A 144,179-nucleotide genomic window follows, 5' to 3' on the forward strand; every position below is an offset into this window, starting at 1 on the left:
CTGAAGAGGGGAGGAGGGAGGTCAGAGGTCAGATGGGACCAACGGATGGTGGGGAGGGGCAGGCGTCCAGATCTCCAGAGCCTGGAGGTCACAGGGTCAGAGGAGCCTTGGGGGGTGGGGTGGGGGGCAGCCCCCTGCAAGGACATGAATGTGACAGAAATGAGGTGATGGTCAGTGGAGATGGTTCGTAAAGAGCTGGGTGCATTGGGAGGTGGATCCAGGACATGGGAGGGATTGATCTCCACGCTGGGGAGGGCTGCAGGGAGGTTCTCAGTGGGGCTGCAGGACAGTGGACAGGGTCTCCCCTGAGCTGTCCACTCAGGGGAGTGTAGCGCCAGGGCCTCTGCAGAGAGGGCAGGAAGCTGAGGCAAGAGTCCCTGAGCAGAGAGGGGGATCTTTTCTCCTGAGGGGCAGGAGAGAGACAGACACAGACTCCTGGGCAGCCCTGGGTGGCAGCCGGGCCTGGAGCGCCTGCTCACTGGGCGCCGAGGGATGGTGTCTGCATTTCATCCAGCTGTGGTCAGCATCCTGAGAGATGAGTAGACAGGGGAAGGGGCGTGGGGTCCGGGTACTAGTGGACCGGCAGTGGCAAAGTGGCTACTGTGAATGAAAACGCTCCTGCCGAATCAGGAAACAAAGGAGGCTGCAGCCATCAAGCCATCACACAACAGCCGCCCGCAGAGGTGCACCCGTGAGGACTCAGGATGAGAAAGCTGAGGACGCTGACCCCAGAGAGCTGAGTGCACAGGAAAGGAAGGACCCGCAGTGAGCCCAGACCCCTGCACCTTCCCATCCGCAGAGAATCGTTTGACTCTTTAACCTGAGGTGTCTGAGCCACGCCCAGTCACTCGGTCGCGTCCGATTCTCCGTGACTGTTTGTGACCAACTCTTTGTGGACCCACGTCTCCTGAATGGCAGGCAGATTCTTGACCATCTGAGCCAACAGGGAGGTTCCCACTAGTAGGCTCTGTAGGCCATAGGTCTTGCATAGTTGCAGACCCTCTGCTCTGCCGTAGAATTCTCGAGGCAAGAATCCTATCAGCTTCCCGATGGCTCCAATGGCAGAGTCTGCCTGCAGTGGGGGAGACCTGGGTTTGATTCCTGGGTTGGGAAGATCCTGGGTTGGGAAAATCCCCTGAAAAAGAAAATGGCAACTCATTCCAATATTCTTGCCTGGAAAATCCCATGGATGGAGAAGCCTGGTGGGCTACAGTTCATGAGGTCTTGAAGAGTCAGACACAACTGAGCGACTGATACAGACACACTCTACTCTGCCATGGAATTCTCCAGGCAAGAATACTGGAGTGGGTCACCATCCCTTCTCCAGGGGATCTTCCTGACCCCAGGGTCAGGTCACCTACATTGCAGACAAATTCTTTACCGTCTCAGCCACCAGGGAAGCTCACGACGTCTAGTTTTCTTTAATTAACAGTAATCCTTTAATGTCCCAACTACCTGGCCTTGGTTGCAAAAACTCTTATATATCCTGCCCCACTCCCCTCTCCCACCATGCCTTGTCTCTTTGGAGCTGTCCCTCAGAGTCACCTGAGATGCTGTGTCCCGCACTTAAGGCCTCAGTTTTGCCACCAAATAAATCATAACTCTCAGCTTTGATGCTGTGCATTTTTTTTCCGTTGACAGTCCAGAGAGAGTAGTGCTTGTAATGAGCAAAGCGCCTTCACTTGACTCTGGGGAGGAAGCAGTCAGGGGGGCATCAGTGTACAGGGGGAGCTGTGGGTGCCACTGGATGAAAATAGCAAAGGCCTGAGGCATCGGGAGATGGATGAACACGACCCCGTCATTTTTCATTTTATTGCCAAGCCTTTTTTCCCATCACCTTTCTTGTAGGAGCAACACTCAGCTTCTCTAGGGTAATTCCTTACCCCGCTCTCCATCCCACTTGCCTCTGCAAGGGCCAAAAGGTTGTTGTGGACTTTGCCACTTTCATCTGGGTTCATTCTGACCTTTTGGCAAACACTTTGTTCTGTCAGAGACAGAGGCTCATTCATTGTTCATGAAAGAACTGAATAAGACATAAAATTCAGTTGTGCACAAGAGCAATTATCCAAGGGTAATTACATGCCATTTTTTTCAGTACTAGCTAAGAAAAAAGCATTGGATTTTCCCCTCAATTCAAATGTATTATTATTGGTAGAAATAACATAAAATAAAGTCAACAAAAGTTGAAATTTCATGCAATAAAAATTGTTATAGATAAAAATTGAACAACAAAAAAGTCATTGTTAGTATTCAGTTCAGTTCAGTCGCTCAGTCGTGTCCGACTCTTTGTGACCCCATGAACCGCAGCACGCCAGGCCTCCCTGTTCATCACCATCTCCCGGAGTTCACTCAGACTCACGTCCATCGAGTCCGTGATGCCATCCAGCCATCTCATCCTCTGTCGTCCCCTTCTCCTCTGGCCCCAATCCCTCCCAGCATCAGAGTCTTTTCCAATGAGTCAACTCTTCACATGAGGTGGCCAAAGCACTGGAGTTTAAGCTTTAGCATCATTCCTTCCAAAGAAATCCCAGGGCTGATCTCCTTCAGAATGGACTGTTTGGATCTCCTTGCAGTCCAAGGGATTCTCAGGAGCCTTCTCCAACACCACAGTTCAAAAGCATCAATTCTTCAGCGCTCAGCCTTCTTCACAGTCCAACTCTCACATCCATACATCACCACTGGAAAAACCATAGCCTTGACTAGATGGACCTTAGTCAGCAAAGTAATGTCTCTGCTTTTGAATATGCTATCTAGGTTGGTCATAACTTTTCTTCCAAGGAGTAAGTGTCTTTTAATTTCATGGCTGCAGTCACCATCTGCAGTGATTTTGGAGCCCCCAAAAATAAAGTCTGACACTGTTTCCACTGTTTCCCCATCTATTTCCCATGAAGTGATGGGACCGGATGCCATGATCTTCGTTTTCTGAATGTTGAGCTTTAAGCCAACTTTTTCACTCTCCTCTTTCACTTTCATCAAGAGGCTTTTTAGCTCCTCTTCACTTTCTGCCATAAGGGTGGTGTCATCTGCATATCTGAGTTTATTGATATTTCTCCCGGCAATCTTGATTCCAACTTGTGTTTCTTCCAGTCCAGCGTTTCTCATGATGTACTCTGCATATAAGTTAAATAATATTGGAAACTATGCAACTGAACCAGGGAAAATGATAGCTGGTAGAAATAATTAACAGAAAATGAAACTGACATTATGTAAAAATACACATGTTTAATTCGTTGATTCAGATTGACAGAAGAATAAAAAAAATCCTTAAAGTTTTGATCTGTGCAAATTACCCAAGAAATTTGGCTTTGTGGAAGTAATAGCCACAAAAGAATACGCATTAGCAGAAGATACAATTGTTGAAATTAGAGATCGTTAGAAAACAAAAACAAAACCCTAAAAAACCCCACAAGAATGGATGAATCAAATTGTCACTGAAAAATGAAAATGGAAACAGTCTGGTTAACTGCTGTGTGTATAAAGTGATCCAAGAAGTAAACCGACTTAATGGGATCAGCTTCAGAAAACGCTTCCCTGGCAGACCTCCAGAGCTGCTGGTACAATTCTGATGAAGACAATGGTGCATGGACATGGAGTCAGAAACACTCTCAGGATGAAAATGTCTACTGGTCAAAATGGTGAAGCCAGACAGCTTAACTGGACAGACCCTCAGTGACGTGCCAGGCTACCCCTCGGCACTGGTGGGGTTGGTCCTGCCACGCCTGCAGGCATGACCCGTCCAGTGACCATGTGAGAGCCAAGCACAGCCGGTCAGAGCCCTTTGATGAGATTTAACACTTGACCTCCGCCAGAAGGAAAGTCTCTCTTTATCCTGGGTCACAAGCCAGAAGAATCCAGACCTGGGTTCCAGTGGTCGCCGTGGCAGCCAGGTGGAGACACATGCTTGAAGAACAAAGTCAGTCCAAACTGATTCAGAGGAGGGGAGGGGACAGGACAGGGGGGCCTAGAAAGAACAGACCACCTCCCCCAAGCCCACGGGTCCAGCTGTGCTTGTGGCCATCCGTTCCTGTTCCGGGCAAGCCAGTCACTGAGGTTGGGTTTCTGTGACGCAAAGGGTCTGAGCAGTACAGGAGTTGACCTCCGGATCAGGTCACAGGGCAGGTGTCAGAGGGTGAAGATTCAGGAGGCAGGAGGCTGTGGTAGAGACCATGGGTTCAGATCTGAGTCTCAGTGTGATGCCAACACACAGCGGAAGGTCATGAGCATGCCTGCTTGAGTAATGGTGAAGGTCAGTAGTCTTGAGAAAGCTGCGGGGTCGGAGCAGGGATGGTGAGTGGTGACCCACGGGGCCTCAGCATCGTCTAGGACGTGTCTGTATTTGGTGGAGGGAGGATAAACTGGCTTCCATGGTCCCGGGAGGTCGGGGGAGGGGCGGGTCAGGAGCTCTGCAGGTGGCAGTGAGGAAGGGTCAGGGGCGGCATCCTTGGATACCATGTGGAAACCAAGGAGGGCCACTCACGGATCTGATTGGCAGAGTTCTGTGACAGTCACTTCACCTACTAGGTTACCGTGGGCTGCATTGTGTTCCCGTCAAGATTCATTGTGTGTGTGTGTGTGTGTGTGTGTGTCTGTGTGTGTCTGTGTGTGTATTCTCAGTCATGTCCAACTCTTTCTGACCCCATAGACTGTGGTCCACCAGGCTCCTCTGACCATGGAATTTCCCAGGCAAGAATACTGGGGCAGGAAGAGGACATATGTATACCTATGGCTGATCCATGTGGATGTTTGCCAGAAACCAACACAATACTCAGAGAAGGCAATGGCACCCCACTCCAGTACTCTTGCCTGGAAAATCCCATGGATGGAGGAGCCTGGTAGGCTGCAGTCCATGGGGTCGTTAAGTCAGACATGACTGAGTGACTTCACTTTCACCTTTTGCTTTCATGGATTGGAGAAGGAAATGGCAACCCACTCCAGTGTTCTTGCCTGGAGAATCCCAGGGATGAGGGAGCCTGGTGGGCTGCTGTCTATGGGGTCGCACAGAGTCAGACACGACTGAAGTGACTTAGCAATAGCAACAGCAACAAAATACTATAAAGCAATTATCCTTCAATTAAAAATAAATAAATTTTAATAAAAGAAAAAAAGAAGACTACTGGAGCGTGTTGCCATTTCCTTCTCCAGGGGACCTTCCCAGGGATCAAACCCTCGACTCTTGCATCTCCTGCATTGGCAGGTGGGTTCTTTACCCCTAGAACCACCTGGGAAGATCCTCAAAATTCACATTTTGAACTTCTGACCCCCCAGGACTTCAGCAGTGACCTGATTTGGGAACAGGGTCATTGTTGATGTTATTAGCTAGGATAAGAGTAGTGTGGATTAGTTACGCTAGAGTAGTGTGGTCCTGAATCCAACATGACTGGTATTCTCATAAAAAGGGGAAGTTGGGGCCCAAATGGGCCCCCAGAGAGAGTCCTGAGTGAAGATGGAGACGGAGGTCCACCTGCCAAGGACCACACAGCTCGTCAGCAAACTCAGAAACAGGAGGGATGCCTGGAACAGGTTCTCCCCAGAGCTCAGAAGGAGCCTCGCTCTTGGACTTCCAGCCTGCAGATGGTGAGGGAACGTGCTCAGGGGAGGTGGGCATCCGCTGGGGCCCTTGCTACGTCAGCCCTGGGAAACTAAAGCAAAAATATCCCTCCATGGGGAGTCCTCCCATCAGAAGGAGTGCGATGGGGAGAAGGGCCGGCTCCTATGAGTCTCAAACTGGAAGCACGCTGATGTCACGAACACACATGGACAGACAAGTGCCCCTTGGGTGAGCGTGTTGGCCCCTGACTCGGGTTCCCTGGGGCCGAAGCAGAGGTGGCCGCTGAGTGGGGGCTGCCCACTGGGTGGGGGCGGCCATCTGGGGAGGGAGCCCGAGTCCTCCCGGGGAAAGGGGATGGAGCGGGGGGGACAGAGGCGCTGGGGACGCAGGGGAGCCCCGGCCTGCCTGGGCAGGACCCCAGCCGGTGGGTTCACGTCCTCTCGTCACAGCTCCCCTCTCTCAGGGGCTGCTCCGGGAGGCCACTATCACCACCCCAGCCCGAGACGGTTCTCAGAGCCGCACAGCCATGCCCACCTCGCACGCCCGCACTCACAGGGCACACCCGGACCTCCGCCCCGCTTTGGTCTGGGAAGACCCAGCTCCTGGCTTCTCTTCACATGGTCCCTCAACCCCACAGCCTGAGAAGCCCCAGGGCAGGGCTTTGACCCCTCAGCTCCAACAGGATCTGTGGGTTCAGACAAACCTCCCGGGGCTCTGGAATGGTCCCTTCCCGTGTAAAACAGAGAGCTGGGATGTGGAGGCCCCTTCTGTACCGTGTCGCCATTCCCCATCTCCCTGCAGTGTGTTCCCCTCCCACCAGGGTACCCCTCCTGGGGCCCACTGTCCCCCACTGACTTGGGTCCTGTGAGCAGAGCCAGCTCCTTGTGGCAGGGCGGTGAGGGTGCAACTGACTGAAGGCAGGCAGTGGGTTCAGGCAAGGACAGGGCCAGGCTAGGGGCCCAAGCTGGGTTCTGCGGCCCTCCTCTCCCCTCACAAATGCGCAAGCCCAGCCTGGTGCACACCCCCAAGGGGCTCGAGTGCCCTCAGGCTCTGCGTCCCCAGCCCAGACTCTCCAGGAGGCCTGGCCCTTTGTCCTCACCCTCCGCCCCCCGGGGAAGCCAGCCCAGGAAGGAAAAGTGCGCAGGCCAGCCGCGCTCAAGGACGCCGAGCGCTTTGTTTTCTCTCTGAGCCCAGGCATACTTCATTTCTGGCTGGATCGCCCAGATAATTCATCACTCGAGACAATTCTCATTTTCATTTAATGGGAAACCAAAGGTGTCCCCAGGTCACCGGCCCTAACGTTGGACTAACGTCATGGGAGGTGAAACAGGAGGTGGGGGGGGGGGGGGGGGCTGTGTCAGTTACTTTTCTGCGATTGGTGGATGACTAGCGCCTTCTTCTTCATACAAAAACTCTTCCTTTCATGCCAGAGAAAGCCCAATAATGAGGAATGTGTTCTTTTAGGGAAAAGCGGTGCATTTGCGAGCATGGGGCTGCTCCCCTGAGAGCCTGGGACCTGACCCGAGAGGCTGTCATCCCCACCCCCAGCCCCTCACTGGCAGCCACAGGCCACACGGTTTGCTGCTCGGCCTTCAGCTGTTTTTCAGAAATAATTGCCATCTGTCCGCAGGCACGTTGCTGCATGTCCCAATCTAGGGACACGAGCCATTGTTGCAGTGCTGTGTGCAGGAGGCTGCTTCGGGGACAGCTCCCAGCCCTGCCTGTCCTGCTCTCAGGCCAGTCTGCAGGGAGGGTCTGGGGGAGTGGGGGGAATGGGGGGCCTCGATTCATCAGGACTCGGCAGTGCCAATGGGCACACCGAGGGCTGATGGAACCTTAGGGCACATGCCTTAGGGCGAGTTATACGGAAGTGATCTGGAGGTCTTGGTGGACAGTGACAACTGGCTTTCTGCCATCCCCTGGCTATGGGACGTGTTTGCTAGCAGAGTCTGGGCTACAGTATCTAATCGACCAGCCCATAAAAAGGAAGTCACGGCGGGGGTGGCTGCAGGAGTGGGCAGGGAGGTGGTCCTTCACTCCAGGTGGTCACTCAGGGATCCAGGCAAGGAGGGGCTGCCATCTGGAACAGGAGGCTTCCAAGAGCACCCTGGTATCTCTCTCCCAGGAGGGAAGCAGCACAGGTGGGGCCTTCCTGGGACAGGTCTGGAGGAAACCCAAATGGCTCCCCACATTCCACTGGCCAGAACTTCAGTCACAGTATTTCCTATAAGCACTACATGTTGGGAAGTATAGTCCCTATCAAGGTGGGATGCTGGGAAGTGTAGTCCATATCGGCAGAGGATGCTGGGAAATGTAGTCCAGCTGTGAGTTGGGGTGGTGGGTCTGTGGTCATGGCCTCCCAGAACACCTAGGATGGGGCAGCAGAGGAGATCCAGAGGCTCTGCCCCGTGAGGCCCTGCCCCGTGAGGCCCAGGTGAGAGAGCTGAGGACACTCATCCAGGAGAAGGAAACTCAAGTGCGTTTGCATCCATGTAGTTGAAAGTCTGAAACAAATGGACTCTGTATGTGAGAACACAAAGGGAAGTGTAGAAAGGACGAAATGCATGGAGAGCTATTCTGAGTCCTAGGGACAGCTGCTCGGTGAAGAGGGATCTCACTGCGTGGACGGAGCCCCCAGGACTCAGAGCCGAGGGCCAAAACTGCAAAGCGGGGCTCTTCCCATGTTAACTGCTGTTTAAACAGACCTTCTGCATGCCCCTCTTTCCTCTCCTCCATCCATCCTGTTTCATCCTTTGCTCTGCAAACCCCTGCTCCTTGATCTCAGAGCAGCAGGTTGGGGCCCAGCCTGCAGAGCTGGGTTTATCCAGCTGTGTCTCCACTTGGGCGAGCCCTCAGCATCTACTGGACTCCTAGTTCCTTCCCGGAACATAAAAAATAATAATAATTGAGGATGGGGAGGTTACTGAAGGCCACCGACTGACCTTCAGAACAGACAAGCAATACCACAGAGCTGTATCTGCAAACCACTGTGAGCTTACAAACAAGGCTACCTGACATGCTCAGTCCTGTCCGACTCTTTGCGACCCCATGGACTGCACCCGCCAGGCTCCTCCATCCATGGGATCTTCCAGGCAAGAATACAAGAGTGGGTGGCTATGGCCTCCTCCAGGGGATCTTCCCAACCCAAGGATCGAACCCAGGTCTCCTGCATCGGCAGGCAGAATCTTTACTGCTGAGCCACCGGGAAGTGGCACGCATGTTATTGCTGCCAAATATTTCCCCACAGTGCTCACAGCTGTGACCTGGGCAGGCAGGCGACCTGAGGCACCAGTGGGCACATGGGTGGAGGGCAGGCCTGGGGCAGGCCTGGCTGCATCCTCCTCTTGACAGAGAAGGAGCCTGGAGCAGCCAGCAAAGCCTTCTGCTCCCACAGGACCTGGCAGCCCCTCTCCTGCTGGGCACCAGAACTTGGCTTGCAATGGGGTGGTGCTCAGATCACACCTTTCAGACCAGACAAGATGCCCTTGAACTCAGCCCAGGCCACCATGCGGCAAAGGTGGCCTGGTGACAAAAGGAGCCAGCGGGGGTGGGGGTGGGGGCAAGGCCCCCCATCTCCTCGGGAGTCGAGTTCCCCGGCAGCGCCGTCTGCTCCTGGGGCTCATCCGCATCGCAGTCTTAGAAACCAAGTGGCCGCAGGGGCGTCCCCACCAGGTGTGCAGGCCTAAGGATCCAGCACAACAGGGGGTGCAGAGCTCAGCCCCCCACCCAGGAGGAGGGCTCCGGCACCTCAGTCACTCGCAGGGACATTAAGCATACGGCTCCCTCAGGGGCACTTTCACCCACAGCTGTGCAGGCCACGCCTGATTTTTCCCACCCACTTCCAGGAACTTTACTCCTGGGGCAAGTGTACCTTTAATGTGTCACTGTTGTTTAGTTGTTCAGTCGTGTCCAACTCTTTGCAAACCCCATGGACTGTAGTCAGGCTCCTCTGCCCGTGGGATTCTCCAGGCAAGAGTACTGGAGGGGGTTGCTGTTCCCTCCTCCAGGATCTCTTCCCAACCCAGGGATCGACCCCACATCTGCTTGGCAGGCGCATTCTTTCCCACTGAGCCACCAGGGAAGCCCCGTACCTTTTAATCTCAGTTCCCAAATGCCCTACTCCGGTAGAAAAAACACAGAAGCCACCTCTGAAGACCCCGAACAAATCCTGGAGCCTGCTTGCCTGCAGACAGGCCAGAGAAATGAGCAGGTCTCACGTACACCCCCTCCCCGGGCAGCAGAGCAGGCCCATCTGGCCGGGCCCGGCACCGCACTGACCGCCCAGCACGCACTGAGTTCCGGGGAGCTGTGCACCTGTCCACAGCCGGCGGAGGCCCCAGGATGAGTCCTTGCATCGGAGCAGCTGGGGGCCCCCTGCCGGCCCCTCCTGTGTCCACCGACAACATGAGCTGGCCTACTTCGTTTCTAGGTTGTTTATCTCCTGGCACAGAACACACATTCCTGAGCGTGTGTTTAAATCCATAGAGTCCAAAGGGCAACCAGAACTGTTTATCCACAGCTGGGCCTCCTTAAACCATTGTCTGACGCAGCCCCCTTTTCCAAGCCATTTCCTATTTTCCTGCTGATACCAGGAAAACTTGACATTTTTCCGAAGGCTGCGAGCGCCCGGAATGGCAGACAGCTGGCCTGAAGCTGGAGACGCAGTTAGAGGATCAATGGCTCACAGGAAACGGACGATTAGGCTCCTCAGATCAGCTGCTGCTGCTGATAAAGGGCCCCTCCCTGCTGCACACCCTCACCCACCGCTGGGCACTGGCCACCGACTCTCAGGGCGGGGAGGGTAGAGGGTCACACCCCAGCCAGGCCTGGCCGCCTGGCCTGACCCTTCCCCACCAGCCCCTTCAGAGAGACCCAGGGGGCTTCTGTGCCAGGGGGCGGGGCTGAGCACAGGGGTCCCCGTGATCCTGTTATATGATGACCAGGCAGGGCCCGCCGCGGGAGGTGCCACAGCTCTGCGTGCCCCTGGTGAGGCGGTGCGGCCGCTACGTGCTGCTCACGGACTGTTCCGTACGGCAGATGCCTTCTGAAACCTTAAGAACTCTGAAGTGCAATGCCCTTTCACATGCAAATGCACCTTTACCCAGAGCAGAAGTGACAGTTCAAAGTCACATTTGTTCAGCAAACATCTCTTGAGCACCAACTATATGCCAGGCACTGGAATGCGAGGCTGAGCAGTCAGGGTTGGGGGAGCCTCAGTGGGGAAGGCGGCAGGTGCTCACCCTTTTACAAGCTGAAGGGCAAGAAGCAGGAATGGGCGAACAGGGCGCCTGGGCCAGAAGGGGGCTCCTCCCACCTCGCCCCTCCCACCCCCGGCTCCTCCCACCTCGCCCCTCCCACCCCCGGCTCCTCCCACCTCGCCCCTCCCACCCCGGCTCCTCCCACCTCGCTCCCCCCAGCCCCGGCTCCTCTCACCTGACCCCTAGGCTCTGCCCCGCCCAGGCTCCGGGTTAACCAGTCCAGACTGGGCCCAGGAATCTGTATTTTAAGAACTCCAGGGAATTCTCTCCAAAGAGGTTTGGGAAGTGCATCAGTGCTGGGGTTCCCGGTGCCCCCAGAGATCAACTGCTCCAGAGACCCCATTAAAATGGGTGCTCCCCGGCATGGGGGTCTCTGAAAGCACCCAGAGGGCCTGGTAAGCATCGCGGCCGCTGGGTGGGAGGCTCCACTCGACAGACTGGAGGCAGTGTGGTGCTCACGCCTCCACACATTGCTGCCTGCACACACAGAAGAACCACGGGTGCTCAGGAGGGGTCTGGACGAAGACCCCGGCCCTCCCGCCCGGCTGGCACCAGACTGTGTTTCATGACGCACGCATAACGGGCTGGTTTTAGCTCCCAGGCGCCCCTGCAGACGGGCCAAATCCAGCCATAGGACACACTTGGGCTTCTTTGCAAGCACGTCACACCCAATGGCATGAGAGCTTCACAGAGAACATACTCCCTTTGAATTTTACTGAGTCGTAAAAAAAGAAAAAAGCAGAAAATAATGAATTAAAGCGAAGCAAAGGCAATAAACTTTAGCTGTGGGTCAGAAAACCACACTGAGACAACTCCTGAGGGTGCAGAGCGCCAGGCCCAGGGCTGCGTCCTCTGCAGGCGGAACGGTCCCCTACTCTGGCCCCTGGCGAGCTCAGGCCAGTCAGTGAGGACAGGGGCACAGGCGGGCCGCCGCTGCCTGGAGCGGGGCTCTGGGGGGCCTGGGTCTGCCCAGGGGGTGAGACGCACAGTCTTCACCTGCAGGGCCTTGGAGCCGCCGTGTTAACGCTTTTCACTGACACCGAGAGTCCCAGTGTGAAAGACTGGGGGTCAGCCCTGTCTGTGTCTGCAGTGTTTGGGTGTTGAGCTTTGTTCTGATTCTTTTCAAACCGTGTTGTCACGTGTAGCAATCCTAGTACAATGTGTGAGAGCTTCTCCAGGCTGGAGGGCTGGGAGCTGAATTGGAAGTAAACTGCCAGCTTTGAAGACAATGCCAGGTCTCTCCTAGAGGAGCTGTAGTAGTTGCTGTTTAGGCGCTCAGCCGTGTCCGACTCCACAACCCCACGCGCTGCAGCACACCACGTTTCCCAGTCCTTCACCGTCTCCTAGAGTTCGGTCAAATTCCTATCCATTGAGTCGGTGATGCCATCCAAGCATCTCATCCTCTGCCCTCCTCCTGCCCTCAATCTTTCCCAGCAGCAGGGCCTTTTCCAATGAGCTTTGGCCTTTTCCTGATGCTGTTGCATCAGGCGGCCAAAATACTGGAGCTTCAGCTTCAGCAACAGTTCTTCCAAAGGATATGCAGTGTTGATTTCCTTTAGGATTGACTGGTTTGATCTCTTTGCTGTCCAAGGGACTTTCAAGAGTCTTCAACACCACAGTTCAGAAGCATTAATTTTTCATCACTTAGCCTTCTTTCTTCACATGAGGTGGCCAAAGTACTGGAGTTTCGAGTCAGACACGACTGAGTGACTGAACTGAACTGAGCCTTCCTTCCGGTCCAGCTCTCACATCCATACATCATTTTGCCATAAAGTCTCTTTTTGAAGGAGGATTCCCAGATACCAATAGCAGAACATACTCTTTCCTCTATAGAAATAGTTTTACAACTCCTTACTTCTTCACATTGAAGTTTTTAATAAATATATCTGGAATTCATCTGTGTGTATGGTGTGAGGCAGGAATGTGATCTTTCCTGCAAAGTAGCCACTTTTCCAAGTTATCTGGTGAATGGCCATCTCCCCTCCCTGGATCTGTTAAGCTCTGGTTCACAATATAAATGGCCTCTTTCCAGGTCTTCCTCCTGGCCCTGTTTGCACAACCCCCACACTCGTGTAAGTATGGGACACTGTGCCTTAACAGCTGGTGGGACAGAAAACAAAAAAATAAATAAATAAATAAAAACCAAAAAAATCCTTCGCTTTTCCAATTTAAAAGTGCTTGCAATGTATACTTCCATATGAATTTTAGAATCGCTTTGTCAAGTTCCCTGAAAAGTCTTTTTTTTCCGGTTACATCTGTGGGGTTTCAAGTAGATTTGCTTTGATTTTACAAGTTAATCGGGGGGTGAACGAGTATGTTTAGAACAGAGTCTGCCCACCATCTGACGTGGCATCATCCTCGATTTTCTCAGGTCCTTCTATCTGTCAGCAAAGTTTTATGACTTCCCCGGGAAGCTATTCTTAGGCCTGTTTCTAAGGACACATTTCTGCAGGAGTTTCAAACACGCCCTGTGCTTCCACCCTGATCTCTAGTTGGCTTCTGCTGGGCACAGACAGGCTGGGTTCTGCACAGAAATTGCGTGACCCCTGTGCTTCGGATCGCTGATCGAGTCCTTGCTGTCAAGCCATCAGCCCAAATACTTTTGAAAAATAAAATCTGATTGAGAGCCCCACTAACAGAACTGATGAAAACGTTGAGTGGGTCTTTGATGTGTTTGATGCCCTCCCGGTTTGGCTGAAGAACAAGAAGGCTGGCCAGCGAGGCTGCTGCCAGCTCTGGGTCAGGGCCTGGAGCCTGGCCCCCAGCCCTGTCACCATGGGTCCACCTGGCGGGAATCCCGGGGCCTCTGCCCTCCTGGCCCCCTGGGTGATCACACAGGTGAGTGAGGGGAGCGGACTGGGGCCACCCCAGGCCCTCTGGCCTCCAGGCACACCTTCCCTGGGGCGGAGGTTGCGGAGAGGGCGGTTGGTGGCAGAACCCACTGATCAAGGACATTTTGGCCAGAGAATGTTTTTCTTTCCTTCTTAGGGCTCAGTCAGTGTGGTCTCGTCTCTGATTTCCACCTGGACGCTTCTTGGTCTAAATATTATGTCAGATTTAGGTTCATAGCTAGCTGCCCGTCTCATCTGATTTCTCCTGGCAGACAGGTTTCATGGCAGGTTTCCCTTCTGACTTTTACATAATTCTACCTTAATCCATCCCCTGTTCCCGACACAACTCTGGGGGGTCATGGGGACCTTCAGGGTCACAGCCGTATGGGATCAGGGTCCACCCCAATGGCCCATCTGAGCTTGAGCCTCTGCAAAGACCCTGCTCCTCAGTAAGGTCACCTTCACAGGCCCTGGGGTTAGGACCCAGCCTTTCTCAGGGGAGCCAATCCATCCCTTGGGGGTCTGTAGGGGCAACAGCTCAGCTGCGGGGCTGTGTGTCACAGGGATCCCCGAGACATGCCGTCCAAGGGTCGAGGGCAGGGGTGCAGGTGAGTCTCTCGGGGGGTTACTCATCCCCAGCCAGTCTGGGGACTCGGGCTCTGTCTGCCGGGAGGTGAGTGACTGGGACGCTGGCCTGGGATTCCGGAGCACCCACACTACGGTCTCAGGGCCCGCAGCCTCTGGACGGCCCTATCCTGGCGGCCTCTGTGAAGCCCGAGTGTGCGTGGACCTGAGGCCCTTCGGTTGATCCCATCCTCCGTGTTTGTGACCCTGTGGTTTAAGGGGAATAAAGGGAAATAAAACCTGACTTAGTCCTGCACTCAGACGTCATGGTTAGTGTAACAGGAGATGCCAGTTCAGTCCAGTGACCCACCGGACAGTGAGACCACTGTCAGGCCTCGGTGGGGGCTGGGGCATTCAGGTGGGCAGGAGGTTGAGTCAAGCATACCACATCACCCCTAGTGGAACCACCCGGAGGGGGTGGTTATCACCCCCAGGGGACACAACCCCCGGGGGGACACCACCTCCAGGGGTCATCACCTCCAGAGGCTGTCACCTCTAGGGACATCCCTGGGGCTGGTGCCCCCTGACAGAGCCCACACACTTCATGCAGCATTTGGGGAAATGCCCTTTATCACCAAGCATCAGTCACTTCCTCATGCCCACGTTTTTCTTAAAGCGGACCTTGACTTCTGATAAAACTGTGCAGCGTGGTTGCCCCAGACCCCTCACAGGCCTCAGAAGATTCTTAGCTCTCCACGGGTAAGACCAAGTGCTGTGAAGCAGGGTGGCAGGAAGGAGGTGGGGACCTCTCCGCCCCCTTCTCCAGGGGTGCCCTGCTGCCCAGCGCCACCAAGCGCAGCGTCTCCCTGTCGACTCTTTGCACCCCTCCTCCCCATTCCCTTCCCTGCTTTGCAGGTCCCGCCTCCTGATCTCAGCTGAGCAGCGCATGGAGCCGGCCTGGGACTCAGCACCAGCAGCGGGAGGCGAGGGTGTCCTGGTCTGCTTCTGTCTGTCACCGACTCCGGATGGTGGAGGCGCCCGGACGTGGGGCCTGCCCAGGTGCCGCGTGGTGCGGAGATGATCGAGGAGGGGCGTAATGAGCCCCGTCCTTCCACCTCCTCCACCTGGGCTCGCGGGCACCTCAGAGCATCTGCAGGGAGGAGGGGGTTTTCTGCACCCGTGTCCAGACATCCCTCTGGAACCTGCCTGAAGCCCCGATGGGAGCAAGGATATCCTGACCACACTGAGTGCCCCATCACATGTGGGAAGGGCTAGGAGGGCGGGCAGCAAGGTTTTGACTTTTTGAGACAAGATCATCAGCTAAGAAATCACCCCAAAAGGAGGATGGCTGGCTTGCTGAGAGGTCTTCATGCAGACAGCTCTCTTCCTCCCAGCAGGTCCCCAGCCCCACATGGTCCTCCTGCTAAGAGATCACCTACTAGGTCAGGAGGCAGGCGAGATCTCATATTCTCAGGGAGCACACTCTTCCGCTGCTTCTTGGCAGATTTTGAAAACCCCAATCCCATTTCCAGACGCTCACTCTCCCAGCCGCCCTTGCAGCAAGGAACAGGCATGTGGCACACCTAAGCCAAGGGAGATGCGAGCCGGAGGCTGCAGGGAGACTCCTGGGAAGGCTTTCTCTCCTCCTAAGAAGTATGGATACAAGCGGAGACCTCCCTGGTGCCACTCCTCCACCTTTGCTCTGCTTGGAATGCAGCTGTGATTCCTGACTAGCGGCAGCCATCTTGCAGCTGCGCGGTACAGGCATAAGGTTGAAAAGCTTCCACAGTCAGGAGATAAAAAGCATCTGGATCTCTGAGGGCATTGCTGAGCTGGCAGACTAACCCTGAGACTATTTAAACCTAGAATTCTTATCGACATCTTGGCAAGCATCCCGATCATGCTGGTATGATCATGGCAAGTATTCAGATCATGCTGTTGGATTTTCCGTTACTTGCAGCTGTAAATACCCAAACTGATGGGCCATTTACAAGTTCTACGCATCAAGTGCTACTGCTGAGACAGGGAGGTATCAATGGAGACCTCCTGGGGCTCAAGAGCTCCTGTTCCCGCCCTGCAGTAGCCAGGATCCCTGCCCCCAGCAGTCAGTGGAGGTCAGGGAGGGAACCTGGATTTCTTCCTACCTGGAAGTAATGAGGCAATGCCTCCACCTCCCTTGCAAAAGCAGCATCACAGGAAATCAGCTAACAGAGAAGATTTAAATAAGATCCAGGGTTTCAAAACATAATGCACAAAGAATCCGGATGAGCTGAGAGTCGTTGTCATACCAAGAGCCAGGAAATCTCAAACGGAAGAAAACAAGAAAATCAAAACATGCCAACAATTAGACGACAGAGACATCAGAATTATCTGACAAAGATTTCAAAGCAGCCATCATGAAAATACTTTCATAAGCAATTAAAAATATGCTTGAAATAAATAAAAAACTAAAAGTTTTCAGAAAATAAACTAGAAAGTCCCTACAACGAAATAGATGATGTAAGGAAAACTAAACAGAAATTTTAGAACTTAAAATGACTAAATTTTAAAGAATTTAAAAAGAACAATGGATGGGCCCAAGCAGAAGAATGGGGGAGACAGAGGAGAAACACGTGAACTGGAAAAGAGAATATAGAGATTACCCAGCCTGGATAACAGGAAACTTAACTAACATCAATAATGACAGAATCACAGGGACCAGTGGGACTCTAAAAAGATTGAGGACTTATGCCATCGGAGCCTCAGAAAAAAAAGGAGATGGAAGGAGGGGCCAAAAAAAAAGTACTTGAAGAAATAATGGCAAAAAACTTTTCAAATTTAGCAAAAGACATTAACCTATAGATTCAAGAGGCTGAATAAACTCCAAACGGAATAAACCACAAATAGTCCATACAAAGACAACACCAGAGTCAAACCTTTTTTTTTTTTCAGTCACTAAATCACACCTGACTTTTTGAAACCCCATGAGTGCAGCACACCAGGCTTCCGTGTCCTTCACAATCTCCCAGAGTCTGCTCAAATTCATGTCCACTGAGTTGGTGATGCTATCCAACCATCTCATCCTCTGTCATCCACTTCTCCTCCTGGCTTCAACCTTTCCCAGCATCAGGGTCTTTTCTAATAAGTCGGCTCTTCGCATCAGATGGCCAAAGTATTAGAGTTTCAGTTTCAGCATCAGTCCTTCTGATGAGTATTCAGGACTGATTTCCTTTAGGATTCAGTTCAGTTCAGTCACTCAGTCGTGTCTGACTCTTTGTGACCCCGTGGACTGCAGCATGCCAGGCCTCCCTGTCCATCACCAACTCCTGGAGTTTACTCAAACTCACGTCCATTGAGTCGGTGATGCCATCCAACCATCTCATCCTCTGTCGTCCCCTTCTCCTCCCACCTTCAATCTTTCCCAGCATCAGGGTCTTTTCCAATGAGTCAGTTCTTGGTGTCAGGTGGCCAAAGTATTGGAGTTTCAGCTTCAGCATCAGTCCTTCCAATGAATATTCAGGACTGATTTCCTTTATGATTGACTGGAGTAAAATCTGACAAAGAAAAAGTTTTGAAAGCTACCATACGGAAATGAAGCATTACTAACAAGGGTGGGGGAGGCCAGGGGTGAGGGAACCATTTAGATGACTGAATTTATCCTCAGAAACCGTGGAACCCAGAGAGAAAAAGCAGTAAGACATTTTCCCACGCTGAAGGAAAGAGCTGTCAACCCAGAGCCCTAGATCCACCAGAAATAAGCTTCAGGGATGAAGAGAAACGAAGACATTCTCGAATGAAGAAAAACTCAGACAACTTTAGCACCAGCAGATCCACCCTGAAAAAAAGGCTGAATGAAACCCTCTATACAGAAAAGATAAAAGTGGGAAACTTGGGGCACCAGTAAGAAAGAAAGGGGCTTCCCTGGTCGCTCAGCTGGTAAAGAATCTGCCTCCAACGCAGGAGACCCCAGTTCAATTCCTGGGTCAGGAAGAACCCCTGGAGAAGGGATAGGCTACCCACGCCAGTATTCTTGGGCTTCCCCAGTGACTCAGATGGTGGACACCCTCCGGTCCCTCAGTCTCCTGCAATGTGGGAGACCTGGGTTCCATCCTTAAGTTGGGAAGATCCCCTGGATCAGGGCATGTCAACCCACTCCAGTATTTTTCTTGCCTGGAGAATCCCCATGGACAGAGGAACCTGGCAGGCTACAGTCCATGATCGCAAAGAGTCGGACACGACTGAATGACTAAGCACAGCAAAGCACAAGGAAGAAAACACAGGTAAGCAAAAGTGGGCAAACAGAACAGATTTTCCTTTCGTTCATGAGTTTCTGCAAAGTATGGTTGAAGAATAAGCAAACGCCGTAACTGACACAGTTCCAAGTGTCTTCACAGGAAATATTTAAGACAGTGATGCTATAAATGGGAAGGGGTAAAGGTTTGTAGGGGGATGTGACTCAAATTGGCAAAGTAATGACACCATCAAAGTTGATACATTATGTGTGTGCAATATAACACCTGAAATAGCCACTAAAAAACTACACAGAGATGTACAACCAAAACACTGTAGCCAAATCAACACGGGAGACGCTACACATATGTCAAGTAACCTACAGAAATACAGGAAAAAGAAACAAAACACATATCTGGTGGGAAACAAAAATTAAATCGGGAGCCATAGCCTTCACATACCCATGACTGCATTACAAAGAGTCTCAGTACACCATTTAAAGGGCAGAGATCAGAAGACTGGATAAACAAACCATACCCGACTCTAAGCGACTGCAAGAAATTCACATCAACAGAACAACATAGAAAGGGTGAAATTAAGACGCTGATAAGAGGGACTTCCCTGGTGGTCCAGGGGTTGGCAGTCCACCTGCCATTGAAGGGGACGTGGGTTCGATCCCCTGTCTGGGAAGATCCCACAGGTGTCCAGCACAACTAACTCTGTGTGCCACAACTTCTGAGGCCACACTCTAGAGCCCGTCTCCAAGCCACGCAGAGCTCCGAGAGCCCCTGGGGAGAGGGACCCAGGTCACGGGAGCCACAGTGAGCGAGCAGCCCAGCAAGGGGAGTGACGGGTGGCGGCCACAGTGTCTGCCCTGCTGCCCACGGCCGGGCCAGCAGCCACGCCCGGTGGAGGGGCGGGCCAGCCCTCCAGCCCTCGGTCCCTGCCCGACACCCAGCTCAGCAGCAGCACTTCTTCAAACGGAGCCTTTCATTTGCAGAGCAGTTGGTGGCGTTCAAGGGTTTCCAGGGACTGCACACCTTGAGATCACAGCAAGGAGCGCCAAAAGGTGGGCCTGCTGCTTTCCCAGGGCCCCTCCCCTCCAATCAGAAGCTGAACCCACCACGAACATCCCCTCCACCACCCACTCCCCACGTGCCCCCAGCGGAGCCCAGTCCGGGGCCCTGCCCATGCCAGGCCCAGAGCACCCTCACAGACTCAACGACAGAATGAGTGAATGCATCTTCAAAACACAGACATCCTTGAAACTTCAAAGAAAGAGAAGCAGGTAAATGGGGGAAATCGAGAGGCAATCCTTATCACCAGGAAACACCTGCCCGGGTGCCCAGGGCCCCAGAAAGCCCCACCCGACTCCCACCAGCGTCCTGGCCAGGGTTCTGGGCCCCTCCGGCCGGATTCTGCGAGCAATGGGCTCAGCCCTGTCTGCACCGGCCCGTGTTTCTAAGGCATGGTTTCTTCTGCAGTCTCTCGGACACCCCCCCACCCCAGGCCCAGCAAACCCCACAGGGGTGAGATTGTATCTCTGTTTGTTTTGGTCGATTGAACAGTTTCTTTCCTTGTTCAACATTTTTCAGATTTCTGGGGATTGTTTTCCACCTCTTGATGTTGTCTGGGCCCCAGCCAACGGAAACACATGCCGTCTGCCTGCGGCTGCGGGAGGAGAGCGGAAGCTGAGGACTGAAATGCTTGTTAAATTTAGCTTCTCTTGGGCAGATTTATCTCCATTAATCATAACCCAGCAGAGTCTGATTTCCCTAAATCTAGCCCCCTGTGTGGATACGTGCGTCCCCCCCAGAGCGGATTTCCTGGAGCAAACACCCACACAGCTCCCTTGAGAGTCCAGTGGCTGCAGCAAAGGGCGGAATCGAGGGGACACAGGTGCTCGGCACTTCTCACTGGCACTGGGGGCCGGGAGGCGGGAAGAACACAGGGCCAGGCTCCCGGGACCTGCAACGGGGGTCCCAGCTGGAAGGGGATGGTCACAGGGTGGCTGAGATGCCTTTCCTTGCACCTCTGGGTGGCGGGCGCACAGGTGAGGGTCTTCATACCTGGAGAGGAGCTTCATACGTGGAGAGGTAATGAAATCTACAAGACTTTGGATTCACACACGCCCCGCGTGACAGGTCACCTTCTGCCTGAGTACTAAGGTCACTGTTGACCAGATGACGCCTGCCTCGCGGCTCCAGGCCTCCAGCAGCTTCCAGGCGGTGCAGCTCATCCAGACTGACCAGCTCGCAGGAGGTGATGTGACCCCCACACGCCAGGTCCCCCACCTCGCTCAGGGTGCCTGGACAGCCCACCTGCCGGGGAGCTCGCCCCCACCCCGCCAGGCACACCACCCCAGCTCCATGCCCAGAGCTCAGAGCCGCCGTCCACTGCTGGTGGCGGCCGCCACGCTGGGGACCAGGCAGAGGCTCTGCAGGAGGCCAGCATCAGAGGACGGCACAGGTTGGAGGCTTCTGGCGTGGACATCTGGACCGAGGGGAGTGTGCTGGCTAAAAAAAAGACTTTCCAAGAAGGTTTCCACCATGCTCGTCTACGAGCAGCCCAGGCAGGCTGCTCAAACCCCACATTGTGCAAAGCAGAAGCCTTTAGCAACGCAGAGCAGATGGCACCCTCTACCCCTCCGAGCTCAGCACCCAGGTGAGTGGCCAGTCGTGAGTGGAGGAGACTGAGAAGGAGGAAGCTCGCGTCATCACCAAGCAGGAGGCGAATCGATTCAGAATCGCTGCAGCTGAACTCAGGTGGCCAGGGCGAGGGTGCCCCGCAGCGGGTGCCGGGTCTGCGGCCCGTGCTCTGCTGTCCAGGACTGAAGCCTCGCCCCCTGCAGGCGGCACTGCCATGCCAACAGCTCTGGCCACCGGGTCCCACAAGAAGAGGCACCTGCGGCACCTGAGCGCCATGCCCTCCGCTTCCTGCTGGCACCAAGGTCACCCTTCCCAGGAAGGGGAGGAGGTGCCAAAGACGCAGGGCCAGGTCATGGCCAGGCTGAGCCTTTGGGTGCGATAAGGCCTGGGAGGGGTGAGTCCACCAGCTGTGGACTCTGTGCCATGTAGAAACCTCTATCCGATCCACCTCGTTGCCATGGCGTGGACCTGGCTCAGGTGCCACCCCGGCCTGGCGATGAGCTGAGAGCCCAGAGGTCAGCCAAGCCTGGCCTTGATCTGAGTCCGCTTCCCTCCCACCGGCTGCAGGACCGCCAGCAGGGTTAGCAAAGACCCACGAGAAGGCAGGAACTTTCAGGCTGCACAGACAGGAAGCCAGGCAAGACCACCCCCGCAGCAGGGCTGGGGTGCCAGGTATACGACTCTCTCTCTGAGGCCCAGGGAGCGTACCTGTGATCGGGGTTATAAGACACTTGCCTCACAAGTGTGAGGCACACGCTGTCTTCGTGAGACACACTTTAGATCAAAGATGCTGGCAGACTGTAAACCCATGGAACTAAACAATGGAAAATGACAGCACGTGGTAGCAGTCACAGGGAGGCTGGAGTGGGCACTTTAATAACAAAATCGACTTGGAAACAAAAATACTACTAGGGATAAACAGTGACACTTTAAAACATGGAAAGGGTCAACCCATCGGGAGGAGACACAATTCCATGTGTACCTGACAATAGATAGTGCAGCTCAGGAAGCAAGACGGACCGAAACGAGGAGTGGAAGAGGCACTTCCATACGCCAGCATTAGCTGGAGATCTCAGTGCCCCCGCTCTCAGCCGTGGGGAAACACGTAACAGACAAATGACGCGGTAACAGACAAATAACGCGGTAACAGACGTGTGAGAAGGCCACACGCAACAGCTGCAGGGCATGCCCGCCCCCGGAAGGCTCACGTAGCGCCAAGAGGGAGCGCAGGCTCGGCCATCAGTCAACCCCCGTGAGCGCCACTGGACAGAAACACCACCACGTTCGGGGACCACGATGGGATGGACGTCAACAGCAGAGAGAAATCTGGGAGAGGTGCAAATATGTGGGAATTAAATAAGCTGAAGAAGAAAGCGAAAGGGCATCTTGAAATTCTTCGGGATAAATGATGACATGACGGGACACAGCAAGACTTGAGGGCGCGGCGGAGGCAGAGCTCAGGAGCAGGCGCGCTGCCGTCAGCGATCACGCCGAGAAGGAAATGTCCCCGCCTTTCTGACCTTCCATCCTGAGACACTGGAGAAAGAAAGACACACTGGCTCTTAAAAAAGCAGACGGAAGGAAACAGTGCTCGCCTGGAAATTAACGAAACGGGGCTAGAGGGGCAATAGAGAAAAATCAATGCAACCAAAACTGGTTCCTGAAAACAGCAAACAGAAGCAGCCAGCTAATAGCCCGACTGGCCAAGAAAAAAACGGGAGAGGAAAACTTCTAAATCAGAAGAGAAAACGAGGGGCCATGGCGCCCAATCTTACAAAAATACAAAGAGTTATAAAGGAAAGCCAGTGCTGCTGAGCATGAGGAGAAGGCAGGCTCTCTGTGCACTGCGGCCGGGGGCTGGGGTGTGAATGGTGCAGTCACTTCAGAAAACGGCCCGCCGTCTCCACAGTTAAACACAGAAGCACCACTTGTGCAGGCCTTGTGCTCTGTGCTCAGTTGGGTCCAACTCTGAGGGACCGTGTGGACTGTAGTCTGCCAGGCCCCTCTGTCCATGGGATTCTCCAGGCAAGCATACTGCAGTGAGTTGCCATTTCTTCCTCCAGGGATCTTCCCTGCCCAGGGAATCAAACCTGAGAGTCCTGTGTCTCCTGCATTGGCAGGCAGATTCTTTACCACTTTCCTTCCCCGAGGATCTTCCCTACCCAGGGATCAAACCTGAGAGTCCTGTGTCTCCTGCATGGGCAGGCAGATTCTTGACCACTGAACCACCTGGGAAGTCCCATACAACACAGCAATTCCACTCGCAGGGAAACAATCGGGAGAAACGAAAACACACATCCACAGGAAAACTCGCACGTGAACGTTTGTATCGGCGTTATTCATAGTTCTCAGAGGGTGGGAAGAAGCCAAAAGTGCATCAGCTCATGATGGGGGGACACAGTGTGGTCTATCCGCAGGGTGGAATATCATCCAAGCACAAAAAGGGAAAACACATTAACAGATTCTATAGCATCGTTCGAAGTGAAAGAAGCCAGTCCCCAAAGAAATGTCCAGAAAAGGCAAATAAACACAGACAGAAAGTAGATTATGCTTGGTGAGGGGATGGGAGGATAATGCAGATGATAGCTAAAGGGTTTGGGATTTCTTTCGGGAGTCATGAAATTTACTATGGATGGTTGTATATGCCTGTGAATATGCTAAAAACCACTGGACTGTACACTTACTTGTTTTACACAAGAAAAACACACATACACACACACACATCAGCCAGATGAACACAACAAGACACAGATAGGAAAATAATTCACACCCGCAAAAATGAGAAAAGTTTAGCAGGACTCCTGCAACGCAACAGAGAAGCATGGAAAGTATCTGCCGGGAACGTGAACTTAGCCCAGCGCAACAGTGAAGCCCTTCAGGTGCCAAGCGGTGGCTGGAACGTGGCTCTGAGACTTGGACCATCCAGATCGAAGGGCAGAATACGTGCTGGTCCCATCCTGCTCGGAGGTCTGGCTGGTCTTGGCTTCAGGAATCCCACTTATAAAGGTAAGCCTGGAGCCCCATCCCACGGGTGTCCATGGGACCCACTCATGTCTGGCCCAGCCTCATACAGGCCATGCCTTCCTGCTGTAAAACTGTCATAAGAAAAGGCCAACCACAGGGCTGAAATCCCCCCCTCAAGCACTCAAGGTATGTGGCTCTCCCCAGGGGAGCCCTGGCTCTGTCCCCTCAAGGCCCACCCTAGCTGCCTCCCCTCTACAAGACAGCAGTATTTGGGTGCCCACTCTTCTGAGTGGGGTCTTAATAGCAACTCGGGGACCTGCTTATATGAGTGCCTGCAGGTGGAGGCCTGCTTGGAGCTTAGTTCAGATCATCACCCTGATGTGCAAACAAGAGTCGTGAGGGACACAGACTTGGGCTGGGGCTAAGTCTCCCACTGGAGTCCCCACCATATTGACCAGAGGGCAAGGGCTCATCTTCCCTGGGTCTAAACCATTCAAACATGAGCAGAGTGGAGCTCCAGCAGGGGTCAGGGTCCTGGCCTTGGGGAATTTGATGGTGACACTCTCAAAGTCAAGGTCAAGGTCCAGGGGTGGCCTCCACCCCCAGATCCCAGCCAACACGAGCTCTGCCAAGGCACACGGGGAGGCCGAGAAGTCTGGAATCACAGCTGCTCCAGGCCTGGCCAGCCTTTCGGATGTGCCCACCAGCCCTGAGTGAAGCCCCGAGAAAGCCTGGGGGTAGTGTCGGCAGATGCCCGCTGAGGTGGTAGAGGAGGCCTGATGTCACTGTCCCCCAAAATCAAGGCTTAAGCCATCTCAGGACACAAAGCAGAACAAGCAACCTCTATCTGGGGTCAGTCAACAGCCAGCGCTCCAAGAATTGATTCATAAACAAAACGCCTGTTGTTACCTTAGAAACACAAGCTGGGGCCAAGCTGCTGCTTCTCGTGCATGAGAAGAGTGGCCGGCTCTGGCAGTTCTGTGGCAGACGGAAGGCTAGGCACTGAGGACGGCAACAAGTAATTTCGTGAACCTGTAGTAAAACGGAGATGGGGGAATTAGTCGAGGATTACAGAAGGGCTGTAAGACCGGGACCACAGACAGAACGGGGAGCAGGCAGACAGGGTCACATCTTCGAAAGAAGAACAGGTGGACATGTGTTCCCTTGCTACACCATCCAGGGTTTAGCACTGGTGCACACCTTGCATTTCAATAAAGCAGAGCAAAGAAGGGGGGGAGAAACTCTGGGTACCTTGTCCCCAGCATCACCACAGCTTCTGCAGCTGTGTGGACAGCACCCAGCCGCACCTGGGGGCACACTGTGGCGCCGCTGTCTCTGCTAACTCAGGAAGCTCTGGGTTGGAGCTTCTAAGCTACAGCACATCAGAGTGGACAGGTTTTGTTACATTTTCCTTTAACGTCTAAAGAAAGCACCAGCGCCTGCATGTTTGGCTGTGGCTCATAAAAGAAGCATGCTTGGTATCTTCTGGGGTGTTCCTGATCCCACTCAGCATGTGACTGAGGAAAGATGCTCCCCGCTCAGCCCTCACATGGAGAAACTGCCCTAACTGGGCTCTTTGTGGAGAGTCCAGGAGCCCCTTGGAATGATCACAAATATCAGTGTTGAAAATGCATTTCTCACCGTCTTCTACTATTCACATTCCCAATCGTCTTTTGTGTACCTGAAAAACAGCTTGGCCAGGACATCAGATTTTGTATGAAATTGTTCACTGGCCAAGTTGACTGTGACCCATCATGACATGGACATTTCAGATCTAAGCTGACCTCCAGGAAGTAGTTATTACATTCTCAGCCTTTCTCCTGGGTTCCAGCACAACCTTCAAAACAAAGAGGACCCAGGACTGATGTCAGCAAGGCCCAGGGGCCCAGGAGGTATGTAGATCATCAAGTGGATGGAGGGTGCCGAAGAGAAGAGGCCAGAGGCAAGGGAGCCCTAGAAATTCTGTAAAAACTCATCTTGGCTCAGAGTCACACCAGCAGAGTTCAGCTCTCCTCCCATTTTGAGTTGGCCAGCATCTGGACGTCCTTCTCCAGCGGCCTGAGTCATCCCTGCTTCCTTCTGTAACGAGCGCCTTTCTCTCTGGTACGCACAGTCAACATCTTACAATGCTGGATTTGTGGAAAACTTAACAGCTGAAAGGGGGGCACGCATGCCAAAGCCACCTGACCCATTTCTAGGCTTTCAGTTCTGTGGTGATGTGTCAGCTGGGACTTTCGGTTGCTCAGAAGAGAACAAACTGGGGTGATTTAAGCAGAAAAGCAAATTTATGCAGGGGGGTTTGGGGGACAGCTCTGAGTACAAGGGTGGGGACCAGAGAAGGGAGAAGCCTGTCCCCCAGCTCCTCACTCCGCGTCTCCTTCATCGGCCTCACTCCCAGCCCATGAGCCACTGGGCTTGCTTCAGTGCCTTAGCTCTGCCACCCAGGCAAGTTCCGAGGCTTCTCCTCTGCTCTGGTTCACCATGTCCATGGGAGACCAGGGTCCCGACAGAAATCAGATGGCACAGTCCATTAGAGTAATTCAGGGAGGGTTTAATACATAGACTGATGGGTGGACACATAGAGGGTAAGTGAACTACAGGTGACAGCATAAGCTCCGAGGGTAGCGCAGAGGGCAACAGCTCCCCTGGCCCAGAGGTGTGTGAGTGCGGGTCCAAGGAGATGCTGCCTTGGGGGGCTGTGACCAGCGACAGGAAACCACCAGGGATGCAGCCAGCAGGGAACAAGTGCCCTGACTGGCGGGACCTCTCCTCCAGTCTCCTGCTGGGCTTTCCCACCTGCCAGACCCAACAAGGAGCCAGAAGGCAGGGAAAGTAAGGCTGGCCAAACATTTCCACTTCCCACGCAGAAAGTGGCTGGAAAAGGCCTTATTGCACCTGCAAGGACGGCATCTGCACTGAAGGGCCCTGATTGGCCTGCTTTGGGTCACGTGCTCATCCCCGAGCCAATTGGCTGAGACCAGGGGTGGGGTCTAGTGTGCCAATATGGCAGCCCCCAGGTGACCGCAGATGTTGGCGGTGCGGAGGGCGAGCGCTGGGAGTGGCGCGTGTCTGAGCTCCAGCCTCCCACGCTCCCGTCGCCTCCCGCTCCCGCTGGCCCTGGCCTCGCGTGTCCATCGCCCCGCCTCTCACTGCTCCCGAGGGCGAGAGTCAGGTTGCTGCTTCCCCCATCTCCGTGCCCTCAGCCCCCAGTTTCACATTTGTCTCCAAGGCCCGTTTCTTCTACCTCAGTAGTGGCTCTGGCCTGTGTCCTCTTCTCACTTCCAGCGGGCCCCTTCAGGGCAGGCTTCAGTCCATGCTGAGCACAGGGAACCCATGGGCTTCTCTGCCCATGTTGCTCCGTCAGCACCTCCCCCCATCCCTGTGATGGCACCACCTCTCAGCTGTCCTCTGGTCTCTGCAACTCTCCCTTCTCACCTCTCCATGGACCCCCTGTTCTAACATCCTCACCTCTTCTCTGCCCATGACTCTCTTGATGATGTCCCATCTTTCTCACGGCACAGGCTGAAACTTAGGGGCCACCAACTACCCCACGAGGTGCTCTCTTCCATGATGGGTGGGTCTACAGCAATGTTCCTGCGGTACCTTAAATTCAGCAGGTCCCCAGTAGATCCTGCAATTGCTGCCCAATAAACCTGACCCCCTTCTCCAGGCACTCCTTCTGCCCAGTCACCCAAACCAGAAACCTGGAGCCTGTTTCCCCTTCCTCTTCTCCCCAACACCCATTCTAGCCCCAGGGCTGACTGCGCTTTGAAGAGAAGAGCCTTGACTTCATCCTCTTCTTCATCCCCAGCATCACCAGTCCAGCTCACACCTCATTCTTCCTCCCCAGGATGCCTGTGAGGCCCCTTGCTTCCATTCTCTGAGTTGTTCGCAGGCACTTAGGTGTCTTCTCCATGACCAGTCCATGCTGAGCACAGGGAACCCAGGAGAGAGCTGAGCACGGCTGACCCGTCTGTGCCCTGGGTCCGCTGGGATCCAGAGATGGATATTCTATGCCAGGGGATGCAGTGACCTCCCCTGCCCCATGGACATCCCCAACAAGGCTGCCTAACCTCACATATGTCTTTATCAAGATTGATGGCAAAACCAAGAATATTTCTGTCTCATAAATGTTCAGAAGAAAAACAACTTAGCTTCCATTGAATACCACCTGAATTACTGGTCATTCTTGGCCTTGTTAAAAGTGGAACAACCAGGTACCACAAACATCAAGATTCGATATGGTAAGACGTCCATATCATCACCTACTCAATGTTCTCCAAAAAATTGAACCTGAAAGCAACTCAGCCTCTAGTCCTAATTGCAACCTGCAGGAAATGTGGAGAGAGAGGAACAAGCTAAATGACACAGCAAGGACACGGGTAAGCAAATCCAGATCATGGGACACGCCGCAGGGTCTGTGACCTGTTTTCTCCAAGAAGTCCAGGGCACAGGGGATGAAAGGCAGGGGAGAAGAGAGAGTAAAGGACACTTCACAGCCTACTGCAAGGTAGGTTGTTTGAATCCTGATTCAGATCACCTATGAAACACCTTCCTGGGTAATTTTTGTTGTTGTTCGGTAGCTCGGTCATATCCGACTCTGCGAACCTGTGGACTGCAGCACGGTAGGCTTCCCTGTCCTTCACTGTCTCCCAGAGTTTGCTCAAACTCATGTCTGTTGAGTCAATGATGAGTGGATAATTAGGGACATTTGAATATGAACTTGTGTTTGATGGTATAAAGGAAGTCTTATTAACTTAGTCAAATATGACAAAAGTGTGTGTGGTGGTTATGGAGGAAAAAATCTTTATCAATTAAAGATGCAAGCAAAAGTGTCTACAGGTAAGATGACAGGATGTTTGACATTTAATCTATTTTAGAAAAAGGGACAAGGGAATGGATGAAACAAGATTGGAAACATGTAAAATGTTTGCATCTGGGTTATAGATACATCATTTTATTCTCTCTAGTTTTTAAAGTATTTTTAAATTTTCTGTAATGGAGAGAAGGAAAACAAAACATTTATCATTTTTATTATGTGTTTTTAAAGAACAAACATTTTCTCAATTTATAAGGAATTCTATTTTCAACACTGAATTATCTTTTTTTGCAACAAATTATTAAGCAGTTAATGAAAATACTTAAATTCTCCACTCAATGCCTGAGGATCTCGGCATGAAAATACTTTGTCTCAACTTGGTAGCTGTCTTTTCATTGCTTAGAGCAATATGGAAATCTTCTCAGTGCTCAGATGTGCTTGAACATTCTTTCTTTAAAATGTAAATATACACATCTAAGTGGCTAATTATTCAAGCTTCTATTTAATAACAGATTCTATTTTTATTAAAAAAATCTATCATTAAAATAACGTGAGATGAATTACCTCCCATGACTTTTCAAGAACAGAGAAAAACAATTTTAGTTTCCTATTTTTTCTTAGTGAAAAACATGGATGCGCATACATTGCAAATGAGCAGATTAGACAAGCCGGAGAATAGAAGTAGATGGGACCTGACTAAATTCGGCCTTAATAAAGCCAGAGGGGTAAAGTTAACTGTTCTTTGTTGTTGTTGTGCAGCGTCTGTTTATTTGGAAAAGCAGCCGTATATGATAAAGACGTCTGGAGGGTCCTTAGAATAGGCAGAGTAGCAAACAGTGAGGCGAGGATTGTCATGCTTCTCCTGATAAACTCTGAAGTGCTTATTTTGAAGTAGCTCAGCCAGAAGTTCCCTCAAAAGAAGCACTAGCCCACCTCTGGTTCTCAATTATTTGTTTTTATTCACTCACTAAGTCACATCCAACATATCCAACTCTTTGCGGCCCCTTGGACTGCAGCACACCAGGCTTCCCTGTCCTTTGCTATCTCCTAGGGTTTGCTCAGAGTCTAGTCCAGTGAATCGGTGATGCTATCTAAACATCTGATCCTCGGTGGCCCTCTTCTTCTTTTGCCTTCATCTTTCCCACCATCAGGGTGTTTTCCAATGAGTCAGCTCTTCCCACCAGTTGGCCAAAGTATTGGAGCTTCAGCATCAGTCCTTCCAATGAAGATTCAGGGTTAATTTCCTTTAGGATTGACTGGTTTGAGTACTTGCAGTCCAAGGAACTCTCAAGAGTCTTCTCTAGCACCACAGTTCAAAAGTATCAATTCTTTGGAAGTCAGCTTTCTTTATCCAACTCTTACATCCATTCATGACTACTGGATAAACCATAGCTCTGACTAGATGGACCTTTGTCGGCAAAATGATGTCTTCACCTTTTAATATGCTGTCTCTGTTTGTCATAGGTGTCCTTCCAAGGAGCAAGCGTCTTTTAATTTCACGGCTGCAGTCAATGTCCCCAGTGACTGTGGAGCCCAAGAAGCTAAAATCTGTCACTGCTTCTACTTTTTCCCACCTACATGCCATGGAGTGATGGGACTGGACGCCATGATCTTAGTTTTTTGAATGCTGAGTTTTAAGCCAGCTTTTTCACTCTTCTCTTTCACCCTCATCAAGAGGTTCTTTAGTTCTTCTTCAATTTCTGCCATTAGGGTGGTATCATCTGCATATCTGAGTCTGTTGATACTTCTGGCAATCTTGATTCCAGATTGGGATTCATCTAGCCCATATTTTGCATGATGTACTCTGTATATAAGTAAAATAAACAGGGTGACAATATATAGCCTTGTCATACTCCTTTCCCACTTTTGAACTAGTCAGTTGGTTCATGTAAGGTTCTAACTATTGTTTCTTGACCCACATACAGGTTTCTCAGGAGAAAGGCAAGGTGGTCTAGTATTCCCATCTTTTTAAGAATTTTCCACAGTTTGTTTTGATTCACACAGTCAAAGTCTTTAGTCAATGAAGTGGAAATAGATGTTTTTCTGGAATATCCTTGATTTCTCTGTGAGCCAGTGGATGTTGCCAACTTGATCTCTAGCTCCTCTGCCTTTTCTGAACCCAGCGTGTGCATCTGGAAGTTCTCAGTTTGTGTAGTGCTAAGCCTCGCTTGAAAGATTTTGAGCATCACCTTACAGGGAAATGAGCACAGCTCTGCGTGAGTGTGAGCGTTCTTCAGCATTGCCCTTCTTTGGGATTGGAATGAAAACTGACCTTTTCCAGTCCTGTGGCCCCTGTTGAGTTTTCCAAATTTGCTGACATATTGAGTGCAGCACTTTAGCAGCAGCATCTTCTAGGATTTTAAATAATTCAGCTGGAATTCCACCACCTCCACTACCTTTGTTGTGATGCTTCCTAAGGGCCACTTGACTTCACACTCCAGGATGTCAGGCTCTAGATGAGTGACCACACCATCCTGGATATGTGGGTCATTAGGACCTTTTTTGTACAGCTCTTCTGTGTATTCCTGCCTCTTCTTTTTAAGATCTTCTGCTTCCGTTGGGGCTTTACCATTTCTGTCCTTTTTTGTGCCCATCCTTTCATGAAATATTTTTTGTACTGTTCACTGAGGAAGGCTTTCTTATCTCTCCTTTGTATCCTCCAGAACCTGCATTCAGTTGGGCATATCTTTCCCTTTCTCCTCTGCCTTTTGCTTCTCTTTTCTCAGCTATTTGGAAGGCCTCCTCAGACAACCACTTTGCCTTCTTGCATTTCTTTTTCTTGTGGCTGGTGTTTGCTTACCAGCTCCTGAACAGTGTTAAGAACCTCTGTCCATAGTTCTTCAGGCACTCGTCTACCAGATCTAATCCCTTGAATATATTCATCATCTCCCAGATAGAACAGCAGAGAGAAGCCGCAAGAATTGCAGTGCTCTGGCCTCCAGAATGAAAACCACAGTCCCAGGAAACTAACCAAAATGGTCACATGGCTCACAGGCTTGTGTAACTCAGTGAAACTATAGCCACGCCATGCAGGGCTGGGTGGGTTATGGTAGAGAATTCTGACAAAACTCTGAGTGGTCCGCTGGAGAAGGGAATGGCAAAGCACTTCTTGCCTTGAGAACCCCATAAACAGACTGAAAAGGCAAAAAGATAGGACACTCAAAGATGAACTTCCCAGGTCAGTAGGTGCCAAATATGCTCCTGGATATCATTGGAGAAATAACTCCAGAAAGAATGAAGAGATGGAGTTAAAACAACCACAGCACCCAGTTGTGGATGTTACTGGATGGAAGTAAAGTCCAATGATGTAAAGAGCAGTATTGCATAGGAACCTGGACTGTTAGGTCCATGAATCAAGGCAAATTGGAAATGGTCAAACAGGAGATGAAAAGAGTGAGCATTGACATGCTAGGAATCAGAGAACTAAAATGGACTGGAATGGGTGAATTTAACTCAGATGACCATTGTATCTACCACTGTGGGCAGGAATCCCTTATAAAACATGGAATAGCCATCATAGTCAATGAAATAGTCTGAAATGCAGTACTGGGATGCAGTCTCAAAAATGACAGAATGATCTCTGTTCATTTCCAAGGCAAACCATTTGATATCATAGTAATCCAAGTCTATGCCCCAACCAGTAATGCTGAAGAAGCTGAAGTTGAATGGTTCTATGAAGACCTATAAGACCTTCTAGAACTAACACCCAAAAAAGATGTCCTTTTCACTATAGGGGACTGGAATGCAAAAGTAGGAAGTCAAGAAACACCTGGAGTAACAGGTAAATTTGGCCTTGGAATGAGGAATGAAGCAGGGCAAAGACTAATAGAGTTTTGCCAAGAGAACGCACTGGTCATAGCAAACACCCTCTTCCAACAACACAAGAGAAGACTCTACACATGGACATCACCAGATGGTCAACAGCGAAATCAGACTGATTATATTCTTTGCAGCCAAAGATGAAAAAGCTCTATACAGTCAGCAAAAACAAGACCAGGAGCTGACTGTGGCTCAGATCATGAACTCCTTATTGCCAAATTCAGACTTAAATTGAAGAAAGCAGGGAAAACCTCTAGACCATTCAGGTATGACCTAAATCAAATCCCTTGTGATTATACAGTGGAAGTGAGAAATAGATTCAAGGGCCTAGATCTGATAGATAGAGTGCCTGATGAACTATGGAATGAGGTTCGTGACATTGTACAGGAGACAGCGATCAAGACCATCCCCATGGAAAAGAAATGCAAAAAGGCAAAATGGCTGTCTGGGGAAGCCTTACAAATAGCTGTGAAAAGAAGAGAAGCAAAAGGCAAAGGAGAAAAGGAAAGATACAAGCATCTGAATGCAGAGTTCCAGAGAATAGCAAGAAGAGATAAGAAAGCCTTCTTCAGCGATCAATGCAAAGAAAAAGAGGAAAAGAACAGAATGGTAAAGACTAGAGATTCTTCAAGAAAAATAGAGATACCAAGGGAACATTTCATGCAAAGATGGGCTCGATAAAGGACAGAAATGGTCTGGACCTAACAGAAGCAGAAGATATTAAGAAGAGGTGGCAAGAATACACAGAAGAACTGTACAAAAAAGATCTTCATGACCCAGATAACCATGACGGTGTGATCACTCACCTAGAGCCAGACATCCTGGAATGTGAAGCCAAGTGGGCCTTAGAAAGCATCACTACGAACAAAGCTCGTGGAGGTGATGGCATTTCAGTTGAGCTGTTTCAAATCCCGAAAGATGATGCTGTGAAAGTGCTGAACTCAATATGCCAGCAAATTTGGAAAACTCAGCAGTGGCCACAGGACTGGAAAAGGTCAGTTTTCTTTCCAATCCCAAAGAAAGGCAATGCCAAAGAATGCTCAAACTACCGCACAATTGCACTCATCTCACATGCTAGTAAAGTAATGCTCAAAATTCTCCAAGCCAGGCTTCAGCAGTACATGAACCATGAACTTCCCGATGTTCAAGCTGGATTTAGAAAAGGCAGAGGAACCAGAGATCAAAGTGCCAACATCTGCTGGATCATCAAAAAAGCAAGAGTTCCAGAAAAATATCTACTTCTGCTTTATTGAATATGCCAAAGCCTTTGTGTGGATCACAACAAACTGTGGAAAGTTCTTAAAGAGATAGGAACACCAGACCACCTGACCTACCTCTTGAGAAATCTGTATGCAGGTTAAGAAGCAACAATTAGAACAACAGACTGGTTCCAAATTGGGAAAGGAGTATGTCAAGGCTGTAAATTATTACCCTGCTTATTTAACTTATATGCAGAGTACCTCATGAGAAATGCTGGACTGGATAAAGCAGAAGCTGAAATCAAGATTGCCAGGAGAAATATCAGTAACCTCAGATATGCAGATGACACCATCCTTATTGCAGAAAGTGAAGAACTAAAGAGCCTCTTGATGAAAGTGAAGGAGGAGGGTGAAAAGGTTGGCTTAAACCTCAACATTCAGAAAACTAAGATCATGACATCTGGTCCCATCACTTCATGGCAAATAGATGGGGAAACAATGAAACAGTGTCAGGCTTTATTTTGGCGAGCTCCAAAATCACTGCAGATGGTGACTGCAGCCATGAAATTAAAAGACGCTTACTCCTTGGAAGGAAAGTTATGACCAACCTAGACAGCATATTAAAAAGCAGAGACATTACTTTGCCAATAAAGGTCCGTCTAGTCAAAGCTTTGGTTTTTCCAGTGGTCATGTATGGATGTGAGAGTTGGACTATAAAGAAAGCTGAGCACCGAAGAATTGATGCTTTTGAACTGTGGTGTTGGAGAAGACTCTTGAGAGTCCCTTGGACTGCAAGGAGATCCAACCAGTCCATCCTAAAGGAAATCAGTCCTGAATATTCACTGGAAGGACTGATGCTGAAACTGAAACTCCAATAATTTGGTGACCTGATGCAGAGAACTCACTCACTGGAAAAGACCATGATACTGGGAAAGATTGAAGGCAGGAGAAGAAGGAGATGACAGGATGAGATGGTTGGATGGCATCACCGACTCAATGGACATGAGTTTGAGTAAGCTCCGGGAGTTGCTGATGTACAGGGAAGCCTCATGTGCTGCAGTCCATGGGGCTGCAAGGAATCAGACACGACTGAGTGACTGAACTGAACTGAACTAACCATTGTATATACTACTGTGGGTAAGAATCCCTTAGAAGAAATGGAGTAGCCCTCAGTCAACAAAAGAGTGCAAAATGCAGTACTTGGGTGCAATCTCAAAAACGACAGAGCGATCTCAATTCTTTTCCTGGCAAACCTTTCAGTACCAGAGTAATCCACGTCTGTGTCTCAACCACTGATGCCGAAGAAGCTGAAGCTGACCAGTTCCATGAAGATCTACAGGACCTTCTAGAACTAAGAGGAAAAAAAAAAAGATGTCCTTTTCATCATAGGGGGCCAGAATGCAAAAGTAGAAGTCAGGAGATACCTGGAGTAACAGGCAAGTTTGGCTTTTGAGTACAAAATGAAGCAGGTCAAAGGCTAACAGAGTTTTGCTAAGAGAACGCACTAGTCATAGCAACACCCTCTTCCAACAACACAAGAGAAGACTCTACACATGGACATCACCAGATGGTCAACACCGAAATCAGACTGATTATATTCTATGCAGCCAAAGATGGAAAAGCTCTATACAGTCAGCAAAAATAAGACCAGGAGCTGACTGTGGCTCAGATCATGAACTCCTTATTGCCCAATTCAGACTTAAATTGAAGAAAGCAGGGAAATTCAGGTATAACCTAAATTCAGTAGGTCATTCAAGTATAACCAAAACCAAACCCCTCGTGACAGAGTGCCTGAAGAACTACGGATGGAGGATGGTCACATTGCTCAGGAGGCAGTGACCAAAACCATCCCCAAGAATAAGAAATGCAAGAAGGCAACGTGGTTGTCTGAGGCGGCCTTACAAACAGCTGATAGAAGATGAGGAGCAGAAAGCAATGGAGAAAGGGAAATGGCAAACCATGTTCTTCCTCTCTTGTTGGAGGACATAGGAAGCCACTCCAGTGTTCTTGCCACGAGAACCCCATGAACAGTATGAAAAGCTGCAATGAATTGTCTAGAAAAGCAGACTTCTCGACTATGCTTTGAATTTCAGTTGAGTCTTCCAGGAACATGGCCATATAACTAGGGACGCCATGCATGTATTCCTCACCGAACGTGGAGCAGGGAGTCCCCTCATGAACCCTGGTCTGGACATGACTGGAGGGCAGCGGCCCTCAGCTGTCAGTGACAAGAGCAGGTCCCTCCTCTGCGGCTCCCAGGTTGAAGACCTGCTCTTCCGCAAGGCACGGATGAGACATGAGCACGTCCGGCCCTGCTGCACAAGCACGGCGTTCACCCGCAAGCCTTCTTAAGGACAGACGTAAATGATCCCTGTTACATGTGTGGTCAGGGCTGTCCCTGGCCCCGTCATGTCCTCCCATTTCCTGCAGTCTCCTCTCCTGCCATCCAGCTGCTCCGAGAGCTGGTCTCATCCCTGCTCACAGATGGCTGCGCTGGCCCCGCTGAAACAGAACCGCTGGGGCAGCAGGGGCCAGGGAGACTGCAGCTCTCCTGAGTCCAGGGCACTGGGAGGTCTTCATGGCCTTGATGCCCAGGGCCCTTGCCACTGCAGAGGTAGGTGCGTGGCATGGGCGGCAGGGAGCTGGCCCCAGGAGGGCAGCGGGGGGCGCCCCAGTGATGGGCCTCTCAGGCGAGCAAGACCCCCTCTGTGCTGCAGGGTTTTTCTTGCTGGGCCCACTTCTCTCCATTCTGTCCAGGTGGAGGCAGCTGGGGCCAGGGCAGAGGATGCCTGAATAGCTGGTCTCCCACGAGAAATGCTTCTCCAGGTGACGGGCGGCAAGCTGGGCTCAGGGCCTGGACCCCATCGCCTGGAGGGGCCCTGAGGCCCCGAGTGACTCGTAGCCTAGGCAGGTCCTCTGATGCAGGCCTGCTCCCAGGAAGGCGGTGCATTGGGCCAGGGCTAGCCCTCTGTGGAAGAGGAAGAGTGAGCCCCAAGTGTCGGGGTGGCAGCTGGCCTGCTGCCATCAAAGCCCCTCCATGCTCTGGGGAGGCTGTGCACTGGGTGTTGATGTCACTTCTGTCCAGAAGCACCATTGGTAGGCCAGCCCATGTTCTCTCTGTCACCCCCCAGGTCTCCATGACGATAGAGGAGCAGAGACCCCAGGCCTCTGAGCCTCGCATCACCTCCCCAAGCTGGAAACACAGATGGAGCCTCAGGTCCCCGGAAGGACAGAGGCTCAGCCAGCAGCCGCCACCTGAGACAGTCTCCACTCAGCTAACATTGACAAAGGCCTCGGTAATATGCAGACTGGAACACATTAACTTGATCTTTCTCCACTTGGTATTTTTTTAACAGCTTTATAGAGGCATAACTCACGTACCATAAAATTCACCTATTTTAAGAATGCAACTTAATGACTTTTCACCAGTCGACAGAGTCGTGCAGCAATTCGACGCTAGAACATTCCCCTGGCCCCAAGGGACCCCTCCTGCCCTCTGGCCATCACCCCACCCCCACCACCCACCCAGCCCCTGGCAACCACTAATCTGCCTTCTGCCTCTCCGGCTTTGAAACTCTGAATGTTTCTAATAAACGGAGTCCCTGCAAAACGTGATCTTTCTCTGAGCGGCTTTATCCATGCAGTGTCTTGTTTCAAGCCTCATCCGTGTCGCGTCGTGTCATCAGGGCTTTATCGCTTTCTCTGGCCGAATTCTACCCCACTGTATGGGTGTGCCCCATCCTGATGGACTCTGGGTCCCCCTCCTTTGGGCTGCTTGAACGCCTCTGTACAGGGGTTTATGTGCACGTGTGTTTCCATTCACTCGAGTGTAAACCTAGGAAGGGGACTCCTGGGTCACGGGTGACCTGTCTATGGAACAGCTGCCCATTTCCATTGCCATCATCTGCACTCAGGGAGTCCAGCTTCTCCACATCTGTGCCAACACTTGCTGCTGTCTGAGTCTGTTTTCAGCCCCTCTGGTGGGAGCTCACTAACCTTCATTGTAGCAGATTGTCACGCGCCTCACAGCTGCTCCCAGCACCCCGATTCAGCACACTGTCACCGTGGGGTCCCCGGGTCACGTCCCCGCCCTGGAGAGCAGCGTCTAGCTCCCAGCCTTCTCACGCCAGGTCCCCAGTACCTGTTCACATTGTTGGGACATTTGTGTTGCTGCTGCTGCAGGCACGCCTGACCAGGCCGGCCGCCTGAGATCTTCAGCTGTCAGCCGTGCTGGCAGATTAGCCCGACCCAGTGCCCAGACCCAGTCTCACTGCCAAAGAGTTCTCGGCATCACAAGCTGTCATGCGTGTCCTGTGGCTCATCTAACAGGGGGCTTGCTCCCCGTTTGGCCAGAGGCTGTACAGGTAGTGCAGGAAGGGACCCCATGTGTGTGCGGAGAACACGTCCCCTCCCTGCCCCCTGGGCTCCAAGCAGTTGCTGCCTTGAGTCCTGCCAAGCTGCAGGGCCATGCTGCTAGACGGGGACACAGGGGCATTGGCCAGGTCGCGTTCCAGCTTGCAAGTCCTGCAAGGTTGCACCCCTAAATGGGGGTGGCCAGGGGAGATGGGCTGCCTGGGGCTTGCAGGCAGGGCTGCAGGAGTGTCCACTGGCAAGCTTGTGCCCATAAACACCCCACGGTGACGCAGGCCAGCAGGGCTTCTCATCCACCATCTGGTTCCCGTTCAGTCATAAAGCTGGGAGAAACATCACTCAGTGGAGGAACCGTCACACAGGCGACCCTGAGCATCCAGACAGGGCAGGTCTGGGGCCTGCGTCCAGTCAGGGTCCCGGCAGATGGCACCCATCCTCCCTGGGGGTCACCGAGTGGGGAGAGAGGTGGTGTCCTGGGGTCCACAGGACTTCAGCTCAGCAGGCCCCACCCTCCCGGCACCTTCCAACAATTCTCCCAGGAGTAGACTTGGGCAGCTCTCTTCCCCACAGAGGGCGGCTGCTGAAATGACTGTGGGTTTGTGGGGAGCAGGCGGGCAGCGCTCCGTGGAAGGAGAAAGGCAGAAACACCTGTCAGCGAAGCTCATGCGTCCAGGAAGTGACGCTGCCAAACCCAGAGCGGCTCCCCAGCGTTCACTCATCCCGAGGCTTCTGTTGCTGCACAAAGCAGTTCTGTGCTTGCCACACTCTTATGTGTACCTTTAAGAAAATTCTCATTCGAGGGGTAAAGATTATGCAGGTTCATTAAAAAGGGTTCCAGACCTGCAGAAACACTTAATAAATAGCAGGAGGTATTTGTAACGTGCACAATTGCTAGAATAGAAAAGGATTTTCTCTACATCAGCAAGAAAGGGACAGCTCTGCCAGTCGGAAAGGGGCCGAGAACGCAGCAGGCAACTGGGGAGAAATCTGAGGTCAGCGTGAATCAGAGTCCTGAAGGAGGGGCCTGGGGGAAACTGGGCCTCGAGAGCAGGGCTCTGCATGGGGCAGCGGTCAGGGAGGGGACGGGCCGACGTGTGGGGGGCTGCACTGGGGAGCAGCTCGCATCGTCACAGGCAGACCGAGCAGGCAGATCTGAGCGGCCGCCTGGCAGAGGGGGGGATCCTGCACAGGCCTCGAGCTTGGGCGGCAAGTGGGTCTGCGTCATGTGATGGACGCTCCCCCACCCTGGATGGGTGAGCAAGACTCCTGTCCGCTGTAAAGATCCATCACTGCCTGGCAGAAGTGCCAGGCTGCGTTCCAATAAAGCTTTATTTACAGACACGGGTGGTGAGTCATCCTGTGGGCCACAGTGAGCTGGCCCCTGATCTAGAGCATCACCCACCTCGAGGACCAGGGAAGCGATTCTCTCACCAGGGGGCCCTTCTGTCTTGGAGACGCTGTGTCCCCTCTCCTCCTGGCCCGGTGGGGTCGGGTGCCCAGCGGAGAGGTGCCTCTGCTGTGAGGCACAGGAGGGTGGGGAGAGCAGACCTTGGTGACGCTGGCATGGGCCAGCGATGCCCGGCCCATCAGCCAGCTCTTCCACTGACATGCTTCCCACAGAGCTTCACACAGCTCCATGAGGAGACAGGCTCCTCTGGGGACAAGAGGACTTGCAGAAAGAAAGTCAGGTCAGGCCTCCCTCGGGAGACACAGAAAATGGAACACATTGGAGACTTTATTCTACTCACTCTAAGAATCAGACTGGTTCAAAGAGAACCCAGGGAACTGACGTTGATGGACCCGGGTTGATGGGCTGAGGACGCTGTGCGTGGAGGCAGCAGTGAGCAGTCCTGAGTGGCCATGGACAGCGGGGAGTGGGACGTGCCTGGGAAACAGCCCAAAGCCGTGACCGGCGAGAATCAGGGGACCTGGATCGTGTTCTCCAGACAACATACACTTGAGTATTGAAGCGGGAACACCCTGCTCAGCTGCCGGCTGTCCTCGCAGCCTTGCCTGAGTGTCCATCCCCACAGAAGGAATGGCACCACCGATCCCCTGGGGCAGGTGCACACACCGAAGACAGATCTTAAATACACAGAGGGGGTGAACCATCCAGGAAGCAGAAGGAAGGGGCCAGGGATCCCGTAGCCACGAGTGTGCATCAAAATGCACGCACACAACACGCACAGCACAGATGTGCGCACAACACACAGTACAGATGTGCACACACCACACACACGCAGCACAGCTGTGCAAACCACACACACACAGCAAAGACATACACACAACACACACAGCACAGATGTGCACACCACACACATGCAGCAAAGACGTACACACAACACACACAGCACGGATGTGCAAACAACACACACGCAGCACAGATGTGCACACAACATACAGCACAGATATACACACACACGGAGGACAGCTGTGCACACAACACACACACAGCAAAGACGTGCATACAACACACACAGCACGGATGTGCACACAACACACACGGCACAGGTGTGTGCACAACACACACATGCAACACAGATGTGCAAACACACACAACACAGCTGTGCACAAAACACATGACATAGATGTGCACACTACATACAATACAGCTGTGCACATCACACACACGGCACAGATGCACACACAACACACAGCACAGATATACACACAGCACGGATGTGCACACAACACACACGGCACAGGTGTGTGCACAACACACACACGCAGCACAGATGTGCAAACAACATACACGGCACAGATGTGCACACCACACACAGCACGGATATACACACAACACACACACACAGCACAGCTGTGCACACCACACACACGGCACAGATGTGCGCGGCACAGGTGCGTGCCCTTTTGTTGGGGAGACACAGGACATAAATACATCAGCAAACGACTGAGGAGGGCTGTGGCACAGCCATGACTACAGGCCTGGAACAAGAGCCTGGTCACCTCGATCCCTGGTGTCCGGCGTCCCACACCACAGAACCACGTGGGGCAGAAGGGAAACCGGCCAGGCTCTTGTCTTCAGCAAGACCGCCATTAACCTAAGTGAGCCTGATGCGCAAGTGTGTACCAACAGGAGGGCACTGCACTCTCGTAAATGGAATCTTACTGTGGACGCTCTCAACACTGTAAAGTATATTTAACTTCACTCAACACCAGTTTTCACATAACACGCAGAGCTCCTGCGTTTCCTAACCGTGGAATGCTGCTGTATCACAGCAGTCTGCCCCTCCTTGTCCACTCGCGTGTGTGTTTGTGGCTGAGCTAGCTCTTTGCTGCTGCATGCGGGCGTTCTCTAGCTGCAGTGGGCAGGGGCCGCTCTAGTTCTGGTGAGCAGGCTGTATGGCGTGCAGGCTCAGTAGCTGTGGCACGCGGCCTTAGTTGCCCTGGGGCATGTGCCCATCTACCAGACCAGGCATCGGACACGGGCCCCTGCACTGGCAGGCTGTCTCCCAACCACTGTACTACCAGGGAAGTCTGACAGTCTGTACATCTGATTTTAAAAAATCCCTTGAAATGGAAAAAAAAACCCTAAACTGGCTTTGTATTTTGAAAGCTCACATCACGTATGCACACACATACACACACAGGTATACACACACGTGTACACCCCATATATGCACATACAGCCACTACACACAGGCTTGCAGATGTACACACACGCACACAGCTGCATGCATGCACACTCACACGTGTACATGCCACACGTGTACACTCAGCCACAACACACGTGCACACACGTGCATGCACACCCCCTCACAGGCACACTTTTTCTGCTCCGTTTGCTGGGTGCATTACTTCAAGAGCACCAGCTATACTTATGTTGGGTTGTCTTGTCTGTTCTTAATGTGATTCAGGTCTACAAAACTCGTAATAAACACCTCGTTTTACTTCATTTACTGGGTCACATGAAACGTTTCTGAGGCCAGTGGCTCCCACACAGTGGCCTCGGTGTCACCTTGAAGGCCTGTCGGTCCACAGGCTGCTGGCCTGGCCCTTCTGAGAATCTGAATTTGTGACAGGATGCTGACACCGTGGTCCCAGGGACCACGCTCTGAGAACAGCTCTGTGTCGATCGCTCGATTTCCACCTTGTCTGTTCTGCTCTTTGCTGTCTATAATTCATTTGCTGGTTCTTTATTGATACTGCTCGGTTTTCAGTTTGTTTTCTGACGTCTGGAGTCCGATTTTCATTTCTTAGCCTTTTGTATATTTTCGATGTTTATCTCCTGAGTCCCTGTTCTTATCAAACCTCTCAGGCAGAGCGTGGGAGGAGACTCGGTTCTGTTCGCTGGCTGTTTATCCCAAGTCGGCTGTGTAGTCATTTTGCTATGACCCTATCCCGTGCACTGAGTCACTTATTTATTTTCCTGTGGCTATTTGTACACCCCTGGCCTCCCCACCCCTTTCCATCTTGTTCAAGCCTGAGCGACTGTCCACGTGTCCGTGTGTTTGTAATGCTCGTCCCTCAAAGCCTGGCGATGGTTTGCTTTCCCGTCAGAGGCACGAATACTTGTGTTCTGGATGCCATGGGAAGCTCAGGGAGGGGGTTGCTGGTGGCAGAAGGGAGGTCTCGGAGGAGGGGTGTTGTTAGAAGCAGCCTAGCCTTGCTTCCTCCTATAATCCGCGAGATGTCCTGGACTCACAGGGGAAGGGCGGTGTGTACAGTCCCAGATCCTGGGCCCACGGCTGGTGTGCCTGGAGCCACCATGCCCTCCTGGGAGGGTCAGCACACAGCTGCCCTGTTTCTGCTGCTCCACGACTTCCCAGGGTCGGTATGTGCAGACGAACCAGGGCTCCCAGCCCCCAGTTGCCGGCTGGCGTGGCTCTGGGGTGGGGGGCGGCCCGGGGACCACGCGGTCTGCACCTCGGATCCTCGGGGGAGCTGTCCCCTCCTTGCTCAGTACCCAGTGTCTGAAGCTCACGTTCTTGCTTGTTTTTTTGCCAGGATTCTTCTCTGATTTTTCCTAGCTATTTCCTTTCTATTCATTCTGGGGGCAGGAGATTCTGCCTCACCACTGTCTCTGACATTCTCTTCGAATGTCCACAAGCAGGGACGACTCTCAGTCCCATAAGAACATACCTGAATTGGGGGACGCTGGGAACGTCCATGAGAAGGAGCACCTTGGTGCTTTCGGTGCCAGAGCACCCGAAATCCAGGTCAGAAAAGCAGAGAGGAACAGCAAGACCAAGAAGGGAGGCGTCCCTGGCAGGCTCCGGGTCTGCCAGAGCCCTCCCGGGCGGGACACACGCTCTGTGGCAAGCAAGGTGCTTCTCGAGTGCTCTGCGGCTGTCGAAGCCCCAGGCGGGTGGGCTAAACGACGATGCCGGTGGAACCTGGAACACCCTGGGCACATAGCTGCGCCGGCACAGCCCTCACCCGCCCCCATCCTCCTCCACGCCCGTCCCCTCGGACCTCACACACGCTCTGCAGCCGCACTGACCTTCCAAACACACCACGGGTCCGGTCCCTCCTGCGAACGGGCTCCTGGGTGCCCAGCACTCCTGCCATGGACCCCTTCCTGGACACCGGCCCATCTGGGGATCACCCACACCCCACGTCGTTGCTTCAGCTTCTCACGAGTGGCCCTGGGGCCTCGGGCTTCGGTGGGACAGGGAGCTGCCAGCCTGGGGCAGCCCTCCCTCCCCATCACCTCTCTGCGCCACCTTCCTGCCTCCTCTCCTCCTCACTTCAGGGCTGGGGTCCCTACACGCCTTCCCAGGGATGCACCTTGGCACACGGGTGCTTGGGGCTGGAAGCTGAGGGCGCCCCGGTGACCACGGCCAGGCAACCTTGGGCTCCAGGTCCCAGCTCCTTCCTTCTTGCGTGTCACAGGCCCCCCAACAGCCTGAGGGTTCAAGGCAGCCTTGGCTAGTCCTCCGGAGCATGCAGGGCACGGATCCAGACCTAGGCTGCTAGCAGGCTGGCCACCCCCTGCCCGTGCACCACAGCCCTCCTCCCGGGCATCCCGAGGCCAGGCCTGAGGGGACCCACGGACGCTGAGGCCTTTCCCATCAAGGATGTAGCAGGAAAGCAGCCCACGGGGTTAGGGGGGCCTCTGCAGTCCCTCAGGGGTGCCCTGAGCCCCGAGGCCCAGGCTGCAGACTTGCTGTCAAGGGGCCCACAGGGTCGCACAGAGTCGGACACGACTGAGGCAACTTGGCGGCGGCAGCCCACGGGGCTGGGGTTTCTCTGCCTCAGGAGTTTGGCCGGGCCTGGACCAGCCAGGGGAGCGGGGCGCCCCCACCACACCAGCCTGGGAGTGTTTTTCTTGACCAGGCAGCCTGCAATCAGACGGAAGCCGGGGCTTCCCAGAAAACGGGATCAAACTCGGGGAACACGGCTCCACTGCCCCCTGGCGGCCCTGGGGCCGCTGTCCACTCGCAGTGGGGTCCTGGGTCTGGGCCTTGACCAGGCCGGAGGGCCGCACTGGCCGTGAAGGGAAACGCGCTTCCCCCATCCACGGTGCAGTGGTATCCAGGGGCGGAGGAGGAGGGCGGTAAAGAGAGCGAACGCTGACGCTCCAGGTGGGCTGCGGGGGGTCCCCATGCCCGGCCCTGACCTTGGTGCTCCGCCTGGGGAAGCAGGGGGTGGGGGAGGGCGGTGCCGGTGGGGCCCCTGCCCAGCGGGGGCTTGAGGTGCTGCCAGCACTCAGGCCGGGGCTCCCCACCGTGGTCCGCACGAGGTCTGCATACAGGTCAGCCCGCAGGCCTGGCCCACGCCGTCACGCCACGCAGCCTGAGGCTGGGTCTCAGAGAAGCCGGTCTGCAGGTAGAGGGCTGTGGGCCCCGGGACAGACAGGCTGCAGGCGGGGCGGCGGGGAGCACAGAATGGGGACCCCGAGGGGACGGGGCTCTGGCCTCGGTGACACTGGGTCCTTTTCTGGCTTTTCTGCAACTTCTGTGCTGAGTCGAGGCCGTCACTGCCTCCTGGAGGACCCCTGCCCCCTGAGCAGCCTTCGCACCAGGCGAGCCCCTGAATACCCTCCTTGAAGTCACAGGGTGACCGCTCAGACTCGCCCCCAAGGATGTGAGCTGCACAGGGGCAGCTGGCCTGGGTCAGGGCAGGGTCCCGGGGAGGGGAGGGCAGGGAGCCCCGGGAGGGGACACTGGGGAGGGGAGAGGCCCCCGGGGAGGTGCGGCACAGGGCGGGCCCAGCAGCAGCACCCCCAGGCTGCCCGCTGTCCTTAGACGGCCTTCCCGTTGCGTCGTGGGGCTCGAGCGGGAGTGTCGGGCTCCAGACGTCCACGTCGTGCCCCTGGAACCTGTGGCCATGACTGCATGTGGCGGGTGGGGTGGGGGCCCTGCAGGTGGGACTGCGGGCCTGGAGTTGGCCACTCTGCATTTTCTGGGGCCGTGTCTTCCCAGGGCCCTTGGATGGAGGCAGGAGGCCAGGCTCAGGAAAGGAGGCTAGGGACCTGAGGAGCAGCCGTGAGCCCCAGGACCTGGATGGTGTCCTGAAGCTGGAAACGCCAGGGAAACAGATCCCCTGTGGACAGCTGGCCCTGAGGCCTCCTGCGAGAGGACACGGGCGTGGTTTGAGCTGATGAGTTCCAGTCACTTGTGACAGCACCACGGGCCACTCCAGGCTCAGTGGTGGCCCCACTGAGACCAGGCGGGATCACCCCCGGGGGCTGGGTCCCGGCAAAGACACGCTGCTGAGTGCCCACCCCAAGGCCCTCGCAGTGACCTCAGCAGGGCTGCAGCTCTGGACGCTGCCCTTCTCGGGGCATCGGCTCACCACCCCTTCCGCAGGCTTGAGGCCGCTGCAGGCCGCGTGGACAACCTCCGGGCAGGGGCTGGGGCGTGCCCAGACCCCGGGGAAGGCTCTGTCTGCGAGGTCACAGCACTGCTCTCACGCGGCCGCCTCCCGACACCTCCAGGGGGAGCTCATGGAGGACTCGCTGCCTCCCCAGGGATCCCGGGCCTGGGCCCGTGGTGTCCCCACGGCGCCCGCAGTGGCGTCCTCTGGGGGCCATCTCAGCCCCGAGGGGCTCCTGCCAGCCGGCTTGAGGAGCAGAGGGCGCTGAGAAGCGGAAGCGGCTTTTGAGGAGGGCGAGGTAACTGAGCACAGGCCGGCCCTGCACCTTCCAGGGAAGCGGCAGAGACAGGCCCGGGCTCACCAGACGGGCAGGCTTGACCACACTCGCCGGAGCAGAGATGGGGCTGTTTGTTTATTTTTTTATTTTTCTGTTTCAGTTTAAAGCCAAGAAAAACGCCTGGAGCCTTTCCAGTCACTTCTGACCAGGTAAAAAATTTATCATTAGTTTTTTTTTTTTTTGTACTCTCAAATGTAAATTGGGTAACTGTCAGAAAAAGCCAGAGCCAGACCAGAGATGATGCTTTGAGCTGTGGTTTGGAGAAGACTCCTGAGAGTCCCTGGGACTGCGAGGAGATCCAACCAGTCCATCCTAAAGAAGTTCAGTCCTGGGTGTTCACTGGGAGGACTGATGCTGAAGCTGTAACTCCAATACCGTGGCCACCTCATGCGAAGAGCTGACTCATTAGAAAAGACCCTGATGCTGGGAGGGATTGGGGGCAGGAGGAGAAGGGGACGACAGGATGGGATGGCTGGATGGCTTTGTGCAGGGGGGACCTCTAGCCACCGGAATTCCTTCTTCACCTACATTACATTCTCTCAGCAAGATTTTCCCTCTTTACAGAAGGGATCCATTTTCATTTCAGCTTCAGCTGGTGCGTTGCAGTCTCTTTGCTTTTTACTTCAACAGAAATGAGTTTATTAAATTCATCTCTTAAGAAAGCAAGCGTCACGTTAAGTACGCAAATACTATAGACCTAAGTACGTGGAAAACTGCACTGGGAGCAGGGGTACTCGGCAGCCACAGCGTTTGCAGGGCTGGGGGAGAAAGCCCTCTGAGAGCGTGGAGGGGCCAGAGCAGGATGGAGGGCATTGGCTGCGCGAGGTCCCAGCCAGTGGAGACGTGCAGGCCTCCGATGGCAGAGGCCTTACGACAGCGGGGCTGCGACGCGGAACCTGGTGCTGGGCGCCAGCCCTCCTGCTGCAGGTCCAGCCCGCAAGTTAGACTCTGAGGGCCACACTGGGACCGCCGGGCCAGCTCCAGGCCCACTGCCCTCCTCCGAAGAAGCACAGCACTGCGTCTGCGCTGGGATGCCCCAGGGCCTGCCTGGACCTCCACTCACCCCTCTTCTCCCCACGAGGGACCCCATATCTGCAGCTGCAGCTGGGGTCTGTGTCCTTTCTGTCCCCCGTCCAGGGCTGCCAACGGCGGCTGGGACCCAGGAGGCCACACACAGACACACACACACACGTACTGAAGAACCCGCTGCCGACCAACACGTGCTCCCTGCTTGCTTCTTGGTGCTGACGTGTGCACCGCTGAGAACGACCAGCCCAGAAACGGGTCACTGGTAAGGGAGCAGGACAGAGAGACCCCGGGCCAAACTGGTGGCCGACGGGCTTTTGACAAACAAAATGGGCTTCAGCGGGCAAGGCAAGGGCGTGTCTCCTTCCTGTCGAATCACAGATCCCGGCTCGAGACCAGACGAGGACAGGTAAGCAGCGTCCTTGGGTCACCTGACCTGCGCTGGACCACACACCCGGTCAGTGCTGGGCTGAGGACTGCAGGGACAGTGAGGCCCAGTGACCCGCCAGCTGGGGTGGACGTAAGGACCTGTCTGCCACCTCCTCTAAGCAGCTGGTGGCCTCTCCTGCCTGGTGACAAAACCTGACAGAAAAGGTGCTTTAGGGGAAACTGACACCTTCTCAGAGTCTCCCTCCTGGAGACACACACGCGTGGCTGTGGCAACAGGCTTCCTTCCCGAGCCTGGAGCAGGAGAGGCTGGAAGCGCGCTGTGACCGCCCCCTGGGTTTCTCGCCACTGTGGGCCTTCCTGTGAGACGGAGCCACGCCAGCTCCTTGGGCCTTCTGTGCGTGCAGAGCCTCGGACACGCGCTCTTCTGCCCAACCTCCCAGGAAAAGAAACTCCGAGCACGATGCGACCACACCCGCGGCCTGGCGGGAGCAGGGTCACCGGGTCAGCACTGACCGTCCTGCCCGAGGCCCATCACCGGCCTGCCCGCTGACCTCAGGCCCACGGCCACGACAGTGAGCGCAGTGAGCGCTGGCTCTTTAGGCCAAGACACTGGTAGATAATCAGACAAGTTTCCTTCCCTTCCTCTCCTCCAATGGGTCTGTGAGGGGCTCCAGGACTGCCCCTCTGTCTGGAGCACTTACTTTTAATGACAAAAGCAGCTTTTTCGTGACATGCCTCTGGATTCCAACCCAGAAACTGCTGGGAAACTTTTTAATCCTTAAAATCTGACCAGAGCGAGGCCAGCAAGGGCAGGAGGGCGGGGAAGAGAGGGGAAGGCGGGGCGGGCGGGTGGTGGGGCTCCTGCAGCGACCCCCGTCCAGGACTGGAGCCACGGGCCACGCGACGAGGAAGCGCCTGAACTGAGCCCTACACTGACGGGCTCTCATCTCACTTACGTCTCAGCAGTCACCTGTGGCTTGGAGCTGTGTGCTAAGCACGCGGAGCCCTGGGGCAGAAAACCTGACCCAGCGGTTCTGCAGCTTAAGAGCTCTAGGGTGACAGTTAGCCTGCAGGAAACCTCGCTTCTGTTCCCAAGTTCCAATGGCGGTGAATGAAGAAGTGTGATCCCCTCTCGTGTGACTCGTTTCTGACAACTGGACTTTCAGGCAATGAAGGGGTAGGCACGCTGATTTGCTTTTGCGTTTTACCCCACCGCCATCCTCGGCATGAACCTCCCCTCGAAGGAAGAAGTCACGAGGTCGGCTGACCACGGTCCTCGCAGGAGACTTCCAGAGCCCTGCTGCAGCACATGCCCGGCTCTATAAACCGGGGGTAATCTCCCCCTCCTTTGGCCATTTCCTCCCTGCCTTTTCCCTCTTCCTCTAAAGCGGCAGTTACACTCTAAAACACACAGGATGAACGCTTCAGAACCACTCTTCACTCCTAACCCAGGTCTTAATCAAACCAAACCACATCCAAGCAAACTGAGCTAATGGTGTGCGCACACATACGTATGTGTCACGTGCATGCGTGTGCAGACGCATCACGGAGAGAGGCGCCACAGAAACAGTTTTATTTCTCGAAGTCTGAAGACACAGGCGCAGACTGGGCCCGACACCGCCGGGCTGTGGGGAAGGAGACGCTCCGGGCGGCGCCAGCTCTCTCACAGCGGACGCTGCTTGCCCGGGGACCGGCGCTGCAGAAGGAAGCTGGGCCCCCTAACTGGGGGGCTTCTGTCCGCTCCCGTGACTACCCAGCGTCCGCTGTGCGATGCTTGCACCCCTGCCCCCAGCGTGAGGCGGGCAGAGCCCAGGAGCGGGGGGCCCTGGGCGTGTCTTCGTCACTGCGAGGAGGCGGCCTCCGGGAGGCGTCACTTCAGCCAGATCCACTTGTCCCCCACATCCTTGTTGTACCCGGCGCGGTACTTGCGGCCTGGCAGCTGCGGAACGGAGAGTGTGGTTACCAGCAATGTAGAGCAGAGACGCATCCCCGGCTCCGTCCCTCATCCCCCAGGGCAGGGGGCCTGCCCCTGGGGCTTCCTGCTGCAAGGGTGAGGGGCTCCTCGGGAGTAAAGCACAAGAGGACCCTGCCCCTGGAGCTTCCGTCCTGGCGGGGTGCTATAAACGCAAATACTGTCAACACCAACCCAAGCGCTGCCTTGCTGCCAGGAGGGGGCCGTGCAGCCACGGGCAGAAGCGGTTCTGGCCCAGGGGAGCCACAGCCACGCGGGAGGGCGGCGGCAGGGGGCGTGTCAGCCCTTCCCCCGACCCTCCTGTCGCCTGCCTGCGCCTCTCGCAGGGACCGCACGGCTGGTCAGGGGCGGGGGCCCGGGACACCAGGTGGGAGCCAGGAGCGGCCACGAAGCAGGGGCTGCAGGCGTGTCTCCCCTCCACCACTCTTGTCCACGCGGCGTTCCCAGCCAACTGCCACAAACACACAGCGGCTGGAGCAAGAACATTCTAAGATTTTATCATGCCTTCAATTTTATCACATCTGAAAGTAACGTTTTATCTGAATGAGAAGCTGCAGCCTCACGTCCAGAAAACAGAGTTCGGATCTCAGGGACGCTCTGAGAGGCTCTCCAGCCTCCCTAACAGCAGCAGACCCCGCCAGGCCAGCCGCCAGCACTGCAGGATGGTCTAGGAAGGCTCTGCCATCTTCTTTGTGAATCGGATTTTAAACCACAGAGCAGAGAACAACCGCGAGAAGTGTGTGGAGCTGCAGAGCCCGCCAGCCGCCAGCCTCTGTGCCAGTCTGCCCTCTGCCCCTCTCGGGCAGCACCCGACTGGCTGTGGGCGCAGAGCAGGGTCCCCAGGTCTCGGCGGCGCTCTCAGTGGCGAGAAGCTGACAGAGAGCCCTAGGAGGTTGATGTCTGCCATGTTTCACAGTGAGACGCAAAACTAGCTTCTTCCTTTCTCTCACTCCATATCCCCTTTCCACCAACCTGCGCCTCCACCGCCAATCCAGGTCCTCACTGTACACCCCCTGCGTGGGGCCGTGAAGGCAGAGGTCACAGGGTCGCCCAGCGCATTCGTCCGGAGGTGCCTGACGAGCCAGCAGGAGCGCAGCCCCTGGGCCTGGCCGGAGCCCAGCGCTCTGGCCCGCGCAGGTCCGTCCTGCGCCAGGGGAGCCGGCAGGGATGGCGGGTGTGAGCTCTGAGTGGGGCTCCAGAGGCAGCGGAAACGAGGTGATGCAGAGTCTGACCGCGAGGTGCCTGAGGCCCTGGTGAGCCCTGACGTCAGGAAAGGCACCCAGCTCCACCTGCTCCAGGCTGGGCGGCCAAGTGCTGGAAGGGGCTGGAGAGGTGCGAGGTCACGGAGGCTACTCCGGGCGCTTAGAGATGCTGGCACAGGCTGACTTAGCCAGCTGCTCAGACACCAGCCAGTTGAGAAAAGAAAGATATATTCACTCATCCTCCTGGAGGAAACAGGAAACAGATCCTTCCGCCTCTGGCGCACTGTGTCCTAGCTGCTTCGAGAGACATGAACCAAGTCCTGTGTTCTCTAAGCTTGTAAAATACGCAGACCACATGAGCCGGTCGGGAAGTGGGACAGCAGCGGGTGGAAAGTGCTGGAGGGGTGGAGGGGTCTGAGTGCTCCCTGCCCGACCGGACACGGGAGAAGGGGACGCGGTTCAGGACAGGCGGAGCGCCTACTGCAAACACACCCATACTCGGGGCTCATCTCCACGCCACAGGGTCACAGTATCATTCAGGAAGACGTCTTAATTTCATTCAACTCACATTAGCTGAAAAGGAAAGCTCCTAACTCAGTACTGGTTCAAACACCTGAAAATAGGACGTTTCCTAAAATTCCTAAAACAAGAGTGACCGCTGAACACGAGCGAAGCGTGCGCCCCGGCTGGCGGGGCTGCGGGCGGAAGGCGGCCGGGCTGCGGGCGGCTGCGGGCAGAAGGCGGCCCGCCTCTTCAGAGCCGCAGGCCCCTGCGGACACCGCACCTCCACACGAGCCCGTGCGCCTGGCAGGACGGCTACCTCTGACGCTGGCTTTCCTCTCCGAGGGACACAGAGTCTTTCCTATACACAGCAATACGAATGATGGGACACGCAGCCCAACGCTGACCTTCAACAAGAGCTTCCCACGGAGCCCGAGGTGAGGTGGGGGGAGAGGCAGGTCTCAGCGCCTCTTCCAGCCACAGCCCGCGAAGGACAGACTGGAAGCACTAGGCATCTGCTCACAGCAAACAGCCTCTGAACTGAGAGCGGGCATTTCAACAGGGAAACAGACGCCAAAGCAGTCCCAACCACGGTCTGAATGTGCAGAGGACGTGCAAGCAGCCAGCTCTGTGCCTGGCTTCTCCAGCAGCTTCAGGTAAACTGATCCTAAGGCGTTTCTGTGAATTGCAAGTTTGTCTTTAATAAAGTGAACTTTGTAAAGGCAAGAACATACAATATTCACATATTAAAGTTACCAAGCAACTATTTTAAAAATGGTAAAGGGGAACCTGACGCTGAAAATGAAAACACCAAGCTGAGGTGGTAAGGAAATGCAAAGAGCACGAGAGGAAACCGAAGGCCCTGCCGTCCTGGCAACTGTCTTGCACGCGATCTGACTCATGGAGGGAACACAGTATCTTAATAGCATCTGGCCTCCTTAAATTGGAAAGAGACAGAATCGGTAAAGTGGAAACCAACTCACGGTTTGTCTACCCCAAGGAAGGGCTGTGCAGAAATAAAAAGTGACCTGATGCAGCGTTTGAAAATGGCTTAAAAAAATTACCAGGCACTCATGCACACATTCAGTATTTATATGAATTTGTTTACAAGGTCACTTCCAACTTCAGAGCTGGGGGCAGTGTGTGCACGGAAAACGTGCTGATAAACGGCTCTCACGTCCCTCTGAGACTCCGGGCAGTCCCTGGAGACTGCGTGGAGGCGAAGGCCAGCGGGAGCCCGGGCCAGGGCCGCCACGGGTCTGCAAACAAGCACCCAGGCCACAGGTCAGCGAAACCAAACCAAGCCGTTCATTCTTAGCACGTGGAACTCCGAGACCCTTTCTCTCCTAAAAAGCCCACCCTTCACTAGTCAAGGCCCCCGTGTCACGGCAGGTGAAGTGGCTGAGCCCACACAAGGACTGACACGTGAGGCGCCAGCCCAGTCTTGGGGGGTCGCCCTGCCGGAGCCTCGGGGGCACCTCCCTGGGCTGCACTCTTGCCAACAGAGCTTCCTCTCCTGCACGCTGCCTGCCGCTCTCCCCGCCACATGGACACTTCCATCCCTGGAGTGAGCCGAGCCTGCCTCTGCCTCCCAGGACAACTGCCCCCCACTGCAGGTGCGGCGGGGACACCAGCGCCCACGCGGGCAGGCACCCAAGACCTCTCCTACACGGCAGCTCCCACCCAAGTCCCCCAGCACTCAGAGGCCCAGCTACGCACTCCCCGCTAGCTCATCCCTCCACGACCCCAGTGCCGGAAACAGCGCCTGAGACGGGAACTACGAGACAGGATGCCAGGGGCCCCAGCGTGGCAGCAGGGCTGGGGAGCGCGGCCCCCACCACTCAGCGCTCTCGGGATGCCGCAGCTCCCCAGAGCATCACAGCACAAGGCTTCCCTCACGCACCCTGAACTGGGGCTGAACAGTTCTCTGTCTACTGTACAAAGGGAGACCCAGCTCCCCACTCGGACCCTCTGTGGAAGGGACATGGAAGACCCAGCTCCAAATCAGCTTTCAGATCACAAACAAAAACAGAGAAGCCTTCCGCTTCCAGCAAAACAGCAGCCCAGTACCCTGAAAAACCTCTTGACACAAAACCTCCAGAAACGCTTTTAGCTGCACTGCTGAGCAATGTGAGATCTCACCTGGGGCTGGAGAGGGAGCGGGAAAGCTGCGCGAGCGGCAGGTTCCACCCCGGCACACCTGCAGAGCTGCTGGAAGGCCTGCGGAGCGCCCGGCAGGTGGTCGTGGCAGGTGGTCGTGGCGACCCACCTAGGTGTGCCGCTCTGAAGTGACTGGGGGGCGGGGAGCGGGGAAGGTGGTGGAGGCGGACAATGGGCAAGGAGGTCTCAACGGGGACCTTAAGAACGCTCTGCCTCAGCCGGGCCCCACATAGCACCGGCTGCTGACCCTCAACATCCGGGCCTGGAATCCCACAGGCAGCAAAGGAAGCTCAACCGTGGCACTTCCAGAACCCCTGGGCCTGGAGCCAGCACAGTCCACCCGGGAGCAGAGCCGTCAGCGCCAGCAAACAACACAGGATGACCGCGCGTGAAATACGTGGGGCGCGAGTACACCCAGCTACAAGCCAAGGCAGCTGATTTCCAGACAGTCTGGGTTCACCCGAACTCAAAACTTCCGGAGCCATCCTGTCCTGGGAGGCGTCAGGGTAAAGAGCCACAGAGCACGAACTCAGGGTCCAAGTCTCCAAAAGGCAGCAGGAAATAAGCCACCATGGGTAGGAATCAGAGAAAACGGTCAATGACAGAGGAAGGCTCCACCCCGACACCACACACGGAATACAGTGACTACGTTCAAGATGCTTAAAGCAAGAGAAGAAACTGCAGACAGAAGCAAGGAGCAAGACCCTACCAACAAATCGGAAGCTCTCAGCTTAACAAGAAAGAAATGTAAATCTAGATCCATCCTGGTTAAACGCAAAAACACCAGGAACAGAAAGAGCAGACAGCTCCTGAAACAAAAAAAAAACGAGACCGAAATATTTCATTAAAGAAACAGAAGGGTAATGTGCAATTTCTGTTTCCCAGAATTGGAAGCACTACCCAATAGTCTCCAACCACAGAGCGTCAACAAGTTCAGCCTCCTCCGCAGGAACTAAGTTGCTCCTCTCCACTACGCTCGCAAGAGGCGACGGGTGTGTCTTGGGACCACCACCCCCTCCTACTTCCCAGGCCCCCACAAGCGCAGGGCCAGAGCTCCTCAGGCTTCGGAGGAGACCACGATGCAGGTTCGGTTCATTACCTTTATTATATTAATCAGGATGATACAGCTGACCCTTGAACAACGCGGGGGAACCAGACCGTGGAATTGGAGCGGGGGCCACCTGTAAGATCTTCACCCCACGATGTACAAGGGCCAACTGGACAAACTTCTCATATTCAGACTGGCTAAAACCCTCATTTTCAAATGCTGTTTTCCTGGACGGTGAGAAACCAGGGGAACTCATTTCAGCAGACCATCGCCATAGAAAGCACCCCACCAACTCTCACTTATTCCAGGAAGTGAATGGCCGCAAAACAGCCTCTGCTCTACTGCTGAATCAGTCTGGCTGGGGAGAAACAATCCCGAAAATGTCCCCGTGCTGCTTGCCTGCCCCCGCAAGGAGCCACCCTTGTCTCGGGGTCTCAGAGGACAGTGACCTCGCCGGCTGCTAGCTCAGCCATTTTTAGAACTATGCTCACAGCCGGGCCGGGGAACCTTCAGGGAGAGAGACGTCTTTCTGGGTGCAAAGCTCTGGAGGAGAAACTCACAGAAGGGTTTTATTCGTCCGTCTTTATTCGCTGCAGCGCCCCTTCTACAGCGAAATTTGGCAATAACTGTTGCTCACGTCTTAAAGGTCCAAACAAAATTCTCTGAATGAAGAGATACACTCTCTATTATTTACATTCTAATTTCAACTTACCATTTTTAAAAAATTCAGACTTAAATTGAAGGAAGTAAAGAAAACCACTAGACCCTTCAGGTATGACCTAAATCAAACCCCTTACGATTATACAGTGGAAGTGGCAAACAGATTCAAGGCATTTAATCTGCTGGAGTGCCTGAAGAACTATGGGTGGAGGTTTGTAGCACTGAACAAGATGTGGTGATCAAAACCATCCCCAAGAAGAAGAAATGCAAAAAGGCAAATTGGGTTGTCTGAGGAGGCCTTACAAATAGCTGAGAAAAGAAGAGAAGTGAAAGGCAAAAGAGAAAAGGAAAGGTACACCCATCTGAATGCAGAGTTCCAAAGAATAGCAAGGAGAGATAAGAAAGCCTTCCTCAGTGATCAGTGCAGAAACAGAGGAAGTCAACAGAATGGGAAAGACTAGAGATCCCTTCAAGAAAATTAGAGACACCAAGGGAACATTTCATGCACAGATGGGCTTGATAAAGGACAGAAATGGCATGGACCTAACAGAAGGAGAAAGTCTTAAGAGGTGGCAGGAATACACAGAACTATACAAAAAAGAGCTTCATGACCCGGATAACCATGATGGTGTGATCACTCACCTACAGCCACACAGCCTACAGTGCAAAATCAAGGGGGCCTCAGGAAGCATCACTACGAACAAAGCTAGTGAAGGGCATGGAATTCCAACTGAGCTATTTCAAATCCTAAAAGATGATGCTGTGAAAGTGCTGCATTCAATACGCCAGCAAAGTCTGAAAACTCAGCAGTGGCCATAGGACTGGAAAAGGTCAGTTTTCATTCCAACCCCAAAGGAAGGCAATGCCAAAGAAACGTTCAAACTACCGCACAACTGCACTTATCTCACATGGTGCTGCTGCTGCTGCTGCTGAGTCACTTCAGTCGTGTCCGACTGTGTGCGACCCCACAGACGGCAGCCCACCAGGCTCCCCCGTCCCTGGAATTCTCCAGGCAAGAACACTGGAGTGGGTTGCCATTTCCTTCTCCAATGCGTGAAAGTGAAAAGTGAAAGTGAAGTCGCTCAGTCGAGTCCGGCCCTCAGTGACCCCATAGACTGCAGCCTACCAGGCTCCTCCGTCCATGGGATTTTCCAGGCAGGAGTACTGGAGTGGAGTGCCATTGCCTTCTCCTCATTTCTTTCACATGCTAGTGAGAAGGAAATGGCAACCTACTCCAGCGTTCTTGCCTGGAGAATGCCAGGGACGGCGGAGCCTGGTGGGCTGCCGTCTATGGGGTCGCACAGAGTCAGACACGACTGATGCGACTTAGCAGCAGCGGCAGCAGCAGCATATGCTAGTGAAGTAACACTTAAAATTCTCAAAGCCAGTCTTCAAGAACTTCCAGATGTTCAAACTGGATTTAGAAAAGACAGAGGAACCAGATATCAAATTGCCAAAATCCACTGGATCATAGAAAAAGTAAGTCAATTCCGGAAAAATATCTGCTTCAATGACTACGCTAAAGCCTTCGACTGTGTGCATCACAACGAACTGGGGAAAATTCTTAAAGAGATGGGAATAGCAGACCACCTGACCTGCCTCCTGAGAAATCTGTATGCAGGTCAAGAAACAGTTAGAACTGGTCATGGAACAACGGACTGGTTCCAAATTGGGAAAGGAGTGTGTCAAGTGTGCATACTGTCACCCTGCTTGTTTGCAGAGCACATCATGCTAAATGCCAGGCTGGATGGAGCGCAAGCTGGAACCAAGACTGCCGGGAAAAATATTAGTAACCTCAGATGTGCAGATGGCACCACCCTTATGGCTGAAAGCAAAGAGGAACTAAAGAGCCTCTTGATCAAAGTGAAAAAGGGGAGTGAAAAAGCTGGCTTAAAACTCAACATTCAGAAAACGAAGATCATGGCATCTGGTCCCATCACTTCATGGCAAATAGACAGGAAAACAATGGAAACAGTGATAGACTTTATTTCCTTGGGCTCCAAAATCACTGCAGATGGTGACTGCAGCCATGAAATTAAAAGATGCCTGCTCCTTGGAGGAGGATGCCTGCTCCTTGGACTTTAATGACAAAGGTCCAGCTAAGTCAAAGCTATGATTTTTCCAGTAGTCATGTATGGATATGAGAGCTGGACCATAAAGAAGGCTGAGCACTGAAGAACTGATGCTTTTGAATTGTGGTGTTGGAGAAGACTCTTGAGGGTCCCTTGGACTGCAAGAAGATCCAACCAGTCAATCATAAAGGAAATCAGTCCTGAATATTCATTCATTGGAAGGACTGATGCTAAAGCTCCAATACTTTGGCCACCTGATGCAAAGAGCCGACTCATTAGAAAAGACCCTGATGCTGGGAAAGACTGAAGGCAGGAAGAGACAGAGACAGCAGAGGATGAGATGGTTGATGGCATCACCGACTCAACGGACATGAATTTGAACAAGCTCCAGGCATTGGTGATGGCAGGTAAGCCTGGCGTGCTGCAGTCCATGAGGTCGTGAAGAGCTGGGCACGACTGAGCAGCTGAACTGGAAAATATCAAGTAACTGAATTTCATTTTTTAAAAAACCCTCTAAATAATGAGACAAGTTTTACCCCACAAAATAAACCCAAAGGCTCTGATGGCCTGCTGAGCGCTAGGAGGGGAGGGCGTCCAGAGGGTCTGACAGACGCCTCGGCTGGCCCGCTGTCAGCACCAGCAGTGACGGCACAGTGACAGGGCTTCAACTCTGCTCCCCCCAGATGCACAGCCAAGCCACTCACGAGACGGGCACCAGGCAAGCTCCAAGTGACGGGCACTCCACGGAACACCCGACCAGTGCTCCGCAAAACTGGCAGAATCACTCAAACAAGGAAAGTCTGAGAAGCGGGCACAGTCAGCAGGGGCTTACGGAGACAGGACAACCAAAAGCCACAAGCTGTCTTGCATTATATCCTGGGTCAGAAAAAGGCTATCGAGGGAAAGCTACGGAAATCTAAATAAGGTATGGTCTCTCGTGAGTAGTAACGTATCAACAGTGTTCAGTATCGGTAACAAATACACCACACGCATACAGACATCAACATGGGGAACTGGGTGTGTAAGAACTCAGTCACAGATTTAAAAGACGCTTGCTCTTTGGAAGAACAGTTATGACAAATTTAGACAGTGTATTAAAAGGCAGAAACTATGGCTTTTCCAGTAGTCATGTATAGATGTGAGAGTTGGACCACAAGAAGGCTGAGCACCAAAGAATTAATCATTTTAAACTCGGGTGCTGGAGAAGATTCTTGAGAGTCCCTTGGACAGCAAGAGATCAAACCAGTCAGTCCTAAAGGAAATCAACTCTGAATGAATATACATTGGAAGGACTGATGCTAAAACTGAAGCTCTGATACTTTGGCCACCTGATGCCAACAGCCGACTCACTGGAAAAGGCCCTGATGCTGGGAAAAATTGAGGGCAGGAGGAGAAGGGGACGACAGAGGACGAGATGGTTGGCTGGCATCACTAACACAATGGACATGAGTTTGAGCAAACTCAGGGAGACAGTGAAGGACAGGAAAGCCTGGTGTGCTGCAGTCCACGGGGTCGCACAGAGTTGGCCGCAACTGAATAGCAACACGCAGCAACTCTGTGTGCGCACGCTCGGTCGTGTCCGGCTCTTTCCACCCCATGGACTGTAACCCTCCAGACTGCTCTGTCCACGGGGTTTCCCAGGCAAGAATACTGCAGTGTGCTACCTTTCCTACTCCAGGGGATATTCCCGACTCAGGGATCGACCCACAGCGCTTGTGTCTTCTGCACTGGCAGGCGGACTCTCTACCATTGCGCCACCTGGGAAGCCAACTCTAATATCATCATAATTTTTCGTAAGTGTAAAATTATTCTTAAAACATGAAGTTATTTAAAAACACTTAAGAATTTTAAGAACTAGACTTCCCCAATCATTTAAATATTGACTAAAAATCCCAACATTTCGAACCATTACAATCCGAAGTCCAATACAGCAGCCTCCCTCTAATGGTCACAGATTAAAGACAAGAGAAAAGACAGCGATGGTGAAGAGCGGCCGCACAGCCTCACTGAGTGGCTCGGTGAAATGGCGAAGACGCCCAGCTTCTGGTGGACGAGCACAGGCCCAGTCCCCCCTGAGCCACCAGGAAAAATGGACGACATTCGAAAAGAAATGTGTGCCAAGACATCAAAGGCAGGGAAGTTCCAGGGCCCCAGAAGAGGACAGCAAAGGGGGGCTGACTCCGTCCAGGGGCTCCGCCCACACTTACTGGCAGGAGTCAGAAGCCGAGTGGGCCCCCAGCAGGGGTCAAGACCCCCCGAGAGCAGCAGCCCAGCACAAGGGCTCCGTCAGGAAGGGCACACGGGAAACTCGCCAGACCTCTCAACCCCAGAGCAGCACCCGCCGGCTGGACTGCTGACAGACACGGGGCCTGCCGGCTGACAGCAAGCACAGCACCGCAGCCTCACACCATCTTAACTGTTCCTCCAAAATAACGACTGGCATTTAAAAAAATACCAGTATACCGAAACATAAGATTAGATGTCCCCAAACGAAAAGACCAGAGGGAGAGTGAGTTTAAACAGATCTGACAGAGGCTCAACTATTACAGCTACCAGATAACTTTTTGACTGATACGCAAGAGAAATTAGATAACAAAATAATTTCAACAGATGACTTGAAGTTATTCTTTTTTAAAGGAAATTCTAAAATCAAAAACAAGTATGATGAAAGTTAAAATCTCAAACATGGAAAATACAGGCCTAAGAGCAGATCCGGAAGAGCTGAAGCGAGTTAGTGATTAGGACAGAGTGGAGCACACACCTGGGCTGAAGGTCACAGAGCAGACAGGAGGCAAGACACAGGGAAGAGGATACAGAACCCGGCAGACAGGGCCCAGCGTGCGGCGCCGAGGAGAGGAGAGAGACGGGCAAGGCAGGCCGCCCCAAACCCAGCAGCACGCGCCAGCCAAAGAACGCTGCGAGCTCCAAGCAGAGCAGAGACAGAGGTGCAGGCACACACCCCCGAGGCGGCACAGACGCCCAGAGCCAAGTCAGAAACACCGCCGCAAGTCACAGCAAGACCCTGCAGGGGCGTGTGGAAAAGCCTTTCCAAAGACGTCAGCAGCGCCAGGGGTGCGGAGCAGGTACCGCGGGGCATCACCAGGCTCCGCACACCCCTGAGGCAGCACAGATGCCCAGAGCCAAGTCAGAAACACCGCCGCAAGTCACAGCAAGACCCTGCCAGAGGTGTGCGGAAAAGCCTTTCCAAAGAGGTCAGCAGCGCCAGGGGTGTGGGGCGGGCACCGCAGGGCATCACCAGGCTCCACCGCGGGCTGTGCAACAGGCAGAGGCAGCAGCGGAGGGAGCGTGGTGACGCCCGGGGGCACGGCCGGGAAGGAGACACTGAACCGAGGGGGCCAGGTGTCTCGCTGCCTGAGCAGGACGTGGAACGGGGGACAATGAGGAGGAGCCTGGAATTAAAGGTGCTGGTGCGCACTCGCAGCTGTCCGTACACTGAGAGACAGAAGTGAGTGCAGACGTACGGGTATAAAACAGGAGTCTTGGGACTCCACCGTGATACCAATCTGTCAGTGAATAAGCAGAGAGAGGACAGACCATCCCTTCACAGCAGGACAGTAACTGACAATCTGGATAATTGCGCTTTGACAGCTATCATAGTAACCATTAATTCAGCCAAGAAACGGACAGATGCTAACTACCAGGTCAGAGTCAAGAGGAAACGGACATCTACACGGTTTCTAAGCGCTTCCACTGAAAGCACTTATTAATTACAAGCAGTAAAACAGTGACTTTACAGTGAGAACACCACCTCCGTCAGGTGACCAGGTAACAGAGCCCGTGACAGGACAAACAGGAATCGCGTGCTGCCTGACACAGCAAAGGCATCTGAGCCAAGACAACGGGCTGCACTTAGTTTTCTTGTCTCTTTGGAACCTATGAATATGATCAGTTCTTCAGACTTTCTTTGATATTCAAGACCTTGGCACTTCTGAAGATCACAGGATGGTTATTTTTTAATATCCCTCAATTTGGTTTGGTTTGGATGTTTTCCCATGATCAGACTTAGGTTTTGTGTGGCTTTTGTAGGGATGTTAGGGAACTTACTGCATCTATCAGGCAGCACATGAACCTTCCTGGGACAGCTGATGCTCTCTGAACAAGGTCTGTGGATCAGAGGCAGGAATGCATGAATGTTACTTTCCTAACCTTGACAGCTGTGCTGTGGCCATGTGGGAGAATGTCCTTGTTTGTAAGAATTACACATTAAAGCCATGGTTCTCAAACCTTAGTGTGTACCAGAACTGGCTGGAGGCCTCCCTGAAACAGGCTCCGGGCCCCATCCCCAGAGACTGCTCCAGGGGCCCGGGCTGGGGCCTGAGAACTGGCATTCCTCCGGGCGCCCAGGTGCCCTGACCACACTCTGAGAATCCGTGTGTCGGGACGGCTGAAGATCACGGGCACGATGCTGATCACTGACAGAGGTTCGGAAGTTAGTTTCCTATTCCTGTTATTTTTGTAAATTTGAAAAATTCCAAGATGAAAATCAGAACAACTTAAAGAGCATCTTAACCAATAACGGTGAGAATCTGCTGTTAGCAAAGCTTCCTTAGACAGAAGGACTATGACCTACAGGAAGGTGTGCAGACCAGGGAGGCTTTAGCAGCAGGGAAGCCAGGGGTCAGTGCGTGTGAGCTGACCGCATGAACGATAACCACAGTGTCCCAAAGGTTTACACACAGTGACAGCAGATGACAGAAAGAGCGGGCAAGAGCCGGGTGAAGGGGACCAACAGTGTTCCAGGGGCCTGATACTGTGGAGCTAGAGGACCACTAACGCGCATGAGAAGCCAGCAAATCGAGGATGAGCACTGCGATTACCAGGTTAGCCACTCAAAGCTATCGAAGAAGTCACAGCTAGTAAGCGAACAGTAGGGGAAATGGAATAAAAATGTTAAAAAAAACCCACTTTAATCCACAAGCAGGCAAGAAAAGGAAAAAAATACAGAGAAGAGGTAAAAAAACATACACAATATACAGTTACCATAAACTGTTTAAACACAAATGATCAGCAACTGCACTGAGTGTAAACAGATAAACATCCCCCGTAGTTAGACTGGGCAACAACCAAAGACAAAACCGTTCTCAGGTGAGAAGGCGTCCACCGGAAACTCAAAGATAGAGGAAGAATGAAATTAAAGGATGTGGGAAAACCACTACCATGCAAATGTTACCCAGAGGAGAGCTGTGGACGTCACCGACATGGCCAGTGAAGCGCCCTGAAGGTGAGCAGCAGCACCAGCGATACTAGGAGAGTCTCATCACACAGGGAAGGACTGATGCTGACGCTCCAAAGCTCTGGCCACCTGATGTGAAGCGCCAACTCACTGGACAAGACCCTGGTGCTGGGCAAGACTGAGGGCGGGAGGAGAAGGGGAGATGGAAGATGAGATGCGTGCACGGCATCCCTGACTCAGCGGACACGAGTCTGAGCAAGCTCCGGGAGACAGTGGCGGACAGAGGAGCCTGGCGTGCTGCAGGCCACGGCATCAGACACGACTGAGCGACTGAGCCACAAAAGGGTGACTCTATTAGGAATGTGCAGCAATTCTAAACGTGTGCAAGTCTAACAACGCAACCTCAAGATACACACGAAGCAAAGCCTGCAGACCCACCGGCAGCGGCAGCCTCCCCCGACCGCTCACGGCAAACTGGCAGAGGAAGCAGAGCCAGCGAGGAGAGACCGTCTGAGTAACGTGACTGACAGGCTTCCTTTCAAGGGCGCTGCAAGAGCCAGCACACGATGGGCGGAATGGCCTTCTCCTCCAGGACCACGAACCGCCGCCAAGGCGACCAAGGCTGAGCCGTAAAGTCAGTCTCAGCCGCCTTCCAAGGACTGAAGTCACAAGGCTGTTTGCAACTAGAGAGGAGTTAAGCCAGAAACCAGCAACAAAAAGACCATTAGAAACACTCCGACTGTTTCTAAATTATCTAATATAATTCAAATTAGCACAATAGCCAAAAAAGAAATCAGACTAAAATTAGAAAATATTTTGAATTGAATGATAATGAAAACACAACATCAAGAATTATGAGATCCAGTTAATTAAGCCAAATTTGGAGGGCAATGTGACCAGCTTTACATGCATATATTCAAAAGCACGACAGGCAGAAAATCAATGATCCACCCACTCATACTAAGAAGTTAGAAAAACAGCAAATGAAAGGGGGGAAGTAAGTAGTCATCAGTGAATGGAATGAACAACAGCGCAAGCATGAAGCGGGCTCCCTGCACGGGGAGCTTCTTTCGAGAGTCCGAAACGGAGGGGAAACACCAGGACCAGTAGCAGGGTGAAGCAGCGGGCAGGGGTCGCCACCAATGTGACCCAATTAAAGACTCTAAAAAGAGCAACTTCATGCCGAGAAATGAGGACACGTGAAACGGAGGCAAATTCTTCAACAAACACAGCTTTGAAAACCCAAGAAGTAACAGGATCCTGAATATTCCGCATCTACGAAGGAAAGTTATAATGAAAAACACCTCAGCACAGCTCCACCAATCAAGCCTTCTTAACACTGTAGCAAGGAGTAATGACAACCTTGAGCAAACCCTTCCAGAGAACTGAAATGAGGACCCCCTCTCAACTTAGTGCTTGATGTCAGCAGGATCTTGCTGACAAATCTGACTAGGATACTACAAGAAAGAAAAATCACAACCTAATCTCTCAGGAATATACGTACAAAAACGCCGAACTGAACATGTGAGTCAGGTTCAGCTACACACGCAGAGGACAGAGCTCACAGGAGGACTTCTCCTGGAAACCAAGGCCGGCCTGCACTAGAAAATCAACCTATGTATTTCATGACCACATTAACAGAAAGAAGAGAAAATCACTCACGACAAAAAGTGTGATAACACCGACATCCATACTCAACAGCAGTCCCTTGGAAACTACTACCAAGATGGAACTTCCCTGATCTGGGAAAGAGAATCTATGACTAACCTGGCCAACTCAATGCTTTGGCGAGTTACTGAGAACTTTCTCCGTGAGATCAGAAACAAGAGAAGGATGAGCCCTGTCACGTCGTCTACCCAGCCATGAACCAGAGATGCACCCACCACAGTAACGTTAAGAAAAGGTCTGAAGATTAGAAAGAAACGCAACTGTCATCCTCTGCTGGCACGTGTTTCCCTTCTCACATGGGAACTGTAAATGCCCGTTTTGCACGCAGCTTTAATTCCCCAGAGCCCCAGTGCTTCCCGCAGCCACCACAACGCTGACGCAGCTGCTGCACCCGTCTCCCACATCTGCCAGTGTAGAGTTCAGCAGCGTGGCTGGGCTGTGCCAGTCTTTCTACTGTTTACGATGAGTGGCAGTGGCTTTTCACTTGCATTACTGACATAAAGTTTCCTTTTAAAATACATTTGTGGGGAAAAAAAAAGGTGCATTTTTTTTTTTATGTGAACGGCAGGGCACCTGACCTGCAGCTGTGACCTGACGGGCAAGGTGCCCCTGGAGCGCTTGGGTAGCCACCTCTGCTGCGACCTGACGGGCAAGGTGCCCCTGGAGTGCTTGGGTAGCCGCCTGTGCTGCGACCTGACGGGCAAGGTGCCCCTGGAGTGCTTGGGTAGCCGCCTGTGCTCACTCAGGTTCTGCAGGCACCAGCGCCTTCATGCATTTACCCCCTTTGTTCGTTAGAACAATGATTTATTTTGCTAAATATTCACTGAGTGCGTACCAGGCGCCAGAGCTGTCCCAGGCCCTGGGAACAAAGCCGTGCGTGACACAGACAAGAACCCCTGACCTCAGACAGGCCCTGACATCAGAGCGGGAGGAGACGGAAAACAAGCAGAAGGTGAGACAGAAAGCCTTAAACAACAGCGGCAACTGCTGGGGTGGAAACTGAATTCCCAGAAGAGGGCAGGGCAGAGCCGCTGCGAACTGAGGGGGCTGGAGTTCAGGTCCCGGTCATGGTCCAGGAGGGCCTTGCCGAGAAGGTGCCGGGTGAGCAGAGACCTGCAGGGGCGAGGGGGGTGGATGGGATGCTGGGGGCAGACCATACAGGTCTACACAGGAATGCCGAGTGTGGCTCAGCGCTCCGGGCCATTCGCGAGGTAGGAAGGAGGCCCCCGCAGCTGGAGGAGAGGGAGGGAGGGAGGGAGGGAGGGAGGTCTCCGGCCGTCGAGAGGGCTCTGGCTTGTCCTCTGCAGAATACAGGGAGGTAAAAAGATGGGTGTGATGTACTTGGTGGGAACATCCTGGTCTCTGGTTAAAGAGCAGACTGTACGGGGCGTGGGCAGAAGCAGGGCAGCTAGCCGGGAGGCTGGTGAATGGGCACGGGTTGGGAGGCACGCCAGTCTGGACCAGGGCGGTCACTGCGGCTGTTCTGAACGGTGGTCAGCCTGCGGCCAGAACCCAGGGTCCGTGAACCTCTGATTCTGTTGCAGTCTACTGCACTGGAAAGTGAGAAAGGGGCGGCTGACTTCCAGGCTTCTGGCCTCAGGAGCTGGAACTCCGGAGCTGGGTGTGGCAGGATGAGCTCAAGCAGGACGGCCGCGGCCACCACGCGGGGGCGGCCCTGATCCCAGGCTTGTCGAGGCCGCTGGGTCAGCACGTGAGGGGGCAAGGCCCCCGGCCCGGCAGAGCAGCGTGGAGGCAGCAGCTGTGGCGATGGGCCAGCTCAGCCCCTGACCCACGCCTGCCAGCTGCCCTCAGACAGAGGATGTGAGACAGATGCGTGCATCAGGAAGAGGGAAACTCGACCTGCAGGGGCCTCGAGCGACAGCTTCACACTCGTGGTCCTCCCCAAATCTCTGAGCTGAAAGTCACAGCAGTCAGAGCTGTGCCCGCAATCTGCAGACACCAGTCAGAACTACAGCCACACAACGGTGCTCAACTAAGAGGCCAGCTCGCCCACGCACCGACCGCCGGCCCAGAGGATCCCACGCACAGAGGAGCCTGGTGGGCTACAGCCCATGGGACTGCGAAGAGTCGAACACGACTGAGCAGCTAACACACGCGAGCGCTGACCGCCCAGCCTAAAGTTCTGATTTAAATACAGTCATTCTGCACTTGTGCCGATAACCAATCACAGCCACCACGGACGTTCTCACTACCCCACTGGAGCTGCGACCCAGGAGTGATCACTGCCGGCCAGGTTCCAACACAGAGCTTCCAGAGCCCTCCAGGTTTACCCAGTCTTGCGTCGACGATTCTCCACGCCACTCAGAATGAAGCGTGTGGACCTGCCCAGCTCTCACACCTGCCCTCGTCCTCCCCAAGGGCGCCTGTCCACCCTAGGGCTCTGCAGAAACGCACACCTCCCCTCCTCGTGGATGACACACTGACACCAGGAGCGAGAGCCGACGGGAAAGGACAGAGATAGAACCTAAGGAACAGATGACAGGCTGGCTCAGACAGCTGCCCGGGAGAGTAGCGCCTGCACGCGGCCCTGCTGCTTGAGGAGCTGCGGCAGCACGGAGACCAAGGGGGACAGGAGAGCTATTTCAGCGAGAGTGGAGCCCGCTCGAGAAAACAGACCCACAGAAAGCACTCTCCAGAACTGACTGCACAGGCTGCCTAACTCCCACTGCCCGAGGGCCTTACCTCTGTGAACTCCTGGAAGACCCGGTCACTCTGATGGGCACCGATGGTGACCTCGGGGAGGAAGACAGGGACGGATGTGTAGTTCAGCACCTCCAACTTATCCTGAACCCTGGAAAGTCAGGCAGACGGCAGACAGACCGAACATCAAAATCAAGACAGTGGCATCAATAATCAATACAGTAAATCCAGGAAAGTCAGACAGATGGCAGACAGACCGAACATCAAAATCAATACAGTAGCATCAATAATCAATATGGCACAGAAAACACCAAAGTCAATACAATAAAGTAAGCTATTAGACTGACTGTTTAAAACGTCCACCCCCTTCACCTCAGAAGCCAAACTTGCCCCAAAGAGCCTGTGGGGCTGCGGGAGGCACCCTCCCAACACCACTCTCAGAACAGACCGTCTTTTGAGAGCCCCACGGCCACAGGTGACTCCCTTGGGGAAAGGACACAGGTGTGAAGACAAAAAGAAGGATCTGCGTGTGCTCTAAATACAGACACAGCGGGGATACAAAGGTGAGAGCCGGTGCCCACGACAGCCTGCACGACTGCTGGAGCCTGAGGGACAGAGCAGAGGGCAGGGTCGTCGCCGGAACGCCGCTGCCAGCTCAGCACCCGCCCTGGAGGCCCCCGCCGTGTGGGGCCCGACTCCAGGGGCGGAGGCTGGCCAGGGCGCGTGGAGGAGGCTGGGGCGCGGAGAACCCCCGCGGGACGCCTGCTGCAGCCCTGCTTTTCTCAGCAGCGAGACACACAGTCAGAGGGCTCACTCCCCGTGTTGCCATTTTTTTCTGAATGCTAAAATGTTTACGCTTTGTTATAATTTGCTTACTTTAAATTAAATTTACTCTGACTATAACCACTAAAAGATGAAAAGCATTTTGAGTGCTTTTAGGAAGAAACGTTAAGTCTCCTTTCTTCAGGGCTCAAAACCAAGAAAATGATTATTTTAAAAGGCCCTTTTCCCATTAATGACTTATAATGGCAGAAGATGCCTCCGCTGAAACGGCCCAGATGGAAGCTCTCTAAGTGGGTCTGGCTCTCGGCCATGCTGTGAGGGCCCTGGGTGGGCCCGGCCCCTCCAGCCCAGGGAGCACAGGGCACTGAGAACCTGCGACAGGCTGCACGCGCGTGGCCAGGAGGCAGAAGCACACCCCAGCGTCACTCGCAGGAGGGCCGATAACCCTGCACCCCAACGCCAGCCCCGGGGAACGCTGCTGGGACGGCTGCTCTAAGTGTGCTCACACGGGTTTCACTGGTTGTGCACACACCTGTCACATACACACTCAAATATGAGCGTTTTCTCTTCCTTTTAACTGTAAACTGGTTACAGAGTATCTGTCATAAGCCTGTACCGACGTCTTCACTTTCAACACAAATAGAATTATTCGATACTTATTATACGCTGACATGCTCAGTCATGGCTGATTCTTTGCGACCCCGTGGACTGTAGCCTGCCAGGCTCCTCTGTCCACGGAATTTTCCAGGCAAGAATCCTGGAGTGGGCTGCCATTTCCTTCTGCAGTACTTATTATATAGTAAGGATATTTTTTAAGGTGATCTCACTGTAAACAGTTTCAAATAAAAATGAATCTTGTGTTTTTAAATGTTAATAAATATGAAACTGGGGTATGATTTGGTTTTCTCTATAGTTTTGAAAAGCTAAAAACATACCGAAGAATTGAAAGGAACAAACTGGCCTAGGAACGTGTGTGACGGAGACCACCAGCGCCACCTACATTCAATCTGGAAGAACTACCGTTCACACCCCCGCCCCCCTCCTCCCCCTCCCCAAAAGGCGGTGTTTAGTCAGTCCTGTCCGGCTCTCTGCAACACCACGGACTGTAGCCCACCAGTCTCCTCTGTTCCTCTGCCCGTGGGATCTGCCAGGCAAGAATACTCAAGTGAGTTGCCATCTCCTTCTCCAGGGGATCTTCCTGACTCCGGGATTGAACCCACCTCTCCTGCACTGGTAGGCAGATTCTTTACCACTGAGCCACCTAAGGAGCTCTCAAAGAGGGTGTATCTTTGAACAAATATCTTCAAACTACTTTTGAAGATTAAAAAAATAATCTGTAGAGACTGTTCAACCTTGTGTAAACTGCTCATTTGCCCTATGAGCTTCAGTGATGACTAAGCAGAGCCCTCAGAGCCTCTCTCCCGTAAACCCAACTCTGGGCCTCCAGAAACTACAGACATATTCCAGACTGAAGATGCACAGGGACTGGACACCACAGGGCGCATTTCATGACTCAGGGAGCTAAAGCGGTGAGAGAGAACATTCTGTTCACGGAGCACTGAGTCTAATTAAGGAGACTCAGACACTGACAGCACGTCCCCTTCACATCACAGGCCAAAGTGTCCCCATGAGAAGACAGCGCATCCCCGAGTCCGGTTCACAAAATGAGGCGCTCTGCCACATAATTCCAAAGCAACAGTGAGGCAAGAAGGGAAAGAGGAAAACAGTAAATTATGACTTACGACTCAACTGTCTCCCAATTAACAGAGTGCTTACACTTTCTCCTAAAGCATGTCCAGGGCGAGTCTTTTAGCTTCTCCCGAATGGCAGAGTTCTGCCTGAAACCCTACCCTCCCGTTTTCGTAGCACTGGAATTCCCTATTAGGAAGATATCCTCCAGAAGCCGTAGAAAACTCACGTCCCCATGATGAAGCAGCAGGGGCGAGAAGGGGGCCCCAGCTCTGGGGGAGGTGGGCCCTCAGCCCTGTGTGGAGAAGGCCTGGCGGGGAACGCGCCTCCAGCACAAAAATGGGGCAAGCGGGGCGGCAGCGGTCCGTCGGGGATTACGGATATGAACACAAAACACTATCAAGGTTGAATGGGTACTCACACATACACGATGACACACCAACACACATTCTGAGATGTACAAACATGCTCTAAGCCAATAATCTGGTCAGGCTCTGAACGAAGGGAGTATAGCTGGTAAATGGCAGGTTTACTGTAATTATCTTAGAAAATGGTCATAATTTTGCTTGAGTTTCCCACATTAACAAATGGCACTTACGTGAAAATAAGCAGAATTACCGTTGTAAATTGTTATGAATTATCCTTGGGAGGCAGAGGATGGGAGAGGGAAAAGCAATGCCACTGATGAAGAAGTGATAAGCTACCCCACGCAGCTCAGTCTCGGCAGGACGTCGGGGCTCAGGGACAGCCACCATTTTATGCTTTTCGTGTACTCTGACCAGCAGGAGCCGGTACTGACAAGAATCACACATATGCCCAAAATCAAAGCCTGGAAAAGTCAGAGGGGCGCAGCAGAAAAGAAGGCGCACAGGGCGAGGCTAGGAAAACGCTCAGGCCCTGAGGGGGTTACTGGGCAGGTGGGGAGGCGACAGGCTCAGGAGACTCTGTATCCCCACGGCAGAGGCAGGGCAGACAATGAGTGCTCTGAACTAATTCTGGGAAATGGAACCTGGGTTCACGCCTCAACAGGCACGCCACGGAAAGGTTCTGAGTAAAGGAAACACAGGGTCACTGTGACACTCGTGAAGATTAGCTGGCGGGCAGGCACACAGGGATGGGTGGGATGAAGAACAAGGAGCGGAGGAGCAGAGATCAAGACCCAGTGGCCGCAGCCCCACCCTGGGGGGCGGGACCCGGGGAAGGGGCGGGACCCGGGGAAGGGGCGGGACCCGGGGAGGGGCGGGACCCGGGAAGGGGCGGGACCCGGGAAGGGGCGGGGTCAGGAGGGAAAAGGCGGGTTTAGGCAGATGACCCCAGGGGACCCCCAAGCAAAACCTCCCCAACCATATAAAACATCCTAACAAGTGCAAAAGACCTGAAATCACAGGAACTGTGTTCCCAGACCACAACAGTCAGACTAGAGGAACATTCATAGAATCAAATGCATATATGAGAAAGGAAGAAAGGTCTAAAACCAACCGCCTAGGCGTCTACCTTAGGAAACTGGAGAAAGAAGAGCAGCTGAAGCCTGAAAGAAGCAGATTAAAGAAAAATAACAACAAAACCTGGAGTAGATGCCAAGGAAGCTGAAAATAAGGAAACAGAGAAAATAAGGACTTCCAGAACACAGGTTCAAGTGTGCAAGCTGGCACACGCTTTCTGGGGAACAATTTCAAAGCACACTGTAGCCGTAATGCGTTCACATAATCTGACCCATAACTCCACTTTCATACTTTAGGAAAATAACCTCATATGGAATAAAAATAAGTACAATATGCTCATTACTGTTATTATAAATATGAAGAAGTGAAAATAACCCAAAAGACTAATATTAAAGAAACGAAAAGGACTATGCCTATATTTCAGAGATCAACTTTTTCTGTAAAGGGCCTATGTATGCCTTCATATATGTACCTTCTTTTTCTTACAATCCTTTAAAAATGTGAGGACCATTCTTGGCAGCTGAGGCCTGGATGGACCCCCAGGCCATGGTCCCCCACCGCTGACTTGCCTCATTCAGAGGATTGATGAGGCTTGAGTAGCCATTAAAAAACTGAATTTTAAATATTCAACAAAAGAGGGACACACAGTCACCGTACAAAGACATATGCAGGATAATTTTAATTTAGAAATAGAGGTACACGCAAACACTTTAAGAAAGGCTGGAAGAACCCGCATTAAACTCTGACACCTCCAATGATCCGGGTCCGGCCTGGACTTGGGTTTCGGGGCTCTGACCTCCCCAGCTTGAGCCCACAGAGCTCCTCCCCGTTAAACTCCACATCACACACTCGCGCCCGGCCTCCTGCCCTCGCCCACTCACGGCCCCTCCAGAGCTCAACCTCCCCCCGACAGTCCTCTCCCTACCCCCGGGCAGCACCCTGGACCCGCTCCTCCCTCAAGCCTCCAACACGGCCTCCCGCCCTCGCGGCTACTCTGGACTGATGACCTGTCTCTCACCTCACTATGCAGACAGGAGCCACCTGCGGAGAGCTCTGAGAGCCCAGGTTCTGGCCCCAGCCCCAATCCCACCCAGGCCCCGCCCCACGCCCAGCCAGGTCACTCCCTGCCCCGCCCCGCCCCACCCCGCCAGGACTCACAGCATCCTCAGGTTGTGCAACTTGCGGTCGTCCTGATCCAGCCATGGGCCTTTGTTGTACTTCAGGTACTGAATATCCTCGACTACCTGTGCGTAGGGATTTAACACAGGGCTTAATTAACAGAGAACACTCAGCGCACGACAAACCACAGACCTCCGGCCGGAAGGATCATGCCCTAAGGGTCAGAAAGAAAGGAGGTCTGATGGTCAGCCTTCAGTGAAGTGAGCGGTTGAGGGGTGAGCCCCATGCGGGTGCTGGACCGGCTGACCCTCGGCGGTGTGGCAATTCCCCGCAGGCTCGGAGAGCGGGGCAGGCGAGGGGCGGGACGCAGAGGCGAGCCAGCCCTACTCCAGACTCATTTCCTCCGGCAACTTGACTCCAGGAGGCAAACCTCATCCACTAAAGGACAACAGGACAAGAGAATACACACAATTCCTAGAGTCCCAAGAACCTACATTCCTCGCCTGCAGTCTGGACAGCCTATACCTCCCAGTGGGGCAGCCTTTTCAGACACATTCTCCCTCAAAACCCGCCAAACTCGGGGACTTCTTTAGGTTCCAAGAATGTGAGCACATTCGGTTATGGACTCCAGTGATAACACAGTCTCAGGGAACACGCGCTACTCTTCCCCTCAGACCCGTGCAGTGTAAACCCTCTGCCAGAGGGACAGAAACAACCTGAACACAAAGAAACGGGCATCACAGACAGAGCAGCCTGAAGGAAACGAAGTGCAGCCTCGCTTCCAGGCAGAAAGAAGCAAGCCTATGAGAACCCCCAGAGCTGGGCCAGAGCCTGCCTGGACGGTGGGTCCCCCGCAGTAGAGAAGGGCCGGCTCTCTCCCGCGCTGGGGCGGCGCTGAGGCTCTGCTGTCCCTGAAGCAGCGGCCGCGGCAGAGCCGCGTGCTGTCATCACCTACTCAACTCCAGACCCAAAACCTGTATTTTCTTTTAGAATTTTTAAGCTTTTTAAAATAAGTAATTGGCTTCCCTGGTACCTCAGCTGATAAAGAATCTGCCTGCAATGCAGGAGACCCCACTTCAATTCCTGGGTCGGGAAGATCCCCTGGCGAAGGGAAAGGCTTCCCACTCCAGCATTCTGGCCTGGAGAATTTGTATAGACCATGGGGTCATAAAGAGTCAGACATGACTGAGTGATTTCACTTTCACTTTTCAATTGATACTTAATATAAAACATGGGATTTTTTTTTTAACCAAATGATGGTCATTTGCCTCAATACCACTTAAGAGATAATCCAGTTTCTTCTATTTCTATCATCGTTTAAAGCACTGACTTTTCTAACCGTGAGCACACACACGCACCTGTTTCTGGACTCTGCTCTGTTAAACTACCTATTATTTCTTTTATTAATACTATAGTCTCTTCATTACCGTAAACCTGTAATGTTTTTACACTTGGGAAGGAAAATGTTATTCTTTTTCAACAACTGTTTTTAAGCTGGAGGATAACAATGCCGTGCTGGTTTCTGAAGCGCAACACTGAGACTCATCTGTAACTGTGTGCACCGTCCCAAGCCTCTCCCTCCTCCCTCCCCGCTCCCGCATCCCACCCTCCAGGTAGCCGCAGAGACAGGCTGGGCTCCCTGTGTCATACGCCACCTTCCCACCAGCTGTCTATCCAAATGTACTGATTACTCAAGTTCTCCTGAAAATGGCAGAGGGTGACCTGCACCCACTACTTTGGGGAAAGCTAGTATCTTTATGTGCCCGACCCCAAACAACACGACCCAGAGTCGAAACCCAAGCATGACCTGGAGGCAGGCCTCCTCGTGCGTGGACAGCGGCTCCTCCACTTCTTTGATGCCGCGAGGCATCGCCGTGTTTCCTACTGAGGACCGCACGCTGTGCGGCAGTGTGGGGTTTCCCACTGAGAATCCACGGAAGAGCGGACCCTCGCAGTTCAAACCCCTGTCATTCAAGGGTCGATAGTCTCAATAGATCTTACCTATTAACTAATCCAACGCTCAATTTTACCACGTGTTTAATGAAAATGCTGATGCAAATAACCCCAAATTCCTTGCATCTCCACCCTTCCATAATTTTAAGATCCTATAAAGTGAATAACTTAAAGGAAAATCAAAACGTCACGCTCAGAGAAATGTGATGGGGGCGAGGCACTCGTGTCAGGTCACGAAACACAGACGCTTCTAACATCAGGAGGAGCCGAACTCACCACTTGATTGGCAAAACCCCTATATGGGAGTTAAATTCAAGAAACATTATAAAATTTCCAGCCGTTTTCTTACCTTTTCTGCGTCTTGCGCTTCCCATGCACTGTACTGTAAAACCTCACATTTCTCACTGTAAGAGAAAACAAGATGACATTTCGTGGAAGTCTTCCAAGCTGATGTTACTACACAAATGAACACCTGACGTCAGGCGCCCCCTCTAAACAGAAACGCCTGCATCCTCTGAACTGGCTCTCAGGGCACGGCCGGCTAAGAAGGGCAAACTCGAGGCAGGGCTGTGCCCAAGGCTGGATGGTAGTACAGGCAGGTCTGTTTTCTGACCCTTGCCTGACTGGACCACCCCCACCGCACAGGCAGGAGGCTGGTGTTTACGGGGCAGGGACACAGGTCAGCTCCGCAGCCACGCAAACCTCCACCAGCGGCAACATGCATCGCAGGAAGGCGCAGGGAGCCCAGGGCCGCACTGGGCCACACGAACAGCAGCGGAGGGGGGTTCGGGAGGGTGAGGCAGAGGGGGTGGCAGGAGGGACACGTTACTTGAGCTGCTATAATTTTGGAGAGCCCCGCGTCTGACCATCTGCCCTGCTGGGTGAGGATGTGAACTTTCTTGGCTCCACAGGGGATTCACCAGCCACCAGAGAGCAGGTGCGGGGCTGCGTCCACCTCCGAGGCGGTGGCTGTCTGACCTCCAGCAGGACGCAAAGCAGCCCCTCGGGAGCCCAGGCCCGTGTAGGGGCACGAGCTGACTCCCCACTCGGCTCGCGCACAGAGCATGCAGGAGCACCGGACGAAGCAATGGACGCGCAGAACCCCTGCTGGACACTTCACCAGCAGGAGGCCTGGGGTGAGTTCTTGAAAATTAAATGCCAGGTGCAAGAAAACCCTTATTTCATCTGTAAGCCGAGTCTAAGACTTCCTTTCCTGACGGCCCAGCTCAGTGTCCTATTTGGGACTGGCTGGGAAGCCTTTGCTCAGCAGTGACTTTGCAGCCGGAAGGTCTCCACAAGAAATCTTTGGAACTGAGAGTCTAGGGCCGGCCACCTCTCCCTGGCACCTCTCCATGCCCGCCCCGGCAAGATTCATGACACTTTCTTTCTGTGCTTCTGGCCTTGAAATGGAGCAGCACTATTTCCACTACCCGTGAGGGAAAAGCTGATCACAAGCAAGCACTGGCTTACAGCTAAGAAACTACACTCTAATTTAAAACTTTTCTTCCAAAACTGCTAGACAATACTCTGTCACAATTTCAGTTACTTTGGAAATTTAAATAACAAGAGCAAAACATTTTTAGGTATCAAAAAGGCTTACGTTTTCTAAAAGTCTGAGAAATTCTACTAGAAACCTTAACAGCATTACTGAAACATCCTAATTGTAGCCGGACGTGAGGTACGGCAGGAAATGCCTGCCGTGTGCCTGACACACAAGGGCCACAGGACAACTGGCCACAGAGAGCAGGTGCTCGGTGCTGTCAGAGGGAGGGGAGAAGCAAAGCTGGAAAGTGGCATTTCCACTGAACCCAAAGGCTCCTTAAGCAACAGCTTTCAAAAGGACTGACAGGGGCTGCTAAGCCTTCACAATCCTGTGTGTGGACTCACCGAGTCCCTCCAGACAACCTTTCTAGGTAAAAGGTCCATTTAGTTGCCACCAAGAGTGAAAACATGAGTTCTCTAACGTTAAAACCTGTCACCGAACATAGCTTCAACTCACTTCTATCAGAATAGTCTAACGATATGACAAAATAAATATGGGCTAAATTAATACAACCAACTCCCAGCTGACCAAATAAAACTGAAATGTCTGTTGTCGTTCTTGCTTATAAACGTCAGATTAAGGCTCCCAGACGAGATCTAGTGAAATGAACGAGAAGCGATCCCCGGGCTGGGGGGCCATGTGTGCAGAGCTCCCATCTGGCACATAAGCCCACGGTGCGCCCGCTCACCTCATCTCGGGCAGGAAGGTCCCCTTATAGGCATCCTCGATGTCCTGAAGGTAGGCGCAGGTGGTCTTCATCTCGTGTGGCTAGACAAAAGCAGAAGGCAAACGTGGGAAACGCCCGGACTTCTTGTTCCCGCGCTTATGTAAGTGTGAGGCAATCGGCCAGCACAGTGTTCCCAGGACAGTCGTGTGGGGTGCTGCGGGGACTGGGGGTGACAGGAAGGAGCTGCAGTGCCAGTCCCAGCAGCCCCCCTCCCGCCGCACAGAGCACGGGAGTCTGCCCAGGGAGACTGGGGTGCGGCCTTCCCTTCCCAGACTTCAGATACAGACTGCGAGCGGCCACAGCGCGTCCCCTGTTCCGTGTGCCCCGTGCGGGGAATGAGAGACGACAGGCCGCAGCAGGGGAGGGCTCACCTCTCCTCCATCCTCACACCCTCCTGTCACCAGCTGTCTCCCCACCCTTCCCACCTCCTCAAGCTCACTTCCCTTTCACATGAAGCTTGCCAGGTACAGAAATGTAAACTTCCAATCGTGAGTGGCAACTTCCCACACCGAAACCTCTTGGTTTAGCAGTGCTGAAGGCCGGATTATCTTCCACCCTGTTCAAGGTTCTTCCTGGCATCTGCATGCTTTATTCCCTTGTTTACTATTAGTATCTGCCATCAGAGTACACATCTGAAAATGGCATAATGTTTCTTTGATAAAATGTCTCCTTTTCTCAGACACAGTGGTAGTTTTAGCTGGTGACAGTATTCATCGAGTACTGGAAAAACAAGAATGTTAACATATCTACTGTGTTCCTCGAAACTGTCTCTTAAATATTGCTATACAGATAACAAGAGTTATCCAGAGAACTGTAAATATTAATATATAACTTCCTATTTCTCAATAAATGTCAATTTAATAAGCAAAAGTGTTCCCTAGAGTGATAATTGGAGAAGGAAATGGCACCCACTCCAGTACTCTTGCCTGGAGAGTCCCAGGGACGGGGGAGCCTGGTGGGCTGCCGTCTCTGGGGTCGCGCAGAGTCGGACACGACTGAGCGACTCAGCAGCAGTAGTAGAGTGGTAACTAAATACTCTGACTGTAGTTCCCTTCTGTGGCCACCAGATGGAAGGTTCTCCAAAGCATAAACCACACGGCACACTCAGGAGTAAACGCTCCAAGGTGTAGCCAGGTATCCTGAGCATGCGCAAACTGATCGGGGGAGGAGGAGAGTGACCACAGGCTCTTTCAGCCGCATCGAGGGCGCCTGAGCATCTCTGCTGCCCTGGAGAGGACCTGCCCTGAGAGACACTCGCTGAGCACTCACGGGAGCCCCAGCGCCCAGAGCAGACCCTGGGACAACAGACACACAGGCAAGTCCATGCTGTCATCACAGTTTCAACAAGACAGCGTTTCCTCCCAAGAAAAAACACCCTCAGCAGGACTGATCTTTCCAACAAGGACTAGCTGTAAGGGCGACGATGGGCCTGGCCACCATGCACCCCGCCAGCAGGACCAATTTCAAATCACAGGGCTTCCAAGACCGACTGTCTCAGCACCACTAGGGTGGTGAATGGACGTGTGTGCAGATCCCTCTCTGGGGTCACAGAGTCACCGAGCAGGAGAAAGCGGACAAGGGGCCCAAGCCCGTTAGATGTGAGAGGTAAACTCAAAGGGTGTCAGAGACGATTCTCAACCTGCAGGAAGCGACAGAGCTTGGCCATCAAGAACAGAAAGGGCGGCCCTGCCAGGGAGCAGGGGGCAGCGCAGGGGCTGAGGGCGGGTGTATCAGGCCCAGGGGGCCCCGGGGAGCAGGGGGCAAGCAGGGCCGCCTGCAGCCCACCATGCCGGCACCTGGGGGACGGCACGTGTGCACCCAGGTCCTGGGGAGCAGGGGGCATGCAGGGCCGCCTGCAGCCCTCCACGCCGGCACCTGGGGGACGGCGCGTGTGCACCCAGGTCCTGGGGGAGCAGGGGGCAAGCAGGGCCGCCCGCAGCCCTCCAGGCCGGCACCTGGGGGACGGCGCGTGTGCATCCAGGTCCTGGGGAGCAGGGGGCAAGCAGGGCCGCCTGCAGCCCTCCACGCCGGCACCTGGGGGACGGCGCGTGTGCACCCAGGTCCTGGGGGAGCAGGGGGCAAGCAGGGCCGCCCGCAGCCCTCCACGCCGGCACCTGGGGGACGGCGCGTGTGCACCCAGGTCCTGGGGGAGCAGGGGGCAAGCAGGGCCGCCCGCAGCCCTCCATGCCGGCACCTGGGGGACGGCGTGTGTGCATCCAGGTCCTGGGGAGCAGGAGGCATGCAGGGCCACCCGCAGCCCTCCATGCCGGCACCTGGGGGACGGCGCGTGAGCATCCAGGTCCTGGGGAGCAGGGGGCATGCAGGGCCGCCCGCAGCCCTCCACACCGGCACCTGGGGGACAGCGCGTGTGCATCCAGGTCCTGGGGAGCAGGGGGCAAGCAGGGCCGCCCGCAGCCCTCCACGCCAGCACCTGGAGGACGGCGTGTGCACACCCAGGTCCCCGTGGGGCCATCAGTGAGTCAGTCTCCCACCACGTGTAAGCACCACCACCGTGAATGCCGACACACAGAGAGGCGGGTCTAGGACAGGAAGGCTGAGTTACGTTTCCCTTCTTCTGGATCCGGCTCTGCACCTCGGGGACCGGCACGTCCACGTAGATGACCACATGGGGGGGCAGGTACTCACAGATGGTGACCTTCTTCACCTGGTTGTAGTGGTCCACACCTGGCGGGGGAGAAATGCCACCTGTCAGTCAGCGGCCCAGACAGCTTTCAGACACACGTCCCCCTCAGATCAAGGGACAAAGGGACCGGCAGCTCCCAGAGCCGCGTGTCAACCTGCAGCCACACGACAGTCACGACCGTGACCGCCGGCTGCACGCACATCGTGACCGTGACCGCCGGCTGCACCCACATCACGACGCACATCATGACTGTGACCGCCGGCTGCACGCACATCACGACCGTGACCGCCGGCTGCACGCACATCATGACCGTGACCGCTGGCTGCACGCACATCGCGCTGGCACTCGGCGCCCACAGCCGCCCCACACAGCAGGGCTTCCCCTACTGCCACAGACCACAAGCATCAGGCCACAGAGACTAGCTGACTATCCCACAGTCAGGGCTTTCCCGGTGGCTCAGTGGTAGGGAAACCGCCGGCCAATGGAGGACACGCAGGTTTGATCCCTCGGTCGGGAAGATCCCCAGAGGAGGAATGGCAACCCACTCCAGGATTCTTGCCTGGAGAATCCCGTGGAGAGAGGAGCCTGGCGGCTACAGTCCATGGGGTCCCAAAGCGTCAGACGTGACTGAGTGACTAGACAGCAAGAATCCCGAGTCAGACCCTGGGATTTAAACCCAGCCTGGTAACACTTTCACGTCACCTTAAGAGTTCTCTACAGGCCAGATCCACACACGCCCTGGCTGCATACAAGGTGCAATGGGTAGCCCCATCGGCCTGGTGGGTCCACTCTATTCTCCCACAGGCTCGCCACGTGCATGTCCTGGGTGCCTCAGGCCCAGATGGCCCCGCAGGTGCTCCACTGCCCACTGCGGGCCTTCCTCTTGTGGTGTCCCTCCAACCCCAACTTCCTACCGAGGGTCTCCTTCTTGACCTCCCTTCCCTGAACACATCCTTCAGACAAACGATCTCAAACAGAACCACACATCTCCCTCACCTAACCCCCGAGGGGCTCCCCTGTGCTCGCCCACCCCTCGTGCCCGCCCACCCCCGGCCCCTCTCTGAGCCTCGCCCGCGCCCGCAGCGCAGGCCGCTCCCTCGAGGGCAGCACCGTGGCTCAACCAGGGCTCCCTGCTCAGGGGCGCTGCCCCCGACACCCCATCTCCACGCGGTCAGCCGCTCCCCAGGCTCCCTCCCTCCTCGTGGCCAGGCTAACTGCAACCAGGAGCCTTTTTCCTTGTCTCCTGGTCACTTGTGAGACCTCCCACACCCCCCACCTAGTGCTGCCATCACTGAAAGCACTTGAACAGCACGTGGGAGCGAAGGCGGCCTTCACAGGGCCAGGAATGAGCCTTGCGGGCTGCAGGCAGGAGGCTCCGGGACAGGACGCTCTCACGGGGAGAGATGACTTCAGGAGGGACAGGGGCAGGCAGGGACTGGCTTTTCCTGAGGAACGGCATCATTCGTCTACGTATTAACAACAGACGCTCACAGAACGTGTACCAGCTGCAGGGTGGGCCTAGCAGGACCCTTACAAAGCCAGCCCATGCCCACAAGGCCAGCCTGCCGCCAACTCACACTGCTTCCGGATGAAGCCTTGTCGGTACATCGCCTCCAGGAAGACGAAGTCACTGTAGATGGAGCGCTCCAACACCACCCCCTGTCCTGGTTAAAGACAGGGAGACAGAAGTCAGGATCAGAGAGTGACCGCAGCGGGGAGAACCCGTCTGTCCACGTTAGAAATGGAAAATTTATCTACAGCTCCACTTCCATACCAAATATCTTCAAAAGAACACATATCACATAGGCCCTTCTAAGCGGAAAATCATTTTCTAAAACTCGAATACGTATCCACTTCAGAAATACAATGTTTTGTTTCGCTGTTTCGCAGATCCAACAGAAACATCAGTTAACAGAGAAAAGACACTGGTTTTTGAACTGCAGACTCCCCACCCCGACCCCCGTCCTGCCCCCATCCCAACCGCTCCGTGAGGTCCCGGGGTCAGCCCCCCACCACACCACTGTGGATCTCAAGTATGATCTACTTGGAAAGCCAGAACTTGCCTCGTCAAATACCCCTTCAAAGCAGCTCTACGGAGAGGCAATCTAGGACGACCGAATTCCGGAAGGGGCCCGAGTGCAGCCTACGCCCGGCAGCGCCTGTCCACGCAGGGACACGCACCTGTGCTCAGCAGGTGCTCCAGGGCATCCGCGTACTGCAGCAGGCGGCTGGCGTACAGCCAGGCCTGCAGGCGGTAGCTGTTGCCATCGTTGCTTTTCGGGTCGTCGTAAAACTTCTCCAAACTGCAGTTGCCACTGAACTGCACAGGCAGGGACTTCCCGTCCCCCGTGGTGCTGTCCGCATAGTGGATCCCCGCCTCGGGAAAGTGCTTCAGGCCTGAGGACACAAGCCCCCAGATAAAACGTGATGCTGAAACGTCACACCCCACAGGGAGCAGTGAGGACCCAGCTGAGCATCATCCCTGCGGCCGGTCAGCTGAGACCGGGGAAAGGCACCCTGACGCCTGCGTTCCTGGTGCGCAGAAGGGAGTGCGCGAGACCCTGGAGACAACGTGTGCAGGGGCGGCATGAAGCCCAGGGCTGACGACAGCAGGTCCCCCGCAGCCTTGTGTGAGCTCCTCCCAAGAGGGAGAGCCGCCCCTACGTGTGGGCGTCCGCTGCATGCACGCGGGCGGCACTGGCCTGTCAAATACTAGAGAAGGGGCTCGGACAACACCGGCCCAGAGTCAGAACCGGGGCGACACCTGGCTCTGCACCAGGGAACTGCGTGCCACCACTTCCTACTGAGGGCACATGTCCCTGCTCCAGGGTCTGTTACAAGTGAGAATGCTCACGTGGGCATGCTCAGCTTACATCGTCAACATAAAATCCCAGTCCAACTCACAACCAGCTTGGACTTAAAAATTTCCCTTATCTGGAAGATTAAAAACAGCTTTTTCAGTAAGTGTTCAAAAATGTAAAATACCTACCTTAGGCCCAATTCTACCTACTCAATATGAAAATAAAATCACACCCAGACAAGGAACTGTTTATCTGAGAAGACTCTGTTATTCTGCATCACATAGGTTCATACCTAGTTTCTCTGCTACTTCTTTGGCAAGCTTGCTTTTTCCAGAACATATGTTGCCATCTACAGTTATCAGTTTGCTGTTTTCTGTCATCTTTTTGGTTGTTTTTTCACCAAGTATGAATGCCAACGGGCCATACTGCAGCTTGCGCTGGACACTTGTATGAATTCCTCCCTGAAAAACACACCAAACATCACCACCATGGGAGAGTCATGGTTATTGCAGGCATTAGCAACTATTAGATACGAATGCCAAGAAGACCCTTGGTGACAGGAAACCAACATCAACACCTTTACAACCTACTTGTTTAATTACCATCTCCTAGCCCCACCCCCAACATAAGCTCATAAAGGCACAATACTGTTTTGACCACTGCTAAATCCTCAGGGCCTGGAACAGGACACATCTACCTTGTTCAATAAAAATTGTATGTGTGTGTGTGCATGTGGTGCGTGTGTGGTGTGGTGTGGTGTGGTGTGTGTGTGTGGTGTGTGTGTGTGGTGTGCATGTGTGGTGTGTGTGTGTGGAGTGTGTGTGTGGGTGTAGTGTGTGGTGTGTGTGTGTGTGGTATGTGTGTGGGGGGGTGTGGTGTGTAGGGGGGATATGTGTGTAGTGTGTGTGGTGTGCATGTGTGGTGTGTGTGTGTGTGTGTGGGTGTGGGTGTGTGTGTGTGTGGTTTGTGTGTGTGTGGTGTGTGTGGGGGGGTGTGTGGTTTGTGTGTGTGTGTGGTGTGTGTAGTGTGTGTGGTGTGTGTAGTGTGTGTGGTGTGCGTAGTGTGCGTGGGGTGTGTGTGTGTGTGTGTGTGTGTGTGTGTGTGTGTGTGTATGAATGAAAGAAAGGCAGGAGGGAGGGGAGGCGGGAGGAAGCAAACAGAGAACATTTCTCTGGTTCAGGCCTCTGTCTCTGGAACAGGTTATATCATGTTTTTAAACAGCTCCCGATGTCTTCAAAGTACTTGAAAGCTAACAGACCTAAAACTGAAATTCAGCATCCACACTTGACCCGCACCTGCTCCCCTCCACCACCCACCAAGCAGAACAAAGGCAAGTGTCACCTGTGACCCCCTCCTCCTTCCTCCGGCTCCATCACCACGCACACAACCCCACTGACCCCAAGCCTTAAGTCTCTCTGGCCAGCGGCCCCTCCCTCCCCTCGCCACACTGACCGCGGCCATCTCACATCCCTGTCTGCAACACAAAAGCCTGCTTCTCCTGTCTCCAGCATGCAGGTCTATTCTCCACACTGAAACTCAAACACCACGCCTTGCCACTGGCCCCCCTCCCAACCAAGAAACCCCACAGGTCAGCACAGGGAGGAGCTGGGATGCCCTGTGCAATACTGGGCTAGAGCTAGAGACATCGCTGTAAACTCATGTCCAGTTCACTACAGACACAGGGGGTCACACAGGGAAACACTCACGGACACAGGTATTCAGAGGTGGTACAATGGACTCCCCTGCTCTGTCTGGCAAGAAGGCCTTGAGCAACAACACCCCAGGAGCAATTACGTCAAGCACCTAGATCTTGGTTTCTAATGCTGTTCTCCACTCAAAGGACCAAGGGCTCCCCGGAGAAATGGCTGATTCTACGGCTACCCTCTTGCCAGGCCAAGTAGTAAGGAAGTGCTCACACACACACCAGGAGGGGCAGGCTGCAGGGATACAGGAGCTACCTGAACGAGCGCCCAATGGCCAGAGCTGGAACAGCCTGAGCAATACTACAGCTGGAACAGCCTGAACAACAGAGTATAGCTGCACTGAGTTTTAGCCCGAAATACAAAACAAATATGCAGTCCATACTGATATAAATATACAAGTGTGGAAGAGAGACAAGCCTCCCACACAGTAGAATTCCAGATAATTCATGTGGCTACTCTGCCCTGGGGACAGAGAACAACCCCCACTCCCTGGGTGTGGGCTGCGCGCAGCAATTTCCCTCCGAAGAGAACCGGACAGAAAGCGGGGAGGAAAGAGCAACTCCGCAGCAGAGACACTGCCGCTGCCCCAGTCAGGTGACTGAGGTTGACAGTGACAAGTCATGTTCACAGCGTACCTTGCACAGTACGTGAGGAGGACGGCGCTTGACCTCTGTGCTCTTCCTCCCAGAACAACCCCAATCTAGTCACGAGGAAATATCAGACGAATCCCATCAAGGGAGAAACTACCCGCCCAGTACTGCCCCAAACTGCCGCAGTCCTCAGACACAGGAGAACCTAAGAAACCTTTGCGACCACAGAAAGCCAATGGGCAGAACGACAGGTATCAAAAAGACAAACCACCCAAAGGTCCATCAACAGGAGGCCAGCTTAGTACATGGCAGGGTAGTCCTTGCATTCCCAAAGTCTCAAATCCCAACAGCCGAGAATCCTAATTCACTTAGCATCAACTGTGTGTCAGTCAGTCATTCATTTATTCATTCAACAACTATTTCCTGATTCCCGTACCATCCTGTCCTTTTCCTAGACAGGATATGAAGATACGGCAGTGACTCAAAAAGATCCCACAGGATATAACAAAGCAGAAAAGAAATTATAGAGTGAGTGCTGCGGCGGGAGCACAGTGCATGGGATGGGATGTACATTAGAATGGATGGCCACAGAGCCCTTGGAGACCAATGTCTGAAGAAAGACTGGACAGCAGTGAGGGAACTGGTCCCATGGACATCTGGGCAGAGAAACAGTGCGCACCAATGCCCTGAGGCTGGAGCACTGCAAGGGTCAGCAAGGCCAGGGTAGCTGGTGCCAAGGGGACCGGATGCGGGAAGAGCAGCAGAGGAGACGAGTGAGGGGGTTAAGCATATTGGTGCCTTGCATCCTGGAAATCAATCACTCTTGCCCCTGGAGAAGGGAAAGGCTCCCCACTCCAGTGTTCTGGCCTGGAGCATACCATGGACTGTATAGTCCATGGGGTTGCAAAGAGTCGGACACGACTGAGCGACTTTCATTCACTCACTCCTCCAGGCTACCTCTGAGCCATGTGCAAACTGCTCCTTATCCGTGTCCCCAACCTGAAGACACCACAAGCTGTGGCACAGAGCAGGTGTGCAGCAACGTCATAGAAAGCTATCAGCCACTCTGACTTCAAAATCTTTACAAAGTGTGTTTTCACATTTATGATAGTCTTTCTGTAATTTCCTATCCTCAGTCTCATTTTTCTGCTCCGTGGAACCACAGGGAATAGTGATCTTTCATAACACATTTCCAATTTCTTCAATTATTCCTCAATTATTGGGTTGATGAAAAAGTAAGTGCGGTTTTGGACAGTGAATTTTAAATAATTATAACTAGGCTCAAACACATCTTTGTTAAACAAAATAGGAATGACTACAATCAGTGTTTCTGCCAACAATAAATAAATTTGTTTATTCCTATAGGGTAAAAAATCCATGCTTTGGGATTCAATGAACTCTTGGAAAGCATTTTCTGCCTCTTGTTGGTTGTGGAAGTGTTTTCCCTGCAAAAAGTCATCAAGGTGCTTGAAGCGGTAGTTGGTTGGCGAGAGGTCAGGCACATGTGGTGGATGAGGCAAACCTGTTTAGTCCAATTCGTTCAGCTTCTAAAGTGTTGGTTGTGCACCGTGCAGCCAGGTGTTGTGAAGAACTGAGCCCATACTGTTCCCCAGTGCCGGCTGCAGGCGCTGCAGTCTACCGTGCATCTCATCAATTTGCTGAGCATACTTCTCAGATGTAATGGTTTCGCCAGGATTCAGAAATCCGTAGTGGATCAGACGGGCAGCAGACCACCAAACAATGACCATGACATTTTTTTGGTGAAAGTGTGGCTTTGGGAAGAAATGCTTTGGAGCTTCTTCTCAGTATAACCACTGAGCTGGTCACTGCAGATTGTTATATAAAATCCACTTTTTGTCACATGTCACAATCCGATAGAAAAATGGTTCATTGTTATTGCACAGAATAAGAGAAGACGACACTTCAAAATGACGATTTTTTTTGATTTTCAGTCAGCTCATAATGCATCCACTTTCTGAGCTTTTTCCCCTTTCCAATTTGCTTCAAAGGTCAAACAACCACAGAATGGCCGATGCTGAGTTCTTCAGCAACTTCTCGTGTAATTGTGAGAGGATCAGCTTTGATGATCCTCTCAATTGGTCACTGTCAATTGCAGCCATGAAATTAAAAGACGCTTACTTCTTGGAAGGAAAGTTATGACCAACTTAGATAGCATATTGAAAAGCAGAGATATACTTTGCCAACAAAGGTCCATCTAGTCAAGGCTATGGTTTTACCAGTGGTCATGTATGGATGTGAGAGTTGGACTATGAAGAAAGCTGAGCGCCAAAGAATTGATGCTTTTGAACTGTGGTGTTGGAGAAGACTCTTGAGAGTCCCTTGGACTGCAAGGACATCCAACCAGTCCATCCTAAAGGAGATCAGTCCTGAGTGTTCACTGGAAGGACTGATGTTGAAACTGAAACTCCAATACTTTGGCCACCTCATGTGAAGAGGTGACTCATTGGAAAAGTCCCTGATGCTGGGAGGGATTGAGGGCAGGAGGAAAAGGGGACAACAGAGGATGAGATGACTGGACGGCATCACTGGCTCGATGAGCGTGAGTTTGGGTAAATTCCGGGAGCTGGTGATGGACAGGGAGGCCTGGCGTGCTGTGATTCATGGGGTCGCAAAGAGTCAGACACGACTGAGTGACTGAACTGAACTTCCGATGGCTAGCCACTGAGCTCGTCTTCAAGGCTCTTGTCTCCTTTGCAACTTCTTGAACCATTATTGCACTGTATGTTCATTAGCAGTTCCTGGGCCAAATGCGTTGATGTTGCGAGTTGTCTCCCCTGCTTTATGACCCATTTTGAACTCAAATGAAAAAAAAAAATCATGCAAATTTGCTTTTTGTCTAACATCATTTCCCTATTCTAAAATAAATGTAAAATACACAAGACGTAATATTAGCAAAAAAAAAAAAGTGAGAAATGGTGCATTAAAATGATGTATAACATAACCACATTTAAGAATGTATTTTAACAATGTGAAATGCAATTACTTTTGCACCAACCTAATAATAAGCTGCATACGCTTTGCATCCTATTCATTTTTCTCTGGACCTACTGAAGTCCATCTATATTCCCTGCAGGGAGTGATGCTCAGGACTGAACACAGTCACAGGTGGGTCCACCTAGTAAGCACCCCGCAGCAGAGTAGTACCCCCTCTATCCTGGGGCTCTCACTTCCACTAATGCAGGGAAATATATTGGGTGTTAAACACAATTCTCTCTTTTTCTTCTCTTTTGCAGCCTGAATTATCTCCTAAAGACATTTATATGACTTTTTAATAAGACCACTAGACCGTTCAGTTCAATAACCTTTGCTTATCAAAATCCTGAGCACAGAGGTCAAGTCTCTTTACAATTTGCTACCAACGTTCCTCCAGTCACTAGGAGCCACAGAAGCTGAGATACAGTCACTGTCATAAATGGTTTTTCTGACACAACTCATTTTGCTTGTCTTGCTGGCTCTGCGAACAGTGTAATTCCAGAAGGTCTCCTAATGCTTCCAGATCTGACCTGAACGCCTTCTGCCATTTCTGCTCTCCGCCACTCAGGCCTTACCGGCTACTGACAGCGCCGCCTCAGGAGTTAATGAGTGAATGAGCGTGCGCACCCCGGGCCCAGGCTCAACACACCTGCTCACTCGCCCACCCCACAACCTCTGTAACCTGGCTTCCCCCAGCAGGGCGGCCAGGCGGCCCATTCACCTCCGAGCCCCACGTTCTACTTGGAGCTGAGAGAAAATGGCCTGAAGAAGCTGGTGGCCCTTCCAAGCTGTGCCCTCGCAATGCACGACCAGACACTTCAGAGGACAGTGGGATCCCCCGCCAGGAAGGACCCTTGGAGGCCCGGGGAGGTGAGGATGGGGCGGCGCCAGGAGGGCAAGACAGGTCACCCCGCAGCTCCCGCCCGCCGCCGGCTCACCACGCGCGGGGCGACCGCCGCGAGGCCCCGCGAAGCCGCGGACGCGGGGACAAGTCTCAGGAACCTCAAGGCCATGGCTCCGCGGTCTGCACCGGCTCAAGGACCCGCAGGGACGCGGTCGCGACGGGGTCCTCTTCCGCTGCCGGCGCGCCGCCGTGACGTCACGGCCGGGGTGTCCGCGCCGCGCCTGACGGGAACGTTCGGGCGGCGCGCGCAGGCGCACAGTGCGCAGTCGCGGGCCGGTCCGCCGGGCGTCTCCGTTTACGTCCACCTCGTCCGGGCGTCTTAGGGCCTGCCCGCAGCCCGAGTTCTGAGGGGTGAGTTCTGAGGGATTGTCCTTCCGTCGCCCAGGTTCCCAGGGGAGGTTCGCCCGGATCCCCGAGAGGCTCCACCGCCGCCTGGGTTCTGAGGGACGGTCCTCTCGACTGCTGGATCTTAAAGGGAGGCCCGCTCGCCGCGGGTTTTGAGGTGGCGCAGTGTGGGGAGCTGAAGCCCCCCCGGGTCCGGTAGTTACTACCGCGCCTCATCCGCGTCCAGGGCGCGGCGCACCCCACCCTCCCGACTCCCCAGGGCTGCAGGGCGGACTTCAGAGTCACCTTGAAGTGTCTCCGCAGCTCACAAACCACCGGAGGGTAGGAGGGCGGCCAGTGGGTGAAATGAGGGCTGGTGTGAGAGCGGACGGCGGACAAGCGTGATCCTCAGAGAGGCTCTCGAAGACGGATCGGGACCAGAATCAGCCTTCCCGGCCCACGGCGCTTGAGATTTCTTTCCTACTACACTTACCATTTGAAAAGGTCTCACAACCTAACCCTCCTCCTCCTCCTCAGACGTATTGTTTTTAATACCCTAAGTGTTGTTTAACATTCATTCGGTTTTCAACTTTTCAGAATGGTCATGGAGTTGTCACAACAAATGTCCTTTCAATGGATGTGTCTCCAGTAAGAGAAATGCTTGTCCAAAATTCAGATCCCCAGCCCCCAATGCCAGAGGGTCTGATTTAGAAGATCTGGGATGGGCTCTAAAATCTGTTTAGCAAGCTTCCAGCTAGTTCTGATGTGAATGACCCACATTGAGAGAAACACGGCTGTATACATTGTCCGAGAGCAATGGCCGTGTCCAGATCCTGCACCACTGTGCCCTCAGCCTGAAGCAGACTCCTCACACAGCACAGGTGTGCCTCAAATTCAGTTAGATGACCAGGTGTGACCAGGTAGCCCCAAGCCACCTGGCCCAGTGGAGTCACCACTTATTACCCAAGTGCCAGCTCCACATTGTGATGTCTGGGAAGCCCCATGTCCTTGCCAGTATGTCTGAGAAGTTGGGGGTGTGGGGGGACACCTCCCTGTCAGGTTCTCTGGCCTTGTGCCTCTAGCCAATTTGCATAGTCGCTCCAGCACTTGGTTGTCTTTCCTGCTTCACCCAAGCAAACACACATCCTTATCACTTCCTAAGACCAAGTTCTGTGTTTATTAACTTTGTACTGATGGCAGAGTGAAAAGAGAGCGAGATCTCAGTGGAAAGCAAAATAACCTTAAGTTAAATATCACTATCGTGAGGATATCACTGTCCTAAGTTTTCTCAAACAGTGTGTGTGTGTGTACATACGTTTGCGCACACGTGCATGCAAACAGACACAATCGTGTCCGACTCTTTGTGAAACCATGCACTGTAGTCCACCAGGCTCCTCTGTCCAAGGGATTTTCCAGGCAAGCATACTAGAGCTGTTTGCCATTTCCACCTCCAGGAGATCTTCCTGACCCAGGCATCAAACCCTCATCTCCTGCATTAGCAGGCAGATTCTTTACCACTGGGGCCAGCTGGAAACAGCTCCCGCAAATGGAAGCACATGGTCAGTCTCCTTGGCCCCACACCCACCACTCTGTTTTGAGAACTGCCTTTCTGTCAAGGGCCTTTCCAGGCCTGGTCTCTTCTCCCTGGTTCCTGCCTCCAGCTTTGGATCGTGAGCAGGACAGGAGATGGTGTCCACAGGGGCAGTTCTCCTCACGGCTCTTAACCCTAACGTTTATGATGAATATTGTAGGAAGGCATGGTTTGTTATATATAATGTTTCCCCAACTACTTTTTTAAAACTAAACCTTACTCAGTTACACAGAAATACTGTTGTATCTAGAGTAAGTTGAGCTGTTGGTGCACAGAAATAAATGATATATTCGATGTCCCTAATAATAAGGTGGTTCACGTGAATATTTGTTCTGGGATCTGGACAGCCAACCATGACCAGGTGCTGCCATTCCATATCCAGAAACAGGGAGAGGAAGCAGTGCACTCGGGGATGTCCCTTCCAAAGGAGCTCCATTTATGATTCTCTAGCCTATCTGTCCAGCTTCAGTTAGAGCAATTGTATAATCACTTAACTACAACAGTGAAACCAAATGAGCAGAAGTTCAATATTAGCCTATAAGAGAGAAAAGTGGATTTTCTGGATCAGTATGAGGTACTTTGAAAACCACCATACATTAAGGCCCCTGCACTTGCACGAGTTCTATTCTGAGTCCTAAGACATTTCTAGGTTCAACCAGGTGAGCCTAGATACCCAACTAACACAATTGACTAATACTGTATTGTAATAGCTTTATAATACTTTTCACAATATATAAACAAACAAAAAACATGTTTAACCTGACAGTACACACAGTACCTTGAAAAGTTCAGTAGTACATACCAACAGCTGGCGTACAAGGACTGGCATGGATTGAACAGGCAAGAAGTTACTGACTGGAGGAGAGAGAGGAGGTGGGAGATGGTAGAACTGAAGGATCGTCAGCAACAAGAGATGGAGGGTGAGCTGCTGCTTCACTCACGCATGACATGGATGACACAGGTTATGGTTCCTTCCTGGATTCAGTTCTATCCACCTTCTTGAAAAAAAAAAAATGATCCAGTGATGTCTGGATAGTACCTCTTTTTTTCTCTTCATAGATGACATGATAACACTGGATTGCATTCTGAATGGCTGGTGCAACCTTTGTGTACAGTTCTACTTGTGTGATTGGACACACAAACAAATCGTTGAGAGTTTGCAACTTAAATGTTTGTATGTAGGGGACTTATTGTAACAAAAATATTATAGCTGCATTATCCTGAAATCACATAAGGTGCAACAATTTACTAATTACTTGATAAAAAAATCTACAAAAACCTATAGCAAACATCATACTTGATAGTGAAAGACTGATGATTTCCTTCTAATCTTTCTAAAATAAGAAACAGGCTACAATATCTGCAGGCTTCCTTGGCTGCTCAGCGTTAATCCACCTGCCAATGCAGGAGACACAGGATCGATCCTTGGGTCGGGAATATTCCCTGGAGGAGGAAATGGAAAGCTACTCCAGTATTCTTGCCTGAAAAATCTCATGCATGACAGAGGAGCCTGGTGGGCTACAGTCCATGGAGTCCCAAAGAGTCGAACATGGCTGAATGACTAACACTTTCACTTTCAAGGCATAAAGATTGGAAAGGAAGAAATAAGACTATCTGTATATGTAGGTAACATGATTGTTTGTGTAGAAAACTCAAAGCAACCTACAAAAAACTCCTAGAAATCATAAGTGAATTCAGCAAGATTTCAGGTTACAAAATCAAGATGAAAATCAAGTGCATTTCTATATACTAACAAAAAAACAAGTGGAAATAAAAAGAATGCAATGCCATTGATGATTACTCTAAAAATATAATACTTAGGTATAAATCTAGCAAAGACATATAAATCTAGCAAAACGTACAAGATATGTATGCTGAAAGCTACACAACATGAGAAGACTCAACAGAGAAACAGAGAATTCTCCCCCAACTGATCTGTAAGTTTAACGCAAGGGCTGTCAAAATCTCAACAAGATTTTTATTGATGTACATGAGCTTGTAATAAAATTCACTTGCCCAGGCCCTAGAAGAGCAGCAGCCATTTGGAAAAGGAAGAGTGAAGTGGGAGGGATCATTCCTCCACTGTTGAGGATTTACTCTGCGTCTACATTAATCAAGACCACGTGGTCCTGACGGACTGACACAGAGATCAGAAATAAATCCGCAGTATAGTCGACTGATGCTTTCCAAAGGTGTAGTGCAGCTCAGCAAAGGAATGACAACCTTTTGAGCAAATGGTATTACAGCAACTGGACGTCCATGGACAACAAACCTGAGTATGCCCATCACACTTTATACAAAACCTGACTCACAGTGGACCATGGCCCTTCTTTGTAAGGGCAAAGCTATGAAGCCCTTAGAAAAAAGTCATAGGATAAAACCTTTGGGACTTAGGATTAGGGAAAGAATTCTTGGGCTTGACATCAAGAGCATAATACACATGAATAGACAAACAGACCATGGGGTAAAATGAGTCCAAAAAGAGATGATTGCTTTATGGAAAGGGTGATTTTGCAGAGGGCAAAGCACTGTCTTTTCAACAAAGAGTGGGTTCTGGTCAATTTCATATGCATATAGAAAATTAATGTTGACCCAGATCTCATACCATAAATCAAAATCATGTGATGCACTGTAAATCGGGACATGAAAGGTAAAGTCACAAAGCTTCTGGAGTTACACAGGAGAATATCTTCATGATATTGGAATAGGCAAACACTTCTCAAATGCAAAATAATGAACTAACTATGAAGGGGGAAATGGAGAAATTGTGCATTAATAAAGAACTTCTCTTCATAAAATTCAACATTAAGAGAATGAAAGGCAAGTCCAGACATTAGGATATTTTTGCAATAACTGTATCCAACAGAGGGCATGGATACAGAATATATAAGAAGTCCTGCATATTAAAAAGTGATTCGGTACAAAAGTAAGCAAAAAACTTGATTGCAGGGATCCTTCAGAATGGGCACATACACAAGGACATTAAAAAGCTAAACTTACAAAGGTGCCCAGCCTTGGTCATGGGAAATCTGAGTTCAGGCTGCTGTGAGCACTTGTACAAACCCAGAAGGAAGGCAAGGAGAGAAATATTAGAATGCAAATGCTGGCAAGGCATGGAGCTCCTGAAATTCTCATGTTCCCACTGGGGAAACAGTCTTGCTGTTTCTACTAAGCCTGATCAGATATCAATCCTCTGTTACAGCCACTGTAGGTATGGATTCCATGTCCATAGCCTAGCACACAGTTCATAAAGCTGTACGCACATTTAGAGAAAGAGACAAACCAGGTATTTACAGCAGCACTATTCATAATTCTGAATAATAATGCTGAAATATATTGTGATGCATCTATACAGTGGGATATTACATATTATATGCATGGGTTATTGCTACATTAAAAAAAATCACAGGATCCTTCAACCATCATAACGACTGAAAGAAAATGAATATAAATCATCCTTCATGGTTTCATTTGTAAAAGCCTCAGAAACATCAAAAATAGCATCTGGTGTTAGAAGTCAGGATGGGGGAAATCTTGGGACCAGGGGCATGAGTGGAGCTTCTGACTCTTGGTTTGAGTGCAGTCCTTCTGTGAAAACAAGTTCAGGGGGAGGTTTCTTATTTGTGCACAATTCTGTTCAGTTGCTCAGTCATGTCCGACCCTTTGCGACCCCATGAATTGCAGCACGCCAGGCCTCCCTGTCCATCAGCAACTCCTGGAGTTCACTCAGACTCACATACATCGAGTCAGTGATGCCATCCAGCCATCTCATCCTCAGTCATCCCCTTCTCCTCCTGCCCCCAATCCCTCCCAGCATCAGAGTCTTTTCCAATGAGTCAACTCTTCACATCAGGTGGCCAAAGTACTGGAGCTTCAGCTTCAGCATCATTCCCTCCAAAGAAATCCCAGGGCTGATCTCCTTCAGAATGGACTGGTTGGATGTCCTTGCAGTCCAAGGGACTCAAAAGAGTCTTCTCCAACACCACAGTTCAAAAGCATCAATTCTTCGGTGCTCAACTTTCTTCACAGTCCAAGTCTCACATCCATACATGACCCCTGGAAAAACCATAGCCTTGACTAGACAGACCTTTGTTGACAAAGTAATGTCTCTGTAGGTTTACTAAATTTCATTTAAAGGTTTACTTTAGAAAACATAATGTGCCTTATAAAATGTTATTATCATCACAAATTAGATGACAAGACATTTAATTGTGTTGCTTTGAAACCTGGCCTAAGACCAGAGTCTTTTAAAGGCACCCTTGAACTCTTTGTTCCTCAGACAGTAGATCAAGGGGTTGATGATTGGGGTGAGGACAGTGTAAACAGCAGAGATGAGCTTGTTGGAGCTCCGGGAATCAATGGCCTGGGGCCGGACGTACATGAAGATCATGGCCGTGTAGAAGATGGTGACCACGGTGAGGTGAGACGCGCAGGTGGAGAAGGCTCTCCAGCGGCCCGTGGCCGAGGGCATGCGCAGCACGGCCAGGGTGACGTGCCCGTAGGACAGCACAGTGGCCCCGAGCGGGAGCACCAGGATGAGGAAGGCCAGGACGAAGTCGACCAGCTCTGCGGTCGAGTAGTCCATGCAGGCCAGTCTGAGAATGGGGGAGATGTCGCAGAAGAAGTGGTTCAGGACGTTGGAACCACAGAATGTGGCACCGGAGATAAAGTAGACCTTGATCACGGAGACGGTGAAGCCACTCATGAAGGAGAAGGCCACCAACTGGACACACAGCCCCGTGGTCATGATGGCTTGGTAGCGCAGAGGGTGGCAGATGGCCACGTAGCGGTCGTAGGCCATGGAGGCCAGGCGCACACACTCGGTGCACACCAGGGAGCTGAAGAAGTAGAGCTGGGCCATGCAGCCCACGAAGGAGATGCGCCTCCTCTGCAGGAGGAAGCCGTCCAGCATCTTGGGGATGATGTCACACACATACCAGAGCTCCAAGAAAGACATGGAGCCCAGAAAGTAGTACATGGGCCTGTGGAGGGAGGGGCTGCCCCAGACGGTGAGGATGATGGCCAGGTTCTCCACCAGCACGAAGAGGTAGGTGAGCAGGAAGAGGAGGAAGAGCAGGTGCTGCAGCCGGGGAGCTGCGGGGAAGCCCACCAGGATGAAGGCGCCGACCTGCATCACATTCTCCCCCCTCATCCTCCTGTGCGGGGCACCCAGCGCCACAGACAACCTTCGGGCCAGGTGAGGGCCAAGGGCGGCTGGGGAGAGAAAGCGGAGGTCAGTCTGGGGGTGGGTTCTGACCCAAGGGGTGGGTGCCTGGTTCCTCGGACAGCAAGGAAGCAGCGGTACGGTATTTCCATGTTTTGAGTTAGAAAAGCCCTTCATACACTTAGAGGTAATGACAGAGGACATCTAGGGAGAGTGGACGTGCAGGGAGTGGTTGTTTAGGACTTAAGAGCGGAGACCCTTTGCACGGCCCACCGGGATGTGTGGCTGGGACCCAGGATGGGTGTATTGGCCCCGTCTTGGGCTGTGGGGCATGTTTCACAAGAGAACATGAGCCTGGATTCCTCGGCCAACACTAGCATCCACTGCCTCCACCACCTGCATCAGGACCAACCATGACGAAAGCTTAGTGAACTTCGTTTCCCCCAGATTTTATGCATGGCAGCTGCTCTTCCACCACTGCTGTGCCCTGCCCTGGTGCAGAAAGATGCACAAGGAAGGCGAGTTGGGTGTGACTGCGGTCATGCCCCCCTCTCCCCAGAGGGAAGTGCTGTCAGGGCCTGAGAAGCTGCTGCAGGTGAGCAAGGGTCTCCAGGTCTCTGGTGGTGTGACCTGCCGCTCCCACGCTCAACCCATGCCCCCACCCTTGATCATACCCACACACTCACACGTGCATGCATCACACATACACTCACATTCTCACACCCATACTCACAGATACACACTGACACGTTCATCCAGTACACCTACACTCAGTCTCACACCCATACATACACACAGTCACAGATACACACACGTTCATCCAGTACACCTACACTCACAGTCTCACACCCATACATACACACACTCACAGATACACACTGACATGTTCATCCAGTACACCTACACTCACAGTCTCACACCCATACATACACACACTCACAGATACACACTGACACGTTCATCCAGTACACCTACACTCACAGTCTCACACCCATACATACACACACTCACAGATACACACTGACACGTTCATCCAGTACACCTACACTCACAGTCTCACACCCATACATACACACACTCACAGATACACACTGACACGTTCATCCAGTACACCTACACTCACGTTCTCACATCCATACATAAACACACACACAGATACACACTGACATGTTCATCCAGTACACCTACACTCATAGTCTCACACCCGTACATAACACACTCACAGATACACACTGACACGTTCATCCAATACACCTACACTCACAGTCTCACACCCATACATAACACACTCACAGATACACACTGAGACGTTCATCCAGTACACCTACACTCACAGTCTCACATCCATACACACACACACACAGATACACACTGACACGTTCATCCAGTACACCTACACTCATAGTCTCACACCCATACATACACACACAGATACACATGTTCATCCAGTACACCTACACTCACATTCTCACACCCATACATAACACACTCACAGGTATCTCTGACACATTCATCTGGTACACCTACACTCAGTCTCACACCCATACATACACACACACAGATACATGCTGATAAACATTCATACAACACATCACCCAGAGTCTCAAACTGTGCATGCACACACACAACTATGCAGCCACATATTCATACAACACACCTAAACTCAGATTTGGGTGTTAGTTCTGAAAGGTCTTGTAGGTCTTCATAAAATCGTTCAACTTCAGTTTCTTCAGCATTACTGGTTGGGGCATAGTCTTGGATTACTGGGATAATGAATGATTTGCCTTGGAGACGAACAGAGATCATTCTGTCCTTTTTGAGATTGCATCCAAGTACTGCATTTCGGACTATTTGTTGACCGTGATGGCTACTCCATTTCTTCTGAGGGATTCCTGCCCGCAGTAGTAGATATAATGGTCATCTGAGTTAAATTCACCCATTCCAGTCCATTTTAGTTCGCTGATTCCTAGAATGTCGACGTTCACTCTTGCCATCTCTTGTTTAACCACTTCCAATTTGCCTTGATTCATGGACCTGACATTCCAGGTTCCTATGCAATATTGCTCTTTAGAGCATCAGATCTTGCTTCTATCACCAGTCATATCCACAACTGGGTATTGTTTTTGCTTTGGCTCCATCCCTTCATTCTTTCTGGAGTTATTTCTCCACTGATCTCCAGTAGCATATTGGTCACCTAATGACCTGGGGAGTACCTCTTTCAGTGTCCTATCATTTTGCCTTTTCATACTGTTCATGGGGTTCTCAAGGCAAGAATACTGAAGTGGCTTGCCATTCCCTTCTCCAGTGGAGCACATTCTGTCAGACCTCTCCACCATGACCCACCCATCTTGGGTGCCCCGCGGGCATGGCTTGGTTTCAATGAGTTAGACAAGGCTGTAGTCCTAGTGTGATTAGATTGACTAGTTTTCTGTGAGTATGGTTTCAGTGTGTCTGCCCTCTGATGCCCTCTTGCAACACCTACCATCTTACTTGGGTTTCTCTTACCTTGGGTGTGGGGTATCTCTTCATGGCTGCTCCAGCAAAGCACAGCTGCTGCTCCTTACCTTGGATGAGGGGTATCTCCTTACAGCCACCTGTCCTGACCTTCAACGTGGGATAGCCCCTCTAGGCCCCTCTGTGCCTGCTCAGCCACCACTCCTCAGGTTGCTCCTCTGGCTGCCGGCCCTGGCCTCGGGCATGGGTGGCTCCTCCCAGCTGCTGCCCCTGGCCTCAGGCTCGGGGTGGCTCCTCAGGGTCACCACCTCTGGCCTCGGGCACGAGGTGGCTTCTCCCGGCCGCCCCTGACCTCGGACGTGGGGTGTCTCCTCCTGGCCGCCACTGGCCTCAGACACTGGGTAGCTCCTCCCGGCCGCCACCATGACCTCGGACGTAGGGTGTCTCCTCCCGGCCGCCACTGACCTCGAATGCAGGGTAGCTCCTCTCAGCCGCCACCCCTGACCTCGGATATGGGGTGGCTCCTCCCAGCCGTTCCTGCGCCGTCGCAGCCTGGCACTCTGGGCCACTGTCCCTGACTTAGGACATGGGGTAGCTCTCGGCCACGCCTAGTGCGGCGGAGGGCCGGCTGCGCTTAGTGCCCCGGCCTGCCGCCGCACCGTCTGCACTTAGTCTATGCCCCAACCAGTAACACTGAAGAAACTGATGTTGAACGGTTTTATGAAGACCTACAAGACCTTTTAGAATTAACACCCAAAAAGATGTCCTTTTCATTATAGGGGACTGGAATGCAAAAGTAGGAAGTCAAGAAACACCTGGAGTAACAGGCAAATTTGGCCTTGGAATGTGGAATGAAGCAGGGCAAAGACTATTAGAGTTTTGCCAAGAAAATGCACTGGTCATAGCAAACACCCTCTTCCAACAACACAAGAGAAGACTCTACACATGAACATCACCAGATGGTCAACACCAAAATCAGATAGATTATATTCTTTGCAGCCAAAGATGCAGAAGCTCTATACAGTCAACAAAAATAAGACCAGGAGCTGACCGTGGCTCAGATCATGAACTCCTTATTACCAAATTCAGACTCAAATTGAAGAAAATAGGGAAAACCACTAGACCATTCAGGTATGACCTAAATCAAATGCCTTATGATTATACAGTGAAAATGAGAAATAGATTTAAGGGCCTAGATCTGATAGATAGAGTGCCTGATGAACTATGGAATGAGGTTCGTGACACTATACAGGAGACAGGGATCAAGACCATCCCCATGGAAAAGAAATGCAAAAAAAGCAAAATGGCTGTCTGGGGAGGCCTTACAAATAGCTGTGAAAAGAAGAGAAGCGAAAAGCAAAGGAGAAAAGGAAAGATATCAGCATCTGAATGCAGAGTTCCAAAGAACAGCAAGAGGAGATAAGAAATACTTCTTCAGCAATCAATGCAAAGAAATAGAGGAAAGCAGCAGAATTGGAAAGACTAGAGATCTCTTCAAGAAAATCAGAGATACTAAGGGAACATTTCATGCAAAGATGGGCTCGATAAAGGACAGAAACGGTATGGACCTAACAGAAGCAGGAGATATTAAGAAGAGGTGGCAAGAAAACATGGAAGAACTGTACAAAAAAATCTTCACGACCCAGATAATCATGATGATGTGATCACTAATCTAGAGCCAGATATCTTGGAATGTGAAGTCAAGTGGGCCTTGGAAAGCATCACTACGAACAAAGCTAGTGGAGGTGATGGAATTCCAGTTGACCTGTTTCAAATCCTGAAAGATGATGCTGTGAAAGTGCTGCACTCAATATGCTAGCAAATTTGGAAAATTCAGCAGTGGCCACAGGACTGGAAAACGTCAGTTTTCATTCCAATCCCAAAGTAAGGCAATGCAAAAGAATGCTCAAACTACTGCACAATTGCACTCATCTCACATGCTAGTAAAGTAATGCTCAAAATTCTCCAAGTCCGGCTTCAGCAGTATGTGAACCGTGAACTCCCTGATGTTCAAGCTGGTTTTAGAAAAGGCAGAAGAACCAGAGATCAAATTGCCAACATCTGCTGGATCATGGAATAAGCAAGAGAGTTCTAGAAAAACATCTATTTCTGCTTTATTGACTATGCCAAAGCCTTTGACTGTGTGGATCACAATAAACTGTGGAAAATTCTGAAAGAAATGGAAATACCAGAGCACCTGACCTGCCTCTTGAGAAATCTGTATGCAGGTCAGGAAGCAACAGTTAGAACTGGATATGGAACAACAGACTGGTTCCAAATAGGAAAAGGAGTACATCAAGGCTGTATATTGTCACCCTGCTTGTTTAACTTCTATGCAGAGTACATCATGAGAAACACTGGACTGGAGGAAACACAAGCTGGAATCAAGATTGTCGGGAGAAATATCAATAACCTCAGATATGCAGATAACACCACCCTTATGGCAGCAAGTGAAGAGGAACTCAAAAGCCTCTTGATGAAAGTGCAAGAGGAGAGTGAAAAAGTTGGCTTAAAGCTCAACATTCAGAAAATGAAGATCATGGCATCTGGTCCCATCACCTCATGGGAAATAGATGGGGAAACAGTGGAAACAGTGTGAGACTTTATTTTTTGGGGCTCCAAAATCACTGAAGATGGTGACTGCAGCCATGAAAGTAAAAGACGCTTACTCCTTGGAAGAAAAGGTATGATTAACCTAGATAGTATATTCAAAAGCAGAGATGTTACTTTGCCGACTAACGTCCGTCTAGTCAAGGCTTTGGTTTTTCCTGTGGTCATGTAAGGATGTGAGAGTTGGACTGTGAAGAAATTGAGTGCCGAAGAATTGATGCTTTTGAACTGTGGTGTTGGAGAAGACTCTTGAGAGTCCCTTGGACTGCAAGGATATCTAACCAGTCTATTCTGAGGGAGATTAACCCTGGGATTTCTTTGGAAGGAATGATGCTAAAGCTAAAGCTCCAGTACTTTGGCCACCTCATGTGAAGAGTTGACTCATGTTTATAATAGCCAGGACATGGAAACAACCTAGATGTCCATCAGCAGATGAATGTATAAGAAAGCTGTGGTACATATACACAATGGAGTATTAGTCAGCCATTGAAAAGAATAAATTTGAATCAGTTCTAATGAGATGGATGAAACTGGAGCCGATTATACAGAGTGAAGTAAGCCAGAAAGAAAAACACCAATACAGTATACTGACACATATATATGGAATTTAGAAAGATGGTAGTGATGACCCTGTATGCAAGACAGCAAAAGAGACAGAGATGTATAGAACGGACTTTTGGACTGTGAGGGAGAGGGAGAAGGTGGGATGATTTGGGAGAATGGCATTGAAACATGTATACTATCATGTAAGAAATGAAGCTCCAGTCTATGTTCGATACAAGATACAGGATGCTTGGGGCTGGTGCATGGTGATGATCCAGAGAGATGATATGAGGTGGGAGGTGGGAGGGGGATTCAGGATTTGGAGCTCGTGTACACCTGTGGCAGATTCATGTCAATGTATGGCAAAACCAATACAGTATTGTAAAATAAAATAAAGTAAAAATAAAACTAAAAAAAAAAAAAGAAAACAGATACATCTAAAAAAAAAAAAGGAAAAGACTCTGATGCTGGGAGGGATTGGGGGCAGGAGGAGAGGGGGACGACAGAGGATGAGATGGCTGGATGGCATCACGGACTCGATGGACGTGAGTCTGAGTGAACTTCGGGAGATGGTGATGGACAGGGAGGCCTGGCGTGCTGCGATTCATGGGGTCACAAAGAGTCAGATACGACTGAGCAACTGAACTTAAACTTAGATTGTCACACCCATATATACACAGACACAGAGACACACACTGACTCGTTCATACAATACACCTACACTCAGTCTCACAGCCATGCACACACAGATACACACTGACACATTCATACAACATACCTACACTCACAGTCTCACACCGCACATACACATACACACAGATACACACTGGCATGTTCATAGAGCATGCCTACATCACAGTCTCACACCCATATGTACACTGACACATTCATACACCTACACTCACAGTCTGACACCCATATGTACACACTCACACACAGATACACAGTGACACATTCATACAACACACCTACACTCACAGTCTGACACCCATACATACACACACACACAGATACACACTGACATGTTCATAGAGCATGCCTATACTCGGTCTCACACCCAAACACACACACACACAGATACACAGTGACAGATTCATACAACACACCTACAGTCTCACAACCATATGTACACACACACATAATACACACTGATGCATTCATACAGCACACCTACACTCACAGTCTCACACCCATACATACTCACAGACACACAGACACACACTGATACATTAACACAACACACCTATATTCACAGTCTCATACCCTTATGTACACACTCACACACAGATACACACTAAAACGTCCATACAACACACCTACACTCACAGTCTCACCCTATCTACATACACACACAGATGCACACTGACACATTCATACACACACCTACAGTCTCACACTCATATGTTCACATACACATGCAGATACGCGCTGACACGTTCATACAACTTCCTTACACTCACAGTCTCACATCCATAAAAACAGACACACACATACACACTGACACATTCATAGAGCACACCTACACTCAGACTCTCACACCCACACATACACACACACACACTGACATATTCATACAACAACTACACTCACAGTCTCACCCCATATACATACACCCACAGATACACTGCCACATTTGGACACACACCTACAGTCTCACACCCATATGTACACACACAGATACAGATTGACTCATTCATACAGCACAATTACACTCAGTCTCACATGCATACATAAACACACACACACAGGAAGTCTTTGCCTTTCCTGACAAGTGCAGACCATGGGCATGGGGGAGTGAGGGGTTGGGGCAGTGGGTGGGAAGTTGGGGGCAGGGGGAGTGTGGCCAGCACTGGTGTCTATCAGATGGGAAGGAGGGAGCAATCGTCAGGCCTGGAAGCTTCCTTCAGATCTGTTCTATTGACGCTGAGCAGGAAGAAAGGGACCTGTAGGAAGTCAGGGCCACCAGCCAAAAGGGAAGAATCCCCAACTCAGCTTGTAGGGCTGGGGGAGGGCAGAGAAGGCTCCAGGAAAGGGCTGCAGGCTTCAGGAGATCACAGGATGGGCAGGGGCTGTGGGCCTGGCCTCTGCTGGCCCCCAGGGCTGTCTCCCCAGGTCATCTAGGCAGGACATGAAGGGCAGACTGTCCCAGGGGAGGCAGGCAGGGGGTGCCTATGGTAAGGAGGCAGATGTATGGGAGGGCAGACCCAGTGGCATGTGGAGGGGAGCTAAGGAGACCACTTCTGACAAACACCCAAGACGAAGACTGGCCTGAGGGCAGAGGGTCTTCTCACAGAGCCTGACTCACCCAGTGGCACCACAGGAAAGGATGCTCTGAGCTGTGAGACCACTGCCTTCCTGCCCCCCTGAGTGTGGACCCCTAGCTCCCACCACCCTCCCAACTGTCCTGCTCCTTGCTCATCTGCTGAGCTCCCCTCCACCTCACGAGGCACCCCTTCTCCTCTCTGCTCCAGCAGAGCAGCCTCGGGCCCTGTCTGAACCTGCTACCCACTTGCCTTCCCTGGGCGGCACCTGGGGCTCTTGCCCAACCTCAGGCCCCCGAGTCTTTAACCCAGAAATACAGTGGTGTGTCCATCTCCCTGCCACGGTATAGGAGGTGATTGATGTGCAGCACCTGGATGCCCGACAGGTGTGGGCTTTTATCCTGCCTGGATGCTCCACCACCCTGCAACCGTGCTGGCTGCAGGGGACTCAGGCAGAGGGTATGGTGGTGAAGAATAATTCCAGGCATACATCACTGGAAAAGCCCCTGATGCTGGGAAAGATTAGGGCAGGAGGAGAAGGGAGCAACAGAGGATGAGATGGTTAGATGGCGACATCAACTTGATGGACATGAGTTTGAGCAAATTCCAGGAGATGGTGAAGGACAGGGAAGCCTGCTGCGCTGCAGTCCATGGGATCTCTAAGAGTTAGACATGACTGAGTGACTGAACAAAAATAACATCTCAATTTGCACATGATGACTGCCGAATACGAGAACCGATGTGCCCAGAGGACACAGTGAGCCTGTGAGAAGACACAACGTCGCTGGGGAAGCACTGACATGGGAGCCCTAGGCTCACCAGGCTTTCCTGGCCTCTGTCTCCATCTGGGAAGAGGTCTCCGTCTCACCAGGTTGGCTCTCATGAGGTCAGATCTCACAGGTTTCTTGCCTCCTCCTTGGTATCCTATGTTCCTTTTCTTTGAGACATATTTCTTGAACACATTTTGGGGGCAGGGCCGGAGATGCAACTGTCCTGTTCCTGATGGAGTTTGTGTTCCAGCTGAGGAGGCAGAGGACCCAGAGACAGCGCAAAGGTGGCAATAAAACCAAGGAAACCACGCTACATACATGGGTTGAGGGTGTACATCCCAGAACACAGCTCCCTGGCACATTGACTAATTCAACTGGAAGGAGTCTGAGAAAATGGCAGAGAGAGGAGGGTCATCCTGAACACCCCCCCCCCCCCCCACCAACCATCTCCCCTGGATCAGGTCATAAGACACTCCCATGAGAGGGGCTCTTTCTGCACCCAGAGGAGAGGAGCATCCTTACTTCCAAGGACAAGCAGATGCTGAGAAGGAGCCAGACAGGCCTGGCTGAGGTTCAGCACTTGCCCTGAGCAGTCCCTGAGCCTTGTGGTCCACAACTGTCCACATCACACAGCATCGGACTCTGGGTGTGGCCATTTCTTCAGATTTCCTTTCCTTATAAATGCTCTTGTGTGTCACCAAACTGCTATTACATAAATGCTTTTCTCCCTTACTTTGTTTATGTCAGTTTGACTTTAGACCCAGTCAGGTACCTAAGACAACATATTAAAAAGCAGAGACATCACTTGTCAACAAAAGTCTGTGTGGTCAAACCTATGGTTATTGCAGTCATCATGTGCTGATGTGAGGGATGGACCATAAAAAAGGCTAAGCACTGAAGAATCGATGCTTTTGAACTGAGCAGTTGGAGAATACCCTTGAGAGTCCCTTGGACAGCAAGATCAAACCAGTCAATCCTAAAGGAAATTAAGCCTAAACATTCACTGGCAGGCCTGATGCTGAAGATAAGGCCCAATACTTTGGCCACCTCAGGGGAAGAGTTAACTCATTGAAAAGACAGTGATGCAGGGAAAGATTGAGGGCAGGAATGGAAGGGGTGAAAAAGGATGCAATGCTCGGATGGCATCACTGACTCAATAGACGTGAGTGTGAGCAAACTCTGGGAGGTGGTGAAAGACAGGGAAGCCTGGCGTGCTGAAGTCTATGGGGTCACAAAGAGTCGGACATGACTTAGCCACTGAACAACAACTGATCACCAGTGCATTGGATAATTCATACTAGGTTGTCTGGCTCAATGGAAAATTGTGTTTCCTTAGAAACTCAGGACACCTGGCGCTCATCCTCCTTTGTCTGCACTTAGGACAATGGCTATGTTTTCTTTTCCAGCAAACCCTTGGTTTGGGAAAATTTTAGGCCAGCTGCAAAGATAGCACCGAGGGAGCCCACAGCAGCATCTCCGCCACGCTGAGGGCTCATCTCACACCGCACTGGAGCGCCTCAGGTCTCTGGATGAACCTCACTGCCCTGCCTCCAACCGGACCCCAGCCCTGCTGGGATTTGGTCTTGTGTCCTCTCAGGGCCCTCTTCCATTCCAGGGTCCCACATGGTTCTCAGACAGCTTGCATTTTTGGCATGATTGCCCTCACCCCTGCCTGGTCCCCTCCTCAGAGTCCAAGAGCAGTAGGGAGCCTGGGGTTCTCTGCTCCGAAACAAGTTCTCCAGCAGCTGCAGAGAGAAGGCTCTCACCAGGCCAGCAAATGCAAACTCTTTTGGGTCCTTTGGGAAAACCTGAGAGGGGCGAAGGAAGATTCCCTTCCCAGGAAGGACGGATTTACATGCCCTGGGTGGCCTTAGAGCAGGGTCTCCCTGATTTTACCAGCACTGGCAGCCTGCAGCCGCTTCCCCCACTCCTGGGAGATCACCTGGACGGCACCTGAGCCAGCATGGGGACAGGTGTCCTTGGTCTGCCCAGTCCTTGTGAGGCTGTTGGTGAGGCTGGGGGTGACGTCAGAAAGGGGCTCAGCACAGGACCCACAGGTGTGTAGTCGGCACAGGGCCTACAGGTGTGAGGGCCATTTCTGGAGCACCCTTGAGTCTTGGTGCTGGGACTGCAGAGGGGAGTCCTGCACAGCCCCTGCCCCTAACCGGCTGTTGTGAGGGGGCAGGCATGGCTGGTGGAGTCTCTCTCTCTCTCTCTCTCTCTCTCTCTCTCTCTCACACACACACACACACACACAATCACTCCGCCAGGATGCAGTGTACACACCGTGTTCTAGAATCACAGTAAAACAACAGATATCAACATGGAAGGTGCTGGATCCCACCTGGGGTCCTCAGTCTGTGAGTGGCTTCGCCTGGTGTCCAGTGACTCGCAGGCCAGCCACAGGGACTGGGCCAGTGTGGCTGGGACTCGCTCCGGAGAGGAGCACTGCATGGGTGGCTGGGAGGCACAGTAGTCTTGGCTTTTTCAGTTGGAGCTCAAGGACTCCAGGGCCCAATTACCTGCCAGGCAGGCGACACTGCCCACATGGCCAATTAGTGGGCCCTCATGCCTCTGGGGCCAGCTGAGGGCAGGTCTGCGCGTCCACATTGTGGCCCTCGTTTCACTCCACACAGCTCAGTGGCCGTGTCCTAGGAGCCTGAGGAGCCACTGTCCCTGAGTCGGCCCTCAGCCCCACACCTCCGTGCACAGGAGGGTGGTGGGGAGGGATGGCAGGCTGCTGTGAGGAGGGGTGCAGGCCAAAGCAGAGGCTCAGGATGGCCATGTGTTGACCACGCAGAGTCATAGGACCGACGAGACAGGGTCGGGCCTTGGTCCTCCCTGCTCAGAACCTCCTCACTGTCCAGTCCCAAGGGCGGGGCCTGGCAGGGAGGCTGGGTCACCACTGGGAGCCTGCGTCTCCTCTCTGGTCTCACCCAGACCCTCCTTTTCTCTCTGCTCTAACTCCACTGCCCTGGCCCCTCCCCTTCCCCGCACCTCAGGCTCTTCAGATGGCCCTGCCCCTCTTCCTGCCTCAGGCTCTGGACTTCTGCTGCCTCTGGACTGTCCTTCCCAAAGCACTTTCTCCCCACACCCACCGAGGATGGTCTTGTTTTCCTCCCCGTGGGATTAGTGTCCTGGGTCTGCAGAAATAAAGTACCACAAACTAGGAGGCTTAACACAACAGAAAATTATTCTGAAAGTCCCACATCAGGGGTGGGAGTGCCGAGCTCCTCCCACAGGCCCCAGAGGAGGGTCCTTTCTGCCTCGGCATCCTCGGCGGCTCCAGGCTTCCTGGCCTGTGGCCCGCATCCCTCCCGTCTCTGCCTCTGTGGTCACAAGGAGTCCTCCTCTGCTGTGTGTAGTCTCCCCTCTGTGTCTCCCCCAGACAGCCCACAGGGACCTCTTTAACTCCACACCCTTCCCTGATTCCATCCTGAAGGACTCAGGTCACAATCACAGGCTCAGGGGAGCAGATAACCTTGGGGGCTGTCTCTCAGCCCCCTGAGCCTGCTGGGTTTTCCCTCCTTAGCGTGAGCCCCTGAGCGCCCCTCTGAGCAGACTACTTGTGTATGTTGTGTGTTTCTCTACCACACACGGAAGGCAAGTGCATGGGGCTGGGTTCTTTTCTGTTTGTTCATCATCAGATGCCAGTTGTCTGACTCCTGTCTGGCACGTAGGCAGTGCTTGGGCTACACATGCGTGAATGAGTAAATGGTTGAGTCACTTAGTTGTGACCAGAGAAGGCTGTGGACTGAGGGGTTCCCAGGAGATGGAACCAGTTTCTGTCTCAGCTGCCCATGAGGGAGACAGGCTCTCAGGACCCTGTGCATGGCCTGCAATCACCTCGGCCAAGACGGAGCTGTGCTCTGGCTGGTGGAGCGGGAGGACGAGGGGTGATCCACGAGGTGCCCTGCTCCGTCTGCTATGTCACATGGGGCCAAGGGGTCTGACCGAGCAGGCCAAGGGTGGACCGGGCACAGATGAGCTGCTTCACATGGTGGAGGGGGATCTGGGGCTGTAACTGACCTCTGCTCCTAGGGCCGCCCTTCCCCTGGGGTCTCCCTCCGCTGACATCAGGTGTCCGCAGCTCAATGTCTCCAGGACACACACTTCCTGCCCATGGAACAGCTGATGCGGGATCCCTGGAGCCCCTCCCCTCCGACCTCCCACCTGCACTTAGGTGGTCCCACTGGGTCTGCTCCCTGCTCAGGCTCCGATAGGACACTGCATGCCCCAAACCTGGCTGGTGCTTCACGGCCCACTCAGGCCCTGCCTCCCTTGCTGGACCCTGAGGGCCACCGTGGCTGGCTGAGTCTCCCTCACTGTTTCTCTGGCATGGACCTTGGACCTGGCACAGAGGGATGACCAGAAAGGGAACCAAATGGTAGCAAATGCATGTGGCTGAAGGCACAAGTGCAGAACAGAGATGGGCCGGGGGTTCAGGCAGCACCAGGCACTGGCTTTGAAGACACACTGCCTGTCTCCCTCATGGGCAGCTGAGACAGAAACTGATTCCATCTCCTGGGAACCCCTCAGTCCACAGCCTTCTCTGGTCACAACTAAGTGACTCAACCATTTACTCATTCACGCATGTGTAGCCCAAGCACTGCCTACATGCCAGACAGGCACTCACTTGGCATTCCCCCCGTGCTGGTGTGAATCTGATGACTTTTTACATGACTCCTAATGAGAGAGTGAATGACAAATGGCCTGTGCATGTCTCTATGGGTGCAGGACCCAGGAGGGTTAAGGTGTAGAGACCTCAGGACACAGAGGCAAGGAGGAAGCCAGATCTCTGGGGCCTCCACAGAGAGAGGTGGTCCAACCAAGCAGTTGAAAAGCCCTCAGGTCATCCGTGGTCTCCACGGCCCATCGCCCTTTCCTTCTGTTTCCACACCTGGCCCTGGTCGTGTGGGTGCTCCTCAGCTTATCTCTTATTGATCCCAACTGCCTGACTGACCAGGGTTTGAACTCTGCAGCCAATCAGAAATGTGTGGAAAGCTGTCTGATGTTTTGAGAGCCCTGAACACTCTTGGGCCCACATCCTGAGATTCTGACTCTGCGGTCCCCAGGTGGCAACTTGGTGACCTCGCTCCTGAAGGATGCTGCTTCTAAGATGACAGCTCCTCTTCAGGACTCCTGGTGGGCTCCCTGGAGCGTTAGGCTGGGGGGTTAGGGCTCCTGGTTCCTCCTTGCAGACGGCTAGAAACTCTTGTCTGTACCTTTGAGAATTCCTTCAATAAATATTGGTGGGTTGCCCACCAGGCTATTCTTTGGAACTCTGCATTCAGATGCTTATATCTTTCCTTTTCTCCTTTGCTTTTCACCTCTCTTCTTTTCACAGCTATTTGTAAGGCCTCCCCAGACAGCCATTTTGCTTTTCTGCATTTCTTTTCCATGGGGATGGTCTTGATCCCTGTCTCCTGTACAATGTCACGAACCTCTGTCCATAGTTCATCAGGCACTCTATCTATCAGATCTAGGCCCTTAAATCTATTTCTCACTTCCACTGTATAATCATAAGGCATTTGATTTAGGTCATACCTGAGTGGTCTAGCGGTTTTCCCTAATTTCTTCAATTTGAGTCTGAATTTGGTAATAAGGAGTTCATGATCTGAGCCAGTCAGCTCCCGGTCTTGTTTTTGTTGACTGTATAGAGCTTCTCCATCTTTGGCTGCAAAGAATATAATCAATCTGATTTCGGTGTTGACCATCTGGTGATGTCCATGGGTAGAGTCTTCTCTTGTGTTGTTGGAAGAGGGTGTTTGCTATGACCAGTGCATTTTCTTGGCAAAACTCTATTAGTCTTTGCCCTGCTTCAGTCCACATTCCAAGGCCAAATTTGCCTGTTACTCCAGGTGTTTCTTGACTTCCTACTTTTACATTCCAGTCCCCTATAATGAAAAGGACATCTTTTTTGGGTGTTAGTTCTGAAATGTCTAGTACGTCTTAATAAAATCGTTCAACTTCAGCTTCTTCAGCATTACTGGTTGGGGCATAGACTTGGATTACTGTGATATTGAATGGTTTGCCTTGGAGACGAACAGAGATCATTCTGTCCTTTTTGAGATTGCATCCAAGTACTGCATTTAGGACTTTTTGTTGACCATGATGGCTACTCCATTTCTTCTGAGGGATTCCTGCCCACAGTAGTAGATATAATGGTCATCTGAGTTAAATTCACCCATTCCAGTCCATTTTAGTTCGCTGATTCCTAGAATGTTGACGTTCACTCTTGCCATCTCTTGTTTGACCACTTCCAATTTGCCTTGATTCATGGACCTGACATTCCAGGTTCCTATGCAATATTGCTCTTTACAGCATCGGACCTTGCTTCTACCACCAGTCACATCCGCAGCTAGTTATTGTTTTTGCTTTTTATCCATCCCTTCATTCTTTCTGGAATTATTTCTCCACTGATCTCCAGTAGCATATTGGGCACCTACTGACCTGGGGAGTTTCTCTTTTGGTATCCTATCATTTTGCCTTTTCATACTGTTATGGGAGATCTCTTCAAGAAAATTAGAGATACCAAGGAAATATTTCATGCAAAGATGGGCTCAATAAAGGACAGAAATGGTCTGGACCTAGCAGAAGCAGAAGATATTAAGAAGAGGTGGCAAGAATACACGAAAGAACTGTACAAAAAAGATCTTCATGACCCAGATAATCATGATGATGTGATCACTAATCTAGAGCCAGACATCTTGGAATGTGAAGCCAAGTGGGCCTTAGAAAGCATCACTATGAACAAAGCTAGTGGAGGTGATGGAATTCCAGTGGAGCAGTTTCAAATCCTGAAAGATGATGCTGTGAAAGTGCTGCACTCAATATGCCAGCAAATTTGGAAAACTCAGCAGTGGCCACAGGACTGGAAAAGGTCAGTTTTCATTCCAATTCCAAAGAAAGGCAATGCCAAAGAATGCTCAAACTACTGCACAATTACACTCATCTCACATGCTAGTAAAGTAATCCTCAAAATTCTCCAAGCCAGGCTTCAGCAATACATGAACCGTGAACTCCCTGATGTTCAAGCTGGTTTTAGAAAAGGCAGAAGAACCAGAGATCAAATTGCCAACATCCTCTGGATCATGGAAAAAGCAAGAGAGTTCCAGAAAAACATCTATTTCTGCTTTATTGACTATGCCAAAGCCTTTGACTATGTGGATCACAATAAACTGTGGAAAATTCTGAAAGAGATGGGAATACCAGACCACATGATCTGCCTCTTGAGAAATCTGTATGCAGGTCAGGAAGCAACAGTTAGAACTGGATATGGAACAACAGACTGGTTCCAAATAGGAAAAGGAGTACGTCAAGGCTGTATATTGTCACCTTGCTTATTTAACTTACATGCAGAGTACATCATGAGACATGCTGGACTGGAAGAAACACAAGCTGGAATCAAGATTGGCTCTAGAAATATCAATAACCTCAGATATGCAGATGACACCACCCTTATGGCAGAAAGTGAATAGGAACTCAAAAGCCTCTTGATGAAAGTGAAAGAGGAGAGTGAAAAAGTTGGCTTAAAGCTCAACATTCAGAAAACGAAGACCATGGCATCTGGTCCCATCACCTCATGGGAAATAGATGGGGAAACGGTGGAAACAGTGTCAGACTTTATTTTTTTGGGCTCCAAAATCACTGAAGATGGTGATTGCAGCCATGAAATTAAAAGACGCTTACTCCTGGAAGAAAAGTTATGACCAACCTAGATAGTATATTCAAAAGCAGAGACATTACTTTGCCAACTAAGGTCCATCTAGTCAAGGCTATGGTTTTTCCTGTGGTCATGTATGGATGTGAGAGTTGGACTGTGAAGAAGGCTGAGTGCCAAAGAATTGATGCTTTTGAACTGTGGTGTTGGAGAAGACTCTTGAGAGTCCCTTGTACTGCAAGGATACCCAACCAGTCCATTCTGTAGGAGATCAGCCGTGGGATTCCTTTGGAAGGAATGATGCTAAAGCTGAAGCTCTAGTACTCTGGCCACCTCATACGAAGAGTTGACTCATTGGAAAAGACTCTGATGCTGGGAGGGATTGGGGGCAGGAGGAGAAGAGGATGACAGAGGGTGAGATGGCTGGATGGCATCACGGACTCAATGGACGTGAGTCTGAGTGAACACCAGGAGATGGTGATGGACAGGGAGGCCTGGCGTGCTGCGGTTCATGGGGTCGCAAAGAGTCGGACATGACTGAGCGACTGGACTGAACGGAACTGCCCACCAGGCACCATGCAGGGCTGCCAGGGTCTCTGCACATGGCTCTCCAGTGACCTGGGCACCTGCGTGTGTTACAGGTCAACCAGGATCACCTCGTGTGGTAAGAAAACTCATTCTCTCAGCAGTAATAGGTGAGGGGTGGGGGCTTATATACAGAAGAAAGAGGGGTGGAGTTTAGCTGGGACCTGAGTGGAATAGGACTTTAGCATTTAAACCAAAATCTACAGGCCCTGGTGATTCCCAGACACACTTTGCTCTGTGGACACTGGTGCTCAGTTTACTGCCTAGTTCAAGAGCGCCATTCCCTGAAACACTACACTTCCTTTAGGACGTGAAAACCTCAGATGACCTGATATATTTAGCTGTTTCCTGAAAGGTGCAGGGTACTTTTAAAGATGAGGAAGTCTTCCTTGGCCTAGCCGTAAAATAAGGAAAAGCTAAAGGCAAAGACTAAAAGGAAAACTATACCCGTTTAAATGCAGAGTTCCAAAGAACAGCAAGGAGAGGCAAGAAAGCCTTCCTCAGTGATCAGTGCAAAGAAATAAAGGAAAATAACAGAATGGGGAAGACTAGAGATCTCTTCAAGAAAATTAGAGATACCAAGAGAAGTTTTCATGCAAAGGTGGGCAAAATAAAGGACAGAAATGGTGTGGACCTAACCGGAGCAGAAGATATTAAAAAGAGGTGGCAAGAATACACAGAAGAACTATACAAAAAAGATCTTCATGACCCAGATAACCATGATGGTGTGATCACTGATCTAGAGCCAGACATCCTGGGATGGGAAGTCAAGTGTGCCTAGGAAGCACCACTACAAACAAAGCTAGTGGAGGTGATGGAATTCCAGTGGAGCTGTTTCAAATCCTGAAAGCTAATGCTGTGAAAGTGCTGCACTCAATATGCCAGCAAATTTGGAAAACTCAGCAGTGGCTATAGGACTGGAAAAGGTCAGTTTTCATTCTAATCCCAAAGAAGGGCAATGCCAAAGAATGTTCAAACTAATGTACAACTGCACTCATCTCACACACTAGCAAAGTAATTCTCAAAATTCTCCAAGCCAGGCTTCAACAACATGTGAACCGTGATCTTCCAGATGCTCAAGCTGAAGTTAGAAGAGGCAGAGGAACCAGAGATCAAACTGCCAACATCTGCTGGATCATAGAAAATGCAAGAGAATTTCAGAAAAAAAAATCTACTTTTGCTTTATTGATTACATCAAAGCCTTTGAGTATGTAGATCACAGCAAACTGTGGAAAATTCTTCAAGAGATGGGAGTACCAGACCACCTTACCTCCTTCCTGAGAAATCTGTATGCAGGTCAAGAAGAAACAGTTAGAACTGGACATGAAACAACAGACTGGTTCCAAATCGGGAAAGGAGTATATACATCAAGGCTGTATATTGTCACCTGCTTATTTAACTTCTATGCAGAGTACATCATGTGAAATTCCAGGCTGGATGAATCACAAGCTGGAATCAAGATTGCCGGGAGAAATACCAATAACCTCAGATATGCAGATGCCACCACCATTATGGCAGAAAGTGAAGAGGAACTTAATAGCCTTTTGATGAAAATGAAAGAGTAGAGTGACAAAGTTGGTATAAAGCTCAACATTCAAAAAACAAAGATCATGACATCCAGTCCCATCACTTCACGGCAAGTTGATACGGAAACAGTGACAGACTTTACTTTCTTGAGCTCCAAAATCACTGTGGATGGGGACTGCAACTGTGAAATTCAAAGACACTTGCTCCTTGGAAGAAATGCTATGACCAACCTACACAGTATATTAAAATGCAGAGACCTAACTTTGTCGACAAAGTCCATCTAGTCAAAGCTATGGGTTTTCCAGTAGTCATGTATGGATGTGAGAGTCGGTCTGTAAAGAAAGCTGAGCGACGAAGAATTGATGATTTTGAACCATGATGTTGGAGAACACTCTTGAGAGTCCCTTGAACTGCAAGGAGATCCAACCAGTCCATCCTAAAGGAAATCAGTCCTGAATATTCATTGGAAGGACTGACGTTGAAGTCACTCAGCCACCTGATGCGAAGAGCTTGCTCATTGGAAAAGACCACGATGCTGGGGAAAATTGAAGGCAGAAGAAGAAGGTACAACAGAGGATGAGATGGTTGGATGGCATCACTGACTCGATGGGCAGGAGTTGAGCAAGCTCGGGAGTTGGTGATGGACAGGGGAAGGCTGGTGTGCTGCAGTTCATGAGTTCGCAAAGAGCTGGACGCAACTAAGAGACTGAATTGAACTGAAAATGCAGAAAATAATGGCATTATTACCCCCACAGCTGTTGATCAGCATCCATGAGCTGAGGGAGAAAAACTAATGTGGAAGTAAATTTTAAAATAAATGAAGCACTGCAATGATGCAATGCATTTCCATGAGTACAAATAAATGTCCTCAAAGAGAAGCGGTGTGTTTTCAGATTTTGTTTCAGATGAACAGAATGAAAGCCCAGGACATGCCTGCTACAGTGAAGCTCGACCAAAGCCCAGGGCCATTTTCACGGCGCCCTTGAACTCTTTGTTCCTCAGACAGTAGATCAAGGGGTTGATGATTGGGGTGAGGACAGTGTAAACAGCAGAGATGAGCTTGTTGGAGCTCCGGGAATCAATGGCCTGGGGCCGGACGTACGTGAAAAGCAAGGCCGTGTAGAAGATGGTGACCACGGTGAGGTGAGACGCGCAGGTGGAGAAGGCTCTCCAGCGGCCCGTGGCCGAGGGCATGCGCAGCATGGCCAGGGTGACGTGCCCGTAGGACAGCACAGTGGCCCCGAGCAGGAGCACCAGGATGAGGAAGGCCAGGACGAAGTCGACCAGCTCTGCGGTCGAGTAGTCCATGCAGGCCAGTCTGAGGATGGGGGAGATGTCTCAGAAGAAGTGGTTCAGGACGTTGGAACCACAGAACGTGGCGCCGGAGATAAAGTAGACCTTGATCACGGAGACGGTGAAGCCACTCATGAAGGAGAAGGCCACCAACTGGACACACAGCCCCGTGGTCATGATGGCTTGGTAGCGCAGAGGGTGGCAGATGGCCACGTAGCGGTCGTAGGCCATGGAGGCCAGGCGCACACACTCGGTGCACACCAGGGAGCTGAAGAAGTAGAGCTGGGCCATGCAGCCCACGAAGGAGATGCGCCTCCTCTGCAGGAGGAAGCCGTCCAGCATCTTGGGGATGATGTCACACACGTACCAGAGCTCCAAGAAAGACACGGAGCCCAGAAAGTAGTACATGGGCCTGTGGAGGGAGGGGCTGCCCCAGACGGTGAGGATGATGGCCAGGCTCTCCACCAGCACGAAGAGGTAGGTGAGCAGGAAGAGGAGGAAGAGCAGGTGCTGCAGCCGGGGAGCTGCGGGGAAGCCCACCAGGATGAAGGCGCTGGCCTGCGTCACATTCTCCCCCCTCATCCTCCTGTGCGGGGCACCCAGGGCCACAGACAACCTTCGGGCCAGATGAGGGCCCAGGGCGGCTGGGGAGAGAAAGCGGAGGTCAGTCTGGGGGTGGGTTCTGACCCAAGGGGTGGGCGCCTGGTTCCTCGGACAGCAGGGGAACAGAAACTATGCTGGGAGGGGTTGGGGGCAAGAGGAGAAGGGGACGACCGAGGATGAGATGGCTGGATGGCATCACGGGCTCGATCGACGCGAGTCTGAGTGAACTCCGGAAGTTGGTGATGGACAGGGAGGCCTGGCGCGCTGCAGTTCATGGGGTCGCAAAGAGTCGGACACGAGTGAGCGACTGGACTGCACTCACTGTGGGTAGTCTAGGTCTCCTGGGGACTGGACACCCTGAGAGCAGGTGGGGCTCTGGAATAGCCTGCCCGTTTCCTCCTCCAGGTGATCTTCAAATCATCTGATTGCTTTTATAACCTGGACTTTCCTGAAGGAGCCTAATAACCATAGGGATGTCCACAGTCCTTGGCTACATTGGAAGATACTTGTCCTTCACCTGGTTTCAGAGATGCTTTTGTAAGAGGAAGGGCTACCAGGGGCTGGTAAGGTTTATGGGTCTCTCTGACCAGCCAGACCCCAGACCCATGGCATCTCTCCACAGAGCTGGGGGTGTGAAGAGAAGGAGGAGCCCCCCAGGTCAACAGGAGAGAGTTGTCGCCTCAAGGCCCCCTTGAGATCTGGTAAAGGATGAAAAGATAAAGCCCCACAACATCAGAAACTCCCGAGGGGAGTACCAGCAAGGGGTGGTGTCAACGGAGTTCCAGAGGAAAGGAAACAGAAGGCAGAGGGGCTGGGGCAGCACAGTGGGGGAGCCCAGAACGTTCTTGAGGGACCTGTCACCACTGAGGGAGGAGCCACCTGCACGGTGAGCCCATGACCAGGGTTAAGGGGGTGTGTGTGACGGGGGCATGAAGACAGAGCTCTACACTCAGCGTCTGCAGAACAGTCCGGGGGCCGCCCCGGCACACTTCCTCCACCCTGCAGGTGGGTCCCCCAGAGCCAGCCTGTAGACTGTAGCCCACCAGGCTCCTCTGTCCATGGGACCCTCCAGGCCAGGATACTGGAGTGGGTTGCCATTTCCTTCTCCAGGGGATCTTCCCAACCCTAGCCCTTATCACGTCAGATATAACTCACATAAAGTCCCTCTTGTAACCCTCACCATGGCCATGGGGAAACAAGGCTCCCATTTTCCAGGTGAAAATCTGAGGCTCAGAGTGAAAAGTTCAGGGACTCACCAAGACACGGGTCCTGAGGCCACGACTCTTCCCATGGGGCGTCAACAAGAGAAACAGTGAGCCCATTTGGGTGCGGGCTAGAGATTCAGAATTATTAAGATGGATTACTAGAGCTTCAGGTTGCCCTTTGACACTATTCTAACAGGCTGTAAAACAGAAAGTCACAAAATAAATAGTATCATCAGAAGAAAAGGCAGAGGTTTATGCCGTGGTTTCCTTATAGCTTAATTTCACAGATGAAAATGCTTTGCCAAGAGCTTAGACAATTCCTAAAGGCACTCACGGGATGGCCAACGTTAGAGTCTCAAGGTCCCCACTTTCTAAGAAAGCTGACAAGACAGAAGGCCCCATGTCCCCATGATATAAACACAAGAGCTGTTGGAGACGCTTCAGAGACAGCCATGGCCTCAGATGCTGTACCAGCACCAATCTTCTTCTCTCAGGAGCAGAGCTTTCTCGTGGCTTATAAACTGCCACAGGGTGTGGGGATTTCCCAATTCATTTCACAAAGTGGCAAATTCCTTTCCACAAAAGGAGAACTGTGTGCCAATGATCGTGTGTGTGTGTGTGTGTGTTTAGTGTAGTTACAAAACTCAAATGAAAAGCCAGGAGGCAGCACCCAGAAGCACATTCAGAGAGCGAATGCCACAGACAAGCAAGCATCCCCACGCTCAGAGCTCAAGCGGCTGCCTGGCGATCAAATGTATCAGAGTGATGATGGGAGTCCCACTGATGGGGAAAGGCTTTGACCCAAAACAATTCCAAACTTTGAATACATTTGCCATCCCCAAATAAGTGATTTATTTGAATATTAATATATAAATAATCTCTGATTCAACATAGTAAATAAGCTTATGGTTACCAAAGGGGCAAGTGGGGGGTACTTCAGGAGTTTGGGATTAACAGATACATCCACACTACTGTATATAACATGGAGAACCAACAAAGTCCTTCTCTGTAGCAAAGAGAACTGCAGTCAGCATCTTGTAATAACCTATAACCAAAAAGAATCTATGGCTGAATTGGCTTGCTGTGTACCTGGAACTAACATAGCGTTATAAATCAACTGCACGCCAATAAAAATGGAAAACAACTCAAAAATGTCAATACCATTTGCTGTAGATTCTCTCAGCAATGACTTCCAATAAATCATGACTTCAGGTAAGAAAAAACATCTCTCACTCAGCCAACAGCCTGTGACATCCCTGCGGGTAGTACCAGAATCACTCACATTCTGCAGAGACTAGGATGAAGATGGGTCTTCTTTAAAACCACCAAGAAGTAAGAAAGCCGCCCTCTACTACCTACTACAAAAATGGATAAAGAAGTAGATGAAACTGTCATTATTTCCAGATAATGTGTCTTTAACCTAGAAAACCCAGATTATAATTGACTGTTGGTGTTTTTCAGCCACCCAGTTGGGTCCGACTCTTTGCGACCCCATGGACTGTAGCACGCCAGGCCTCTCTGTCCCTCACCATCTCCCAAAGTTTGCCCAAGTTCATGCATAACTGATTAAGGGATTTCAAAACGATACTAAAGCTGCAGTCTTCCTATATGGCTTCCCAGGTGGCGCTGGTGGTAAAGAACCTGCCTGCCGATGAAGGAGGAGTAAGAGACACAGGTTCTTACCAACAATTAGTCATGAATATGTCCCTTGAAGATATATTGTAAAGCTGTCAATACTTCCAAGTGGACTTTAAAATTTAACTTGATTATAGTTGTGCACACATGTGCTAAGTTGCTTCAGTCGTGTCTGACTCTATGGACTGTAGGCCCCCAGGCTCCTCTGTCCATGGGATTCTCCAGCAAGAATATTGCAGTGGATTGCCATGCCCTTCTCCAGGGGATCTTCCCCAACCAGGGATCGAGCCCCTGTATCTTACGTCTCCTGCATCAGCAGATGGGTTCTTTACTACTAGTGCTACCAGGGAAGCTTTGATCACAGTTGAAATCTCACCAAATTTTATTTTCCTTAAAACAGAATGAAATAGTCCTTAAAGTCATCTTCAAGTATGAACAGATGGGAATATCAAAGAAGGTTCAGGAAAAAGAAAGGAGAGGATTAGTGAAGAGGACTTGCTATTTTGGAGATGAGAAAATTCAATAAAGTGAAAGTAATGAGAAAGGCAACGCCAAAGAGTGCTCAAACTACCGCACAATGGCACTCACCTCACACGCTAGTAAAGTCATGCTCAAAATTCTCCAGGCCAGGCTTCAGCAACACGTGAACCCTGAACTTCCAGATGTTCAAGCGGGTTTTAGAAAAGGCAGAGGAACCAGAGATCAAACTACCAACATCCACTGGATCATGGAAAAAGCAAGAGAGTTCCAGAAAAACATCTATTTCTGCTTTATTGACTATGCCAAAGCCTTTGACTGTGTGGATCACAATAAACTGTGGAAAACTCTGAGAGATGGGAATACCAGACCACCTGACCTGCCTCTTGAGAAACCTGTATGCAGGTCAGGAAGCAACAGTTAGAACTGGATATGAACAACAGACTGGTTACAAATAGGAAAAGGAGTACGTCAAGGCTATATATTGTCACCCTGCTTATTTAACTTCTATGCAGAGTACATCATGAGAAACGCTGGGCTGGAAGAAGCACAAGCTGGAATTTGATTGCCGGGAGAAATATCAATAACCTCAGATATGCAGATGACACCACCCTTATGGCAGAAAGTGAAGAGGAACTAAAAGGCCTCTTGATGAAAGTGAAAGAGGAGAGTGAAAAAGTTGGCTTAAAGCTCAACATTCAGAAAACGAAGATCATGGCATCTGGTCCCATCACTTCATGGGAAATAGATGGGGAAACAGTGGAAACAGTGTGAGACTTTATTTTTTTGGGCTCCAAAATCACTGAAGATGGTGATTGCAGCCATGAAATTAAAAGACGCTTTCTCCTTGGAAGGAAGGTTATGGCCAACCTAGACAACATATTGAAAAGCAGAGACATTATTTTGTCAACAAATGTCCGTCTAGTCAAAGCTATGGTTTTGCCAGTGGTCATGTACGGATGTGAGAGTTGGACTATGAAGAAAGCTGAGCACCGAAGAATGGATGCTTTTGAACTGTGGTGTTGGAGAAGACTCTTGAGAGTCCCTTGGACTGCAAGGAGATCCAACCAGTCCATTCTGAGGGAGATCACCCCTGGGATTTCTTTGGAAGGACTGACGCTAAAGCTGAAACTCCAGCACTTTGGGCACCTCATGCAAAGAGGTGATTCATTGGAAAAGACTCTGATGCTGGGAGGGATTGGGGGCAGGAGGAGAAGGGGACGACCGAGGATGAGATGGCTGGATGGCATCACCGACTGGATGGACATGAGTTTGGGGGAACTCCAGGAGCTGGTGACGGACAGGGAGGCCTGGCATGCTGCAATTCATGGGGTCGCAAAGGGTCGGACACGACTGAGCAGCTGAACTGAACTGAATGGTTTAATAAAGGAAATGTTGAGAATGAGAAGTGCTGCCTCTTAGTCAATGGGATGGTGTGAACACAGTATGTTGTTCAGTTGCTTGGTTGTGTTGGACTCTGTGATCCTCTGGACTGCAGCATGCCAGGCCTCCCTGTCCTTCACCATCTCCCGGAGCTTGCTCAAACTCATGTCCTTTGAGTTGGTGATGCCATTCAACCATCTCATCCTCTGTCATCCCCTTCTCTCCTCCTGCCCTGCAGGGTCTTTCCCAGCATCAGGGTCTTTTCCAAGGAGTTCAGCTCTTCAACTATCTCTATCTCTAGCTCTTAGATAGAAAGTTCTAAATCAGATCTCATGGGGTATAATTAGGAAGAAAAGGGAGGATTGCTAAATGAATGATTCCAAGGTCATCTGGTAAACATTTGTTAAAAACCTAAATGAGCCATTTCTTTATATACAACACCGGAAAGCAGACTTCTGGCGGATGAAACGTCAGTGCCCAAAGGCCCGCCAGCCCTGTGCTTGCCCACGGGCACCATGGAGTGGAGAGCGTGGCCCACATGTGTGGAGGCACAGGCCACTCTCGGGACTGCGGTCGTTAACGAATAAGTCAAAGATTAAGAGTGACATTTTAAAATACCTGAGAGGTCAGATTTCGCGGCGGGGCAGAGGGAGAGCTTAAACGGAGCTGAGCGAGTCCGAGGGCCCCTCCCAGCCACCGCTGTGTTATCACACCCCCATCTTATGCTACGCGTGTTAGCACAGAAAATTCTCTACACCCTCACTTTGGCTATTGTTTCGGACAATCAGGTCATTGCAGAGAAGCGCAGATTTCCGGCTTCTCTTGAAAAATTTAAAGGTCTGGCGGGGGGAGGGCAGCATGGTTGGAGTTCCCTCATGCCCACACAGGCCGGACCCTCGGGCCAGCTGGACCCTAGGACGGTGTGAGAACCACTCCTGCGCCCCAGGCTGCCCTCGAGTTGTTCGCACCCGCGGCCCCTCTCTTACCTGGCTCCAGCCGTGGGCGCAGGGCTCCTGCGGAGCTGGGCCACCCCACCGCTCTGCGTGCGCCCCGTCCAGCCTCCTCCTTTGCTGTGGACTCTGCTGAGCGGTTAGACATCTCCCTGACTCGGGATCCCTGCTGCACCGCCCTCTGTCTCATCCGCAACTGCTCACCTGTGCCACGGTCTTAGCCCACAGGCGCCTGGCTTCTGTCCCCACACCGGCGGTCCCACCGGTGCCTGTGACCAGCCCGTCCCAACTTCCGGGTGGCAATCCAATTCTTTCTCCACCCGCCTCTCCTCCACGTGTGCTGCCGTGGCCCCAGCCATCTGCTCTCACCGTCCTCGCTCAGCAAGGCCACCCACTCCCAAGTCTCCACCTGGTGAGCCCCACACCCCCATCTCTCTACCGATCCCGCCTATGCGTCCAGCCAATGCCGAGAGGCCCCCACTGGCCCTGGAGTCCACACCCTCCTCCGTGTGCTCGTCCTCAGGCAGCGGCACCGCCATGCACCCAGCTGCCCCCGGCAGACGCCCAGCTTCAGCCCTTCTCCCCGGCGTGGCTCAGCCAAGCCTGGTCCTGGGCCCCCTGCATCTTCGGCGTCTCTAGAATCGGCTCCCTTGTCTCCACTCTCCTGGGCTTCTGTCCAGCTACCCCGCGTTCAGGCTCCATCACCACGCCCGAATGATGGTCCCTGGACTCTAACTGTTCCTCACACACCTTCCTGACTCCATCTGGTCCACCCTCCACAGGGTGGAGAACGGCACACGGATCTTCCAGCCGCGTCCGTGGAAAGTTCCTGGCACGAACTCTGCTCTCCCAACAGACCCGTCTGCTCCCCCCTCACCCGTGCCCCGTCCAACAACAGAGTCCTGCCTGAGGAGCCACTTTCAGTCCCTGAGAGCACCTTGCTGACCTCAGGTGCCCCTGCTGCACTGCCGTGGCCAGAACTCGGGCATCCATCAGGCCTCGGATGTCTTCCTCCCCGAGGGCTGGCTGGGCCCCCAGTGCTGCGCCAGGACGCCCTGAAGGGGAGGCTTCAGGGTCTGGGCGCAGAGGGGAGAAAGCATGCTTGTGAGAGAGGGGAAGAAAGAGCTGGGTTTGGGCTGCACTGGATCTGAGGGGCCCCCACGTCCAGACCCCGCGGGTAGGGCCCCGATGTCCAAACCTCACAGCAGCAGGGAGGCAGGGGAGAGGCCAGTCCCTATTCATCTGACACTGAGATCCCAAAACTGGGAAGTTAGGACTGCAAGGCCCTTGGGCTCAATCAGGAGAGAAAACAGTCTACAACTTCCGCCTTCATGAAATGCAAATTCTAGGAGAGGCATAGAAGCAGAAAAAAGGACCCACACTTGTAACTTGCAGGTCAGTTGCTGAGGATGTTCCCAGGCGAAGGGCAGGTCAGGGCGGTGGGGCTGACGGTGCTGGGTGTGGCAGTGGGCATCGTCCTGATGCGGAGAGGACTGGCTGGGCAGCTGTGCTGGGCAGCTGTGCGGGGAGGACCCTAGGGCGCACCTGAGTGCAGGGAGGGCAGCGAGGGGACAAGCCCATTGGAGCAGGGAGGGACAGCGCAGCCGCCGGGGCTCTGCCACCGGTGGGGGGGGGCGCCACCCCGTGGAGGACGAGGGGGCAGGGGCAGAGGATGCCAGGGTAGCCCTCCCCTGAAATCAGGGATCCCTTCTCCTGACGGGGGTGGTGGGCAAAGCGGAAGGCTCCCACCGCACCTGCTGTGACTGCAGAAGACACAGCAGACGCAGACCAGCGTCCCTGTCTGATAACGTCCCTCCCTGTCCATCCCTGTGAGGGCAGGAGGGGACAGAAGCAGGGCAGGGAGGCAGGGCCCAGCGGGGGGGCAGGGGAGGCAGAGGGCAGCCTCGAGCAGCCTGGGGCACCGGCAGGGGCAGCCGACCTCCGGAGCAGGTGCCCCCACATTTCTAGAGCAGGGGGACTTCTCCTGGGGCACAGTGGACCGTAGGAGGAGAGCCTGGGACCCTCCATGGATACCTTCAGACCTCAGGGGCAGGATGCTGGAGATGTGGCTGGTGGTGGTCGGGGAAGCATGGCAGGGAGGAAGCCCCCCTCGTAAGACCAGGGAGGGGGCCATGGGTGGCAAGGGGCCTCTCAGTCCTGGCCCCACTTCACACAGTCCCAAGACACCAGGTCCAGAGGCCACCAGACGGGCCCCTCGTCCGAGAGGAAGGACCCCCAGGAACCTACCTGAGAGCCACAGGCGCTGCTGGCTTCCCCCAGCCCAGCACAGGCTGCCGTCGCCCCCTCTGCCCACTGACCCGCAAGCAGACAGCACCCATGTGGTCTGGCCCGTCCTGAGAGGCAGCTGGCCAGCTCTGGGGCTCTGCTGGTTTAAAGGAGGTGCCGGGAAGAAGCCTGCTGGCTTCCTCCCCATCACTCCCAGACGCGGGGCTCCAGGGTCTAATTACCCCGCCACGGAGATGTAACTGCCCCCACATCATCAATTAGTGCGGAATCTCCCAGCCTGTGCCTCCGGGCCCTGCTGGTGGCATCTGCCGAGGACACAGCCCTGCGGGGCTTCAGCGCTGACCCGCCCGTGTCCTGGCCAGGCGTCCAGGCCCTTGACTGAGCTCTGGCCCCTGTCCACTCAGTCTCCCACCACAGAGTGCTGTCTTCACCCCAACCTCTGATACCCCTTCCTGCTACGACTGTGAAGGGGTATGACTCCTGCTTGGGGCCAGGGGGGTGCTCCAGGCACAAGGACCACGATCTGCTTCAGGGAGATGGACTCAGCGGGGGCCCTGCGCTATCTCAGGGTTCATGGACGTTATTATTCATAAAGGGCAGGGAAATTTGACTTTTGGGCACAAGAGAACAACCTTTTTCCCACATACATAATCAACACACACACCACTGTATCAGTTCAGTTCAGTTGCTCAGTCATGTCCGACTCTTTGTGACCCCATGAACCACAGCACACCAGGCCTCCCTGTCCATCACCAACTCCCGGAGTTCACTCAAACCCACATCCATCGAGTCGGTGATGCCATCCAGCCATCTCATCCTCTGTCGCCCCCTTCTCCTCCTGCCCTCAATCCCTCCCAGCATCAGGGTCTTTTCCAATGAGTCAGCTCTCCACATAAGGTGGCCAAAGTATTGGAGTTTCAGCTTCAACATCAGTCCTTCCAATGAACACCCAGGACTGATCTCCTTTAGGATGGACTGGTTGGATGTCCTTGCAGTCCAAGGGACTCTCAAGAGTCTTCTCCAACACCACAGTTCAAAAGCATCAATTCTTTGGTGCTCAGCTTTCTTCACAGTCCAACTTTCACATCCATACATGACCACTGGCAAAACCATAGCCTTGACTAGACGGACCTTTGTTGGCAGAGTAATGTCTCTGCTTTTTAATATGCTGTCTAGGTTGGTCATAACCTTCCTTCCAAGGAGAAAGCGTCTTTTAATTTCATGGCTGCAGTCACCATCTGCGGTGATTTTGGAGCCCAGAAAAATAAAAGTCTGACACTGTTTCCACTATCTTCCCATCTATCTGCCATGAAGTGATGGGACTGGATGCCACGATCTTTGTTTTCTGAATGTTGAGCTTTGAGCCAACTTTTTCACTCTCCTCTTTCACTTTCATTAAGAGGCTCTTTAGTTCCTCTTCACTTTCTGCCATAAGGGTGGTGTTATCTGCATATCTGAGGTTACTGGTATTTCTCCCGTCAATCTTGATTCCGGCTTGTGCTTTTTCTAGCCTAGCGTTTCTCATGATGTACTCTGCATAGAAGTTAAATAAGCAGGGTGACAATATACAGCCTTGACGTACACCTTTTCCTATTTGGAACCAGTCTGTTGTTCCATGTTCACTTCTCACTGTTGCTTCCTGACCTGCATATAGGTTTCTCAAGAGGCAGGTTAGGTGGTCTGGTATTCCCATCTCTTTCAGAATTTTCCACAGTTTATTGTGATCCACACAGTCAAAGGCTTTGGCATAGTCAATAAAGCAGAAATAGATGTTTTTCTGGAACTCTCTTGCTTTTTCCATGATCCAGCAGATGTTGGCAATTTGATGTCTGGTTCCTCTGCCTTTTCTAAAACCAGCCTGAACATCAGGGAGTTCACGGTTCACAAACTGCTGAAGCCTGGCTTGGAGAATTTTGAGGATTACTTTACTAGCATGTGAGATGAGTGCAATTGTGCAGTAGTTTGAGCATTCTTTTGCATTGCCTTTCTTTGGGATTGGAATGAAGACTGACATTTTCCAATCCTGTGGCCACTGCTGAGTTTTCCAAATTTGCTGGCATATTGAGTGCAGCACTTTCACAGCATCATCTTTCAGGATTTGAAACAGCTCCACTGGAATTCCATCACCTCCACTAGCTTTGTTCATAGTGATGCTTTCTAAGGCCCACTTGACTTCACATTCCAGGATGTCTGGCTCTAGGTGCGTGATCACACCATCGTGATTATCTGGGTCATGAAGATCTTTTTTGTACAGTTTTTCTGTTTTCTTGCTACCTCTTCTTAATGTCCTCTGCTTCTGTTAGGTCCATACAATTTCTGTCCTTTATTGAGCCCATCTTTGCATGAAATGTTCCCTTGGATTCTCTAATTTTCTTGAAGCGATTTCTAGTGTTTCCCATTTTGTTGTTTTCCTCTATTTCTTTGCATTGATCGCTGAGGAAGGCTTTCTTATCTCTTCTTGCTATTCTTTGGAACTCTGCATTCAAATGGGTGTGTCTTTCCTTTTCTCTTTTGCTTTTCACGTCTCTTCTTTTCACAGCTATTTGTAAGGCCTCCTCAGACAGCCCTTTTGCTAACTCCTGGGAGAGGGCTGATTAGTCTAAGCCCGTGTGCTCAGCATGGTTATCGCACCCATTTGCCCATCACTGCGAGAACACGCCGTTCAGCGCGCTGCATGGCCGGCTCTTCCCTGCTTCAGCCAGGGCTTTCCCATCAGTTGGCCGTAGGATGGCAGGATTCCAAACAGGATGTTGCCTGTCCACCTGGAGCTGCCCCTCCTAAACCAGGACGCTTGCAGCTGGTCAGTCAAGAGCACTCACAGGACGTTGTCCATGGGGCAGCAGGGTCTGGCTGCTCAGCAGACGGTCCTAAAGCCAGCCTTGGAGGAACAGGCACCCAGCTCATGACACCAGGCTCCTGAATGGCCAGTTCCGTGTTATCATGGAGCTCCCCCCTTATCGCAGTGTTTCTCTGACATCACCCTAGACTTTATGGGTGCCTTGGCTTCAGGATTATTTCACATCAGCAGTTCTGAGGACACTTGCACCCAATGCCCAACAGTAGCTGGTGACTGTCCCTCAGATGGTACGTTTCATCATCGCTGGGTCTAGAAGCGCCATGCTCCAAAATCCCGCTGTTTGCCACTAGGTGGCACTCTCAGGCTTTAGCCGTGCGCTCCGGTCTGCAAGAGTGTGACTTCCGGATTCTTCCCAAGCCTGTCCGAGACCGTATTCCCTTCAGGGCCAAGGGCACAGTAGAGACTCAGATATAACCTGCTGTTGTTCAGCTCCCCTTCAAACATGGCTCCTTTCAGGTGTGGGTAGGAGCCAGCAGTCTTCAAACGCGGCATTTTGCATCCAGCCGCGCATGGCGTTTCTCCTTAGTTCCAGGGAGAGGCAAGGACTGCAGTCTATCTTCAGATGCCGGTGGGATGTCAAGGATGGCTTCTCCTGTGTCGTTCCTAAGAATTTCTCTGTCTGCTGGGCCCTTCTGTCCTTGCTGGGCTTACCTACCGGCGTCTGTTAGTCACGTGCTCCAGCACTGTACCTAAGTCACTCCCAGCTTGCTCTCCAGTGTCTGACGTTACTGTGATATCAGTTTAGTGTTTATTACAGTCAGGCCAGGCATCAGGTGCAAATGTCCTCCTACCAAGTTATGACAGTAAGCTGGCGAATTCAGGAAACCCTGTGACTGGACGGTAAATGTAAATGGGGTGCTGTCCACGTGGAGACACACTGTAGTTGAGAGGCTGAGATAAGAAAAAGGCCAACTGCAAGACTCATCCCTGAGTACACATCTCCTTTAGCTTGCTTGTTTTTTATTTTTTTTGACTACTGAAAGCATAGGAAGAACTTCTGATGCTATTGGTGGTATGTATATGCTCTGTCCTTGGGATTTCCCAGGCGAGAATACTGGAGTGGGTTGCTATTTCCTCCTCCAGAGGATCTTTCTGACCGCGTCTCCTGCGGATCCTGCCCTGGCAGACAGGTTCTATACCACTGAGCCACCTGGGAAGCCCCGTTATGGGTGGTATTTGAGCCTTAATAGTCTATGTGGGTCTCCACTAGCAGTCAGATTCTCTCACGGGTTGCACAGGGCTGTTATACAGGAATTTGTTTACAAGCATCCCAGTTTCTAACATGTTATTAGCTAAAGTGGTTATCTCTTCTTGTCTATTATACATTCGTTTATAATTCTATACTATTTCAAATCAACAACCTGTATGGGCTCCGGCAATTCTTTCGCCGCCCATGTGGTATACTGAATTAACACTGACTGAAGGGCGGGCCTACACATTTCCCATATTCCGAAACTAGGCAGGGGAAGTGTTCCCAAGTCAGACACAGTATCTATCCCAATAATATAGCCACACAAAGGTGATGCAGCCACTTCAATGAAGTCCATTCAAGTATTCCAGTTTTCATCCACACTTTCACCTCAATCCCATCACCGCCCAATCTAGCTCTATTTCCTCCCAACCTACCTGTATCTCCCAGGTAGGACTTTACCTGGAAGGTTTACCAACAGGCTTTGGAACCAAGTTGGGGTCCTATGTCGAGGTTTCCAAGACAAGTATTTTCTCCACCCTCTGGTCATTTTTCCAACAGCTATGCATATGTGCTAAGTCGCTTCAATCATGTCCGACTCTTTGTGGCCCCATGGACTGTAGCCCACCAGGTCCTCTGTCCATGGGATTCTCCAGGCAAGAACACTGGAGTGGGCTGCCACTCCCTTCTCCAGGGGATCCTCCCGACCCAGGAATCGAACTCGGGACTCCTACGTTGCAGGCTGATTAAGGGAATTTAGTGTTTGTATTTGAAAAGTATGGACATAATACATTTCTCTCTTAGGGCTACTTTAATTTTCCTTTTCAAGGTTCTGCAATTTATAGTGCAGACCTCATGTATGCCTATTATTAAATTTATTCCTTATTTTTCTACTATCATAAATAGCTTTCACATTAAATTTTTTTCCCTGTTATTTGTTGCTAGTATATTGAAAAGAAGTTCATGTTCTATGGCTTAACTAAGTTCATAATTAGGTTGACTAGTTGGGTTGTAGATCCCCAAGTATTTTATACAGTGAAAATCATATTATTTGTAAATAAATAGCATCTTAAATTTTTGATCAAAATTGCTACGTCTCATGTCTTTTCTTTGTCTTCTTGCCCTTGTTGAAGTCTCCAGCACAAAGTTAAATGAGGGTAGGGAGAGCAGACAGCTATGCTCCACTCCTGATCTTAGGGGAAACATTACAATTTTCACCATCATGTGTGATGGAAAGTGAAGGAGGAGAGCGAAAAAGTTGGCTTAAAGCTCAACATTCAGAAAACGAAGATCATGGCATCTGGTCCCATCACTTCATAGGAAATAGATGGGGAAACAGTGGAAACAGTGTCAGACTTTATTTTGGGGGCTCCAAAATCACCACAGATGGTGAATGCAGCCATGAAATTAAAAGACACTTTCTCCTTGGAAGAAAAGTTATGACCAACCTAGAGAGCATATTCAAAAGCAGAGACATTACTCTGCCAGCTAAGGTCTGTCTAGTCAAGGCTATGGTTTATCCAATAGTCATGTATGGATGTGAGAGTTGAACTGTCAAGAAAGCTGAGCACCGAAGAATTGATGCTTTTGAACTGTGGTGTTGGAGAAGACTCTTGAGAGTCCCTTGGACTGCAAGGAGATCCAACCAGTTCATCCTAAAGGAGATCAGTCCTGGGTGTTGATTGGAAGAACTGATGCTAAAGCTGAAACTCCAATACTTTGACCACCTCATGCGAAGAGTTGACTCATTGGAAAAGACCCTGATGTTGGGAGGGATTGAGGGCAGGAGGAGAAGGGGACGACAGAGGATGAGATGGCTGGGTGGCATCACCGACTCGATGGACATGAGTTTGGGTGAACTCTGGGAGTTGGTGATGGACAGGGAGGCCTGGTTTGTTGCAATTCATGGGGTCACAGAGTCGGACACGACTGAGCGACTCAACTGAACTGAACTGAACTAGAGATGCCCTTTTTGGCTAGAGGCATTTTCTTTACTTATTCTACTCCTACTTTCTCAGATATTTTGAATGAGCATTGAATTTTGTCAAAGGGCTTTTTTTTTTCCATGCATTTATTAAGATCATCATATTTTTTTTCTGTTAACTTGGTAAATTACCATAAAATTTTTGAGCATTCTCCAGCCTGGAATGGACCCTGCTCGGTCATGCCGTGACTGCCTTCCTGTATTTCTGGGTTCTTTGCTCCCACTTTGAGAGACTTCTGTGATTATGCTAATGAGCGAATGATCTGTTGTCTTCTGTTCTTGTGACGTCTGTGTTTGGGAAGCAGGCTTTCACTAGCTTCAACCACAGATTTTCTGGCAGTGTCTGTGGGGTGGGTATTATTTTTCATTACCTTTTTATAGAGATTTCTGTGAAATCATATGGACCTAGAATTTTCTTTGTCGGAAGATTTTGTTTACAAGTTCCATATGTTATAACTGAAATCTGTCGATTAATACTTTCTACTGTGTCTGAAGTCATATTTGATATGGTGAATTTCTAAAGTATGTAGATTTTTCATCCAAGGTGTCAAATTTGTTGGTGCTTCCCAAGTGACTCAGTGGTAAAGAATCTGCCTGCCAGTTCAGGAGATGCAAGACATGTGGGTTTGATCCCAGGATCAGTAAGGTCCTCTGGAGTAGAAAATGGCAACCCACTCCAGTGTTCTTGCCTGGAGAATCCCACGGACAGAGGAGCCTGGTGGGCTGCAGTCCGTGGGGTCACGAAGAGTCGGACACAACCTAGTGGCGGAACAACAGCGGCAACGACAATCTGCCGCACAGCAGGGGAACTCGACTCGGCCCTGTGGCGACCTAATTGGGAAGGAACCCAAAAGAGAGCGGGTCTGTGTGCACGCCTGGCTGACTCGCCTTGCTGCACAGCAGACACCAACACAGCCCTGGGAAGCACCTATACTCCAGCGAAAACTAGTTTAAACGTGTTGCTAGGCTCCTGGGACTTAGAAGAGGGAATCTTATTAGAGCTTCCATTCAAAGCAATGTTGTACTAACACTAACCACATAGATTACATTAGATTTGACTATGAGTTTTGGAGCTAATTGTAGGATGAAAATTGGTTTTGACTGTTCAATTTGTGCTGGGCTGACAATTTTACAGTCAGAAATTTTTGGAGAAAGCTTCTGCTTTCCTTGGCCTACATTCCCCCTTCTTCCTGGGAAAGGGAGAGTGGTAATTTATTCTTCAGCCTTTTCAGTGCGTACTTATTTGAGAAGAAAAATGATTGCTCCTATTTTTCAGAAAGCCACTAAGGAAAGGAGACAGGCCTCTTGGAATTCTTGGAGAAGCACAGGGAATCTGTGCAAACAGCACTTTCAAAAAATATCTGCCTGTTTAAAGCAAGGTTACTGATTTTAAAATTTAACAGCCTTAAAAAAATAAAGGCAAGAAGCTGCGGTATTACACCAGGGAGCCCAGCCTGGTGCTCTGTGAAGACCTAGAAGGGTGAGAGTCCAGAAGGCGCTGGTGAGCTACAGTCCATGAGGTTGTGAGAGTCAGACACAACCGACTGACTGAGCGCACACACACACACACACACACACACACACACAACCAATATCTTACTAAAAGTGGCTTAAACAAAAATGTCTTTATTATCGTGCCAAGGATACGGCCCAAGACTAGTTGGACTGAAAGTGCTCCAAGCACTCAAAGATGCAGGCTCCTTCCTCCTTTGGCCACATCCTGAGTATTGGGTATAATACTCAGGGTTTCAGCGTGACTATTGCAACTCCAAACATCACATCCACCCTCAAACATATCCAGAGAGAGAAAGAAAGGAAGCATGGAGGAAAGTGTGTACTATTTAGGATTTGTGAGTGACAGAAAACCCCAAACAACAGTGGCTTAAACAAGAAAAAAGTTCACTTATTTTTTGTTAGCCCTTCCGTGTAGGTAGTGCAAGGCTGCTGTGGAGCTCCATGGAGAACTCACATTTCTTCTTCCTTTTGGCTCCACCCATTTGAACATGAATTCATGGTCCAAGCTGGTAAGATCTGTTATAAATTGAAGGCCAGCTGCTGCTGCTGCTGCTAAGTTGTTTCAGTCGTGTCCGACTCTGTGCGACCCCAGAGACAGCAGCCCACCAGGCTCCACGGTCCCTGGGATTCTCCAGGCAAGAACATTGGAGTGGGTTGCCATTTCCCTCTCCAATGCATGAAAGCAAAAAGTGAAAATGAAGTTGCTCAGTCGTGTCCAACTCTTAGCAACCCCATGGACTGCAGCCTACCAGGCTCCTCCATCCATGGGATTTTCCAGGCAAGAGTTCTTGAGTGGGGTGCCATTGAGGAAGAGACAAATAAAAGATCAGAGGGTATACATGTGTTGTCTCTTTAGAAAGGTCCTGGGAAATTGTTCAGTTCAGTTCACTCATGTCTGACTCTTTGCAACCCCGTGGACTGCAGCACACCAGGCCTCCTTGTCCATCACCAACGCCTGGAGCTTACCCATATTTCACGTCCATTGAGTCAGTGATGCCATCCAACCATTTCATCCTCTGTGGTCCCCTTCTCCTCCTGACTTCAATCTTTCCCAGCATCAGGGTCTTTTCCAATGAGTCAGCTCTTCGCATCAGGTGGCCAAAGTATTGGAGTTTCAGCTTCAACATCAGGCCTTCCAATGAATACCCAGGACTGATTTCCATTAGGATGGACTGGTTGGATCTCCTTGCAATCCAAGGGACTCTCAAGAGTCTTCTCCAACACCACAGTTCAAAAGCATCAATCCTTTGGTGCTCAGCTTTCTTCGCAGTCCAACTCTCACATCCATACATGACTACTGGAAAAACCATAGCTTTCACTAGATGGACCTTTGTTGGCAAAGTAATGTCTCTGCTTTTTATGCTGTCCAGTTTGGTCATAGCTTTTTTTCCACGGAGAAAGCATCTTTCAATTTTATGGCTGCAGTCACCATCTGCAGTAATTTTGGAGCCCAAGAAAATAAAGTCTGTCATTGTTTCCCCATCTATTTGCCATGAAGTGATGGGACCAGATGCCATGATCTTACTTTTCTGAATGTTGAGTTTTAAGCCAACTTTTTACTCTCCTCTTTCACTTTCATCAGGAGGCTCTTTAGTTCTTCTTCACTTTCTGCCATAATGGTGGTGTCATCTGCAAATCTGCATATTGATGTTTCTCCCGGCAATCTTGGTTTCAGCTTTTGCTTCATCCAGTTCAGTATTTCTCATGATGTACTCTGCATATAAGTTGAATAAGCAGCGTGACAATATACAGCCTTGAAGTACTCCCTTCCCATTTTGGAAAAATAAAGGTAAGAAGCTGCTATATTAAACAGGGAGCCCAGCCTGGTGCTCTGTGAAGACCTAGAAGGTGGGGAGGGAGGTTCAAGAGGAATGGTATATATTTCCACCTGACAGTGCCAGAGACACAGAGATGCAGCCTTGATCCCAGGATCAGAAAGGCCCTCTGGAGTAGAAAATGCCAACCCACCCAAGTATTCTTGCCTGCAAAATTCCAAGGACAGAGGAGCCTGGTGGGCTACAGTCCATGGGGTCACAAAAGAGTCAGGCACAACTGAGTGCGCGCACACACACATACAACAAATATCTTATGAAAAGTGGGAAATTGCTATATTACATTAATCAGAACTCAGCTACATCGCCACACCCATTGCCAAAGAGAATGAAAACTGCTGTCTTTCTTCTGGGTGATCATGTGAACAGCAATAATAGGGATGTTTTAGAATATAATAAAAGGAAATGGATATTGATGGAAATTATTGGTCTTTTCTGCAGAGGGTATCTTGGCCTCCTCTCCCTTTTGAGCATGAGTAAACTGTTTTCCAGATCATTCCCCTTGATATCTCCTTGGTCACAACTGCACCAACAGAAGTACCCCAGCTATCAGGGGGTAAAAAAAGCTGGGGTCTGGCATTTCTAATCTCTGCCATGGACGATGGCTATGCTAATGAACAGATAACAAGGAAGCAGCTGCTTAAACCACAGTGGAAGAAAGTGCAAGTGAAATCGCTCCGTCGTGTCTGGCTCTTTGCGACCCCATGGACTGTAGCCTACCAGGCTCCTCCGTCCATGGGATTTTCCAGGCAAGAGTACTGGAGCTGATTGCCATTTCCTTCTCCAGGGGACCTTCCCAACCCAGGGATCGAACCTGGGTCTCCTGCGTTGTAGATAGACGCTTTACCGTCTGAGCCACCGGGGAAGCCCAGTGCAAGATAAGCAACAGTACAAAGCAGCATCACCTTCATAACACATGCGAATATCCGCTGGGGGGAATCTCTCCTCATTGTTCTTTTTCAAAGTTTTCAGTCATTTTCAATTTGTGATTGACATCTGAGTTTGTACAACCTGTTATATCCCTATTTGTCTAGGTCCCATTTTCTTTTCCCATCAAATGATAGGATTAGGCTACATGAACTTATGGATATTTCTGAGTTTTCCAGTTCTGGTCCCACAAGACAGTGAGCTGTTCAGAAGCCAGTGTTTGACAGCTTAGACACAAGAGGAGCATCTGTGTTGGGTGGGTGCATGCTGGAACTACGGAGTGTGAGGCTCAGCTTCGCCTCATGAGCATCTTAGCAGATGCGGTTCACCAAGGTGGTGCCCTGGCAGCTGGGGTGGAGACCTCGTGCTCATTACCACACGCACTTTGATCCAACGTGCTCACTGGGAGCTGTTTGTGCACCAACCTCACTCATTAGAACCCCCAGAGCTTCAAGGCTGAGTTCTCCAGGGGTTCAAATCTCAACCCTCCTTGTCTCAGAAGCCGCATCCTCTGAGGACCTTTCCTTGGCTGCACTCTATCCATGTTCGACTACCTCGTTAGAAACTCTTTAATGAGGCAAGAGTTTCAGGGTGGTTAGCGGCAGAGTTAGCTTGAAGACAGAGCCCAGGGGAGTATATTACCTCATGAGTGGGGAAAAACAGGCTCCGGTATTACTGGTAAACAGTCCGAGGCCATAGCTAAGTCATTTCTGAAAGGCAAGGTTAGAAGGCAATAGAAAAGAGCAGCTTTCGTGCAGAACCAGTGCTAGGCTTCTATTATAAGACCTGGACCCGAGTCCCAGTTCAATCACTAGCAACAGGCTCTCGAAAAGAGCCAATCACCAAGTACTATTACTACTCGATTCACAGTGGTGTTAGAATATATTTAAATGAGCATGTTAATGCATTTTAGCTGCACAGCATAGTATAGAATAGGTTGATTAGGATTATTATTTTGAAAGATGTATTTGAATACAGTATCTAATCACTTAAGTATTAGCATGTCATTTAAATACACTCAAATATATATCAGGCGTCCCTGGTGGCTCAGATGGTAAAGAATCTACCTGCAATGCAGCTGACCCAGGTTCAGTCCTTGAGTTGGGAAGATCCCCTGGAGAAGGAAATGGCTACCCACTCCAGTATTCTTCCCTGGAGAATTCCATGGATAGATCTATTAAAGTGATATGTCAGTACTCATGTGCTTAGAAGTTTTAAAATCCATTTCAACCCTCTGAATCTTTTGTAATCTCTTCTTATTGAATAAAAATTAATTAATTTGGAAGTTAATAAAAATTCAGATTAAAAATCCAAATAATAGGTGTCACTTATTGTATTGTTATACAAATTGAAACTTTATTGGCCAAATGGCTTAATAAACAAGTTTGGCTTTTCTTGTGTCCACTCCAGAGTTCATTAAGTGACAGAAAAGATCATTTTTGAAATGTAAAACTGCATTAATATTAGGAAAGTCAGAAATAATGTCATCAGTTAACAGATATTTTATAGATTACTTCAGAAAGGAAAAGACCTGTGAAGTGACTGAAACAGTGAGGATGAAACCCCAAATACGCAGGGAAGGTGTCTATGAAGATAAGCATGACTGGTGTTCTATTAACAGACACAAGAAGCAGAAATGACTCCAGGGCTTTGCCAGGTGATTAACTGGGGAGCTACTTGAACAAATCTACAAGGACCAGTTCCTCCCCAGTTTTCTTAGGGTGCATTTGTTCACAGTTCAAAATCTGTTGAAATTAGAGCCAGAGAAGTGTGGTCCTGTATAGGTAGCCACAGATCCAAACAGGTAAGATTCTGGTACATCACGTTTACCAAGTAAAGGAGATAATTGTATGATACACTCCAGTAAAATAAATGGTTCAAAAATGAGGGAGATGGAGACAAAAGAAATCAGGGTGAAAAACAAAAATGTAAAGCATAGTTTTAAGCCCATGACTTTTTATATAGAATGCAATACAGTGTTTTGTTTTTGTTTTTGTTTTTTTTAATAGAATCTGGTTCTAAAGTGCTAAATAATGTTAATTTTAGAGTAGTTGGTTTGGGGGAAGGGCATGCTAATGTTCTTGGTTTCTTGAGGAAGCAGATTCTGATTCAATACAGAATATGTTTAACACGTGTTAAAAATGCAAGAGAAACTATAAAAGAATAGCTATAAATGTGAAATTTCCAAAATACTATACAATTCATAGACAAAAGGTAAGAAAAATGACCAGATTTTAAATACCAAATAACATAATAAATACGTGAGTTACAAATCAAAATATATCAAAAAATTGCAATGAAGAAAAATGTAATAAATTAAACTTTTCAGGGAGAATTGCTCTTCAGTTCAGTTCAATCGCTCAATCATGTCCGACTCTTTGCCACCCCATGAACTGCAGCACACCAGGCCTCCCTGTCCATTACCAACTCCCAGAGCTTACCCAAACCCATGTCCATTGAGTCAGTGATACCATTCAGCCATCTCATCCTCTGTCATCCCCTTCTCCTTCTGCCCCTAATCCCTCCCAGCATCAGAGTCTTTTCCAATGAGTCAATTCTTCACATGAGGTGGCCAAAGTATTGGAGTTTCAGCTTCTTTGTCAGTCCTTCCAATGAACACCCAGGACTGATCTCCTTTAGGATGGACTGGTTGGATCTCCTTGCAGTCCAAGGGACTCTCAAGAGTCTTTTCCAACACCACAGTTCAAAAGCACCAATTCTTTGGCGCTCAGCTTTCTTCACAGTCCAAATTTCACATCCATACATGACTACTGGAAAAACCATAGCCTTGACTAGACAGACCTTTGTTGACAAAGTAATTGCTCTTAGTACGATTTTTTAAAAAGCTACATGTTTTTTGATACTTAATCTATAAACTACCTCTAAAACAAAATGGCATGAAAGGTCAAAGAGGAAATACTGAATGGAAGAAAATATTTGCAAATGATATGACTGACAAGGTGTTAATATCTAGAGTAAATAAACAGCTCACACAACTCAACATCAAAAAAATGGAGAAACAGTCTTAATAAAAAATGGGCAGAAGACCTGAAAATACATTTTTCCAAAGAGGAAATATAGATGGCCAACAGGCTGTGAAATGATGTTTCACATCACTAACTATTAGGGAAATGAAAATTAAAACCACATTAAGATATCACCTCATACTTGTCAGCATGGCTATCATCAAAATGAACACAAGCAACAAATGTTGGTAAGGGTGTGGAGAACAGGGAACCTTGTACACTATTGGTAGAAATGCACATTGGTACACCCACTGTGAAAAAGAGTATAGATGGTTCTCAAAAAACTGAAAATAGAACCACCACATGACCCAGGAAAACATCTATTTCTGCTTTATTGACTATGCCAAAGCCTTTGACTGTGTGGATCACAATAAACTGTGGAAAATTCTGAGAGAGATGGGAATACTGGACCACCTGACCTGCCTCTTGAGAAATCTGTATGCAGATCAGGAAGCAACAGTGAGAAATGGACATGGAACAACAGACTGGTTCCAAATAGGAAAAGGAGTACGTCAAGGCTGTATATTGTCACCCTGCTTATTTAACTTATATGCAGAGTACATCATGAGAAATGCTGGGCTGGAAGAAGCCCAAGCTGGAATCAAGATTCCTGGGAGAAATATCAATAACCTCAGATATGCAGATGACACCACCCTTATGGCAGAAAGTGAAGAAGAACTTAAGAGCCTCTTGATGAAAGTGAAAGTGGAGAGTGAAAAAGTTGGCTTAAATTTCAACATTCAGAAAACGAAGATCATGGCATCCGGTCCCATCACTTCAAGGCAAATAGATGGGGAAACAGTGGAAACAGTGCCAGACTTTATTTTTCTGGGCTCCAAAATCACTGCAGATGGTGATTGCAGCCATGAAACTAAAAGACGCTTTCTCCTTGGAAGGAAAGTTATGACCAACCTAGATAGCATATTCAAAAGCAGAGACATTACTTTGCCAACAAAGGTCCATCTAGTCAAGTCCGTGGTTTTTCCTGCGGTCATGTATGGATGTGAGAGTTGGACTGTGAAGAAGACTGAGCACTGAAGAATTGATGCTTTTGAACTGTGGTGTTGGAGAAGACTCTTGAGAGTCCCTTGGACTGCAAGGAGATCCAACCAGTCCATTCTGAAGGAGATCAGTCCTGGGTGTTCATTGGAGGGATTGATGTTGAAGCTGAAAGTCCAGTACTTTGGCCACCTGATGCAAAGAGCTGACTCATTGGAAAAGACCCTGATGCTGGGAAAGATTGAGGGCAGGAGGAGAAAGGGAAGACAGAGGATGAGATGGTTGGATGGCATCAGTGACTCGATGGACATGGGTTTGGGTGGACTCCGGGATTTGGTGATGGACAGGGAGGCTTGGCCTGCTGCAATTCATGGGGTCACAAAGAGTCGGACACGACTGAGTGACTGAACTGAACTGAATATACTAAAAAATAGAAAAAGAAAAAAAAAGATACTAATTTTAAAAGATATGTGAATCTCAATGTTCATAGCAATCTACAAATGTCAGTAAAGAAAGCAAATTAAGTGTTCATCAACAGATGAATGAATTAAGAAATGTGCTATTTATGTATATATATAGTTGATTTTCAGTCACTAAGTTGTGTCCAACTGTTCGTGACCCCACGGACTGCAGCACATCAGGCTTCTCTGTCCTCTACTATCTCCTGGAGTTTGCTCAAATTCGTGTTTATTGAGTCACTGATGGATCCAACCATCCCATCCTCTGCTGCCCCCTTCTCCTTTTGCCCTCAGTCTTTCCCAGCATCAGGGTCTGTTCCAATGAGTTAGCTCTTCACATCAGGTGGCCAAAGTATTGGATCTTCAGTTTTAGCTTCAGTTCTTCCAATGAATATTCAGGACTGATTCCCTTTAGGATTGTCTGGTTGATCCCCTTGCAGTCCAAGGGACTCTCCAGAGTCTTCTCCAACACCGCAGTTTTAAAGCATCACCTCTGGCACTCAGCCTTCTTTATGGTCTGCACAGTAGTCCACAAGAAGAAAAAAATTAAAAGAACGAAATTTCGCCATGTGCAAAACATGGTTGAATTTGGAGGCCATTATGCTAAGTGAAATAAATCAGAGAAAGACAAATACTGTATTATTATCACTTATAGGTGGAATCTATAAAACTCTGCAAATTAGTGAATATAAGAAAAAAGAAACAGACTCGCAGATGTAGAGAACAAACTACTGGTTACCAGTGAGGAGAGGGAAGGGAGTAGGGGTTATACAGGGAAGGGGTTAAGAGGCATAAATTATCACCTATATAATCCACAAGAATATATTGCACAGCATAGGGAATATAGCCAATATTTTATACTAAACAAATTAAGTAAAACATTTAGAAATGGTGAATCAGTATATTGTACATCTATTACATAATATTGCACATTGAATATATTTCAGTTTAAAAAGCATATATTGGGTTTATTTTGTTTGTTTATTTATAGAATATTCCAAAATTACACCTTTGCTTTGACATAGATTGAAATCTTTATCAGTTTCAGTGGCTAATTCATGCTGATGTACGGCAGAAATCAAACAAATATTGTAAAGTGCAAGTGAAAGTCGCTCAGTCATGTCCGACTCTTTGTGACCCCATGGACTATACAGTCCATGGAATTCTCCAGGCCAGAATACTGGAGTGGGTAGCCTTTCCCTTCTCTTCCCAACCCAGGGATTGAACCCAGGTCTCCCACTTTGCAGGCTGATTCTTTACCAGCTGAGCCATCAGGGAAGGCCATATTGTAAGCCAATCATCAATCAATTAAAAATAAATAAATATTTTTAAAAATTCATTTGGTCATATACCATAAAATTTAAAATATTTATTCAAAGGGGGAAAATCCTAACTTTTGGAGACTTAGAAACATGTTTCTAAATGTGCCTTGAGTGAAAGGGAAAATCAAAAGGGAAATCATAAATTAATTGAAAAGTAATGAAATAAGAAATTCTTCTACTAGCTTTGAGCTTTTTTGTTTTTTTTCTTTTTGCTAGTTCCTTGAATTGTATGGCTATGCTGTTTGAGCTCTTTCCTATTTCTTAAGGTAGGTACGTATTATCATTAACTTCCTTCTTAGAACTGTCTTTGTTGCATCTCACGTTTTGATATGCTGTATTTTCACTTGTCTCAATAGATTTTTTGTTTCTCTCTTGATTTCATCTTTGCTATGTTGGTTTCTCCGTAGTATAATGTTTAAGCCCCATATAACTGTGAACTGTCTAGTTTTCTTCTTGTATTTAATTTCTAGATTCATACGTTTGTGGTAAGAATAAAGAATTAACCTGATTTAAGTCTCCTTAAATGTATTGCAACATCTTTTTGTGACCTAACGTCTGGTCTGTCCTGGAGAATACTTCATGTGAGACAGAAGATCGTGTACTCTGTTGCTGTGGGATGGACTTCTGGTGAATGTTAAGTCCATCTGCTCTAATGCTAGAGTCGGATGTTTCCTGCTTGGCTGTCTGTCTGGATAATTTACCCACGGCTAAAGGGGGCCGCTGAACTGTCGTGCTGCTGTTGCGCCGTCCATCTCTCCCTTCACGCCCCTTCATTCTTTCTGTATTTAGGAGCACCCATGTTGGGTGTGTATGGGCTTCCCTAGTGGCTGAGACGGTAAAGAGTCTGCCTGCAGCGCAGGAGACCTGGGCCGGTTCCTGGGTCGGGAAGATCCCCTGGAGGAGGGCCTGGCAGTCCACTCCAGGATTCTTGCCTGGAGAATCCCACGGAGAGAGGAGCCTGGTGGCTGCAGTCCACAGGGTCGCAAAGGGTCAGACATGACTGGGGTGACTGAGCATGCACGCCAGTCCACGGGGTCACAAAGGGTCAGACATGACTGGGGTGACTGAGCACACACGCCAGTCCACAGGGTCGCAAAGGGTCAGACACGACTGGAGTGACTAAGCACACACGCGTGCACTGCTTTCAAGGCTTCCCTGGTGCTCAGGTGGGAAAGAACCTGCCTGCAGTGCAGGAGACCTGGTTTGATTCCCAGTCAGCAAGATCCCCTGGAGGAGGGATAGGCTCCCCACTCCAGTATTCTTGGCCTTCCCTGGTGGCTCAGCTGGTCAAGAATAGCCTAATTAAATGTCTTTAAATAGATGTCCATAAGAAATAAAATTTAAATATTGGGAAATTTAAGACACATTCTTTTAAGTAATTCTCAAGTCAAAGAAGAAATAATGAAAAGGTAAGTAGGTAAAACTAAATGATATGAAAACTCTGCATATCAAAACTTAGGTAATCCAGCTAAAGTAGTATTTATATGAAACTTCATGGCAATGTTTTCACTTGATAAGGTGCCTCTATTAGAATTATACAGTAGACAGTAGTAAAACATTAATGTGCTTTTCTCCAAAGATATAATATGTTTCTGTGCTGCCCAGCTAGCTCAGTCAGTAGAGCATGAGAGTGTTACAGATTTAACATTGAAAAAAAAATACAGCATTAGTTTATCCTCTTACAGTTCTGGAAGGCAGAAGCCCAGGTCAGTCTCAATGGGTCAGAATGTAACCGTCTCCTAGACTGTGCTCCTCCTGCAGGCTCTCAAGGAAAACCAGCTTCCTCGACCTTTCCAGCTCCCGAGCCTGCTTCCATCCCTTGGCTTGTAGCCCATCCCTCCACCTTCAAAGTCCTTCCAACCACTGTTTAAAGATTTAATATTCTCAAAATGCCCATACTACCTAAAATGATCTACAGACTAAACATGATTTCTATCAAAATCTCTATGACACTTTTTAAAGAAATAGAAATCTTTTTTCTGGATGCATATGGAATCACAAAGGACTATGAATATGCAAATCATTCTTAAGAAAGAAGAACAAAGTTGAAAGTATTACATGTCCTAGTTCCAAAATATATTACAAAACTACAATATTCAAAAGAGAATGATACTGGCATACAGACAGACTTACAGATCAGTGGAGCAGGATAAACAATCCAGAAAGAAAGCAATGCATATACGATCAACTGATCTGTGACACAGTTGCCAAAAGCACATAATAGGGAAAGCATAGTTTCCTCAACAAACAGTGTTAGGAAAATTGTGTATCACATGCAAAAGAATGAAATTGGATCCTTATCTTACACCACACATGAACATTAACTTGAAATGGATTAAAGGCTTAAACATGAAAACTGAAATGGTGAAACTTGTAGATGAAAATATAAGAGAAAATCTTCAAGATATTGGTCTTGGTACAGACAACAAAAAGAAAACTAAACAAGTAGAACTATCAAATCACCAGTGATATTTAGAACTAAAACAGAAAGTTTTGTAATTTGTATGGAGCTTCCCTGGTGGCTCAGAGGGTAAAGCGTCTGGCAGACCTGGGTTCAATCCCTGGGTCGGGAAGATCCCCTGGAGAAGGAAATGGCAACCCACTCCAGTACTCTTGCCTGGAAAATCCCATGGACAGAGGAGCCTGGTTGGCGGCAGTCCACGGGGTCGCACAGAGTTGGATGCAACGAGTGGCTGAGCACAGCACAGCATGGTAGTGGCACAAAATGGAAACATAAACTGCAGGAGAGAAAAGCCAGAGATAAACCCACACGCACATTAGCACCTGATCTATGCAAAAGGGAGCAAGGATATACAGGGAAGAAAAGACAGCCTCTTCAATCGGCGGTGCTGGAAAAACTAGGCAGCTACTTATAAACCAATGAAATTAGAACATTCACTAACGCCGTACACAAAAACAAATTCAAAATGGATTAGAGACCTTAATGTCAGGTCAAACACTATAAAACTCTTAGAAGAAAACATAGGCAGAACATTCTGACATAAATTGTAGTATCTCTTTTTCTACCTACCTCCTAGAGCAATGAAAATATAAATGAAAATTAGCAAATGGGACCTAATTAAACTTAAAAGCTTCTGCATAACAAAGGAATCTATGAACAAGATGAAAAGACAGCCCTCAGAATGGGAGAGAACATTTGTAATGAAGCAAGTGGCAAAGAGCTAATCTCCAAGACATGCACACAGCTCTCACAGCTCAATATCAAAAACAATCCAATAAAAAAAAAAAAAGGGTGGAAGACTGAAATAGACATTTTTCCAAAGAAGATATACAGATGATCAACAAACACATGGGAAAATGCTAGATATCATTATCTATTAGAGAACACATCTGTCAGAATAGCCATTATTAAAAAAATCTACAAACAATAAATGCTAGAGAGGGTGTGGGAAAAAAAGGAACACTCTTGCACTGGTGGCAGGAATGTAAACTGCTACAGTCACTATGGAGAACTGTTCCTTAAAATCTAGAAATAGAATTACCTCGTGGCCCAGCAATCCACTACTGGGCATATACCCGGGATAAACCATAATTCAGAAAGACACACGCACCCCAACGTTCACTGCAGCATGATCTACGATAGCCAGGATGCGGAACCAACCTCAATGTGCATCAGCAGAGTAACGGATAGAGACGATGTGGTCCGTATAGGTGATGGGATATTAATCAGTCATTAAAAAGAACAAAACCACGCCATCTACAGAAACATGAATTGACCTAGAGATTATCATACTAAAGAGAAGAAATTCGACAGAGAGAAACAAATATTGTACATGAATACATGCGTGCGGAATCTAGAAAGACTGTACAGGTAATCTTATTTGCAAAACAGAAATAGAGACAGATATAGAGAACAAATATACGGGCACCAAGTGGGGGAAGGGGGGTGGGGGGATGCACCGGGAGTTAGGGATCGGCATACACACACTATTGATACTGCGCATAGATTAGGTGACAAATGAGAGCCTGCTGTGTAACTCTACCCCCTGTGCTACGGTGACCTAAATGGGAAGGAAACCCAAAAAAGAGGAGCTGTATGTAGCTATAAAGAAGGCAATGCCACCCCACTCCAGTACCCTTGCCTGGAAAGTCCCATGGACAGAGGAGCCTGGTGGGCTGCAGTCCACGGGGTCGCGAAGAGTCGGACACGACTGAGTGACTTCCCTTTCACTTTTCACTTTCATACATTGGAGAAGGAAATGGCAACCCACTCCAGGGTTCTTGCCTGGAGAATCCCAGGGATGGCAGAACCTGGTGGGCTGCCATCTCTGGGGTCACACAGAGTCGGACACGACTATAGCGACTTAGCAGCAGCAGCATGTAGCTATAAGAGGAGCTATCCGTATACATATACTGATTATCTTTGCTTTACAGCTATACGTATACAGGATACGTAAGTAAATCAGCTATACCTACACATACAGCTCCTCTTTTTTGGATTTCCTTTCCATTTAGGTCACCACAGAACATGGGGTAGAGATATACAATAGGTTCTCATTTGTTATCTATTGTGTACGCAGTATCAATAGTGTATGTACATCAATCCCTTTCTCCAAATTCATCCCAAAATATACTCCAGTAAAAATTAATATAGAAATAAAACAGATGAATAGGATTATATCAAACTAAAAAGCTGCACAACAAAGGAAACACTCAACAAAGTAAAATGGATATGAGAGAAAATATTTGCAAACTATCTGATAGGGCTTCTCTGCTGGCTCAGATGGTAAAGAATCTGCCTGCAATACAAGAGACCTAGTATCGATCCCTGGGTCAGGAAGATCCCCTGGAAGAGGGCATGGCAGCCCACTCCAGTATCCTTGCCTGGAGAATCCCATGGACAGAGGAGCCTGGCAGGCTGCAGTCCGGGGGCCACAAAGAGGGACAAGACTGAGCAAAAAGCACAGCATACATCTGATAGGAGGTTAATCTCCAAATATTTAAGGGATTCCTACCGTTCAAACAAGCTGAA

The 144,179-nt window shown here is 51.0% G+C and overlaps 3 protein-coding genes across 4 annotated transcripts; all 3 read right to left on the reverse strand.

The window, feature by feature from the left end:
* Positions 1 to 49,333: 49,333 nt before the first annotated feature.
* NDUFA10 (NADH:ubiquinone oxidoreductase subunit A10) lies at positions 49,334 to 87,951 on the reverse strand. Of its 2 annotated transcripts, XM_068964934.1 has the most exons (10): positions 87,827 to 87,951; positions 81,894 to 82,062; positions 80,982 to 81,197; positions 80,378 to 80,464; positions 78,720 to 78,841; positions 76,118 to 76,197; positions 74,236 to 74,290; positions 71,973 to 72,058; positions 66,943 to 67,051; positions 49,334 to 49,701 (listed from the first exon to the last, which is right to left on the reverse strand). In XM_068964934.1, the coding sequence occupies exons 1-10, from the start codon at positions 87,899 to 87,901 to the stop codon at positions 49,633 to 49,635; spliced, it is 1,068 nt and encodes a 355-aa protein (XP_068821035.1). In that variant the 5' UTR covers positions 87,902 to 87,951; the 3' UTR covers positions 49,334 to 49,632. The 2 variants fall into 2 exon arrangements, with proteins under 2 accessions (XP_068821035.1, XP_068821036.1); XM_068964935.1 differs by lacking the exon at positions 66,943 to 67,051.
* Positions 87,952 to 93,938: 5,987 nt separating this feature from the next.
* LOC138074213 (olfactory receptor 6B3-like) lies at positions 93,939 to 94,859 on the reverse strand. The gene has a single exon (XM_068966282.1). It carries the CDS (start codon positions 94,857 to 94,859, stop codon positions 93,939 to 93,941), a length of 921 nt encoding a protein of 306 aa, XP_068822383.1.
* A 19,361-nt stretch (positions 94,860 to 114,220) lies between these two features.
* On the reverse strand, positions 114,221 to 115,159 carry LOC138074260 (olfactory receptor 6B2-like). Its single transcript, XM_068966334.1, is given in 1 exon segment — positions 114,221 to 115,159. A coding segment is annotated over 1 exon segment (939 nt).
* Positions 115,160 to 144,179: the final 29,020 nt, after the last annotated feature.

Source organism: Capricornis sumatraensis, chromosome 2 (assembly GCF_032405125.1).
Source record: "Capricornis sumatraensis isolate serow.1 chromosome 2, serow.2, whole genome shotgun sequence".
Classification (NCBI taxonomy): Eukaryota; Metazoa; Chordata; class Mammalia; order Artiodactyla; family Bovidae; genus Capricornis; species Capricornis sumatraensis.

Excerpts from the sequence above, each read along its gene's own strand:
- NDUFA10 (XM_068964934.1), bottom strand. The coding sequence starts at position 87,901 with ATGGCCTTGAGGTTCCTGAGACTTGTCCCCGCGTCCGCGGCTTCGCGG. Across the intron at positions 82,063-87,826 it reads CGGCGGTCGCCCCGCGCGTG|GGAGGAATTCATACAAGTGT; the intron begins GTGAGCCGGCGG and ends TGTGTTTTTCAG. Across the intron at positions 80,465-80,981 it reads GGAGCACCTGCTGAGCACAG|GACAGGGGGTGGTGTTGGAG; the intron begins GTGCGTGTCCCT and ends GTCTTTAACCAG.
- LOC138074213 (XM_068966282.1), bottom strand. The coding sequence starts at position 94,859 with ATGAGGGGGGAGAATGTGATGCAGGTCGGCGCCTTCATCCTGGTGGGC.